A 144,179-nucleotide genomic window follows, 5' to 3' on the forward strand; every position below is an offset into this window, starting at 1 on the left:
TGTATTTGTTTTATTTTATTCATTTAAAAAGTAGGTCTTTCTTTGTTTCCAAGCAACTTAAAAGTGCAGAATCTAACCTGCATGCTGCAGTTTGAATTCTTGCTTCCCCTGCTATCTAATCAACTGTTGCCCGGGCTGCTTTTCATTGAATACACTTTTATTCAGGCACAAATACTTATTGAATTTCTACTATGAGCAACTGAACTGAACTGAACTATAAGCCTGGTACCTAGCAGATAAAGATGAGTAACATGCGCATGTAGGCTTCTTCAAGTGACTCCAAGGAGGAGGAAATGCAAATATCCAGACTTAACTATCTGCCAGAGGAAAAATATCCCCCCACCCCCAACCCTGTGGGAGTAGACTTTTGGCTTCCGTCATCTGTGGGAAGAAACGGCACTGTCTTTGGTCTGGCACTCATTTCTATGTGAGCTAAGATTTGTTCCTATTTATACTTCTCCAAGAAAGCTTAGGGCAGCATTAGGAGAAAAGAGTGACCTTAAACTATTGTGTGAAAATTAAAATATTTCAAAGTCTAGAGGCCACCATCTGTGTTTATTAATAGACAGAGAATTATTTGACCTCAGCATGACAGGAATTTTTCAGTCATTTGGGAGGGCCTCTCCCAAGGAGATTTGCTCCACACCCTAAAGATCAAGTGAAAATATGCTGATAGCTGGAGAACCTTAAGAGGAAGATGGAAACAGATGTTGGCTTATTTTCTGTCCTCACCCCCTTTCGTGCTCAGTCCCTTCAATTGTGTCCAACTCTTTGTGACCCTATGAACTATAGTTCACCAGGCCCCTCTGTCCATGGAATTCTTCAGGCAATAATACTGGAGTGGGTTGCCATGCCCTCCTCTAGGGGATCTTCCCAACACAGGGATTGAACCCACGTCTCCTGCATTGCAGGCAGATTCTTTACCCACTAGCCACCTGGGAAGCCCCCTTCACCCCCTTACTGCTCGTTAAAGACCATGTAGGTTTTCTTCACTGAGTGGAAACTGCCCCTGGAAGCAGCAGCTATCTTCAGTCTTTAAAAACATCCCTCACCTGCTGGCTATACATTTCTGAGAATATATGGATGCAGTGATTATATCAAGTTTCCAGCATCACCACATTGCAAACCCATTTGATCACAAATGGATTCTGAAGAACAGGATAAAATAATTATCATAAAACAGGATGGTTTGAAGGAAGGAAAATTTGATATGGTGGACTACAAATAAAGGCCATTATTTTTAGTTCAAGGATTGGGCCAGAAGTTAAAAACAAAAATAAGGAAACAAACAAACAAAAATCTTTGTTTAACAAGGGTGCCACAGCTCAGCACTGGGAGAAGTCACTTTGCTTCTCTGTCTACAGTCCTGGAAAAGATGTCAATTATGTCCTGCTTGGTAAAATTGTACCAAGGTCAGCCAACACCTGTGCAATTCTAGCTGCCTATCAGGGATCACCTGGATTACCTCTTTTAATCTTCATAACAGTCCTCAACCACTTTGACATAATTATTGTTATTACTCTTATCCTGGGTAGAAACAGAGGCCCAGAGAGATGAAGTAACTTGCCCGAGGACACAGATAATAAAGGGCATAGTCAGGGCCAGTGCAAAATGAAGATGTGGGGTCCTGGCCTAAGACAGGGAAGTCAATTTCCTTTCCCACATGGGTGGGGACCTGCCTTCCATTGGACTGGAGCCTCTGTGCCTGGCCATGTGCAGTAGCTGCTGGCCAGTTGCCATGGAACTGCCAGCCTAGGGCAGGGGTGGCGACTTACCACCCACCCCCCAGAGACACAGGAAGGTGTTGGGGGAACTGTACCTGACCCTGATCATCTCCTTGTCAATGTTCAGGCACCCATGGGGAGAGGGGTGGATGGCCATGGCTGAACACAAGACTTCCTGCTCACCAGGCCCCCTCTAATGAGGTCCGGTTGTTGCCCTGACAGAGGTCTCCAGCAGGTCTTAGGGTGGGGAGGAGGGCAGGATGCCAGGGCATAGTGGACACCAGGAGAAGGCAATGGCACCCCACTCCAGTACTCTTGCCTGGAAAATCCCATGGACGGAAGAGCCTGGTAGGCTGCAGTCCACGGGGTCACTAAGAGTCAGACACGACTGAGCGACTTCACTTTCACTTTTCACTTTCATGCATTGGAGGAGGAAATGGCAACCCACTCAGGTGTTCTTGCCTGGAGAATCCCAGGGACAGCGGGGCCTGGTGGGCTGCCATCTATGGGGTCGCACAGAGTCGGACATGACTGAAGCGACTTAGCAGCAGCTTAGCAGTGGACACCAGAGAGGACTGTGCAGGAGCTGAGGTTCTAAGACCCCTTGGGCTTGCTCCATTGTCCCAGCAGACACAAATTTAAAGATAAAATGATTCAGAATTTGAAGGCCACAATCACGGAGCATTATGTCCCAAGACCTTCTAAGTGCCTACCCTGGGTGACTGTGCTAGTTGCAAGAAGCAAGCCCTGGCCACGGGCACCCATGCTAATATCCTGACTATGGTAGAAGATCAAGGAAAATTCTAAGTCCTTTGATAAAGTCAGAAAGTAAAAATTTGTTCAGACTGTAAAAATCTTTGCGACCCCATAGACTATAGCTTGCCAGGCTCCTCTGTCCGTGGAATTCTCCAGCAAGAATACTGGAATGGGTTGCCATTTCCTTCTCCAGGGGATCTTCCCAACCCAGGGATCAAACCCAGGTCTCCCATATTGCAGGCAGATTCTTTACCATCTGAGCCACTGGGAAAGCCCTGGAAAATTCAAAGTCCTTTGAAAAACTCAGAAATTAAAAATTTGTCCAGACTACTAAAAATCTACCCTTTTGGTTCACCTTGAAAAGTAAAAACTGTTGTGAAGTATAAAGTGATGCTGTTAGTCCCCACAGATAACTTCATTCCCAACACCTCCCTAAGGAGTGTCTTGCTTTATGAAGCCTGACTTGACCTTCTCAAATAGAACTGACCACTCTTTTATTGTGCCAGGGCTTCCCTGATGGCTCAGACAGAAAGGAATTTGCCTGCAGTGCAGGAGACCTGGGTTCAATCCCTCGGTCGGGAAGATCCCTTGGAGAAGGAAATGGCAACCCACTCTGTATTCGTGCCTGGAGAATCCCTGTGGACGGAGGAGCCTGGCAGGCTACAGTCCATGGGGGTCGCAAACAGTGGGACACGACTGAGTGACTAACATTTTCACTTTATGGTGCTCCTTCCTAATTTGTGTAATTATAATGTTTAGAACTTGGGCTTTGAAATCAGACACACCTGAGTTGGAATCCCAGCTCTGTCAATAACTTTTTGTGAGACTGGGGCTAATTCCTTGCATCTGCTCTTCCGCTTGAGGACTGGGACAATGCAATGCTGGTGGCCCCAGCACTGCTGTACTGGATAGACTGAAGGATGGCAGTCTGGTGGAAATGAGGCCACAGGACTTGTCCTAACCTAGTGAAGGAGGAAACAGAGCTGGACTCCATCCTAGGCCAAGCTGCGAACATTAGGCTACACGCAGGGTCACCCTCCCAGTGGACTCTGAATACCAATGGAAAACCAGACCCCCAGGATAAAAGAGCCTCAGGACTTGTACTTGGACTCTCTGTGGCCTAAAAGAATATGCTAATTATCTCTGTAACAGAACACATAAATTCCATTATGTTTATCGGGATATGACCACAGGCCTATTGATAAATGTCCACTGTTTATCTAGGCTTATGACAGAAGAATCATGGGTTAACTTTGATCGTATCTCTTTTACCTTGTCCAGACTAGTTTCAAGGAATTTGGGGAGGTGGGTTTGAGCAGGTACACTGAGGGAATATAAGGTTTTCACAAAAACTGGTCGGGGTCCTTGGCTAAGAGGAGACTCTGCTTTGGGCCTGCTGGTGTAATAAACTGCACTCCACTATCTATCTGCATTGTCCTTCTGAGTGAGTTTGTGTCCCAGAACGCATGGCTACAACACTATGATTGCAAAAGTAAGTACCTTTGTTTTCACTTAGATTTTATGTTTACTTGGAGTGGCTTTGATGCTGGTGGTGGGGCAGTCATGGATATAAAGAGGATAAACAGCATTAACTATTGATGAGACTACTGCTTACCAGTGTCTGACACCAACAAAGGTAACTGCAAATATTTAGTATTAGTTTTTTTCAGTAGACTGAATTTTTTGAGAGTTGGGTCCTGTTTTATTCACCTGTGTCTAATACAATGCTTGGAGCCAAATGTCTAATTTAAATGAATTTTCTTTGCAATCTACACTAACAGTGAGGGGTTTATTGCTAACTTAGGACTTCCCTATAGCTCAGATGGTAAAGAATCCGCCATTAGTGCAGGAGATCCAGGTTCAATCCCTGGGTTAGGAAGATCCCCTGGAGAAGAAAATGGCAATCCAATCCAGTATTCTTGCCTGGAGAAGCCCATGGACAGAGGAGCCTGGCAGACTCCTCATTGTGACAGTCGTGTCACAAAGAGTCAGACACGACTAAGTGACTAACACACTGGTAACTCGGGAGGGTGAATAAAAGAAATCTCTTAAGGGCTTTTATATTGTTAGAACTACAGATTAAAAAAAAAAAAAAAAAAAAAGCTAGGAAAAAAGAGGTCTACAAGGCCTTTCATGATCAAACATCCAAACCTATTCCTAAGTGCCTAGCACTTGATTTGTTTCATTTTTGTCTGCACTTAAAATAGTAAGGCTTCCCCTTGTGGCTCAGCTGGTAAAGAATCCGCCTGCAATGCGGGAGACCTGGGTTCAATCCCTGTGTTGGGAAGATCCCCTGGAGAAGGCAAAAAGGCTACCCACTCCAGTCTTCTGGCCTGGAGAATTCCATGGACTGTATAGTTCATGGGGTCGCAAAGAGTCGGTCACAACTGAGCTACTTTCACTTTTCAAAATAGTAAGCCTGAACATCACTCATTCGGTGAGGTTCCATACACTACTCTTTCGGAAGTTTTGTTCCAAAAGGGCGAGGAAAGAGAACTGCAGTGAACCAACGCTCACAACTTAGTGACTGCTGGATCACTGGGCGACGGCGACATTCTTGCTATCCAATCGCCGGGGAACCTGGAGAGAACGCTCTGGATTGGTCAGAGAAAACATCCCTCCAGGTTCATTCAAGGAGGGGCTTGGCGTGGGCGCGGCCGGCAGAGCATTTTGGCCAATCAGAGAACGCATAGGGGCGGGCTTGGCCGCAAGAGGGTGGAATGGAGCCTATCTGAAGGCGACTATCCGCCAATCAGATCCTCCTGTCGCGAACGGAGGGGGCGTGGCCTCCGGCGGCGGGTTCCCTACGGCTTAGGCCCAACCGCGGAGGAGGTGGGGCCCGGGCGGGCCTGGGCGGGGCGAGCGGTGTAGGCGGCGGAGCCGGATGCGGGCGGTGCCGCGGCCGCGGCGGCCCTGGGGATGGGCGGAGCCCCGGCCGCCAGTGCTGGTGGCCGCTGCGAGCGGCCGCCTCTGCTCCCGCGCGTTGCTGCTACCCAGGGTGGCGGTATGCTGGGGAAAGGGGTAGTCGGCGGTGGCGGCGGCACCAAGGCGCCCAAGCCCTCCTTCGTGTCGTACGTGCGCCCCGAGGTAAGGGGGCGTCGCGCGGGCGGGGCGTCGTGCTGGAGTGGCCGGGGCGGGGGGCGCCGGGAGCCCCTTCCCTGCCTCCGGAGGGCCGCGAGCGCTTCCTGTCCGTGTGCCGTAGGGGAGCTGAGCGGGACGAGGGCCCAGGGGCGCGATGGGACTCCCGGCGGGCCCGGGTGGGATTCCCCGACGCGGGCGGGCAGGTGCTCGAGTGCAGGGCCCACCTCACCGGGATACCAGGTGAAGGGGCCCTGGCCGGGAAGGTCCTGCGGCCCGGCTGGCTCCTGGATACAGTTGAGGGGAGCTGGGGTTTGGGGCACCACGGGAGGGGAAGGGCTGGGGGTACTGACCACCCCCCGCCCCAACTCCGATGACTTGCGTAGAACTTGCAATCCCGGCGGGTGGGTCTGCCCTGCTCTCGGAATTTCTCAGTGAGTGTGTAGAGCTTGCTTATCTCAGCTGCTTGCTTCTAAGAGTGCTATATGATGCCGCTGGCGGGATCCCGTGCCCTGCTTCCCGCTTCCCATCAGCTCTACTGGGAGAAAGTGGGGTCGGTCCCGGCCTCAATCAGTATCTATCTCTTCCTTGTAAATTCCCCTCTGTCGCTTCTTCCCCCTTTCATTTCACTCCCTCACCATAAGCCTTTCCACCTCCTGCTTTCCTCCTGGAGTTTTACTGTCAAGTTCATTCATTCATTCAGAAGATATTTTTTGAGCTCCTACTCAGGGCCAAACACTGTTCTAAACTGCTTGGGGTATACATCAGTAAACAGAATAAACATCCCTGTTCTCTGGGAGCTTATCTGAGGGAGAGAGGAGTAAACAGTCGGTAAAATAGATATAAGTAATTATATGGTATATTAGAAGTTGCAAGTGGGATAAGAGTAGGGATTGACTGATGGCCCATGGGGCAAAGAACCTGCCTGCCAGTGCAGGAGACACAGGAGACATGGGTATGATTCCTGGGTTAGGAAGATGCCCTGGAGGAAGGCATGGCAACCCGCTCCAGTATTCTTGCCTGGAGAATCTTGATGGACAGAGGAGCCTGGAGGGCTACAGTACTTAGGGTCGCAAAGAATTGAACATGACTGAGTGACTAACGCTTTTTTTTTTTTTTTTCAATTATATGGTATATTAGAAGTTGAAAAGTATGGTGGGAAGAGAAAATACCCCCTTTTCCTCCTTGCACATGGGGCATTTGAGCAAAGACTTGAAGGATGTTTGGGATCTGAGGATAGAGTCTGGAATGTTGGAGGGCCATCAAGGAAACCAGCCTTGCAGAATCCAGTGAGGGAGGGGGATGCCCGAGTCCTGGGAGAGGAAGTTAGGCTGCAGCTTGTAGGCCCCGCTGAGCTCCTGATCCAAATGCCTGATTAGGTGCATTTTCATTTTTGATTTCTGAAGGGTTTTTTTTTCCCTGCTCCTCTCTTAGCACATTAATCAGCAACGGGTGCGGAAGCATTGGCAAATTCCTGTGCTGTCTTCCCACCTCTGTAAAGCAGAGGCAGGTGGGCTGTGAGGAGAGGTCTTCATCAGGGAGTGCTTCTATAAAACCACCAGTGGCCTGAAGCCTTTGCATGTGTATCTTTAAATTCAAATGTGTGTCTTTTTTTCCAGTGCAGAGGACTCTTCTTATTTTTAGTCCTAATTTTAAAATAAAAACCACTTCCTCTGTAAATGCTTGATAAGGAGTCAGGGTCATCTTGAATATTCAGCAGGCTCCCCTTATAGTATCGAGGGTAAGTAATGTGGTCAATTTCTCTTTGTGTCTTTTTGATTGAGCCTGGGTTGAAATGAAACTGATCTTTTAACCTTTCCTCTTTAGTGAGATTCGAATGCAAGTGGAAAGTCTTCTGAAATGTGGCCAGAGTTCAAGAATGTTCCAATTTTTTATCCACCAAGCACACATGTTGTAATTAGGCATATTTTCCCTCTTTGCCCACAGGTCCTGATATATTTCCTTTGAGGATATTAGGGAAGGGGAGTGGGTCAACCCCAAAATAAGCCTGAAGTGGTCACATTTTTCAGATCCTTATAGTTGGCAGTTCTCTTTCCTCACAGTAAAATAATGCTATGTAGACACTATGCTGCTTTCTTGAAATCTGTCTCTAAAAATATTTTGTGACAGAGTATAAGGCTGTGACCTAAATTGTTGATGAGTTTTAGAAGATAAGGGAATGAAAGAGTGAGGAAGCAATTTGTCATTAAGTATAAGCTAGCTTTTGCTAGCCATTACATTATGGGAAATACATGTGAGCAGTTTTGAGGTGTCGCTATGTGTCTCTGAGAGCCCTGGATCTGATAAACTTCTGTTGGCTCACTTAATAGAAGTTCTTCTGAAGACTGTCATTCTGCTGTTCCTATTCCTTTCCCTCATATCGAGTTCATCTTTAGTGCTTTTCATGTGTGCTCTCCCATCACTTCTTTGTACGCAGTTTGCTTTTGTTAGCTGGGAGGTCGCAGTTTCTCACAGCTCTTTTTGCTGGTAGATCACTAAGCCACCAGGACAACCTTCAGGATGTAAGGTGCCTTATGGCCCCTGTGCCCAGTGATGAACTTGTTCTTGACTGATCAGATCTTGTAAGATTTAACAGGATCTGTGTTCTGTATGCCAAAGAGGCTATCAAGAGTTAGCACTTTCTATCAAAAGCAGAAGGCTTAACTGGGTAAAAGTATTTGCAGATGATGCTTTTACACATAAGGACTTTTTTTTTTTCTCTTGTGATCCGAAAGGGTTGGCATTGGATGGCCTAAAATGAGGGACAGGAGTTTACTTCCTCCGTTAACATTGGATCTCTGCCACAGTAACTTGGCTCTTCTGTCACTGATTCTCCTAAATCAGTGAACAAGCAAGTTAAAATCTTGAGCTGTAATTTAGGAACTTTGGTCGCGTTTTGTAATCTCTGCCCAAAGGGTGGCACATCAATAAATTTGGTAAATAGGAAGTCGATGGTTTTGGAAGCTGAGGTGAACAGGAGGGAGAGAGCTGGGCTGGTCTTGGTGGTACCCAATGGCTGGTACCTGAAAATGCCAGCACCTTCACCCCAGCATAGGCCCAGGCACAAGGTGCCTCTGTGCAGTGGAACCCTGGATGCTGAGCTCTGCTTCAGCAAGGTGGTAGCTTATAGTTTGGGTGCCAGCTCTTCTGTTCTTATACAGAAAACACCTGTTTAAATTATGGTGATTTCAGAAACCATTAGTGTTCATTGTGGAAAAATAAGACAATGTAGATAAGCAAACATTTTTTTAATGGAAAAATTGCAAGCTTATTAGTGACTTGCAGTGTATCCTGTCAGGTGTGTGTAGGGGGCATATATATATATATTTTTTTTTTTTACCAAAATGGGATTAATATTGCTGATCACATTATTTTATAATCTGCCCATTTCACCAGAAATGTATATTGTAAATGTCTTTCCATGTCAGTTGTCAACTGTAACTTCTTTTTAAATTAGACCCCTTTTCCTCAACAGAGATGGACAGTGTGATGGGAGATGGTAGGTAGCACAAAGAGGCCAGGAAGGTAGTATGGTTTTAAAATGGTTTTCTGGTCAGTTACCTTCTCTGGTACCGAAGGACAACTGATTTCCTTAAGACTGGCAGTTCTCTGCTCAGTTACCTTGAAATTGTAAGCTCTGCTTTGGTAGTTCTTAGTTTAGAAGGCCACGGCAACCCACTCCAGTACTCTTGCCTGGAGAATCCCAGGGACGGTGGAGCCTGGTGGGCTGCCGTCTATGGGGTCGCACAGTCGGACACGACTGAAGCGACCTAGCAGCAGCGGTTAGAAATGCTTACTGTCTGTACCTGGCAGCTTGTATTAATAAATAAAGCACCACTGTGTGTGCACGCTCAGTTGCTCGGTCATGTCCAACTGTGCGACCTTGTGGACTGTAGCCCGCCAGGCTCCTCAGTCCATGAATTCTCCAGGCAAGAATATTGGAGTGGGTAGCCATCCCTTCTCCAGGGGATCTTCCGACCCAGGGATCGAACCCGGGTCTCCCACACGGCAGGCAGATTCTTCTGCTCAGCCACCAGGGAAACCCCATTAAATGGTGGTCCTAGGAGAAAGTTCTGATTTAATAAGAACGGGGTCTCTCGTGCTGAGAGAGCTGAATAAATGCCTCGGGGTGCTGTGTGTTGCCTTCTGAAACTAAGACCAGGAAGAGTTCAGCTTTGAGAGTCTGCCCTACTTGTGCCCGTGTCCGTGTGGTATGCCAAATATGGCTAAGATGTACTTTCTAGTTGAGTTTAGGTCAGTGTTTGACTTGAATGTACTAGTAATAGTTATTAGTTACTTAGTTGTGAATTTTTAGAGTTGGAAGAAAACATAGAGATGACCGAGTCTACCCGTGAACTCTTGGTCTGTTCTGCTGATGTGGAAATGAGGTCCTTAGGGTTACTTGTCCTGCCCACGGGTACAGTGCTTTTGTAGAGCAGGGTTAAGAGCTGTCTCCTGAGGCCAGTAGTGCCTGTGACTAAGCCAGACCCACAGGAGTTCAGGAAAGGTTTTATATAGATTTGAGGAGAACAGACAAGAGATGTGAAGACTGAGAAAAGTCCAAAAAATCCAGATTTAAGAGCCGATGCTTTTCATTGATTCCCCCAGGGAGAAGAATGCATCTGATTGCCTCTTCCTCACTTAGGGCTGTTTCTTTTGGTGGGGGGAAGTGAACCTGTGATCCTGTATGCTTCCCAGAGCTAGGACTGTGGGAATATATTAAAATTTTAAAAAAATTTCTACTGGTATTGATTAGGCACTTCTGTGTCCCAGAAACTCCTTATCTCATTTCATCCTCATCTGTTTTACACAGTGAGTACTACCGTGACCTCTCTTTTTTTGTGTCCAGACGTGCAAAGTGAGACCCAGAGAATACCTTGCTCAGGGTCACAGCTGGCAAGGGTTGGTGCCAGGATTTAAACTAGGGTGGTCGGACTCCAGGGCCATTCTCTTATCCCTCTGTTTGTGAATGCTGGGGATATTGTTAGTGAAGCATACTTGTAGGTATGCCTGGTGTTTGCACACGAGAATGCCTTTTCCTGTTCTCTGGCAGCAGTTTCTTTCTTGGCTTTTGTTAGTTTGTCTACCAGGGGATCATGAGCAGATATGGGGCTCATTGGAGATATGATTTAATTTGTTCAACAGGTACTTACTCAGCACCGAGTGGTGATTGGCACTGTTCTAGATGTTGGGGGTCCAGAACAGATGAAATGATTGAGATTATTTTTTGGTGGAACACGATGGTATTGGACTGTTAATACCAACTTTGATGACTTTGATGGGTCGATGACAAGAAGAGATTGGCTTATCCTAAAACAGACCTCCTTCCTCAGTTCTAGCAAGAAAGGAATACCTCTGAAAGCAAAATCTAGATCCGTTAGTTTAAGATCCTGTGGAGAAGAACTGCATTCCCAACTACTTTTTCTAAGGGCAGAATTTTCTCCTTGAGCTTTGAGATCATCGGTAGTGACTTCACAGGCTGTTAAAGGACATGAAGAGTTCTTCCTGAAATGACCACTTTCCTAGCTGTGGCTTTAGCCTGATGATCTGTCCAGAGCTTCCGCTTTTTCTCTACTGCATGTGCTTCCTGCGGCATCTCCCTGGATCCCTTCCAGCACCACACAGCTTCTCCAGACAGAGCACCAGAAGATGTCAGGAGGCTGATATCAGGCAGTCCTGCCTGCAGCCAGCAACACAGTGGCCACTGCGACGGCCCCCATGCAGCCACCACTCTTCTGCACCCTGCTTCTGTCTCTGATGTTAAAATCAGCCATGCTGTTAGAGTCTCAGGCTGTGGGACACCCATGCTTAGAAACTTAGATGTTCTGGATCCTTCTCTGCACATGCTCAGCAGAATGTTTGCTGTCCTTTGACTACTTCCACAGGAAACCGTCCTGTATCGCAGTATGCATCAGAGAGAACTCAGTTTTTAGGGGGTCAGAAAAATTTTTAATCACTATGAAAGTTGTATACCTTATTTTAATGATAAAGACAATATTGCCGACTTTGGAAGTTAGGAAAATGAAGCTACCCAGGAAAATGAAGCTACCCTTAATTATGCTACCCTAATAACCAAAGTGACTATTTCCATTTTTTCTTGTAGTATGTCCAGGCTTGGTCTGTGTCTTACGCTGTTGCAAACACAATATGTCTAAAAATGTATAGCCTGCCCTGTGGTAATCGTGTTTGAAGGTGGTACCACTGATTCCTGTCAGCAGAGCAGAAACTTAAGAGCTGTTTTTCCAGCAGGGAGCCAGCCTCAGTTTTTCATGTGACGTCTTTTTTTTTTTTTAAGTATTTATTTATTTGCTTGCTTTTGGCAGCACTGGGTCTTCATTGCTGCGTGTGGACTTTTCTCTAGTTGCGGCGAGTGGGGGCTACTCTCCAGTTGTGGTCCAAGGGCTTCTCACTGCAGTGGCTGCTCTTGTGGTGGAGCACAGGCTCTGGGGCACCTGGGCTCCGGTAGTTGTGGTGTGTGGGCTCAGCGTTTGTGGTGCACGGCTTAGTCTCCCTGCAGCATGTGGGGTCTGCCCAGACCAGGGATCGAACCCGTGTCCCCTGCACTGGCAGGTGGATTCTTAACTACTGGACCACCAGGGAAGTCCACACTTGTGACTTCTGATGTGCTCTTTTGGAGACCCCAAGGAGAACAGAGGGTTTGTAGTTCAATGAATCACTTAGAATCAGCCTCTTGAGGTAGATTGGGAGGTAGGATTGAATTGGAATAATTCTGCCAACCTCTAGTCTGCTGCTGCTTCGGAGGGAAGAAGAGAGGAGGTAGACGTGGAGAGGGACCCCAGGAGTGAGCAAACCTTTCCAAGAGCTGAAGGGTCACAGGGGCCTCCCCCTTCCCCTAGTCCCCTCTGCGTACCTGGGCGTCACTCTCCAGGGAAAGCAACCACTTGTCATTCCTCCGTCTTGATACCTATGCATGAGGCCAGTCCTTCCAAGCCTCAGTTGTATTTTTACTGGAAAAGTGGAAATAATGACATCTGTCTTATCTGATAGGTGTATGTGAACATTTATGAATCTGAACTGTGATTGTGCACAGCAGGTGCTGCTTAGCAGAGAACGTGGCTGCTAGCTGGGTAACCTTCAGGAGATGTGGGCTTTCACTGTTACTGTTATACAGGAGCCCCCTGGAGGGTTCCAGAAAGTACTCAGTCATCAGTCTTAGAATTCAGAAATCTTTCCCTAAGCTAAGGTGTTAATGACAGTGGAGTGTTTCAGTTGTTGCAGTTGTCGCCATGGCACCCTGCCCGGAAAGTTCTCTGTGTGGTAACTCTTTCTTAGAGGGTTTTTCACTATCTCGGAAAGTTTCTTTTCCTCTTTTCTTATTTCCTTTTTACTTTTGAGAATGCTTTGATTATATTTAAAATTCCAACCTAATGAGAACACTGAGTGGTTGGCTTTTTTTCATTGTTAACATTTGGCCTTTGACATTTTGCTGGATTAATTCTGTAGACTTATTTTTTTCCTCTCTCCTCATTTCTGAGTCTCTCCATCATAGGCCACATTTTATGCATTTATCACATCTGGTCAATGATTTACCGAAGATATGAGTAAGGAAAATCAAATCACCTCTGGGAGTAATAATTCTCTTTACGTGCTCCAAAGGCAGTAGCCAGATCATGTGCTGTTTTGACTTTAAATGCTTCAGTCCTTGTACACCTAGCTGGTGGGCGGCCTTTCAGAGGAGTCTAAGCCCTCACTTGTTTGCTTTGTGGGGAGAGGGTGGCTTCAGCCAGGAGAAAAGCAGGGCTTGTGCGTGAAAGCACTGGCTACAGGGGTGACATATTTTGAAGTCTGCCTTTTCCCTGGTAACAGATTGTCAGCCCCTGTCTCAGGCAGTGATCCTGAACTGCTGGATTTTTTTTTTGTTTGTTTGTTCTTGTTTTTGCTGAGAGGTTTTTTTTTTTTTTTTTTTTTTTAAGATTCCTGAGAATGCCTGTGATGGGAATGGTCCCAGTTTTTTGGATGAAAAATCTCACTCTTCCTTCCCCTTTCTCCATACGTAAGATTGTATCCCTGTTTTGCTTGAATCCCTTGAGATCTGCTTCCTGGTGTGACTTCCCCTCTCTGAGCCTCCCTTTGATCTTCATCTAACGTTGGGTGCCCATCTTCCTGGCAGGCTTATTTTAAGCATGAGCAGAAGCACTATGTACGCCCAAACAATAACTTGAGTTGGGAGAATTATTGAGTGTTGCTACCATTTGCTAAGCACTGTGTTAGAATTAGGAATGAGAGAAAAAAGCAGTCTGTGCACTCAGGAGGCCCACATTCTGCCGGCGAGATGGCACGTCGACAGATGGCTGCAATGCACGGAGGTAGGTGCTGCCTGTTGACAAGGGAGGAGCGCATGACACTCCCAGGCACGGAGGAGGGCCTGCTGCGGCCCCACGGCAGCATCTGGCCTCATTGGGAGGCTGCGTGGGACTTGGAAGGGGCAGTGTTGATATGGGTTCCGGTGTGGGGAAAAGGAGGCTGCAGGCAAGAGGGATAAGTTGGAAGACTCACAGGTGCGTGGGGACCAGGTGGTTGGACCGTCTGTCATCATCTCTTATGTAAGGTGCATGCGGGCGTGTGAATGCGGCAGGTCTTAAAGAGTAAAATCCGGGGGTACCTCTGGGACCTGCAGTTTGTTCCATTTTCTGTGGATGCTGCTGTACGGGTCAGCCTGGCTCTTGGTGAGCCTGTAGGCAGCTTCTCATTTGCCCCAGTTCCTCTTGCTCCAAGATCATGGAAGAGCTACTGCCCCAAGGCTTTCAGCTCCTTGCCAGCTCCTCTGCTGACCTGACATCTATACATAGCAGCCCTGAGGTGCTTCCCTGGTAGCTCAGGTGGTAAAGAATCTGCCTGCAATGCAGGAAACCCCGGTTCAATTCCTGGCTAGGGAAGATCCCCTGCAGAAGGGATAGGCTACCCACTCCAGTATTCCTGGGCTTCCCTGGTGGTTCAGACAGTAAAGAATCTGCCTGCAGTGTGTAAGACCTGGGTTCGATCTCTGGGTTGGGAAGATCCCCTGGAGGAGGGCATGACAACCCACTCCAGTATTCTTGCCTGGAGAATCCCCATGGACACAGGAGCCTGATGAGCTCAGTTCATGGGGTCACAAAGAGTCAGACACAACTGAGTGACTAAGCACAGCCCAGCACAGCCCTGGAGGGGGACAAGGAGGGGACACACAGAAGGCAGTGCCATGTGTTTCCGCAGCTGCTGCTGGTCCCATCAGTTAGCTTAAATGGTAAGACTTTGGTGGTCCCGTGACCGCCCCCTGACCTCTTTCTCCTAGCGCTGGTGTACATTCCAGCACTGCCCTCCTCACTCTCGGTGTCATGAGGGGTTAGGGGCATGGCTTTGGAATTAGAGTTTTGCTACTCACTGTATGGATTTAGGCTGGGTATGTAAGTTCTCTAAGCCTCAGTTTCTTAGTCTGTATGATGGGAATAAAGGTCCTAGTATCCAGCCCATACTTAGTGTCGTTAGTCTCAAGTGAGGCCCTCCGTGGAGAATTGCTAACGCAGTACAACTTGGCTTGTAGTAAATGCTTGCTGCTGCTGCTGCATCTGCATTGCTTCAGAGCCCACCAGGCTCTGCCGTCCCTGGGATTCTCCAGGCAAGAACACTGGAGTGGGTTGCCATTTCCTTCTCCGAGTAAATGCTTAGGAAATGTTAACTGCCGTACTTGCTGTTAAGTCTTCACCCCAGAAGTCGCAGCTGTGTGTCTTCGTTCTCGTGTCCTTGTCTTTGGCCACTAGAGCAGGTCCCGATAACAGCTTGCGTTCCTTTTGAGCATCATTCTTTGCGCTCCCTCGCAGAGGCGTGAGTCTGGAGCTGGGGGCGCCGTCCCTCCTGTGGGATCCTGCCATACCCACAGTGTGCGTCCTTCCATCTCCCTTCCAGCACGGTTTTCTTTCTCAGTGAGCTGTTTCATGGATGCCCTCTCTGCCCTCCTATATCAGTAACTTCCTTTATCTCAGGGCTTCCAGGGATACCTGGGGTTTGGGCAACATGTTAGGTCCTGGGACTTTGCCTCCAGTTCAGCTCCGCTTCCCTCCTTCCCAGCTGCTGCCAGCACCTCTCGTTTCCTCAGTCCTGTGTGGTCCAGACCAAGCACCTCATCTGATGCCCGGGACCACCAACCACAGCTGCTTACCTTACACAGGTTTTTCCACCTGCCACCTCTCCCTTTGGAACCCCCCTCCCCCAGACAACCTTCACATCATGGCCAGGCTCCTTTTAGACACCGCCTTGACGTGTCATTTTCCTATTTAAGGGTCTTTCATGCCCCCTGCCCCTTTCACTGGTCCGAACCTTAGCACCTTTCCCAGGCTCACCCAGATTCTGCCTGCTTCTGGTTTGTTGATAGAGCAATAGCTTGGATTCAGGAACCTTGGGCTGTGGCCATTTCTTATCTGAGTGTCCTCGAGGAAGCCCCTTCACCTCTTTGGGTCTCATTTCCTGGATTAGGCAAGTGTTTTTAAACATATTTTGTTCAAGGAGCTTTTTTTTAAAAAAAAAAACAACAAAAAAACCCAGCATGATTCTTGAACAACTTTTTCAAAACCCAGTGTCCCCAGTCCTGCTTTAGAGATTCAGATATGACCCCCGGGGGCAGGGGGAAGGGTGTATGTGAATGATGGGGGGGTGGTGGGGAGTGGGAGGGAGACCTGCAGTAGGAACCTGTAGTTTTTTTCAGTTCACTGGCATCTCTTCCTTCAGCCCCTCTTGAGAACTGCTGTTTCAGATGAAATCACAGAGGAAGCCCAAGAATAGAGACAGACCAGAAGAGAGAGGGTGTGAGAGGTGTAGTGTGAAGGCCCCCGAGGGCGCCTGTTCCTTCAGTCCCTGTGTGTTCCCAAGTCTTTCCTCGTGACTGGCAGCCTCCCTTCTTCGTGTCCGTGGTGCAGGCTGACTGTAGCTACGGGTTTTGATGGTGCCGTCGAGCGTTTATTGTCTATTCCTTTGTGCTGTGTGTCTGTGGCTCTCATTTCCGCAACAGGACTTAAGCTCCTCCAGGGCAGGGCTGTAGTGCCCACCACTCAGCGTGGCCTTGTGGAGCTCACGGTGGCTTCAGGGAAGGGTGAATAGGGCGGTGGCTCAGGGCCATCATGGGAGAGGGCCTCAGAAGGTCGCTGGCGGGCCCTTCACTCAGGTCGTGTTCACCTCTCCTGCAGAGTGAGCTTTGGGGGCTGAGGTTGAGAACTATATGAGGAACTTCGGTGTGATCACTGATTTGACTCTGGGTCTTTGTGCCCCAAGAGTCTGCTTTGGCAGGAGGTGTTTTGCCTAAAAATATTCGTTTTCACTGTCACTGTGGTGCTGACGTTGGTAGGCTATTGACCTGCGTGGATGCCTGAAGCCCAGCTGTTGCCCACAATGTGTCTCGGGCCGCCCTTAGCTTCCTCAGGCAGCTCCTGAGCTCAGGCCCTGTCTGCTGGAATTGAGCCAGCTCTTTGGCGAGGTCAGATCTGTGGGTTTTGAGGCTTATGCTGCCCACGGTCTCACCATTTCCTCTCTAGCTTGAGTTTCCTACCAGGAGAATGTGATAAAGGGTTTGGATTATTTAAAGGCCTGGGGAGTGCCTGGTAAGAGTGATCCTTGCTAAGAAGCATGGTAAACCTTCCATTGCTGTGCAGTGGGTGATGAGCTGTCAAAACAGGTGAGGGCTTTACCGTGGATCATCTTGGCGAGCAGTTACTTTTTCCTTCAAAAAAAATCTGAGATAAGGGGGACTAGCAGGAGATCTAAATGGGAGAGAAAGGATTTAGAATGATACATGAATGAGATAGTCAGGCTCAGCTGTTGCGGGGGTGGGGTGGGGGGGTGGTGTAAGGGCGCCGTGGGAGGTCGTTGCCTGTTTCCCCTGCCCTGGAGACTTGTCTGAGTCGAAGAGACACTTAATGGTACTATTGTGTAATAAGAGAAAAGTTTAAGATTGTCTGCTTAGGGCTGTGGGAAGAATGGGGTGACTGCTCTTGGGTAAAGGCACCTTTGGGTACCTGAACATATTGTAGAGTTGACTTTGGTGACAGTTGTACAATTCTGTGAGTGGACTGATAAACACCTTGATTTGTATACTTTAAATGGGTGAATTGTATGGTATGGGAGTTATGTCTTAATAAGCTCTTATGGAATCACAGTTTATGAATCAGAAGGACCAAACTTAGGGTCTGAAGTCTTGAGTTCTGGCTTCACCACCTATTTAGCCCTCTGAGCCTGGGCACATCATCTAACCTCCTGGAGCTTCACTGGTTTTATCTGTGAAATGAGGATGAAAATGTGAGGGATTGTTGTTAAGACAAATGACACAGGACATGTGAAATAGGACATAGTAAAACCTCTGCTAATTACACATTTACATGTTTAAGTTAGTCTATTTTTGTGGATAATGGATGTTTAGCCTGAAATGCTCTTGAGAATTCCCTGCTCGCCCTATGAACTGAACACTGCTTGTGGCTGAGAACTGATTTGCATGATGTGTAAAGAGCATAGTCCTTAAAAACCAGGTCTCGAACTGCCTCATGTCTGTGGTCTGGGACCTTGAGTCCAGACAGAGAGCGTCGGTTAGCCTCTTACTGGACGTCCGATGCTGACGTCGTGCTTTATTGTAACAGTAATTGTTGCTTGTCTCCACCTGCCAAGGCAGTGTACTGTTAGTAGAGTCGAGCTGTGGTCAGCGGCAAACCTGGTACCTGGTCAGGCTGACTCGGCAGGGTGCAGAGTCATCTGTCCAGGAGTCGGGGGCCAGCAGCCTTGGAAATCGGCTCCAGGAAACAAATCCTAATTTGATTTCTCCAGCTTCCTAGACCTCAACAGTAGGTAGACTCACTCAGTCTCTAAACTCCATCCTTAGTGATCAGGCTTCCGATTCAGAGTGTTTTTGAATATGCCCCTGCCCTACCGATGAAACTAGAGCGTGTTTCAGGAAGCCAGCTAAGGGAGAGGTGTGAGGAAAGGTCAGTAATACTTGCCACTGATCACAAACTTAGGTGGTAGTTTTTATTTATTTATTCTTTTTGTGTGTGTGTGTGTTTAAGGTGTGCACTTTATTGAACTGGTCTCAAGTCAGTGTACAGGAAAGCCCTGACTGCCTCCGCACCTCGACCCGCTCCCAAGGGGACCAAAAGCCTTCATACATCTCAAGTTGAGGGACAAAAAAAGGGGTCTATGATGGCTGTCCATTCAAAATAAAACAAACAAAAAGAACAAGTACTAAGGCGAAGATTAAAAACAAAATTTTTTTTGGAGTACATAATTTACACAAAAGCGATCACCTCCCCTGTGTGGACTCGGGTGAGGACTGGCCCCTTCTCCTTAGAGAGAAGCGGGGTGGCTTCTGGGAAGGCAAAGGACTTCCTTATTTATTTATTCTTAAGCTTTAAAATAAAAAAAATTTTTCGTTCGAAGCATAGTCAGTGCACAGTGTTACGGAAGTTGGACCTCCCAGGTGGTCCAGTGGTGAAGAATCCTCCTGCCGGTGGAGAAGACATGGGTTCGATCCCTGAGTCGGGAAGATCCTGGAGAAGGAAATGGCAACCCCCCCCAGTATGCTTGCCTAGAAAATTCCATGGACAGGGGAATCTGGCAGGCTACAGTTCATGGACTTGAAAGAGTGGGACATGACTGAGTGACTAAGCACACACACACGTTATGTAAGTTATAGGTGTCCAACAGTGATGCGCAGTATTAGGTAGTCAGTTTGGGTAGAATTGTCTCAAGAACTGTGTTTAGGATTAAAGAATATTACCAGGATCAAGAATTGTTTTTCTCTTTCTATTTTGTTATGCATGCTTTCAGTAGACTTTTATTGGCATTTTGCTATCTAGGAGCATATAAGTTGTTGAGGCTAAAAATATGAAAAGTACAGCTCCAGCCCCCACTTAGCATCACTCTTTGCAGAGACAGACAAGGAAAGAAACTATTGCAGTATAAGAAAGGTTTGCAGAGGACTTGAACTATATGGCAGTGGGTTGGATGGCGAATTGGCTGGGTGGGACTGGCGAGGGGGGATGAGGGGCCCTGTGGGTGTGGGGCGGGGTAGAGGCAGTGCGAGGGTGATCAGAAGTGGGCAAGGTACACCCGATGGTGGCTGGGGTAAGTGCTGCAGCCAGGGCCGATGACGGGTGCGGATGGCTTCTGGAGCTGTTAAGAAAGCAGAGCAGACAGAAATACGAGAGGCAAGGGAGAGCTGAGGATGACTGCCGGTGGATGCAGGGCTGGAGTCCAGAGGACGACAGGTGCAGGGAGGGATGGGGGAAGGGGTGAGCTGATTTGGAAATGGGAATTTGGAGGGTCTGAGGGCCATTCCAGCACGAGTGGCTGGGAGGCTGTCTGGGGGTCCAGATCTGGATCCCCAAAGAGGAGTCTGGAGTGCAGGTTCGTTTGAGGGGAGGAGGGCCATCAGCATGTGTTGCTGGAGAGTTTCCCTAAGGAGCAGAGGTCCTATGAGGAGATGCCCAGGAGGGAGATGAGGAAGAGCAGCCAGACAGCGGGTCGGTTGTTTGGCCCGGAACTCATTTATGCTGATTCTCAGGTCTCAGCCTAATTGACACTTCCTGAGGGTAGCGGTCTTTTCTGGTCTCACCTCCGCATGTGGTTAGGTGTCCGTGCCGAGTCCCCACCATGGCCTGCCCGCCCCCGCCCCCGGCGTAGCCCTGCACACGTCACTGTTGCCCCCGCTGTGGTCGCACCCCCTGTGCTCTGGGGAGGGTGGGGCTGTGTGTTGAGTTCACCCCTGCATTTGCTGTGCTGGTACAGCAGGTGCCTAAGAAAGGATAGTGCAGTCGGTGAAAGAGCGTCTGAAAGGCAGGGGAGGAGACAGCGTTGCTGGGGAGGATATGGTTGGCGGGCAGGCCCAGGATTGTTGCAGCGAAGGGCACAGCGCTGGGCAGGCAGGCCCAGGCTCAGGTCTCGCTTCACTTACCCTTGGTCAGCCTCGATTTCCTCCTCTCTAAAACGGGAGCAGTAATGTCAGTCAAGAGTGGAGAGGATTAAGTGAGATGATGTGTAAAAAGAGAACCTTCTGTTGGTGTCTATTATTAATATGTTACTGGCTTTCCAGGTGGCACAAGTGGTAAAGAACCCACCTGCCATGTAGGAGATGTAAGACACACAGATTCCATCCCTGGATTGAGAAGATTCCCCTGGAGGAGGGCATGGCAACCCACTCCAGTATTCTTGCCTGGAGAATCCCCATGGACAGAGGAGCCTGGGAGGCGACAGTCCTTGGGGTCACAAAGAGTCAGACATGACGGAAGTGACTTAGCATAATGAATGAATATTTATAGCACTGATTCCCCAGTTTTCCAGTTTTTTTTTTTTTTTTTAATGTGTGTCTGTCTAAATGTCTTGAATGCTGAAGTCAGTTCTCCATCTTTTATCCCGGGTGTTTGGTGGTTAGCCTACCTGGAAGCTGGTGGTTGGAATCAGTCAGTATCCATTGGAGGCAGGTCCACCTTGCGGCTCTGAGGAACCAGACACACAGCTTGAGTGTTGACTCCTGGTTTCGCTCCGCAGGCTCACTGCAGCCCTGTGATCTGTGCCACTCCTTCTCAGAGACGAAAGTCTGAGCCATCAGGTGGACGCCTTTCAAATGCTCGACCAGTTGCACAACGAGGCGGATGTACTTAGTGCCACTGAACAGTGCAGTTGAATATAGTTAAAATATTTTGTTTTATATTATGTGACTGTTGCCACAATTTAAAAAAAGGAAAAGGAATCCATGCTGGGCCAGCTGTGGGAGGTGGGTCCCAGTGGGCATGTCTCCTTTGGGCCGCAAGCTTGGAGAGTGGGTGGCAGTTCTCACATCTTGTCTGGCACAGGTGGCAGAATGGGAGTGCCTCTGGCCCAGTGCGGGCGGAGTTCCCAGGCCGTGTCGGGGCAGCAAGTCCTGGGAACTGCTGATTGTCCAAGCGCAGCAGGAACGGAGGTAGCTCCTTTTGATCTGTGGGGTAAAATGTACGGAAACTGGAAGACCTGCTGTTTATGCCCTTATCCCCTTTTAAAACAAACAAACAAAGGTAGCCATAGCATTGGGGTAAATATTGAAATAAGTAATTAACAAAAAACCCCAACCTTGATTCCACCCCTCTGGCATAACTGCCCTCCCTCCATTTATTTCAATCTGCTGTGCTGACTGAATGCAGGCCTCTAGGACTCCCGGGTTTGAGGACTTGGACGCTCAAGTGACCAGCGCCAGCGGCAGTCTCCGCTACTCTCTTGTGGTAATAGCAAGCTCTGTCAGAACAGAGAGGTGCTGCACAAACCACAGGGGCCTTGCTTAACACCCCATTTGTTGAAAATTTGCATCACTTTCCAATTGAGTTCCTTTTCGGGCCGTGGCAGAGAAAAAAGTCTGTCAGCATAAGTAGTAGAACCAGTTCTGCTTGATTGTTAAAAGAACTGTACTTTCCTAACCTTCTTTTCTTATGCATTGAACATGATACACAATTGGGGTCAGTAAGGGATTTTATCCCACGTGTCCAGCTCCGGAAATAAGACTGTGGCCATTTGCTGATAAGGCAGCTGGGCAGGGAGTGTCACAGTTGAAGGGCAGAAGGAGCAGAGGGTTAAGGGGGAGCCCAGGGCCCTTTGCTGAAACCAGGTGACAGTTAAGAAGCTCCCACTGCTCCAAAGAAGAGGGAAAGGGTAGAAGCAGCCGTCCCTGGACGCTGGTTGAATTGCCTGTGAGATCCTGGGAGGACACCAAGTCCATCCATGGTGGCTGCTGCCCTGCCTCTCTCACTGGACAGGCTCCACGACTTTCAGTCTTTCTGGATGAATGTCATATGCGTGACAGTCTACAATGGAATGTTCTTTCCAGTAACATGAGAGCGTTTGGTGATGCCGCCCGTGTTAATGCCCAAGCCTAGATATTGTCTCTTAATCTTCCAAATGTTTCTCTGGCCCCCGCTGGAGTGGTTTAAAAACCTCTCATTACTTAAAGTCATTATTAACTAAATTACTCAGTGAAATCTTTTGAGCACTTACTGTTTGCAAGGCCTGTGCTCGGGCTTCCCAGGCAGCATTAGTGGTAACAAACCTGCCTGCCAATACAGGAGACATAAGAGCCATGGGTTTGATCCCTGGGTAAGGAAGATCTGCTGGAAGAGGGCACGGCAACCCACTCCAGTATTCTTGCTTGGAGAATGCCATGGACAGAGGACCCTGGTGGGCTACAGTCCATGGGGTCACAAGGAGTCAGACACGACTGAAGCGACTTAGCACGCACATGCACATGGACACACACTGGACTCTGGGGCAGTATGGTGAACAGAAAAACAGAGAGCCTGCCTTCAAAGAGTTTATAAACTGATGGGGAGATAGACTTAAATAATTACATAAACAAATGTGATACTGCAATTGTGACAAGTGCTAAGAGGGAAAGATACAGAGGGCTTAAAGAACCTGATGGCAGAGAAGGCTTCCCAGAGGAAATGACCCTTGTCCTGAGGTCTGATGGGTACACAGAAACTCACAGGGCAGAGAGGAGAAGCATTCCATGCAGGGGCTTGGACTCAAGGCAGGAAGGAGCTTGGCAGGTACGAGAGGCTGACGGAAGGCCGGTGTGGCCGACATGCAGACTGAGGAGGAGGGTGTGGGGACCAGGCTGTGCAGGACCTGGCGGGCTTTGTCAGGTCGTTGTCCTTCTCCCACTGGTCACCCAGAGCGGGCTGTGTCCTGAGGGGCCACTGCCCCTCCAGGGCGGGCAGTGGGTGCCAGAGGGGCAGATGCAGCCTGAGCAGTTGGAAAGCTGCTGCACTGCTCCACGTGGGCAATGAAGAAAGCCTGGACTAGGCTGGTCCTGGTGGATGTGAGAGAGGAGCATGGGCTCTGGGTGTCTGTAATAGGCAGTACCCAAGGATTTGGTCAAAGACTGGATACTGAGGGTGAAGGGGAAGGAGGTGTAAAGGGGACTTCAGATGACATGCTTCTGAAGGGAAGCACAGGGTAGCCCAAACCATACTGTGGTGTTTGCCTTGGGGCCTTTCCTGGAGTGTGGGACCACACAAGGTTCTCGCAGAACTCTCGAGGGTTGGTTGGAGTGACAGAGACCTCGACCTTGGAGGATGGAGTGGAGTAAGTCGTAGAGCTGAGCTCTCGGGTGGTGTTGAGGAAGCCCCTGAGTTCTTCCCCACACAGCGGCCATTACTCCTAGGGTAGATGTTTTTTTTTTTTTCCTTTCAGCCTCTTTCCCTCTCCACAACAATTTGAGGCTTTTCCTGGGGCTTCCCAGGTGGCTCAGACGGTAAAGAATCTGCCTGCAATGTGGGAGACCCAACTTCGATCCCTGAGTCAGAAGATCCCATGGAGAAGGGGATGGCTACCCACTCCAATATCCTTGCCTGGAAAATCCCACGGACAGAGGCTACAGTCCATGGGGTTGCGAAGAATCAGACACGACTGAACAACAAACACTGGGTTCTTTCAGTGATGCTTGTCTAGCAGATGCATTCAGTGATCTTCCTGTGCTGTTTTCCTTCATTTCACAGAAGAAGTAATGTGGCCTCGTGTAAGAACGCAGGTTGAGTCAGCTGTCAGGCTTGACTTCCACCTGCACCACATGCTAGCTGAGCGTCTTCACCTGCAGAGTGGAGGGAAGAGCGGGTATAAGAGCCCTCCCTCAAGGCTTGCTGTGAGGATTAAATGAGTTAATAAGTATAAAGCCCTTTAAACAGTGCCTGGTACCTAAGGCTCTAGAAATGTTTGTTACTGTTATTCACCTCTCAGCCTCCGTAAGGGCTGGCCCTCGAGGGTAGCCGCTTTGACGTTCATAGAGTGGACACTTGTGATTTCTGCAGTTCACCAGCAACCCCTGAGTCACGATGGAGTAATTTGTGATGTCAGTAAGGAAGAGATTGTATTTTCTCATCCAGTTGTAAAGGTCAAGTTGGATAGCCTTTAATCACTTGCCCAGTAAATTTGCCCATGAAGACAGCAGCTTATTACGCATTGAGAACTCAGCTTGGTCAGGAGGAGGATGTACACGTGGGAATTTCATTGTGTCCCATAACCCTTGGCGCATCCAGACGTGGGCTGTGCCTTATTGTTAACCGCTTCCCCTCTTCTCCATTTAGCTATGCTAATTCCCTCAGGATCAGCAACAGCAGATGTTACAACTCTTGTTTCTCAAAAAAAGAGAAAACACTTTGAAATATTAAAATATTATCTCTGTATTTGTTAGTTCTTTCTGTGTTTTTCTTATGGGGTCCAAAAAAGAAAATACTATAAAAATATGTAAGCAAAAGAGCTGTTAAGATGTGAGAACTCTGCATTCTGTGTTCCCTGCCTTCTCCCCAACCTGTACAGGTGGCTTCCCAGAGAAAAGGGAGAATTTCACTTTTTTTCTAAGGGGAGGGTTTCCTTTTCATTCCTGTTTACACACCCTGATTTATTGGAGTCCCCTAGATATAATTTCTCTTTTCAGGACTGGTGTATATTTTGATTTCAGGGGTGAAGGGGTGGTTGGTGGTGATGGTGCTTATTTATACTGTTTTTGAAGTGATAAACAGACAGATTAGATATTAGTGATGTAGATACTAGATAGTAGTGATATTAGCCTGCAGTATGGCTCTTTAAATTCCAGTACAAAAGTGCTTATATAAGTTTTTATTCTCAATTTGTCACCAACTTTCAGTAGCTTGTGTGTGTGTGTGTGTATGTGTGTGTGATCTTAGTTCCCTTATCAGGGATCAAACCCAGGCCCACGACAGTGAAAGTATCAAGTCTTAACCACTGGATCACCAGGGAATTCTCAGTTTAACCTGCTTTGAATAAACTCAGCAGTTGAGAAAACTTTCCTTTGGTTGCGGTGCCTGAGCAGTCTCTTCCTGGGATGTGGTGTTCTCTTAAGGAAGCTGTTAGTTTACTCTTTTGGTCTTGTAAGTGGGTTCAGAATACTTTCTATTGCAGAAGAAAAGACACCAAATAACCAGACCTAACTCATTGTAGAAAACAAGTCCTATTAATAGAAAAAGGCCGTTTCTTTTTCCATGACTTCAGATAGTCCTGTGTAGTCAAAGTCTAATGGAATTAGGACCAGTCTGGGTGTTGCTAATTGCAGGAGTTTTCTGATCCCCAGAAAAAAGAATTGAGAAGTCTCCTGAGTGGAGTCAGTTTCGTTTAACGTGGGAAACAGGACTGACAAGAGGAGCAGAGGTTATTCTGCTCATGCAGAATCTTAAATAATTGCAGCTTTTAAGTAGTATGTTGAAACCTTTATTTAATCATCAGAGGAAAGGGAGAGAAAAAGACAGGAATCAAGGAGGACAGACTCTGCTCAGTCCAATAGTTGTAACAAACCTCGTTTGCTGAATACGTATGCCAGGTGTTTACACCTGCTTCTGCTCATAACCTCATAGTAGGCAGTGTTGTTTCCATTCACACAGGAGGAAGCCAAGCTCAGTCAGGTTAAATGGCAAGCCCAAATTCATGTCTGCAGGTACCAGAGCTGGGTTTGGACTGTTGCCTCAAGTCTGTATTACTTATTTTTAATACATGCACAGAGAGAAGTTTGGAGAAACAGGGGAAAGACAAAACTTAAATTCTTAGTACTATGCTGTTTTAAAAATACAACTCTGCTTAAAAAAAAAAAAAAGGTAAATTTTGTTCTGAGATACACATGGATTGCCACCTAATATGTAGCCACAAATGCATCTTCTCCCTCCGATTTTCTATTTTAGCGGAGAAAACAGAGTATTAAGTGTCCATTTTAGAGCAGTGGAGCGACTTGGAGGAAATAAAAATGTTTGTATTATGTCTTTTTAGCACTTGGTGCCAGATGTGATCGAAAGAAATTGTGTTTTGGAACCTTTGGGGATGTTATGTTGCCTCTTGGAATTTGCCCTTCTGCCTGGATGAAATTAAACTGAGAATAACAATTTTGGTTTTTGACTCAGAGCCCTTGTAAGCAGTGAAGGGTTGACATGAACATTTACAAGCATCTGGCCTAGGAGAGCTTCACGGTAGAGACCCCCGCCCCATTCTTTTCAAGGTCAGTGGTCAACCTGCAGAGCCTTCCCTTTTTCCACCTTTGCCAAGATTCTTGGTCCACCACACTTTTGAGATGTGTGCATCCTGAATATGAACTTGGTAAGACACTAGAGAAAACTGAGAGCCAGTGGAGTGAAACAGGCAGGCTGCTCCACAGTCTCTTAGCAGATTCTCAGGCGCGCAGCTGGCACTTGCTTTCATGTGCTTCTGTCCTGTACGAGGCAAAGCCTTGTACAGTGGAGTTCAGTTCTCGTAAGGGAATTTTTCTAATTTGTTCTAATGAGTTTTGTAGCAGGAGACTGGTTTTCTGTTACACGCAATGGATGTTTTGTGGTGGGAAACTAGAGACCGTGTTTGTTGGAACACAGCAGCAAGGAATGTGGGCTCTGGAGTTAGTCAGGGCTTGGGCCGAACCCTTGGTTAGTGACTTATTTTCCTATTAAAGGGAAGTTCCTGAACCTCTTTAAGCCTCAGTTTCTTCATCTGTAAAATGGAAGCAGTACCGATTCTGGTGTTATGCGGCTTAATGAGACACTTATGACGAGTACTTATCTGGCACCTCATAGAACTTAATAAATGTGACTTATTATAGTTAAACGTGTGCAGTTGAAGTGGAAGCTGAGACTGACAGCTTGTGGAGGGCCTTGATTGCCGTGTACAAACTTGGACACACCTGTCTTTACCACTCAGAAGTCTTTTTTCACTTTGGGATTTTCAGCAGTGTTTCAAATAGCTGAGGTTGCTGTATGACCTGGGTTTTGGACAAGTAAAGCTGTTTACTTGTTTAGTCTTCTCTAATGGCTCAGATGGTAAAGAGTCTGCCTGCAATGCAGGAGACCCAAGTTCGATCCCTGGGTTGGGAAGATTCCCTGGAGAAGGGAATGACAACCCACTCCAGTATTTTTGCCTGGAAGATCCCATGGACAGAGGAGCCTGGTGGGTCCCAGTCCATGGAGTCACAAAGAGTCAGATACAACTGAACGGCTAACAGCACACTCACACAAAGTTATTTAGTGGCATTTGAGGCAAGCGCTCACATGCGCTGGGTGGTTAGACTCCTTTTTGTTGAACACTAGCTTGTCGGCAGCAGTGTGCGTCTTACCTCATTATTCTGACCTCTCCTCTCCCTGTCTGCAGCTGAAGGAAGTCTGATGAATAGTGGCAGCTTTAGTAGGAAGTCAAGCACTGTTAGAAATCTTGGTGGTTTTTCTGCCACCGCCTCTCACGCTCAAATTTCCCACACACTTCATGAGATATGTGGCTCCTCCACGACCTAGCTGCTTGGTGGGTTTTCCTTTTTCTCAGATCAGCTTTTGGTCAGCAACTTGTTGCCAGCATCAGAATGTATTTAACATTATTCCAGAGACGAGGAGGAGTCCCTACTCTTTACAAAATATATTTATTTTTATTTATTTATTTGGCTGTACTGGGTCTTAGCCACTGGATCACCAGGGAAGTACCAAGGACTACTCTTAAAGTGAAAAATGTGTAATAAGCTTCTGGGGCATTTGAAAAAGACAAGGGTGAGTCTCCAGTTTCCCTTTTTCCACGAGGGGAAAAGGCCTCCAGTCCTTTCCTTTTTTCTCCAAGGAGATGCTTCTGGTAGGTTTCTCTTCTCCCCTTCTGAGATCGGGGTGCCCTGTCGTGCCTGTGTTTTAGAATGGAGAGCTGGTCTGCAGGGGTCTTCCTTTGCCGTTCTAGTGAGGGCGAGCCACCATGGACCCTGCCTCCTTTGAGAGCACAAATACTGAATGAGGCTCACTGTGCTGTCATGATGTGATCATCAGGCAGGCAGTGCAGCTCCTGATTCCATTCTCTTCGGCGGGCACTCCGAGGCCAGGACACTTGCCCAGATGGTCCTGCTTGCTCTGGAGGCCAGAACCCACCCAGGTTTCTGACATAGTCCTGTGCTGTTACCTGAAAGACACTTGTTGCAGATAGTAAACACCATGTGTTTAGTGCACTCTGCTTAAACTCCTTGCTCCTCACAGCCCACGGGATAAAGCCCAGACTCCTTAAAACGGCCTTCCTTGTCACCATGTCTGCACCGTCTCTTTCCTTTCCTCCTCCCTCTGCTGGTCCATCTGTTGAACTCCTGCACACTCCTTGTGAGCCACTTCCAGGGAGACTGCTTGAACAGTTTCCCCTTTCCCCGCCCTCTGTTGGTCCCTCTACTGAGTCAGGTCCCCACTTTTGTGTTTAAGAAGGTTTCAGAGCCTTCGTTAAAGCATCATCCTGTCGCATATGGCGGAACACTGTGTTAGTATTGTCTCGTCTCCCCACTGGGTTGTGAGCTCCTGTTTACCTAGCACTTGGTAGAGATTCATTCAGTTACCTTTGTTTCTTAGAAATCTCCTTCTTCTCCTTTTTCATGTACAAACCTCAATTATCTTTAGAAGCCTAGCATCCTCTGCTTTTATATACATCTGTACATATATATAGGCTTCTCAGGTGGCTCAGTGGTAAAGAACCCCCCTTCCAATGCAGGAGACGCAGGTTCAATCCTTGAATCAAGAAGACCCCTGAAGAAGGAGTCTAGCAACCGACTAGTCTGGCAACCGACTCTAGCATTCTGTCCAGCAAGAGCCTGGACAATCCCATGGACAGAGGAGCCTGGTGGGTTATAGTCTATGGTATCAAAAAGAGATGGACACAACTTAGTGACTGAACAATACATATACATGTATATTTGTGTGTGTGTGTGCACAAATACATACACTGTATGACTTAGTTTGGAAAAGACAAGGCTGAGAACATTATGGGATTTTTTTTTTTGGCACGCCATGCAGCACGCAGGATCTTAGTTTCCCGACTGGGGACCAAACCTGCACCCCCTGTAGTGGAAGCGGGAGTCTTAACCACTTGAAGTCCCTGGGGTGTTTTGTTTTTAAGGCAGTTTCTGCTTTACCTGGTATGTGGGAAAGGGTAGAGCAGGGAGTAGTATGTGCCCCTACACCCTGAGAGGTCATGCAGGGATTGTGGGGGTTGCAGCCAAGGCACGCCATCCAGGGGGGGCTCTTTCCGCTTGAATAATGGTGAAACCCTGTGAGGTTTTACAGCCTGGAGGCCTCATACGTCCTCACCTAAAATCCACACGGTTGAAGTGGCAGGTGCTAGGTCTGGTGTGTGATTTCCGCCAGTCTTAACTCATGTGAGACGGTGTCTCTGATGTCGGTTCCTAATCCTGTAGCCCTGGACATACTGCACATTGACATGTTGCATGACATGAGTCCATCATCTCTGGTTTCTCTGTTGTTGGTGCAGTTGACCGAAGTCAATACCATTGGTGACGGTCAGCAGAATCGCTGTAGCTAGCTTTGGCTCACAAGGGAGTCTGTTATAAAGATACAGGTGTGATGCTTGGAACTGTGGGCCAGAGGCGTGGTTGGGCATCACCAGAGCCTGGAAATCTATGGAGACCAGGCCTGGACTGCTGTTTGTTTGGAGGACGGTCTTTTGTCTCCACCTGTCTTCTTCATGTGTCTCATTCTCTACAGAACAGCTTTCTCTGCTGTTGCGTGAAAGTGAAGTCGCTCAGTTGTGTCTGACTCTTTGCGACTCCATGGACTGTAGCCCACCAAGCTCCTCCGTCCATGGGATTCTCCAGGCAAGAATACTGGAGTGGGGTGCCATTTCCTTCTCCAGGGAATCTTCCCGACCCAGGGATCGAACCCAGGTCTCCCACATTGCAGGTAGACGCTTTAACCTCTGAGCCACCAGGGAAGCTAGCCAAATCTACAAAGTCTGTGGGCTTCCCAGGTGGCGCTAGTGGTAAAGAACCCGCCTGCCAATGCAGGAGACACAAGAGATTCAGGTTCGATCCCTGGGTTGGGAAGATCCCCTGGAGGAGGGCACGACAGTCCCTGCCATTATTCTCACCTGGTGAATCTGATGGACAGAGAAGCCTGGTGGGCTACTGTCCATAGCGTCGCCAAGAGTCGGACACCACTGAAGTGACTTAGCACACATGCTACAAAGCCTGTAGTTGAAGTAGCCAGCTTGATTAGCTTCTCTTAGCCCTTCAGCCGAATTAATGGGGGAGATAAAATGATTAGCTATTTGCAAGTATGTCTTATCTGTTAGCTCATGCAGGTGGTGGGAAGGAGGTGGTTCTCTCCAGGAAGGAGGTTAGGGAAGCAGGGAACAGTCGTCCAGGACAAGGGAGTTTTGGGGGGTGGGACCGTCCTGAAAGATGTCTCCTGATTGTCTTGTTCATGGGATGTAAACAAAGGATTTCACTAACCATTTCAAGAATTGATGTATGTCGGTAATTTGGGGATAGTATAAAATCTTTAAGTCGGAAGATGATACTTCTGTGGACAGCGTAACAATAAGGTAGTCTTCTCTGTCCTGGCTTCAGTTTTTCAACTGAATTCCAAGTACTAAAGATGACTGCTAGTTTTCTAACAGCTGATTGAATTTAATGCATAGCTTTGCTTTCCTCAGACAAAGATGATAAACCTGTCAAGAGTAATTGTGCTTTAATTTAGTTCTTTGTCCATGACAGATGATGAAAACTCTCAATGAGAATTTCTAAATTACCAAATCCACTCCTAGCATTTACATATGCAAAAAACAGTCTCTCTTGTGTAACCTGGAGCAGTGTGTCAGAGTCATCTGGGGAGTGTTTACAGACAAGAGACTCAGCAGTGGCTCCCACACTCTGATTCCTCAGGCTTGTGGTGGGGCCTGAGCGTCTGCGGAGGTGAAGAACAACGCCCCCAGATGACCTGATGCTCCACAGCTTTGAGAGGCACTGTGTCAGGGAGGCTTCATTTATTGGCATCTCCCAGGATGGAAATCATCAGTTCAGTTCAGTTCAGTCGTTCAGTCGTGTCTGACTCTTTGTGACCCCATGAAGCGCAGCACACCAGGCCTCCCTGTCCATCACCAACTCTCGGAGTTCACTCAGACTCACATCCATCGAGTCAGTGATGCCATCCAGCCATCTCATCCCCTTCTCCTCCTGCCCCCAATCCCTCCCAGCATCAGAGTCTTTTCCAATGAATCAACTCTTCGCATGAGGTGGCCAAAGTACTGGAGTTTCAGCTTTAGCATCATTCCTTCCAAAGAAGGAATCATTCCTTTCCAAAGAAATCCCAGGGCTGATCTCCTTCAGAATGGACTGGTTGGTCTCCTTGCAGTCCAAGGGAGTCTCAAGAGTCTTCTCCAACATCACAGTTCAAAAGCATCAATTCTTTGGCACTCAGCTTTCTTCACAGTCCAACTCTCACATCCATACATGACCACTGGAAAAACCATAGCCTTGACTAGACGGACCTTTGTTGGCAAAGTAATGTCTCTGCTTTTTAATATGCTGTCTAGGTTGGTCATAACTTTCCTTCCAAGGAGTAAACGTCTTTTTATTTGATGGCTGCAGTTACCATCTGCAGTGATTTTGGAGCCCCCAAAAAACAAAGTCTGACACTGTTTCCACGACTTCCCCATCTATTTCCCATGAAGTGATGGGACCAGAGGCCATGATCTTAATTTTCTGAATGTTGACCTTTAAGCCAACTTTTTCACTCTCCTCTTTTCACTTTCATCAAGAGGCTTTTTAGTTCCTCTTCACTTTCTGCCATAAGGGTGGTGTTATTTGCATATCTGAGGTTATTGATATTTCTCCCGGCAATCTTGATTCCAGCTTGTGCTTCTTCCAGCCCAGCGTTTCTCATGATGTATTCTGCATGTAAGTTAAATAAGCAGGGTGACAGTATACAGCCTTGACGTACTCCTTTTCCTATTTGGAACCAGTCTGTTGTTCCATGTCCAGGTGTAACTGTTGCTTCCTGACCTGCATACAGATTTCTCAAGAGGCAGATCAGGTGGTCTGGTATTCCCATCTCTTTCAGAATTTTCCACAGTTTATTGTGATCCACACAGTCAAAGGTTTTGGCGTAGTCAATAAAGCAGAAATAGATGCTTTTCTGGAACTCTCTTGCTTTTTCAATGATCCACTGGATGTTGGCAATTTGATCTCTGGTTCCTCTGCCTTTTCTAAAACCAGCTTGAACATCTGGAAGTTCATGGTTCACGTATTGCTGAAGCCTGGCTTGGAGAATTTTGAGCATTACTTTACTAGTGTGTGAGATGAGTGCAATTGTGTGGTAGTTTGAGCATTCTTTGGCATTGCCTTTCTTTGGGATTGGAATGAAAACTGACCTTTTCCAGTCCTGTGGCCACTGTTGAGTTTTCCAAATTTGCTGGTATATTGAGTGCAGCACTTTCACAGCATCATCTTTCAGGATTTGAAATGATTGCTAGTTATCTTTGAATATCGGGGAAACACTGAACCCTGGATAGAAGCCTTTGAAGACATTGTTAATTGAGAAACAGTGACACAGAACCTCGCCTTGGACTTCCCTTGATGGTGCAGTGGATAAGCATCTTCCTTCAGTGCAGGAGACATGGGTTCAATCCGTCGTCCAAGAAGATTCCACATTATGCAGAGCAATAAGCACGTACTCCCTAGAGCTCATGCTCTGCAACAAGAGAAGCCAGCCCACCGAGAAGCCCGTGCAACCACAGCAAAGAGTAGCCCCTGCTCTCTACAACTAGAAAGAGCCTGTGCACAGCAATGAAGACCCAGTGTAGCCCAAAATAAGTACATTTAAAAAAAAGAAAAGAACCTGGCCTTGATTCTTTACTAGAAATGATTGCATCCTGGGGCACTGTTGTTGGTTTTAGGTCACTTAGAATGAGCAAACATCTTCCCAGCCACCTTTTCTGAGCCCTGGTGTGCTGCAGGGCTTCCCGGGTGGCGCTTATGGTAAAGAACACACCTGCCAGTGCAGGAGACAGAAGAGACATGGGTTCAATCCCTGGGTCTAGAAGATGCCCTGGAGGAGGGCATGGCAGCCCACTCCAGTATTCTTGCCTGGAGAATCTCATGGACAGAGAAGCCTGGTGGGCTACAGTTCATAGAATCACAGAGTCAGACATGCCTGTAGCAACTTAGCATGCATGCACATGCTGCAGAGTGGATGGATCAGTATTGACTTGATACATTCATAGCTTCTTGTTTTTACCTTCAAGCCCTTTACACAGGTCCATTTTCTCAGAAACACAGCAGTCTACTTTAGTTTTTGATCCTTGATCCTCACTGGAGAAAGAAGGGAATCATTCTTGGGCTGTCTTCCATTCTCTCTCTGACTCTGCTCGAGCTGCCTTGCCTTGCTGAGTGACATCTGTTCCTGTATGTGGGGAGTGCCCATCCCTGGGGCTCCTCCTAATCATTGTCACTTCTGTAATTCATTCTGTAATCCATTGAACTGACCTGTTGAAATTTTATGGCTTCTTTAGTTAAAGATACTTTAGGTACTTCCCTGGTGATTCAGTGGTTAAGACTCTGTGCTTTCCCTGCAGGTGGCTGGCGTTCGGTCCCTGGTTGGGGAACTAAGATCTTACATGCTATGCTGCCAAAAAAAAGAATAAACCAAATGTACCTATTTTCTTAAAGTTTTTTTTTAATTACTTTTTAAAAGCTATTAACATTGTAAATCAGCTATGCGTTAGTTGCTCAGTTGTGTCCGACTCTTTGCGACCCCATGGACTGTAGCCCACCAGGCTCCTCTGTCCTTGGTGATTCTCCAGGCAAGAATACTGGAGTGGGTTGCCATGCCCTCCTCCAGAGGATCTTCCCGACCCAGGGATCAAACCCGGGACTCCTGCATTGCAGGTGGAGTCTTTACCATTTGAGAAATCAGTTATACTTCAATTTAAAAAAAACACCTAGCTTGTCAAATAAACAAAAAGCTGCTGAACGTGATGTTTTAGCATGTATTCTGAAAGTATGGCTTTATGTTATTCATTTGAGTCCTTAAATATATTACGCTTTGCTCTTCTCTTTTAGGAAATTCACACAAACGAAAAGGAAGCAACGGAGAAGGAAGTAACTCTCCACTTGTTGCCAGGTAACAGTCACGTTAGTGTCGTACCTCCCCATGTGCAATTCAAAGCCAGAAATAAATTATGTCATTTCTAGTAGCACTATATATAAAGTCCTTTGTTTTCATCCACACAGTGTGTGACAGTAATGAGTTGGACCAGAATATCAAGGTCTTTAGTTCAGTAACTGCACCCCTGGGACTGAGTGTTACAACATCTGCAAAGAATTTGTTTCCCCCTCCCCACAGCGGATGAAAATAAAGGCGGGAAATTCTCACCTCTTTGTAAGCAAATGAGGTCTTTTTTCAGGTTGCCTTACTTGGCCCCATCAACTTTTCTGGTCCCTATCTGGAAGATCCTGGTCCCTTCTAGATCCTTACATCCCACCCTGGTGGGGCTTAACCAACTCCCCAGCCCTGTGCTGCCAGGGCTTGCTGTTTGTCATCACCAAGGAGACTGGATTGGTTGGAATTTTTTTATTTTTGAGATGGAGGAGAGTGACTGTCTGTAGCGTAAGTCGAGTTTTAATCATTTCTGAATTCAGAAACAGACCTGGTGGTGTAGGCTGTCCATACATGGGGCTATCCTGTGAGTTGTGCGTTCAGTTCTTCTGCTTTCTTTCTTTCCAGCTTTTTTCATAAGTATTTTTAGGTACATTTCCCAAAACAATTAAGGCCTCATTCTGGTTCTTTCAATTTTATTCCCTTTTATTCGGACAATATGAATATGCACAAGTTTCTGACTGATCCACCTTATTTGGTAAACATCAGAATCTCTAACTTTTAAAAAAAATGTTTTTAAGTGTCAAAGGCTCTTCCCTATAAAAATGGCCTAAATCTCAATCCATATACCCTATTCTATTTCCTTTTCTTGGGTTACAGATTCGGAAGTTTACTTTTGTCTTCAGCTTAGTGTTACGTACATTCTCGCATTCCCTGGATTCCTGACGTCTCGTCTCGGTGTGCAGCCCAGGTTTCCTAGACTAGATTAAGATCTTTCCCAGCTCGTGCCTCATATGACCCGAGACTCCGTCTGTCTGTACTGGCTGACAAGTGTGGTGAGGTCTCCAGTGCCTGACCATGGACCCATATGGCTTGCCTGGGCTTGGGAGAGGTTCACTGTTAAGGCTGTTCTATTTATTTATTTTTAAAGCTGTTTTTACACCAGGGGTTGAAAGCACAGAAAGCCTTGCTCACGTGCCTTCTACCTTGGACTCAGCTAAGGCACTTTTTCTGAGACCATTTTAAACCCCAGTGAGGCCCTCATCACTTCATTGTTTTCTTCAAGCCTGGTGGTTTCAGGATGCTGACCTATAGATGTTGACCTCTGTAGAGGCTGAGCTTGTGACAGAACCATCTTCCTGTATTTCTATTTTATTTAACCACTTGGAAGAGAAAAAAAACAAGGTGAAACGTTTTATGTGTCCCTTCATAGTCTTAGTATCTGAAATTCTTTGTTTTCATATTGAAAGTTAGAATAGATTAATTTTGAGCCAAATGGTAAATTTAAAGACATTGGAGGGAAAATCCAGAGGGAGATTTTAAGAAGATAGTTGTCTGTTGGATGAGGAGAAAATTCCCGTTTTTTCTTGTCACAAAGTATTTACGCTTAGGTGGGTTTTTTTTTTTTTAATTTTATACTTAGTTTTTCATTTCCCTGTATCCTCCTTTTATTTTTCTGTCCTTACCATCCGGCCCTCATGAGCCTCTCCACTTCCTGCCTATCCCTAAACCCTCATCTCTTTGACTGGAGACGGAAGTTGGCTCTCTCTGTCACCAGGAAATACAGCTCCCGTGCTGCTGGGCGTCTGCAGAGAGCAGGAAAGGTGACATAGTGAGAGGAAACACGCTCAGCGAAGAAAGAGAGGAAACAGGCTTGCTTTCCCACAAACCTCTGACCCCCCTCTTCCTCCCATCCTTGTCTGCGGAGCCAGGCCGAGCGCGGTCATGCTGTAGCCCCTCGGCCTGAGGAAGCTGCCTGGGAGCTCCGGACCAGGCGCACACCCCGTCCTCTTTCTGGGGTAAGGAATGGCCACTCTCGCAGGAAGGGGAGCCCGAGAACTACATTCCACAGCTTGCCGGCCAGCCCTTCTGGCTTTGCTCGCTTGGGTACCGCTTCTGCTTGGGTGCAGAACATCTGTTCGGGTTCAAGTACTAGAAGCACTAAGATCTGTGCCTGCCGGTGTAGCCTAGGTCATTTCTGCCTCTTTGGATACATCCATTATTTGCAGTGAGAAGATAGAAGTGCCCCGTGTGAAGGTGTATCTGAGTCATTGTGATCCCACCTCTCCGTGGGCCCCACGCTGCTTTGTCTCCCCCCTGGGTTTTGCAGCTCCCCTGTGCCGTGTCGTGGCCTGTGTTTGTCTTTACAGGAATAGAGCCGGGGAAGCTTGTACTGCTTGCTTCTGTTGCCTGAGGACTCTCAGGACACCTTGTTTTGGTTTCCATCAGGTGAACAGCTGCTGTGTGAAGCCAACACAGTACTGAAGTGTGTCCAGGAAGATTCCTGTCAGCGTGGAATCTACGGGAGGCTTGTCTGCACAGACTTCAAGATTGCTTTCTTGGGTGACGATGAATCTGCCCTGGATAATGATGTGCGTGTGAGCTGCACTTGGCTGAGTTTGGGGTAGCACTGCCCCTGTGACCCCGTTGTCTCTTTTCCCAGCTTCTCAGCAACTTGCCCTTAATGCATGTAAACACAAAGGCCAGAGTCCTTCTCACCCGTGATCTGCTCTCCCTCCTTGGGGACCTCCCTTTGGTGGGATGACCACTCTGCAGCTCCACCAGCGCCTCACGTCGTGCTGGCCTGCATTGGCCTCATAGGTTCACACCGTCAACTTTTTTATTTTCTTCTGTGTTTCAGTGCGGTACATCGCTCAGGGGAATCACAGCTCCCCAAATACACTAGTTCCCCATGTTTTCTCTGCACTGAACTCTTCCCCAAATTTAGCACCTAAGTACAGTTATGAGACTGGTGCTGAATGCAGCACTTGAGTTTGGGTTTGTGTTTGCTCTGCACCGAGCAGCAGTGTTCTTGTGTTAGACTTGTCCCCCTCATGAAGAGCGAGCAGAGGAGAGAAAAGGATTGTCCGCGCCACTCAGAGCACACTGCGTGGTCCTGGAAGCCGGTCAGCCCGGCCATGCAGCATCTCGCTGCCTCACAGTGTGGGCGTCTGTGCCGCCACTGTGGTAACAGCCTAGTTCCTAGTCCTGTGCAGAGATAGCATTCGCAGAAATGTGGCTCTCCTGGGGTTTTCTTCCTGCCCTCTCATAGCTCTGTCACTCATCTGCATTTGGGTAGAAAAATCTGAACCTGCGTGCCACCTCCCAGCACCTCTCAGAGCTGCCTGGCCTGTTGGCCTGCCTGGGAGCAGCCCAGGACTGACATGTCCTGCCTCGGTTTGAAAACGAGTGTTCACAACATTTCTCACACACTTTGCTACTTCATTGTCCTTTTCCTCGGGATGTGACATTTCCCTGTTTGTTTAGGGCGTATACCTCTTCGTTTATTTTTTCTTTGGTTTTATTGAGATAGAATTGACATATAACATTGTAGTAGTTTCAGATGTACAACATGATGAATTTGGGATACGTATGTATTGTGAAATGATCATCACAATATGTTTAGTTAACATCCATCTCCTCACATAGTTGTACAACTTTTTTCTTGTGGTGAGAACTTTTAAGATCTACCCTGTTAGCAACTTTCTAATGTACAGTGCTGCTGCTGCTAAGTCGCTTCAGTCGTGTCTGACTCTGCACGACCCCATAGACGGTGGCCCACCAGGCTCCCCCGTCCCTGGGATTCTCCAGGCAAGAACACTGCAGTGGGTTGCCATTTCCTTCTCCAATGTACAGTGCAGTGTTACTAACCGTAGTCATCATGCTGTATGTTACATCTCCAGGACTTATTTTATAATATAACCTAAGTTTGTACTTTTTGACCACCTTCGCCCATTTCCCCCACCCGCCCCTCATTTTTCTTAGTATGCGAGTTGGGGATAGTAATTCATTGTGCCTGTAAGTGTCTAACAGTGCTTAGCAAGGAATCACAGTTGTTTCCTTTTGAATTTTTTAGGAAACGCAGTTTAAGAATAAGGTCATAGGAGAAAATGACATTACCCTCCACTGTGTTGATCAGATTTATGGAGGTAAGTATCTGTGTTCCCCAGGCCTTTGAATGTACAGCTGGTAATGATGGGTTGGTTTTGTTTTTTGTTTTTTTGGCCTTTTATAGTTTACTAAAATTTCTTCACCCATTTATCTTAATCAGTTTTCTGGATGATAAAACTGAGATGTGAAGTGGCTTATTTGAAGAGGAGCTTATTAGCTGGAGAAGCTTGGACTTGAACGTGAACCTGTTCTTTCTAATACTCCATGGTGCCATTACAGGCTAGATGTTGGTCATATGTCATTGTTAGCTATGCAGGTCTTACTTTAAAGGCTAATCTGTAAAAGTCTGTTGTACCACACACAGCTGTCTATTCTGCTGATTACACAAAGGCTCTCTTGACATCACTTCTCTATTTTGGTAGTCAAGGCTTTGTGAGCAACTATTCAGTAGCCATTTATGGAGTTTCCAGCACCAGGGTGTCCAAACTCATGGTCAGGAGGGGCCCTAGCCATAAACCTGGGAGTCGGCTGTCCCAGGTCAGGTCCCTAATGATCTCCCATCTTTCATAATCTCAGCTTTCAGAGCTGGGTTTTCTGCAGAAGTTGATTCTGCTGACAGTGGCAGGTCCGTTTTGGTCTTGTACTTCCTCAGGAGGAGTGAGGAGCCCTGGCTGTTGCAGAGTCCCAGGCTCCTGCTGGGTGGGACAGGGCGGGGGGCCTGCTGGGTGGGACAGGCCCCAGCTGGGTGTGATGGGGCCGTGCTAATGGTTACTGAGAAGATGACGCCCTTCCTCTCACTTTTGAAAGGCCTCCTTGGAAGTTAGCAGTCTACCTTGTTTATTTCCCTTGTTGATTTCATTGTTTTGTAGTGTTTGATGAGAAAAAAAAGACTCTCTTTGGACAGCTGAAGAAGTACCCTGAGAAGCTGGTCATCCACTGTAAAGACCTCCGGGTATTCCACTTCTGTCTGAGGTACACAAAAGAAGAGGAAGTCAAAAGGGTAACTAGTCGCATGTGTTTTTAGGTTTTATTTCCCATCAGGTTTTCCCCACTTACTCAGTTCTTGCTTCCACTGCGCGAAGGTTGAGGGGAGCCTTTCACTCTGTAAAGTTGAAATTGGTTATAACCTCATGTGCTTTGATTAGAATTGAGAGATAACTTGGTAGAGCAGGACTGTGTTGTCATGGCACATGCTACGTTTAGTCCTTCGATTCACACCATGTTTGTTCCCAGAGGCTTCAGAGGGTAGGAGGTGGGAAACCAGGGTCAGAAGGCAGTCAGGGAGGGGAAGATGGATGGAGCAGCTAGAAGCAGTCCCCTACCGCCAGCCCGCCAGCCTTTCCAAAAGCAGCAGCAGCGACTCCCAACTCCCGAATGAAGGAGTTGACGTCTGGAAGGTCGTGGTTGCATGTGGAGGGAGGTGGAGGTACATGGTCATGGGCAAAATGAGTCACCAAATGAGCCTGTGCTTTTGGTCACTTACTTAATCTGGTTGCTGCAGCAAATTGAGGTGTGTAACTGGGTGAACTGGTTACAGTGATTATTGTAAGTTCCAAGGTTTCTCTTAAGATATTGAAGGTCTCAGACTTGCCACTGGCATGGTAAATGCATCAGGGGAAACCTTTAGCGAGAGGCCAGTTTATCTGTTGGCTTTGGCTACAGTTAGTCATTAGACATTCTTTTTAGATATCCCCTTAATCTTCTTTCAGGTAGTGCGGGAGTTTGGTTAGAATAATAAACATGACCCCAGTATCTGTTCTGAGCAGGAAGAAATGGTATAGATATGGAAAATTCCCTGAGAAGCAAGAAACTTCACTTTGAATGATGATTTTTATCATCTGTCCAAATATACTTTTTGTTTGGAACTTCAAACAAAAAGCATGGTAGATTGAGTTCCTTATCTTCTAGAAAGAAAGAAAGTGAAGTCACTCAGTCGTGTCCAACTTTTTGCTACTGTATAGACTGTAGCCTGCCAGGCTCCTCTGTCCATGGGATTTTACAGGCAAGAATGCTGGAGTGGGTTGCCATTCCCTTTTCCAAGGGAATCTTCTTGACCCAGGGATTGAAGTTGGGTCTCCTGCATTGCAGACAGACTCCTTACCGTCTGAGCCACCAAAGGAAGGCTGTCTTCTAGAAGAAGATCCTTCAGGCCATAACACAGACTGGAATAGCTCAGTGTCTTGGTTATTATCTGATATCAGCTTTACATCTTTAGAAAGACTTCCCTGGTGGCTCAGATGATAAGGAGTCTGCCTGCAGGGCAGGATACCCGGGTTCAATCCCTGGGTCGGTAGTATCCCCTGGAGAAGGAAATGGCAACACACTCCAGTATTCTTGCCTGGAGAATTCCATGGACAGAGGAACCTGGCGAGCTACAGTCCATGGGGTAGCAAAGAGTCAGACATGACTGAGCGACTTCACTTTCTTTTTCTTTACATTTTTGACATGTCAGATTTTTGGAGTGTCTGAATATGGCACTTAAGTTTTTTTTAGCACTCTGTCTTTGATAAATTAGATTATGTCTTAAAAATTGCCCTAGAAATTCAAAGCTCTTAAAAAACCTGACAAAATAGTTAGCATTCTGTTTGTGTGGCATTATTCCAAGAGATAATATCACAGATACAGACCTCAATGAGAGTTAGCATGTTGCTCAGCGGAGCCCATGGGCATTACTGAAAACCTAGACAACTTGTGTCTTGTCTGTCAGTGTTTACTCGCCAAAAGCATGACTGTATCCATTACTTGGTTCTTTCCAGATTGTCAGTGGCATAATTCATCATACCCAGGCCCCTAAACTGCTTAAACGATTGTTTCTGTTTTCCTACGCGACTGCAGCACGAAACAGCCCAGGTAAGCTTTCATCTGCAGTTAGGCAGGACCCTTCCTACCTGCAACTCATGGGAGAAAACCCATCCATGAGTTTTTTTTCCGCATCTTCTCTAGCAATGGGTCACCTCTTACTTGAGTGATTGATTCAAATTTCTTTTTTTAAAAAAGGTTTCTGTTTCTTTCCCGTGATCTTTGTTGCTTTAACTTATCTTTTAGGTTTGTTTGCTTTTTGTGAAGGATTATTTGATGGGTTCTTATGAAAGATTAAAATCAATAGATTGTCATTGGAAATGTGAGACTATAGAGAAAGAAAATTGAGACAAGTCTAAAATCACCCTTTCTGTCCCTGGGTTCTTTTTTCCACTTTAATAGGCTTGATTTCATTTCATAAGACCCTAAAAAAAAAAGTTTTGCATTCTAGAAAGTTTTTAAACAGCCAGGACATGCTTTATAGCAAATATTTGGGGATGGGGAATGGAACACTTGTACAGAAGAGAGCACATCCGAAAACCAGTTTGGTTCGAAAACTTGAAATTCCAAATGTTTTCCATTTGGTTCCCTGAAAAAGAGAGCAATCTTTTTAGTAAGAAACTGTGGTCATCTGAACTAGCTATTAATAATGCCCAGTGTTGTACACTGTTTCCACAGATGTTTGTCTTCATCCTTCTCTGGATCTCTCCCCTCCATCTGTTCACTTGCTCTTCCCATTCCTTTTTTTTTTTTAATTCCAAATTAGTATTTTAATTTTTTTTTCCTTCCAGTTTTACTGAGATATAATTGACACAGCATGTATAAGTTTAAGGTGCACAGCATAACAACTTGGTTTACATACGTCATGACATGATGCCCACAGTAATTTTAGAGAATGTCCATCGTCGTACATAGACATGATATTAAAGAAACAGAAAATTTTTTTCCTTGTGGTGAGAACCCTTAGGATTTACTCTCTTTAAGAGCTTCCATACATAAACGCACAGCGGTGTTAATTTATTCGTCACGTTGTACATTACGTCCCTATCTGCCCGTCACTCTGAACATGAAGTTGGGGTCGACCGATCCTGTGTGCCATGAGCCTCTCTTCAGGGACGTGACATGTCCTGCCTGCACATGTCGGGCTCTGTGGAATGCAGAGTTGCTTTGTCACCAGCTGCTCACTTGGTAAATGTTTCTCGAATGCTTGCTCTGGGTCAGGCACCCTGGAAATACTGAACAAGACTGAATCTCTGCCCTCTAAGAGCATTGAGTCAGGGGATTCCCCGTGGTCCAGTGGTTAGGACACTGTGCTTCCACTGCAGGGGGCCCGGCTTTAATCCCTGGTCGGGGAACTAGGATCCTGAACGCCACATGGCGCAGCCAGAAAAAGAAATAAGAGCAACCAGTCAGAGCGTTGTGTGCTCTGGTGGAAGGGACCGGCCACGCTGGGGAGGGAGGGCTGTCAGAGGGCGAAGGCCGGGCCTGAGCTGCTGGTGGAGATTGTGGAGTATCCGAAAGGCACTCAGGAGTGTTTGAGGCAGCGAGACTGGCGTGTGCAGAGATGAAGATATGTGGGAGAGCAGGCTGCATTTGGCGAACTGTGGTGATCTTGCAGAAAAGGTGTGAATTTGCAGGTCTGTCCCTCCTGAATTCAAATCTTTGTCCAGCTGCCGAGTAGCGTAGACCCTGGGGATGGCACTTAACTCCTGAGGCCTCTGTTTTCTCATTGGAAAAACAGTAGTGTTAATGATTCCCATGAATGTTTTGAAGACTGTAGATTGTTAAATGCACAGCACATAGGGTACAGTCATTGAGTGAGGGTTAATTGAGAGTGTAACTGCTTATTCAGGGCAGATTCTGCCCAGAGAATTACATTGGCATGAAAGTGTACTTAGCACTGTTAGTAGTCTGAGCCTAAAGCTTGCGCCTTCGTGTAGTAAGTTCCTGTCTGTGAACGGTCTTTTCACAGTAGCAGTACGTGTACATGCTGATTAGCGGGGCGCTGGCTGACAACAGCACGTTGCAGTATGAGTTGTACAAAATACAGCCTCTTTGTTGATTGCTGTACTTGTGTGAACATTTATTGGGTCTACATGTGAAAATTGTACTGCTGTTAGGAGCTCTGCCTCTCCCTTGTATCCTGACTCTTGGTCTGGATCAGCACAGGACGTATCCCAGCTCCCCCGCAGGTGTTGATCTGTGTGCCAAAACTCTTACCTTGACTGACCCTGGCAGTTTCATTACCTTATGGAGGTTTTTTTGTGCCAGAATGTCCAGGCTGTGTAGCATCTTGTCTTCTATTCAAATTCCAGCATCCTTTTCTTCTCCTTCCAGCCTCCTTTTTTGGATAAAGTAAAGGTTATAACTGAGAGGTGCAAGTGGACCAGTTAGTTTTTTTATTGTGTAGGGGTTTGTAGAAATGGGTGCTTTGCAATCAGAACATCTTTCATTTTTCTCAGGTTTAATAATTCACAAATGTGCTTTGGCTGAAAGGTCCTAAATGTTTGTGACGTGGCATTTCAGGGAAGAACTTACCTGTGTTGCTAAGAAAATGACCTAGTATGCTTGAATAGGAATATTGGTATTACTTATGTCTGTGGGGAAGTTTATTTGCATCTATTAACCTTATGGAAAATTTATGCTGCCTAGGTTTGAATTCCAGTTCTCCCATTGTCTAGCTATGTGACCTTGGATAAGTTAATTGACCTTTCTGTGCCATGTCTGAATGAAGGAAATAATATTGCCTACCCTGTAGGGTTGTGAGGATTGAGTTATTACTTGAAAGGTGCTCAGATAGTGCTTGGCATCCTAAGTGCTATATAAGTTTCATTACTGTTGTTGTTTTTTCTTAAATCATTGTTTGTATTATCACTCTTTGTACTATGATGTGGTTTTATTAAAAGGAGCAGGTGGGCATTTAATTTAACACTTTGTTTTCCCCAGAAGGCTTGCTTTTTAAAGATGTGCACAGGTTGGAACGAACTGATCTGTGTGACCACCCAAGGGTGTTTTGGTGCATGTCACCCGCATCAGGCAGTGCTGTGGGGAGGACCACGGCACACCTGCTGGGCTGCGTGAGCAGCACTCCTGAGCCCTTCCTCCTTGCAGGGAGTGGCAGGGTGAGGGGCAGAAGTCCCCATCACCGAGACGTGGCCCTTGGCCTATGGGCCCCAACCCTCAACGTGGCCCTCTCCTTTGTGGCCTTCAGGAGCCAGGTGTCACACTGAGGACTCCTCTTCTTGGCAAGGAGGCTTTAGACTCAGGAATCTGACATGCTGTTCAAATGAGTTTGCCATCTTATGCACACATGGGTAGGGCTAAAAATATTTTATTATTTTAGCATTTGTGCCAAGCCGGTCTTTTAGTGCTTCATGGGATCTTTTTATGTTATATAAATTATCTCATGGTCAGATGACTGCAAATGGAGCTATAAATTACTTTTGCAAGGAATGGAACGAGAACAGCTCCTTTCCCCTGGTACAAAGAGACAGAGCCTCGCTCATAATTTTGGGTGAATGACAGAAAGAAAGGAACAAGGCTAAGATGAAGCCGTGAGTTCATTCTGCAGGGATAAAAATGGGCTTTGTGGAGGAAGTTGGGGCCCAAGGAGCCACTTTCACAGCATTAAAACACCAGGGCTTCACGACAAGATTTTACTGTCTTTCTCCATTTGTATTGTCAGCTACGGACCCCAAGAAACACGCCGTAATGTTTGACACACTTCAGGACTGGTGTCGGGAGCTGGAGCGGACCAAAGGCAACATGAAGTACAAGGCAGTGAGTGTCAATGAAGGCTATAAAGTCTGTGAAAGGTAAGCTCTCGGCACCATGCTTTTCTTTTTGACGGATTCGTTGAGATTTAATTCAGGTGCCATACCCGTTCATCCCCATGACGCGTATTGTGGTTTTTAGCACATTCATAGGGTTGTGCAGCCGTGTGTGCTCAGCTGCTCAGTCAGTCGTGTCCGACTCCATGTGACCCCGTGGACTGTAGCCCACCAGGCCGCTCTGTCCATGGAATCCTCCAGGCAAGAATACTGGAGTGGGTTGCCGTGCCCTCCTCCAGCGGATCTTCCCGACCTGGGGATCCAACCTGCGTTTCTTGCATCTCCTGCAGCCATCACCCTGGTCGATTGGAGAACGTTGTCATCATCCCCAGAAACCCCCATATCCCTTGGTAGTCACTCTCCACCCCCCGCCCCAGCCCTAGGCTGCCGCTCATCTACTTCCTGTTTCTATAGGTTTGCCTGTCCTCAGGAGTTCACATAAGTGGAGCTGTGCAATATGTGGCCCTTGTGCCTGGCTTCTTTCACTGACCACAGTGTTATCACGGCTCATCCATGTCATAGCAGATATCAGAATCTCATTCTTTTATTACTGCTGAATAATATTCCATGGTGTGGATATGCTGTATTTTGTTTATCTGTTCATCAGTTGAGGGACATTGAATTGTTTTCACTTTTTGGCTATTGTGAATATGCTGCTGTGAACATGAGTATAAGGTTTCACATGGACGTATTTTCAGTTCTCTTAGGTGTATTCCTAGGGGTGAAATTGCTGAGTCATATAGTAACTGCATTTGACCTTAAGAGGAACTGCCAGACTATTTTCCACAGCCACTGCACCAACTTTATACTCCTGTCCACAGCAATTGAGGGTTCCACTTTCTCCACATCGATCCTGTGCTTTTTTTAAGAAACCCTTAAGAGTAATGACAGTGTATTAAAAGGTAATAAGTGCTTTCCTGGTGGCTCAGATGATAAAGAATCTGCCTGCAGTGTAGGAGACCTGGGTTTGATCCCTGGGTAGGGAAGATCTTCTGGAGAAGGGAATGGCAAACCACCCCAGTTTTCTTGCCTGGAGAATCCCCTGGACAGAGGGCTACAGTCCATGGGGTCACAGAGTCAGACCCAACTGAGTGACTAATACTTTCATTTTCACTTCGAGTGCTATGGAGAGAAAAGTAGATCAGGCGAGGGGCTGGGGCGTGCTGGAGGTGTCGGTGGGAGGGTGTGTCAGGCAGAGGGGACAGCGTGGGCAGAGGCCCTGAGGTGGGATTGAGTCTGGTGCTGTGAGGAGCAGTGAGGGGACTGAGCGGCTGGAGCAGTAGGGGGTGCGATCAGGGAGGAGAGGGCCAGCTGGGTGCTGATGGCTGGGGCGGTTTCCAGAGTTTAGAGCGCAGAGCGGAGGAGCTTGAGCAGAGAGGTTTGATGTGGTCTGACCTACATTTTTAAAGGATGACTCTGCGTCACCCTTTTTTTGGAAACTTGAATCTTATCATTTTGGAACACACTCCTCAACACCCTGCTAACAGTTTCCAAAAATCCATATTTTTCTAGAGCATTTTATATTTGTGATTCTGAGGGGCCTCGTCAGCAGATCAGTTTTTTTTTTCATTATTTATTTTAATTGGGGGCTAATTACTTTACAATATTGTAGTGGTTTTTGCCATACGTTGACATGAATTAGCCACGGGTGTACATGTGTTCCCCATCCTGAACCCCCCTCCCACCTCCCTTCCCATCCCATCCCTCAGGGTCATCCCAGTGCACCAGCCCTGAGCACCCTGTCTCATGCATCGAACCTAGACTGGCAATCTATTTCACATATGATAATATACACGTTTCAATGCTATTCTCTCAAATCATCCCACCCTCGCCTTCTCCCACAGAGTCCAAGTCTGTTCTTTACACCTGTGTCTCTTTTGCGGTCTCGCATATAGGGTCATCGTTACCATCTTTCTAAATGCCAAGTATATGCGTTAATACACTGTATTGGTGTTTTGTTTTGACTTTGTCTTAGACATTTGTATGGTTAGCCCTCTCGTCACGGCACACCTGAGGGTGACAGTGGGGCGGGACCTGCAGGACAAGTGTGGGATCATACACACCCCCCTCACGCCTTCTTGCCCCTCTTCCTGTCTTTACAGTCACAAAACGTGTAAAGGGAAAGCTAGTTAGAAGGAGGTCAGAAACTCCTGCTCCTCAGAGGTGATGTTTTATAATGTGATGTTGACAGTGAGAGGAGGCAGCCCCACTCCCAGAGTTGTTTTTTAAAATCCTGCTGCCTACTGATTCAAGTCACTGGTGTTTGCGTAGGTGTCAGCACAGCAGAAACACACCAGGTAGAGAAGGTGAGCAGAGCAGTGTGTCGGGGTTGGAGTGGGGGGTTCTAATTAGTGGTCAGTGGGGAAGATGGAGCCTCAGCAAGGTTTGGTGTTCAGAGCACTCAGTGCAAACACACTCCCCCAAACTGCCCCAGCTAGGCTCCCCTCCCCAACACACACACTCAGCACCACCCCCCTTTTCTGCCCCACTGGAACGATACAGGAGAATCTGTGCTTTGGTTCACACCTGGAACATGTGGTAGCTGCCTGCGTGGTCTCCCCCAGCCACTCTGGCCCCAGCATCCATGCTCCGTGGAGCAGGTTGAGCAGGTGGATCCAGGAGGCTTCTCACCGTCCTCTCCTCTGCGTCAGTGCTCCTCACTGTGCATGATAGAGAAGATGAAACTTCTGACAGGCCCTCCAAGGCCCTTCGTGGCTGGATTCCTGCCTAGCTGTCAGCTTTCCATGCACCACCCCTCCAGCTCCCCTGACCCCTCCTGTGGGCCTTGCCCGTGTGGTCTCCTGTCTCATTTCACTTCGGGCTGCACCAGTGAGTTACCTCCACGTTGTCAATCAGATCTCTGCTCAGGCGTCTCTTTCAGGGAGTCTTCCCAGGACTAGGTGAGGTCTTTCCTTGCACATATGCCTGTCTCCCTGCAACTCCTCTGGTTTGGAATTTATTTTTATCTATAGGAGCCTGATGGGCTGCAGTCCGTGGGGTCACACAGAGTCGGACACAACTGAAGCGACTTAGCAGCAGCAGCAGCAGCAAGCACCTATCACCATTTGGTTCATGTTTGTTTCTGCAGCCCAGCAGTTCTGGGGAATCAAGGACACTGTCTTTATTCATCTTTCTATCCTCAGTACCACGTATAGTGCCTGACTCATAAGACCCACTCAGTAGATAGGGGCCAGAATGAATAAATTAACAAAAGCCCCAGTGGTTAGAGGAGGGACCCCAATCAGCTTGGATAAGAATCAGGAACGGAGTGTCTGCTTCGCCTTCTCCTGAAAAGCCTTCCTCTTCCCACCTCCCTGAGAAGGCAGAAGAAGGTCCCCAGCCCTGTAGGGAGTGTGTGACACAGAGGAGCCAAGAAGTTGACTCAGTCAAGGAAGACTGCTGGCCAGGGGGTGTTGCTCTGGGGGTTCCCTCACCCTGCTGGAGGTGGTGCCTGAGAGGATCGTACAACTTTGCTTGAGGAAGTCAGCTCGTGTTTGGAGAGGCTGTTGACTTTGTCTTCAGAACTCATCCTAATGACAAAATGAGCACTCTCCAAGGAGGAGGGTGAGTTGCTTGTAAACGCTGGCAGTCTCATGGCAGAGCCTCCGTAGAGCCCCCTCGAGTTCACTGGGACAGGAGGGGATGTCACAGACCCCCCAGCAGGGCAGAGCTGCCCATTTGTGCAGCCCCTTTTCTCAGTGACTGCATGCTAAGTCGCTTCAGTCGTGTCCAACTCCTTAATACCCCATGGACTGTAGCCCACCAGGCTCCTCTGTCCATGGAGGTTCTCCAGGCAAGAATACTGGAGTGGGTTGCCATTTCCTCCTCCAGGGAATCTTCCTGATCCAGGGATCAAACCCACATCTTTTATGTGTCCTGTGTTGGCAGGCAGGTTCTTTACCACTAGCGCCACATGGGAATCCCCAGTGACTGCATGTAAACATGCTAATACACTGGGTTCTGACGTTTTCCCCCAAGTGAAAGACTTGATAAGAAAAAATAATAAAAAAAATTTAAAAATTAATGCTGGTTCACCAGCATTGTAAAATATTCACCCTCACCATAGTAGAGGAGGGCATGTAGATTTTTAAAGCAGTGTGGCCCCACCTCATGGGCCTCTGGGGAAGGAGCTGAGAGCCTGCTCATAAATGAAGCCCACGGGTGAGTCTCCTGAAAGGGTTGGGGAACAGCGGTCTGTTTGTAAGTTGCCATCTAGGGCCATGCTTCTCATGGTTGGCTGTGCGGCCCCATCTCCTGGGAGCTGGTGAAAGCGCAGCTTCTGATTGTAGAGGTCCAGGTAGGGCTGAAGAATCTGCTTCCTTCTAAGCACCCTCATCCCCTGTGCACACCTGCTGTGCAGGAGCTTCTAGAACAGCAGCTTTTATCCTGTGGGCACACCTGCTGTGCAGGAGCTTCTAGAACAGCAGCTTTTATCCTGTGGGCACACCTGCTGTGCAGGAGCTTCTAGAACAGCAGCTTTTATCCTCTGTGCACACCTGCTGTGCAGGAGCTTCTAGAACAGCAGCTTTTATCCTGTGGGCACACCTGCTGTGCAGGAGCTTCTAGAACAGCAGCTTTTATCCTGTGGGCACACCTGCTGTGCAGGAGCTTCTAGAACAGCAGCTTTTATCCTGTGGGCACACCTGCTGTGCAGGAGCTTCTAGAACAGCAGCTTTTATCCTCTGCGCACACCTGCTGTGCAGGAGCTTTTAGAACAACAGCTTTCATCCTCTGTGCACACCTAGAGATCTTTTACCTCTCTGCTATTTAGTAGTTCTGAGTGCATCCTGGACACTGGGAGTTTTTAGGTCTTCCCATGTGACTTTAATGGGGAGCTTGAGTTTGAAAGCTGTTGATCTGTGAAGAGGTTTTTGCATCAGTAACAGCACCTGAAGAAGCCCACCCACTCAAGCGGACCTGAAGGAAATACCCTGAACGCTTCAGAATCTCAAAAAGTCAAATAATTCTAAGTTTTAATGGTTTCATGTGCTAATATCTTAGCCTCAACCTGTAGTTCTCAACCTGATTTTGCCTCACATATTATGGAAACTTTGTTCTTTTTAATTACCATTAAGAGTTGTGTGTGTTTTTTTTTTTAATGGAAAATTTCAAAGAGTATAAAAGAGAATTTGATGAATTTCTTTTACTCATCACCCAACTTCAACAGTTATTAACTCATGGCTAGTCTCTATGCCTCTATGTACTCTACCCCCCACACCCCGCCCTGACTATTTTGAAATAAATCCTAGAGCTCATCATATTTCATTCATCAATACTTCAGTTTTACATCTCTAAGAATTAAGGACTTTTTATAAACATAACACCATTATCACAACTTTCAAATAATCTATAGACTCTCACATGGTTACCTTTTTCTTGCTTGTTTACCTGAAGAAACCAGGCCATTCGTCTGATCGTTGCCCTACAGTGTGGATTTGATGATTATATCACCATGATGATGTTTGAACTGTTGTTTCGATTGATTAGATCTAATGACTTGATCCCATTCAAATTCTGATCTCTTCAACTCGGAAAATCCATCTTTCCCATGACCTGGTACTTAAGAAACTTACTTCAAACTAGGGGTGTGCTCGGAGAAGGCAATGGCACCCCATTCCAGTACTCTTGCCTAGAAAATCCCATGGATGGAGGAGCCTGGTAGGCTGCAGTCCATGGGGTCACTAAGAGTCAGACATGACTGAGCGACTTCACTTTCACTTTTCACTTTCATGCAATGGAGAGGGAAATGGCAACCCACTCCAGTGTTCTTGCCTGGAGAATCCCAGGGACGGGGGAGCCTGGTGGGCTGCGGTTTATGGGGTCACACAGAGTCGGACACGACTGAAGTGACTTAGCAGCAGCAGGGGTGTGCACACAAACACCATCCGATTGTTTGCCATTGTAGTTTTTACACCATAGGCACCTTCTGCCTTCTCATCCTTCCTTCAAGCTTTTTGAGTGAAAGCTATTTATAGCTCCACAATGGTAGAACTCAGGAGGTCTTTTTAATAGAAACCTACATCTCCTAATTAGAGGAAGAGATAGTGTCCCAGTATGTCTCTGACCTCTGCAGCTCTAAAAACCTAACTCTCCTACATCCTACTACTTAACAGATTTGTTATTTTTAGAACCTAAATTTATTTTATTCTTTAGAAACTGAAGTCATACTGCTTGGGGCCTGGTTCCAGCTCCACTAATTCTTACTAGTTGTATAACCCGGGAAGGGCCTGAGTAGAGCTGTGTTTCTTGGGGAATGAATAATGGTACACATACCTCATAGTGTTGGTGGGAGGATTAAATGAATAATTCACGTTAAGTAATTAGAACAGTCTGACACATGGTAAGCAGTTAAACGTTGTCCGAGCCCTTGATAAAATGTCTGGGCAGTAGTCATCATAATTATTGGTTTTCATGTTAGTCTGACTCAGATCAACACAGGTATATTGTCTCTGTATGATGAGAAAGATCCCTCCTAGTTTCAGAATTCCTATACTCAGGAATCCAGAAAATTGGTATTGATGAACCTGTTTGTAGGGCAGGAATAGAGACACAGATGTCTAGAGAATGGACTTATGGACATAGTGGGGGAAGGAGAGAGTGGGACAGATGGAGAAAGAAGCCTCAATGTATGTACATTACCACGTGTAAAATAGGTAGCTAGTGAGAGGTTCGGAGAAGGCAGTGGCACCCCACTCCAGTACTCTTGCCAGGAAAATCCCATGGATGGAGGAGCCTGGTGGGCTGCAGTCCATGGGGTCGCTAAGAGTCGGACATGACTGAGCGAGTTCACTTTCACTTTTCACTTTCATACATTGGAGAAGGAAATGGCAACCCACTCCAGTGTTCTTGCCTGGAGAATCCCAGGGACGGGGGAGCCCGGTGGGCTGCCGTCTATGGGGTCGCACAGAGTCGGACACGACTGAAGCGACTTAGCAGCGGCAGCAGCAGTGAGCGGTTGCTGTGTAACACAGGGAGCCCCGCCTGGCGCTCTGTGATGACCTAGAGGGGTGGGATGGGGGCAGGGAGGGAAGCTCAACAGGGAGGGAATGTTGTAAAACTATTTTCCTCCAGTTAAAAAAAATTTTTAAAGAATTCATATACTGTTAGATATCAGATGTCCAATTCCCTTCATTTTATACATGAGGAAACAGACCCAGAGAGGTGGGGTAACTTACCTAGGGTTACACAGAATCAGAGGCAGAGCTGGGATTTGAACTCAGATTCCTGACTGATTTGGACAGAGACAGTTTATCTGCTCTTGTTCTTAACCGGGAGATACGGTCCATGTCAAGACAGTCTGCTCAACTTCCTGTGTTCATCGACGGCGACCGTTCATATTTAATGAATTAACTCTGGTACTAAAACCAATGACATCTCTTTCCTCTAGGTTGCCAGCATACTTTGTCGTCCCCGCCCCTCTTCTCGAAGAGGACATAGAGTTCTTCCAGGGTCGTGGCATACCAGTAAGTGCACCTGGAAACCCTGAAAGCATGGGTTACTCATGGGTCCATTCTGGCAGATTATCCTACTTAAAGCCCTTGGCTTTGGTATTAAACAGTTTGTTTTCAGCCCGAGAGCAATCTAAAAATACCTTCAGGACTCCCCAGAGGAGCCCCTTCGACAGGAGGCTCCCGGGGGACAGAGTTCTGAAGTTTTCCCAGAGGCCCTGGAGCTCTTAGCAGAGACATCTTTAAAGAGCTTTAGGAGGATTCTAGGCCCAGCTGGTGTTGAAAGCCAGCCTAATTTAACACCTAAATTGTTCCGAGGCTGAACCGTCCCCTCCAAGGGTTGTAGGGTTTCAAATCCTTTTCGGCCTCTCCATTAATCCTGAATGGGCATAGCTGAGTTCCCGCCCAGAGACAGCGTGGAGACTTACTTAGTTTTCACAGAACAGACTGGGATGGGAGCCATATTTCACGTGTCGCTGATCAAAGAAAGCAAGACTCTGGCAGTTATTTCAGTTTCTAATTGGTGGTTGGGAGTTGCCAAGCCTGCAGGGAATTGAGTACAGAATGAGAATCACAGATAAATGCTGGGCCGTGCACATTGCTGGTGCCCCTCAGAGGTCACTCTTGTAATGGGAGGTGAGGTATCTCAGCAGCGGTCCCAGCCCCAGCAGTGCGTGCAGGCTGGGCAGGCAAGGAGACCCTCTGCCTGCATGAAGGGCTGCCTGCTCGTCTGTGCCAGCCTGTTTGTGCCATGAGGGAGCATAGGCCTGATCTTGCCAGTTGCTTGGACTTCTCAGGAGAAATAAGAAATATGGGTTTTTATGTGAGTTTTTCCTATTTCTAAATGCATGCAGCTGTTTTCAAACTCTCTGGTTTCAGGACTCTTTACACTCTTGAAAAATCATTGAGAATCTCAAAGAGTTTTTGTTTATGTGATTGTATCTGTTGATATTTGCCATATTAGAAACTAAAACTGGAAAATTGTTTAATGTTTATTTTAGTAGTAAACTCATTAGATGTTAACATAAGTATTTCTATGATAAATAACTATATTGTCCAAAACAAAAAAGCAGGATAGTACTGTTGTACGTTTTTGAAAACAGACAACTGCCTTCTTTTATCCCCTTTCCTTCATTCAGTCTGTTGTGCTGTGTTGGGTGTGGTTGAAGTGTACGAAGACAATCCAGCCTCACATAGATGTGTATTTAGGAAAGGAAGGAGTATTTAATAGCCTTGTCAGATAATATGGTACACAAAAAATTGATAAATGGTTTTGTAAAGGTTAATTGCAATAAAGAATCTGAAAACATAATCAATGAACTTTTCATTCACTGCATTAAAATCCATTGGTCTGTCTTGTACTCTGAATGGATCTTAAAACATGCATGATTTTAAAAGCATAATACATTGGTCATTTATAAAACAACTCACTAGGTTATGTTCAAATATTGACGTGCTTTCTTAGATGCAAATCACATTTTTTTAATATCATTCCTGTCTCATTAGAAAAGTCTTTGAACATTGGGAATTTGTTCAGCTAAAAAGGCAGAGACTAGTCTTCCAAAATTGTAATTTTTGCTTGAAAGTACAGCTTTTATCACTAGCAACAAATTGTCAGTTGTTTTCCTTGTTCTTGTTCAGTCACTTAGTCGTGTCTGACTCTGTGATCGCGTGGACTGCAGCATACCAGGCTTCCCTGTCCTTCGCCATCTCTCAGAGCTTGCTCAAACTCAAGTTCTTTGAGTCGGTGATGCCATCCAACCATCTCATCCTCTGGCGCCCCCTTCTCCTGCTGCCCTCAGTCTTTCCCAGCATCAGGATCTTTTCCATTGAGTGAGCTCTTCACATCAGGTGGCCAAAGTATTATAGCTTCAGCTTCAGCATCAGTACTTCCAATAATATTCAGGGTTGACTTCCTTTAGGATTGACTGGTTTGATCTCCTTGCTGTCCAAATGACTCTCAAGAGACTTCTCCAGCACACAGTTCGAAAGCATCAGTTCTTTGATGCTCAACCTTCTTTGTGGTCCAACTCTCACATCCATACATGACTACTGGAAAAACCATAGCTTTGACTATCCAGACCTTTGTCGGCAGTGATGTCTCTGCTTTTTAATATGCTGTCTAGGTTTGTCATAGCTTTTCTTCCAAGGAACAAGGAGCAGATGTTTTCCTTAAAGTTGTTGGGCTTTTTTTTTTTTTTTTCTAAAAATGAATGTCTGCCAGATACCAAAGTCAGAACACCCTACTTTGTCTGTCATTCACTCTTTCAGTTCCTTGAAGATAGCACCTACCTCAGCTCTTAAGTCAGTCTCATGGGTGCTTTTCCCTGAGACAGACACTTCCATGCTTGGATTCCATTCCATCACACAGTGTATAAAAGATATTAGTATTAAATATATTGTACACCATGGGGAATATAGCCAAAATTTTATAGTAACTATAAATGGAGTATAACCTTTAAAAATTGTCTCTCTCTATTGTATGTCTGTTACTTAATATGGTACATCAGCTATACTTGAGTTAAAAAGACAAAAAACAAAGGAGACTTAGCAAATAATGGGGGGATTTATCCCCTTTTTAAGATAAACAGGATCATCAAACTAATTCTTGTCTGTTGTCAAGTCCTTCATACGAAGAACCTGTGGCCCTTTCCCAGACAGAAATTGTACAGATAATAGTAGGGGAACTCATGTGTCTTCTGCTGAATTCCTGTGAGAAGTCTTCTCTCTCACCAAGAATGTTGCTTGCATTCTATTTACTGTTTCAAATAGAGAATGTAAGTCCCCTCCATGCCTGAGCTGAGAGGAGATGGTTACAGTTGAGCCCCAGTGGGGAAATGAGCCATGGTTGGCTATTACCAAGAACAGATTCTTTCTGCCCCGGGAGAGGAGATAAAGAGGATGAGAACACGTGACTTCCTAGAACCTGCCACCAGTCATGGCTTGAGAGGGTCCCCTTTCTCAGAGAGAGCCGCCGGGCGGGAGTGCCCGGGCTGAGGGCGCAGTGTGACACTGGAGGGGGTAGGGAGGGCAGCCGGGACCTCGGGTTTGTCTGTGTTGGAGTACTTCCGCCTCACCGGCATCTTACAGGGCCTGCGCTCGCTTTGGAAGCTCGTGAGGCAGTTCTGTGTCCCTCAGCAGCTCTCTCTCCATGGCCGGCAGTCGGCTCCCGTGTCTGCAGTGGCAGCCCGCCTCCCTCTCACCTTGGTGCCTCCTCAGTCTCTCCACACAGATGTCCTGTGGGCCCTAGACACCCAACACACCCTGTACTAATTTACCCTCTTCCTCTGAAACCCCAGACCGGTTCCCTTTCTGAGGGTGGTGCGGAGTATCGGCTGGATTGCGTGCTCGTCTCCAGCCCAGGCTGCTGCTGGCATTCCCGTGTATGGTTGATATTTACATTGCAGGTGACTCACGAGAGGATGCCCTCTAGACAGCTGAAATCCTCTTGGTTGACCTTTGACCTTGGGCCCAAAAGCTTGGTCAGCAGAGCGGGGCTGGGCTTTAGCCACTGTCAAACCCTTAACCAGACCTTTACACAGGCTGCTCCAACCAGCCTTCCTTCTCCTCCATTTCAGGTTCTACTGGCAGATTACATTACTTTGCCCCCAAATCACATCTAATCTCCTTGTCCTGTACAACAGAACAAACAAATGAAACTCCCCCTGAAAAATGCTTAAAACGCTTGACTCTATCACTTAAGGGCAGTCACATGATTTCTTCCTCTGTTGCCCACCCTTTGTTGTTCATTGAAATTCCCTTCTCCTGACTACATTGCAAAATTAAAAGCTGGTTGAGGGAGGAGCCAAGATGGCGGAGGAGTAGGACAGGGAGAACACTTTCTCCCCCACAAATTCATCAAAAGAGCATTTAAACGTCGAGTAAATTCCACAAAACAACTTCTGAATGCCGGCAGAGGACATCAGGCACCCAGAAAAGCAATCCAACTCTTGAAAGGAGGTAGGAAAAAATATAAAAGACAAAAAAAGAGACAAAAGAGGGAGGGACGGAGCTCCATCCCGGGAAGGAGTCTTAAAAGAGAGAAGTTTCCAAACACCAGGAAACCTTCTCACTGCGAATCTGTGCCGAGCTTTGGAAGCACAGAGGGCAACATAACAGGAAGAAAAAATAAATAAACAATTAAAACTCAAGATTGCGTAGTCCTACGATAACTCCCCCCCAGCGGAGAAGCAAGCAGAGCGCCTGCAGGCGCCATTAACAAGCGGGGCTGGGCAGGGGGCGGCAGCGCGGGCTGCATCATCGCTTAGAGTAAGAATCTGGCCTGAATACCTAAGCACTATCTGAGCGAAATAATTTGGGCTAACAAACCAGACTGTGGGATATCTACCACGCGAAAAGCCAGCCCCAACCTAAGACCGCCAGGCCAGCGACGGAACAAAGAATTGAACAGAGATAGCGGCTGCAGACCCCCTCCGGTGACAGGCAGCCAGAGCCGGAAGGGGGCAATCGCAGCCCCAGAGAGACATTATGTATAAAACTGTAAGCAGGCTTCTTTGCTAACTAAAACTTCTTGGGGTCTGGGACGGTTAACATCTGCCTAAGAAGGTGCGCGGTTTTGCGCCCAGATAACCGAGTGGCGGGGAGGCGATAAGTCGCAGCATTGGCGCTCGCCAAACACCTCATCACTTGAGCTGCTCGGACCTGGGAAGAGCACAATACTCAGGCCCAACTGAGTCTGCGCCTCTGAGGACTACCCGAGTGCCTGAACCTGAGCGGCTTGGACCTGGGAGGTACATACAACCCAGGGCCAGCCTCGGATTGTTCCTGGCGGAACAACCTAGAGCCCGAGCAGTGTGGGCAGGGAGGCTACACGCGCAGTGAGCGGGCAGACCCAGTGTGGCTAAGGCACTGCGGCGCACGCCAGTGTTATTTGCTTGCAGCATCCCTCCCTCCTCCCCCCACAGCGCGACTGAACAAAGAGAAGAAATACAGTTCCACCCATCAGAACACTGACACAAGCTTCCCTAACCAGGAAACCTTGACAAGCCACCTGTACAAACCCACACACAGCGAGGAATAGCCACAATAAAGAGAACTCCACAAACTGCCAGAATACAGAAAGGACACCCCAAACTCAGCAATTTAAACAAGATGAAGAGACAGAGGAATAGCCAGCAGATAAAGGAACAGGATAAATGCCCACCAAACCAAACAAAAGAGGAAGAGATAGGAATCTACCTGATAAAGAATTCCGAATAATGATAGTGAAATTGATCCAAAATCTTGAAATTAAAATGGAATTACAGATAAATAGCTTGGAGACAAGGATTGAGAAGATGCAAGAAAGGTTTAACAAGGACCTAGAAGAAATAAAAAAGAGTCAAAATACAATGAATAATGCAATAAATGAAATTAAAAACACTCTGGAGGCAACAAATAGTAGAATAACAGAGGCAGAAGATAGGATTAGTGAATTAGAAGATAGATTGGTAGAAATAAATGAATCAGAGAGAATAAAAAGAAAAGCAATTAAAAGAAATGAGGACAATCTCAGAGACCTCCAGGACAATATTAAACGCTACAACATTGAATCATAGGGGTTCCAGAAGAAGAAGACAAAAATAAAGATCATGAGAAAATACTTGAGGAGATAATAGTTGAAAACTTCCTAAACTGGGAAGGAAATAATCACCCAAGTCCAAGAAACCCAGAGAATCCCAAACAGGATAAACCCAAAGCGAAACACCCCAAGACACATATTACTCAAATTAACGAAGATCAAACACAAAGAACAAATATTAAAAGCAGCAAGGGAAAAACAACAAATAACACACAAGGGAATTCCCATAAGGATAACAGCTGATCTTTCAATAGAAACTCTTCAAGCCAGGAGGAATGGCAAGACATACTTAAAATGATGAAAGAAAATAACCTACAGCCCAGATTATTGTACCCAGCAAGGATTTCATTCAAGTATGAAGGAGAAATCAAAAGCTTCTCAGACAAGCAAAAGCTGAGAGAATTCTGCACCACCAAACCAGCTCTACAACAAATACTAAAGGATATTCTCTAGACAGGAAACACAAAAATGGTGTATAAATTGAACCCCAAACAATAAAGTAAATGGCAAGCGGGATCATACTTATCAGTAATTACCTTAAACGTAAATGGGTTGAATGCCCCAACCAAAAGACAAAGACTGGCTGAATGGATACAAAAACAAGACCCTACATATGTTGTCTACAGGAGACCCACCTCAAAACAGGGGACACATACAGACTGAAAGTGAAGGGCTGGAAAAAGATTTTCCATGCAAATAGGGACCAAAAGAAAGCAGGAGTAGCAATACTCATATCAGATAAAATAGACTTTAAAACAAAGGCTGTGAAAAGAGACAAAGAAGGTCACTACATAATGATCAAAGGATCAATCCAAGAAGAAGATATAACAATTATAAATATATATGCACCCAACACGGGAGCACCGCAGTATGTAAGACAAATGCTAACAAGTATGAAAGGAGAAATTAACAATAACACAATAATAGTGGGAGACTTTAATACCCCACTCATACCTATGGATAGATCAACTAAACAGAGAATTAACAAGGAAACACAAACTTTAAACGATACAATAGACCAGTTAGACCTAATTGATATCTATAGGACATTTCATCCCAAAACAATGAATTTCACCTTTTTCTCAAGTGCACATGGAACCTTCTCCAGGATAGATCACATCCTGGGCCATAAAGCTAGCCTTGGTAAATTCAAAAAAATAGAAATCATTCCAAGCATCTTTTCTGACCACAATGCAGTAAGATTAGATCTCAATTACAGGAGAAAAACTATTAAAAATTCCAACATATGGAGGATGAACAACACGCTGCTGAATAACCAACAAATCACAGAAGAAATCAAAAAGAAATCAAAATTTGCATAGAAACGAATGAAAATGAAAACACAACAACCCAAAACCTGTGGGACACAGTAAAAGCAGTCCTAAGGGGAAAGTTCATAGCAATACAGGCTTACCTCAAGAAACAAGAAAAAGTCAAATAAATAACCTAACTCTACACCTAAAGCAACTAGAAAAGGAAGAAATGAAGAACCCCAGGGTTAGTAGAAGGAAAGAAATCTTAAAAATTAGAGCAGAAATAAATGCAAAAGAAACAAAAGAGACCATAGCAAAAATCAACAAAGCCAAAAGCTGGTTCTTTGAAAGGATAAATAAAATTGACAAACCATTAGCCAGACTCATCAAGAAACAAAGGGAGAAAAATCAAATCAATAAAATTAGAAATGACAGTGGAGAGATCACAACAGACAACACAGAAATACAAAGGATCATAAGAGACTATTATCAACAATTATATGCCAATAAAATGGACAACGAGGAAGAAATGGACAAATTCTTAGAAAAGTACAACTTTCCAAAACTCGACCAGGAAGAAATAGAAAACCTTAACAGACCCATCACAAGCATGGAAATTGAAACTGTAATCAAAAACCTTCCAGCAAACAAAAGCCCAGGTCCAGACGGCTTCACAGCTGAATTCTACCAAAAATTTAGAGAAGAGCTAACACCTATCCTGCTCAAACTCTTCCAGAAAATTGCAGAGGAAGGTAAACTTCCAAACTCATTCTATGAGGCCACCATCACCCTAATACCAAAACCTGACAAAGATGCCACAAAAAAAAGAAAACTATAGGCCAATATCACTGATGAACATAGATGCAAAAATCCTAAACAAAATTCTAGCAATCAGAATCCAACAACACATTAAAAGATCATACACCATGACCAAGTGGGCTTTATCCCAGGGATGCAAGGATTCTTCAATATCCATAAATCAATCAATGTAATACACCACATTAACAAATTGAGAAAAAAACCATATGATTATCTCAATAGATGCAGAGAAAGCCTTTGACAAAATTCAACACCCATTTATGATAAAAACTCTTCAGAAAGCAGGAATAGAAGGAACATACCTCAACATAATAAAAGCTATATATGACAAACCCACAGCAAACATTATCCTCAATGGTGAAAAATTGAAAGCATTTCCTCTAAAGTCAGGAACAAGACAAGGGTGCCCACTTTCACCATTACTATTCAACATAGTTTTGGAAGTTTTGGCCACAGCAATCAGAGCAGAAAAAAAAGAAATAAAAGGAATCCAAATTGGAAAAAGAAGAAGTAAAACTCTCACTATTTGCAGATGACATGATCCTCTACATAGAAAACCCTAAAGACTCCACCAGAAAATTACTAGAGCTAATCAATGATTATAGTAAAGTTGCAGGATATAAAATCAACACACAGAAATCCCTTGCATTCCTATACACTAATAATGAGAAAACAGAAAGAGAAATTAAGGAAACAATTCCATTCACCATTGCAACGAAAAAGAATAAAATACTTAGGAATATATCTACCTAAAGAAACTAAAGACCTATATATAGAAAACTATAAAACACTGGTGAAAGAAATCAAAGAGGACACTAATAGATGGAGAAATATACCATGTTCATGGATTGGAAGAATCAATATAGTGAAAATGAGTATACTACCCAAAGCAATTTATAGATTCAATGCAATCCCGATCAAGCTACCAACAGTATTCTTCACAGAGCTAGAACAAATAATTTCACAATTTGTATGGAAATACAAAAAACCTCGAATAGCCAAAGCGATCTTGAGAAAGAAAAATGGAACTGGAGGAATCAACCTACCTGACTTCAGGCTCTACTACAAAGCCACAGTTATCAAGACAGTATGGTACTGGCACAAAGACAGAAATATAGATCAATGGAACAAAATAGAAAGCCCAGAGATAAATCCACGCACATATGGACACCTTATCTTTGACAAAGGAGGCAAGAATATACAGTGGATTAAAGACAATCTCTTTAACAAGTGGTGCTGGGAAATCTGGTCAACCACTTGTAAAAAGAATGAAACTAGAACACTTTCTAACACCATATACAAAAATAAACTCAAAATGGATTAAAGATCTCAACATAAGACCAGAAACTATAAAACTCCTAGAGGAGAACATAGGCAAAACACTCTCTGACATACATCACAGCAGGATCCTCTATGACCCACCTCCCAGAATATTGGAAATAAAAGCAAAAATAAACAAATGGGACCTAATTAAACTTAAAAGCTTCTGCACATCAAAGGAAACTATTAGCAAGGTGAAAAGACAGCCTTCAGAATGGGAGAAAATAATAGCAAATGAAGCAACCGACAAACAACTAATCTCAAAAATATACAAGCAACTCCTCCAGCTAAACTCCAGAAAAATAAATGACCCAATCAAAAAATGGGCCAAAGATCTAAATAGACATTTCTCCAAAGAAGACATACAGATGGCTAACAAACATTTGAAAAGATGCTCAACATCACTCTTTATCAGAGAAATGCAAATCAAAACCACTATGAGGTACCATTTCACACCAGTCAGAATGGCTGCGATCCAAAAGTCTACAAATAATAAATGCTGGAGAGGGTGTGGGGAAAAAGGAACCCTCTTACACTGTTGGTGGGAATGCAAACTAGTACAGCCACTATGGAGAACAGTGTGGAGATTCCTTAAAAAACTGGAAATAGAACTGCCTTATGATCCAGCAATCCCACTGCTGGGCATACACACTGAGGAAACCAGAAGGGAAAGAGACATGTGTACCCCAATGTTCATCGCAGCACTGTTTATAATAGCCAGGACATGGAAGCAACCTAGATGTCCATCAGCAGATGAATGGATAAGAAAGCTGTGGTACATATACACAATGGAATATTACTCAGCCATTAAAAAGAATACATTTGAATCAGTTCTAATGAGGTGGACGAAACTGGAGCCTATTATACAGAGTGAAGTAAGCCAGAAGGAAAAACATAAATACAGTATACTAACGCATATATATGGAATTTAGAAAGATGGTAACGATAACCCTGTATACGAGACAGCAAAAGAGACACTGATGTATAGAACAGTCTTATGGACTCTGTGGGAGAGGGTGGGAAGATTTGGGAGAATGGCATTGAAACATGTGAAATGTCATGTATGAAACGAGATGCCAGTCCAGGTTCAGTGCACGAGGGCCCAGGGGGATGGTATGGGGAGGTTGGGAGGGAGGAGGGTTCAGGATGGGGAGCATGTGAAAAAAAAAAAAAAAGAAATTCCCTTCTCCTGTGGTTTACCACATTCTACTTCCTATTAGATTTGCAAATTTATTTCCCTTTTTGGAGTATAAAGCTCTTTGAAGGTAGGCAAAGTATTGCAGCCTTCTTTCCAGCCTCTCACAACCAAATTCAGTGTCTTTCCTGTGCAAGTCTCTTATCAGTGTATGTTGAATAAGCAGCTGTCCATTTTTCCTAGTTTGAAGTTTGTGTAATGATGGGAGCTGCCCGCTTTTGACCATCCCGGTGGAGTAGGGCCTTCAGAGTCATTGCTCTACGGTGTGCAACTTGGGGATGTTTCTCAGTCTCTCCAGCCCTATTTCTTGTTGTTATTGGGGCTAGTACTCTAACCTGTCTGAGTGTGGTTGTGAGAATCAAATGACTTAATTCATGTAAAATCCTGAAATAGCTTTACCCCAGTGATAACCTCTATGATTATAGTAATAATAGCCTCTATTATAATAATAATAACAGTAACAGTAATGATAATGATTTTATCATCATCCTCCAGGTTCCCAGCACTAAAGCCAAGTCATAAGGTATTTGTTAGACCATCAGTGAGTGTGAATGTGACTACTTAGACTTGAGGTGGTGGTGGTGGTTGTAAGACTAAATCAGTCTTTTTTGTTGTGAGTATAACACATTGATTCCTTGGCATAACAGAGTTGACTATATTCAGGTCTTTCGTATTAAAGGTATAATTTCCCTGTATGAATTTCATGGCTAAGCTTACCTGTCCTCTGCAAGGTGGTTTACATCATGTCTGGAAAACCTTCCTTCTCTCTGCAGATATGGTGTTGGTCCTGCCACAACGGATGTGCCCTCTTGAAAATGTCGGCCCTGCCCAAAGAACAAGATGACAGCATGTCGCAGATCCAGAAGAACTTCTCGGATAGGTCAGCACTATTGGGCATCTTGTTATCGTTTAGTTGGCTCGGTTGTTTTCCGGGAAGCTGGGAACAGTTCTCGGGAGTAAGTCCATTTCAGTTTACCTACTGATAAAGCCTGAGTGCTGGGAATACAGCTCAGCGAGGTCGTTTTTAATTTGAAAAGAGTTGGGATGACATGGTCCTGAAGTGCATCAACTGTATTGTATTGAGAGACACACGGCCAAAGCGTTTAGGGGGAAGTAGTCTGATAGCTTTAATATTGACAGTTGTCAAATTTGGGTCAAGGTATAGATGTCACTGTGCTGTTCTGTTCTGGCATGTTTGAAAATTTTCAGAATAAAAAAGTTAAATGTTTTTATTCACCCCTAAAGTAGATGAATTTAAAAACAAGAAAAGGAGTGGACTTAGGAGTTAAATTGCCTTGGTTCACATCCTGGCTCTTTAGTTTATAGACGTGGTGGCTCTGCTGCTTGTCCCTGAGTTCCCGGCCCCGGCTGACCAGGAGTTGCCGCTGGGCAGCAGTTACCTCACTGGGGAGGAGGCTCTGGGAGCTCTGCACACAGATCCTGGCGCCTAGGAAGTGCTCGGGAGAAACTTTCTGACTCAGGCCTGTTCTTCTAATGTCTCGTTCCTTCCTGATACCTAGGATTTACAGGACTGTCCACAGGCCCCCCTATGAGACTGCTAAAACTGAAGACCTCTCAAGCAACTTCCTGTCCCTGCAGGAAATCCAGATGGCATACTCTAAGTTCAAACAGCTGTTTCTGATAGGTGAGAAGAACTCTGAGCCAAACCCGCTGTCACCTGGAAAAAGACGTGCTCCATGGCTCGGGTGAAAGGCGGTGCTTGTCCCTGGGTTCCTTGGGTCGGACACGGCTATGGGGGTGGGAGTCACAGAACGGAGGGGCTGGTTACCACGGGGCTGGTTTCCCTTGCCACATTTCCTCCCATCATTTTCCCCTGGGCTCTTGTCCCATTGCCCCTTCTCAGAGCAATGAACACAGAGCCACCCTTCTCCTCTCTTCCTTCCTTTCGTTTTTAGTAGTGAGCGTTGGGCTTCTTCCTTTAGAAGTTGTGGAACTATGCAGTACCTGTATTCCCCAGCTGTTTTGTAAGGTTGATGATCTGTTTGTTTTTCTTAGTCACTTACTGAATGGACTCTTCCTCCACTGAGTGGAAGTATTTTATTTTATTTTTCTGATTCAGCATATATTACAGTGTAATATATATTACACTGGATGGTGACAAAAGAAGTGGAGAACCACAGTCCTGGATCTCCAGTGTAAAAATATACAGTGTAAAAAACTCCAGTTAATCAGAAATGTACAAAGTAGAAAATTAAATATGTCCATCCTTGCCACTCCTCCTTCCCTGCCCAGGCTGCCCAGTGTGAAGTGTTCAGACCTTGGATCAGATTTAATCAAGGTCGGTCACCTGTTGATTCTTTTCACCCAGGCCCTCAGCAGTGAAAGCAGTGAATCCTAACCACTGTACTGCCAGGGAATTCCCTATTCTCTTCACTCTTTTTTTTTTAAAGATATTTTATTCAATAATTTATGTATGGGGTCTCTAAGAGTTGGACACAACTGAGCGAGTTCACTTTCACTTTTCACTTTCCTGCATTGGAGAAGGAAATGGCAACCCACTCCAGTGTTCTTGCCTGGAGAATCCCAGCGACGGGGGAGCCTGGTGGGCTGCCATCTATGGGGTCACACAGAGTTGGACACGACTGAAGTGACTTAGCTTAACTGCACTGGATCTTAGTTGCAGCACATAGGATCTCCGATGTTCTTTGTAGTATGTGAAATCTTTAGTTGTGGCATGCAAACTCTTAATTGAGGCATGTAGACTCTGTAGTTGCAACATATGGGATCTAGTTCCCTGACTAGGGATTGAACCCAGGCCCCCTTCATTGGGAAAGATGAGTCTTAGCCACTGGACCACCAGGGAAGTCCCTTCTCTTCACTCTTTTTTTCAAATGTATTTATTTTTGATTGAAGGATAATTGCTTTACAATATTGTGTTAGTTTCTGCCATACATCACATGATTCAGCCATTGACACACAGATGTCCCCTCTCTCTTTACTCTTGAGTGCGTGTTTACCCTCTGATGTTTGTCACGCTTATTGCGTTTCCCAGCTTTTCGTTTTTAGCCTAGTGGTCTGACTTAGGATTTACTCAGTCATTCAGCCAACATGTATTGCATTTCCATTATACACACCAGCTATGCCAGGCATTGGAGACAAAGATGACTGTGACACCAAGGGAAACCAGTGTACACCTCTAACTGGAACACATTGGGAAAAAGCAGGCACGTGGAGGAGAAGTAAGAAATTGTGCTGGTTGATCCAGGACTGTGGTACCCACTTCTTTTGTCACCATCCAGTACTGGCAGGGGTATCTGCCTTCTCACTGATTTGAGTTTGCAACTTTCACAGGCAGTAGACTTCTGTAAAATGCAATGCTTCTGTCTCCAGTTGGATTGGGAGGTCGTGTCCAGTGTGCAGGATAAATATGTGTGTGTTTAAGACTCCAGTGGAAGCTAGCTCTCCCCTCAAGTTTCCACGGCATCAGGACGTGGCCTATTGCATCTTCCACTTCTAAGAGCAGCAGGCTGAATGTTGGTGTGTCTGCCTAAAGCATGTTTCTCTCCTTGTCGAGCTACAGGGTGGCCGTGACTTGGTGAACAGATTGTAGGGCACTTTTTTACTTGTGCAAAAAAAAGTCTATTTTTGACTACCACACCCTTCCAAAGGTTTACGGTTCAAAAACCACTTCAGCTGAAGGCTTGAAACGCACTTGACTTAACCGGAGCCCAGTGCTAGATTCTCAGTCTAGCGTAGGGCTATGTCACTGAGCAGCACAGGTTCTACAGCGGCTTCTGCAAACAGTGCCCGACTTCTTCACTCTTGTTTCCTTTCTTTTCAGATAATAGTACTGAATTTTGGGACACAGACATCAAATGGTTTTCCCTGCTGGAGAGTAGCAGCTGGCTGGACATAATCAGGTATTTCAAGGTGTTGTTTTGCTCGTAAATTTCACAGTTCGGTAAACCAAAGTAGTAAAGCAAACTGACAAATTAACTGTTTTATATTTCACAGTTAAATATTCTTAGGTCACATGTTCTGTTCAAGGCTCAGCTGGATTTTGCATTTGTTATTTATTATTTCTGTGCATGTCTGATCAGGATTTACGAATATGCTACCTGCCCACAAGATCCGCTCCTGAGACTACGGACCAGGGATGGGAAGGCTGCAGAAAAGGGGGTGTGGGACCCCAGCATTCTAACTGAGCTGCAGTGCTCACCTCCAGGGAGGAGGCTGGGGGTTGGGAAGGTGGGGGGATGCTGAGTTCTCCGGTTTTGTTTTTATTTTGGGCGGGGGGTGGTTTGGTGAAAATCAGGGATTGAACTTGCATCCTTGCAGTGAGTGCGGAGTCCTAACCACTAGACAGCCAGGGAATTCCCAGATGCTGAGTTTTTATTGCATACTTTTTTAGAAGAATTCACTATCTTTTATGTCTCTTACATATTAAATTGTTTTTTACTATAATGAGTGTCAATTAGTCTTTCTCATTTGGGGGATTAAGTAGAGATTCTGAGAGAACAAAACTTTTTTCCCTGTCCTGCTTCCTATTTTGAATAGCTTCTCTCCATTGCCCTTAAACAGAGGCGAGGGCAGAGGGAGGCGCAGAACAGGTATGATGCTTGGGTGAGAGCCAGTGAGCGAATGGCTCCAGCCCCAGGGCACCTCTGAGGAAAAGGCAGGCCCCTCTCTCCCCTCTCCTCGTTCTCCCTTAGACCTGCCTGGTTTGTACAGAGGAGCCACAGGCCTCCAAACCCTTCTTAGCAAATAGGTATTGACGAGCCTGCTGCATGTCGCATAATTTGAATATATAATTGCAAGTACTGTGATAGATGTTATAAAATAAGAGGCCCTTTCTTTCTGTGGGGCTTGTAGAGAAGGTGTGCATCCCTAACCGGGTGAAGAGCCTGGGGGAGGCACCCCCGTGGCAGGGTTATCAATCCAGAAGGTGGGGCTGCTGATGGTGGCAACAGTTTCAAAGGGAATAGTGTGTCTAGAGAGACAAAGGGATTTCGGGACACATGGTCCTTTCCAGACAGGCGGATACATTTAGCCAATGATCTTGAATTAAACAAAATGGGCCTGTAGCACAGCCTCCAGATATAGACATTTTAGGGTCTTACTAGGACTTACTGCCACACTCAGGTATAAATTTTCTGCAGTAAGAATTCCCAGTTTAGGAATCGTCTAAGAGCATTTTTACGTCCGACTTTGGAATTCCCTTCTGAAAACTGTAAGTTTCTAGTAAGCAGATGAATGTCTTGCAGTACCTGAATAGTGTAAACAATAATTTGTTTCTTTTCTGGAGAATGTTAGTATGAGACAGTGAGAGAGATGGAACACTGAAGATCAAGTTAGACTGCCTCTAAATTTCTTGTTGTTCATAATATCAAGCTCAAGATCTATTGTCTGTTTTACTTGTCTCTCTCCTATTTAGGCGCTGCCTGAAAAAAGCAGTAGAGATTATAGAATGTCTAGAAGCCCAAAACATGAACGTTCTTCTTTTAGGTAATACATTTAAAGCACAAAGGGTGGTTTCCTTTTTCCTTTACTGGAGGTTCTGTTTCTGTATATAGAGATTTATGTAAGTGGAATTGTCTTATAAAGTGAAGTCGCTCAATCATGTCCGACTCTTTGCAACCCCATGGACTGTAGCCTATCAGGCTCCTCTATCCATGGAATTTTCCAGGCAGTAGTACTGGAGTGGGTTGCCATTTCCTTCTCCAGGGGATCTTCCCGACCCAGGATTGAACCCAGGTCACCCATATTGCAGGCAGATGCTTTACCATCTGAGCCACCAGGGAAGATTGTCTTATAAAAGGAGTGAGCTAGTATAAAAATCCTTCCCATACTTTTTACCCTGACCTTGGAATCCTTGCCTTGGATTTCATTGTTACAGTTTAAAATTACATTCCTTCACTTGGAACTTGGCAGATGTATTTGCAGCCCAAGAAGGAATTGTTTGGTGTCTTTACCAAAGCTCACATTTCCTGATATTTTGGGGTTTTGTTTTATACTAAGTCAGTTAAAGTTTGGATGACCTTTTTTGTATGACGAGACCCATGGATGGTATAATTGTTATTTCTGCATCCTTGTGTCTGACAACTTTGTGCAGTTGTTGCAGAAACTGTGTGGTCCATGATTTCCTTTTCCAGAGTAGACTGAAGTCGCTGTACATGTGGGCTGGACATACACACCCAGTGTGTATAAGCCTCGTGCAACAAAGATTGTTTCTGGGATTGGTTAGATCTGAGCTAAAATATTATCTGCCATTGTGAATATTTAAAGTTTCTTGTGGCCCCATGCTTTAAGCAGAGTGTCTCGTGCTTCCACACCCTCAAGCTTTTATCATTTTTCTGACACTCTCTGCGAGAGTGTCCGACTCCTGGGACTTAGCTTCTGTGAGCAGACCGGAAATGTGTCAGCCTGTGGCTTCTGTACCCTCTGACTTAAATTTTAACACGCGGACTGAGCACCTCCCACGTACAGAGCTTCTGCCTTCTGGAAGTTTACACCCTATTGAGTTTGAGAGAGAGCTGGCATAAGGGTGTTATTGAAAAAGATCTGGTTAACAGTGGCCAGAGTACTGAGTAACTGGTGAAAAGGAGGGATAAAGACTGGGGGGCTGAGGAGTACAAGTGCCCAGGCCAGACTGCACCAACCCCAGAGGTGTGCAGAGTGAAGTGAGAACGGTCAGCAGGTGAGGCTGAGCTGTGCCTCACTCCCCGATGGACGGCGGAGCTATGTCTTCTCTGAAATCTCACTCTCTAGCCACTCTTCTGGGACTAGAGGTGTACTGATAACATACTTAATACACAAGAAGAAAGATTCTCTTGAAAACTGAAACTTGTTTCAAAAGAAAGATGAATATAAAAATCTGTTTCTTCTGAACCCTGGGGTTCCCATGGTTTAGACTTATTTTCCTGGAGGAGAGATAGGAGCACAGTAAGCCTGGCCCTGGAATGCTTCCTGGCCCCGGGGTCACAGGAGAGGTTAACAGTGCAAACACCTCCCTACTTAGGATTCATTCTGAAGTTTCTCTAACCCTGTGACTACCAGAACCATTGTCCTCATGGACGTTTTAAAATAGCAACTTGAGTGCCGCTTCTTCTTGTAAAGTAGAAACTACGAGGATGTAGACCTTGACTTTAAGGACTGTGAAATTCTTAAGACAAATGCCCAGATGTAGATGTATGTTGTTATTTGCTACGAGTGGTAGATGGTGAACAAGGATGTGAGCGGAGTTTTCATCATGTGAGTTTTGTACCGTCGCCCAAGGGGTGGACACGTGGCTTATACTTACCAGGGAGAGTTTCACCTCTAGGCTAGGCAGGCCCCTCCGTGCTCTCAGATGGAAATGGCAAGAGCCATGGAGCTGACAATCAGAGCATTTTGGTGCAGTCCAGGGATGTTACCCTTTCTCCGAAGCAGAGGTAGCGGAGGAAAGGCGGCTGAGAAGCAGCTGAGCCGTGAAACAGTGAGCTCAGGGATGGCGATCCTGACGCCCCAGCTGGAAGGGTTTTAAACTTGGTCTGTGGAGGCCAGCAAGCTGCCATACCCGTGCCCTCATTGTGTGGCGCATCTGACCCCCCATGCTGACACTGGGTTTGCCGCGTTGCATCTATTCACCAGTAAGGAGTCCATCGTTAGTGCCAGTGTCCCTTGGAGCCGGTGCCAGCCAGGCTGGAAGCGTTTGTCTCTCAAGCTGAACATGTTACCTTTTGCCACCAATGGCCCAGCCTTTTTGGGAGTTAGAACTTGACTGTCGGGGTAGACGGTGTGGGGGCCCTGCTTTTGCCTGTGCCCCCCGCGGCTCTTCTAACACTTGGTCCCCTCTTTCCTCGCTGTGCTGTTGCCTGGCAACCCCACCCCCCACCACAGAGGACAACGCCTCCGACCTCTGCTGCCTCGTTTCTTCTCTGGCGCAAGTGATGATGGACCCCCACTGTCGAACCGTTTTCGGTTTCCAGAGCCTTGTCCAAAAGGAGTGGGTCATGGGTGGCCACTGCTTCCTGGACCGCTGCAACCACCTCCGTCAGAGCGACAAGGAGGAGGTGAGTGTCCTCGGCACAGACCTGCGCAGCCTCGGACACAAGGAGCTCCGTCTCTCCTTAATACCTGCACAGCGCACACCTTAAGAGCTTTTCAGGAAGGCGAGGACCAGTCACTGGTCAGTGAGTGTGAATGATTTAAACACTGGAAACCCTTCCCAGGGAAAAGGGATATTTATTAGGAAGTGTGTTCAGAACCTTCTCTTCTAAATTGTGTGTCCCAAGGGTGTATTATAGTTCACGGTGGAAGTGATGTTGACTTGTAAAACTTAAATAAAAATGAACTCGGTGGGACTCTCACAATTTCTGATAAGTTAGTCTTTGCAAAAAAATAAATAGGGTACAAGTTTCCCTGTATATACATAATAATGCATAATAACAAGAAAATACATAATAATACATACAAAATACATAATAACACATAATAATAAGAAAATACATAATAACACAAAGTAAATTTCCCTTGCAATAAACCCTTTCAAAATAAAGCCCAGGATTATGTGAATGCTATCCATTACGTGGGCCTTCGCCGTGATAGCTGCAGGCCTGAAGAGACAGCGAGACAGTCCAGTTAGTGAAAATGAGTCCCCCCACCCCCCAAACTGGGACGTACTTGTCTCGGTTACAGCTGTGCCAACTGCTTTGGCTGCATTATTAACGACCATGGAAGAAAAAATGAAAACATGTGAACTGTAATTAAATCACCTGCAGAGCTAACATATGCTAGCAGGGCGGCTGGTGGTTTTTCTTCCCCCAGATAATAGGCATGTCTGTCTGCGGTGCTGGGCAGCTTGACACAGCAGCTCTGGAAACAGAGCTGAGGCTTCTGCCCATACAGGCTTGGTGTGTCCTGCGAGACCAGGCCGCCCTTGCTGGGCCTGCAGATTTCTCTGAGGACTGGTCTATACTCATCTGTGTCCCATCAGGCTGATGATGAATATGTATCACCATCTTTCAGTCTTAGAAGGGACTTGCCTTCCTGAGAAACTAATTTGAAAGGTTGATGGCACTCAGCAGAGTTGGTACTGTGTTGGGAAGAGGGTATTTTTGCACGTCTTGTGTAGTCTGTGTATCTTGAGAGCAGGGGGACTGACGGGCACCGTGTGTCTAAAGGGGAAGGAGCCCCAGAGCAGATCCGCCCGCTCACCCAGGCTGGGAGGAATCACCTGTACTTTCTGAGCCCATTTCCCTGACTGTGCTGTGAGATTCAGATACTTTTCACTCTTATCTAATGCCACTGAACGTAAAATGAGGTGTGAGATAAGGTTGCCACGTAGACCTTTCTTCACATCTCAACATCGACACCTTGGACTTTTGACGGAAAACTGGATGGTCCAGTTTGTGATGTAATTGACGCAGCACTGGACTGAGTCAAGAGCTGAACTGCCAGCTCCTGCCTCTCAGGAGCTGCGTGTGAGACCTCAGCCTGGCTCAGGAATGGAGAGACCGTGACGCAGTCTGCCTTGTCCCCCTGACGGGGTCACTGGTGACTCGAGGAGGAGCACTGGGGAACGACAAGGTGCCCTCAGAAACTCTACTAAGAAAGAGCTTGCCTCTGAGGCTAATAAAAGAGGCCATCGATGAAAAAAAAATGCATTTGTGAAAAATGTTAGAAACTCATTTTTGCCGCTTCTGCTTCCTCTCCCATCTGCTTTATCTTCTGGGCCCTCATTGTCAGGGCGGTGTGCATAGTCGCTCAGTCTTTGTGACCCCATGGACTATAGCCCGCCAGGCTCCTCTGTCCATGGGGATTCTCCAGGCCAGAATACTGGAGTAGGTAGCCTTTCCCTTCTCCAGGAGATCTTCCCAACCCAGAGATCAAACCCAGGTCTCCCACATTGCAGGTGGATTCTTTATCATCTGAACCACCAGGGAAGCCCCATTGTCAGGGCGGAGAAGGGAGTATTCACAAAATTTGAAGAAACCGAGTAGTTTTTTTTTATTTTTTTGTGAGGAGAGTGGCATTCTTTGGTGGGGAGTAGTGTTTCACTTGTTGAGGTTCAGAGTTAACGTTCCCTGTCCTCAGGCTCAGTTGCAACTGCTCTTCTGCCAGTGTCGATGGGCAGGGAGATTTTCCTTCATCTCAGGAGTGTCTTTCACATAGGGAGCTACTGCTGAGTCCCGAGGTTAATCCACGGGTGTGTGGTTTTTCAGTCAAGCATGTTTATCCCTGGGGTTGGGATGCAGTTGGGAATGGCAGTTGCCTGGAATGTGCTTCCCGGAGCATGCAGTGCCCAGGAGAGGCTACTCCACAGCTGTCCAGGTGGCTGCACTATACCCGGGACCGCTGGCTTCGGACCCTTGGCACCCCTCCATCACGCGTGTCTTATCTTCACGTAGGCTCCCGTGTTCCTGCTCTTCTTGGACTGCGTGTGGCAGCTGGTGCACCAGCATCCCCCAGCGTTCGAGTTTACAGAGACGTACCTGACCGTTTTGTCAGACAGCCTGTACATACCTATTTTTAGCACCTTCTTCTTCAATTCGCCTCATCAAAAAGATATGAACGTGGTAAGAGTCGCTCTTAGGAACCTGTGTATTGAAGAAGCCGTGTCTAACAAGTAAGATGTAAGAGGAGCGATGATGAAAATGATATTTTCTTTATAACAGTGATTACACAGAGGGCCCTGTTCTGAGTACTCTCCAGGTATTGATATGTAATCCTCAAGTCCGAATTATTATTATCTCTGAGAGTGAGTCACTGAGGCTCACTGTGGGTCACAGGGTCAATATCCTGGCTGGGAGCCGGTGTGAGAGCTGGGGATTAAGCACATTAAAAGAGGTCTTTGTGAACAGCTCAGATGCATTCTCTTCCACTTGACGGATGCCGGGAGTGACTCAGAAGAGAGTGGAGGCAGAGGAGGGGAGCTCTGCTTTCGCTCTCTGCCTTAAACATCTTTATAGTCTCCCTTGAGGCCCTGCTTCCGGGGCTTTAACTCTGCTAGTCAGGGCTGCGACTAGCCCTCTGGGGGCCTGGGGTTTGCCGGAGCTGCCCTCCCGGTGGGTCTTACCGCATCCTACAGGGAGCGGGAAACAGAGCCCGGGCCTCCAGTCACACAGCCTTGCTGCCCCCCAGCCTCATGGCCTCAGGTGGTTCACTTTGTTTTCCCAGCCTCCATTTCCCCAAAGGTAAATTGAAAAAATAGGAGCGACCTTGAGGGTGTAGTGAGCGTGTGCAGCACAGTGGCCGGCACAAGTTCTGCTGGAAGTAACGTGTCCTGCCTCCTCCCCACCTAAAGCCATCAGGGAGCGACCACCGACGACCACAGCCTTCACGTGCGGTGCCGCGGAGGCCGGGTCTCAGGGCAGGCCGGGTGCGCCGTCCTGGAGCCTGTTTCTCCGCACTGTCTGCTTTCCTCAGCCCTCCCTGCAAACACTGTGACCTGTGCTTGTTTTGGCAGGGCAAGGAGAGCCAGGACTCACAAAGCAGGCCTTTGAATCTGCTCACCGTGTGGGATTGGTCCGTGCAGTTTGAACCCAAAGCCCAGACGTTGCTCACAAACCCTCTTTACGTGGAGAAGCCAAAACTGGAGAAAGTTCAGCGGAAAGGAACGCATTTCAAAGTAAGATTTGTGCGTGTCTAACCCCCTTGTCTATGCAGAGATCTCCTTATGTGGAAGGATTACATTTAACCTGTGGATTCTGGGCACAGTCACAGAGTCGAGACTGTGATGGGCAGGTTGTCAGGGCCCCTGAGAATCCTTGCCTTCGGCAGATGCACGTTTGTCCCGAGTGTCCCTGGGGATGCTGTGGGGAATCGAGGATCTCAGCCCTGCCCAAGTGTGATTGATAGAGCAGAGGGAATGCTGATCACAGTGAGGGTTTTCTGTCATCTGTACCAGTTCACGTCTTCACTAGCAAGGCCTCTCTTCATGCTAAAAATGGTGTTTGTGACTGATATCTTCTGTCAGGGGTCACAGAGCTCTGGCACAACCATCACCCCCCGCCATTCTGTTGGAGCTGGAAGACAGCCATGGGCACCATGTGAGCAGACGGGCCTGGCTGTATTCCAGTATTTACAGAGGCTGGCATGGGCCAGGTTGGGCCCGTGGGCTGTTATTTGCAGACCTGGGCTTAAATGACAAACATCAAATTATTTGGGTTTCCCTTTAGATATTTGTTCCTGATTTTACCAGTTATTAAAACTCCGACATTCCCTAGACGATGTATGATGTACATGGCATTTCTTGTTCTGTCTCCTGACTTGGGAGCCCCCCACAAAGAGGAGAGCAGGGTGGTCAGTGATGGTCCCTCACAAGTCAGAGCATGTCACTGCCTTTTCCACCACCATCTTTCTGGTTCAGAAGTCCTGCGGGGCTCCTAGGGGCCTGGCCAGTTCTGGTGTGGGAGATGGCTCCATTCTAAAGGGGCTTGGGGACCCATGAGTCAATGCCAGCACTCACAGAAGGTGGCTCTGCTGGCTGCCGCTTCACCCCTTCAAGGGTCCTCAGGCCCAGGCTGGGTGTTAGCACTCCTGGTTAAGCCTCTGTCCTGTCTGCTGGGCCAGAACCGCCCTGCACTCCTGCACAGCCAGGCCAGAGGTCAGTTTTGTCAGTGTGCTCTGCCCCCTGGTGGCTGCACACACGCCTCCCGCCAGGTCAAGATGGCCCAGCTGCCCCCACCAGAGGGGCGAGGGCGCTCAGAGCCCTGAGGGAGGACATGGAAGCTCTACCTGTAAGTCCATTTCTCTGCCCAGGCCCTGTTTTTCTGAGCGTCCCTTTTCGTAGATGGGAGTGAAGAATCTAAGGGCCCAGGTTGCAGGAGCTGGCCCATGGGAGAGGCTTGAGCTACAGGTCAGGGCATCTGAGGTTGTATTAGCTCATGCAGGGCCAGCGGTGGGCCAGCGAGAACCTTTGAGGCCGTTGGGTGAGGAGTCCTGGTGTCAGGCTTGGGGCCTCTTATTGGGGGACAGGCAGCCCTGGAGACGTTCTGTTGAGACCAAAGAGCCGTGGCCAACCACGGCTGCCCTGGGAATGCCCAGTGCGCTGCCCCGGGAATTCCCCCTCGAGACCGTGAGGTCCGCTCAGGTGTGGGGTCCCAGCCTCAGCCCCAGGCCTTGACCAGGCTACAGGGACACAGTGCTGCCCCCACCTGGCCTGTCCCGAGCGCTCCACTCGCTTTGGGCTTGAGAGAAGGGCTTCCAAGACGGGGAGGGCTCTGTTACGAGTCCAGGCTCCCTCCGGAGCCGGACTGTGTGAGACCACACCTGGCACTTGGTACCGGGGTCTTTGCTCTTGACTTAACCACCGTGCCTTAGTTTTCTCGTGTGTAACGTGGGGCAGTAATGCCGACTGAGGACCAGGTGAGTGGTTGCATGTTCAGCACTGAGCATGGAGCCCGGCATGCAGTGAAGATCCCGCCTGCTTCCCTCATCCCTGACTCACCTGGGTCACTGGGCAGAAGAGGCCGGCCCCCAACTCTCCTGCCCTCAGACGGAAAGTCAACAATCCTGGTCGTCTCTGACTTGGGGTGTTGTGAATGGTTTTGCTTTCTACGGTATGTTTTTATTGTTTGTTCTACACTCCGTAATAAATACGAACCACTGGTAGGAACATGTTACAGAGTTAGGAGCCTAGTCTCAAAATAAAACTGTCTCTTCTTATTTCACATGACAACTCAGGAGCAAAAGAGATGGGGAGAAGCAGCTCCTCCTCAGGTTTTTACCTTTATCTTCGGGCACCAAGGATCTGTTGCAACCGTCCTGGCCATCCCTACAACCCTCTCCCAGTGCATCCCAAAATACAGCGCCGAGCTTTGGCTTCAGGTCGAATTCCTGAGGAGGACAAGCGTGTAGACGCTCCAGCATCTTCCACCCTGTGCAGCTCGTTGACAAGAACACCCGGCACATTTAGACAGTCCTCAAGTTCCTTTTGCTCCCATCTGTCTCTTTGTCCAAAAGAACCTTTCTGACTTAGGCTTGACCTCCCACTGGATGCCTGACCTCCCACAAGTTAAGCCTGTAAGTTATTTCACTGGAGCGACAGGCTCTTCAGGTCGTTGGCACTGTTTCTTCACAGGTGTTGAGAGTATTGTGGAAGCGAGCCCGCTAAGTTTTTCAAAGAAGAAACATTCTGCTCCCTTCACAGACGAATAGGCCTTGTCTCCAAACTCCCCTGACTCATCATCTGCCTCTCTTTTTATTCCCTCATTTACCGGCTGTGCTGGGTCTTTGTAGCTCCACTCTGGCTTTTCTCTAGTCGCGGTGAGTCGGGACTGATCTTGGTTGCAGTGCACAGGCTTCTCTTTGCAATGGCTTCTCTAGTCGCAGAGCTCTAGAGCCTGGGCTCAGTAGAGCCTGGTGCATGGTTTTACTTGCCTCTTGGCACGTAGAATCCTTCTGGACCAGGGATCGAACCCATGTACCCTGCATTGGCTGGCGAGCTCCTAACCCCTGGACTACCAGAGAGGTCCTCATCCGCCTGTCTTAACTTCAGCTTGTTCTTCACGAGTGCTTGATACCCTGCGCCTGGTCTCACCCGTTTGTTTAGCAACCCAGCGTGCATCTGATATGCTCATCGTGGAATAAACAGCGTCCCCCACCCACCCGCTGCCGCTTTCTCTCTGTGTGTGATGGCATTGTAATGAATTTGCGTTCACAGGGCAGTTCTCATGACTCTTCTTAAAGTAGGATTCTGCTTTTTTTTTTGTTTTTTTGGATGGAAACAACTGTCACTGTGCTCTTGGGCTAACCAGAGACTTTTTTTTATTTGTGTTCTCTCTCAAAGCATCAAAGACAACTTTCTCTGCCTCTCACCCAATCGAAATCATCTCCCAAAAGAGGATTTTTCAGGGAAGAAACGGATCACTTAATTAAAAACCTGCTGGGCAAGAGAATCAGCAAACTGATCAACTCCTCGGAGGAGCTGCAGGACGGCTTCCGAGAGTTCTATGACGGCTGGCACAGCAGGCCCCCCAGCTACCAGGGGCTGCTGCTGCCTCACCTCGAGGGCCCGGAGATCAAAGTCTGGGCCCAGCGCTACCTGCGCTGGATTCCGGAGGCCCAGATCCTGGGTGGTGGCGGAGTGGCCACCATGAGCAAACTCTTGGAGATGATGGAGGAGGTCCAGCGCCTACAGGAGAAAATCGAGGCGAGACACCACAGCCAGGAGGCCCTCCAGGCAGAGGCTGCCTCGCCACCGAGGACCTCGGGCCGCCTGTCCTCCTTGTTCCCTTTCGCGCTCCTGCAGCGACATTCCTCCAAGCCCGTCCTGCCCACCAGCGGGTGGAAAGCCCTGGGAGATGAAGATGACTTGGCCAAGCGAGAAGACGAGTTTGTGGATCTAGGGGACGTGTGACTGGCCTGCTCGGTGGCAGTGAGAGAGGACCCTCGCAGGCTGGGACAGGAGCTTGGGCACGTCTACTTTCCATGTTGGCATGTCATGCTGAAGCCGACTGCCAGGGAAAGCCTGGGTCTTCTGGAAAAGAGCTGGTTCTCATTTTCCCCCCCAGTTCTGAAAGACTATGCAGTTGAAACCCGTATCTCGAGTATTATTGAAAGGAGTTAGTACGTGACCTGTAATACAGCTGTGGCCAGTGTCCTCTGTGTTAGCATCACTCAGACCCCACGGTAGCTACTTTACTACTCAGAAAGGGCTTTGGTAAGCTGTGCTTGGACGCCGTATGGTCCTCACATCTTTCCTGTGCCAATGTGCTTTATCCAGTCGTCAGGAGTAGCGTCTCTTTAGCCCATCCCAGTTCAGAGCAAGTTCAGCTTTACATGATGTGTGTGTGTGTGTGTGTGTGTGTGTGTGTGTGTGTGTGTGTGGTGTATGTGTGTGTTGGATTAACAGATTCAGATAGCGGTGTTAAGATGTGTGGCCTTCATTTCCAAACCGTAGCAGTTTTCCTGTGTCCTCTTGCCATGCGTGTCACCATCCTAATGTTTCCGACCATCCTCAGACTGTGTCACTTTATGTCGGGGCAGGGGGCTGGCTCGCGGCCGACAGCTCCAGGCTCCCCGCCGCTCGCCACCGGCTGTGCACCGCTTTCCACTGTCCCTTTGCAGTCCCTGCCTTGGTGTACCTCGTCCTGGGATCTTGCTGCTAAGCCTGTGGGTCAAACTGGGGGAATCTCTTAGGTTTGCCCTGAGGAGCCTCCATTCTCCCGGAGGCACGCAGTGTTTGAAAGAGGCTGCTTCACCTTTTTCCAACAGCACGCCGAGGCTTCGGAGCATCTGTGACCGCAGTCCTCAGGCGTTTCCCCAGTTTTGCTACCTTGCAGACCAGGGAAGAAGGTCACTGTCGAACGCGGCTATCATAGGGAAGCGGTTAAGCATAAGTCTCAGAAGTGATGGTGACCACATAGTACCTCAGCGATTTAAAAAGCCATAGAAGAAACTTGACTATGCCTGGTAACCTTCCTGGATCTGCTGTTTAAATGATCTATAGTTTTTAAGTACCGGAAAAGCACACTTAGTAAGGACCTGTGTTTTCATTTTCTGTGGAAACCTGTTCAGTTCCACAGAAGGAAGTGGGAAAAATGATCGATCTCACGTCAGAATGTTCCCTATCAGAAGTTTGCCTTTTATATCTGTTTGCTCTCCAGTATGGATTCCAATTTGAACATTACCTGTTTAGAAAAGCTTTCAGTTGCTGAAGGGCAATAAGAAAATTTGAAACTGTTGACAAAGAGGAGTTTCTCGGTTTGCACTGAATCGTCTTTTGTACACCACAGGAAATTGCTTTCCAGTCCTCCCCACGCCGAGTTGATGCTCAAGCCTTGTTGGTCTGTTAAGACGATGGAGATTGAGGGGAGGGCAGGGTTTATGCATCTGGGGCCAAACACATGCCCAGTCTTGGTTGCCTTAAGAGTCTCACTAGTAAGGTCAGTGTAGGCTTGCAGTGGGGACTTTAAAATGACCCTAATTCATTGGCTATGTTCTGTGGGCCTTCTTAAATTAGCACTCACCTCCTTTCTCTGCCCCACTGCCTCCCAGATACACTATGGAGTTAACTAGTTTTGTGATCATATTATAATGGGAATATTTCTACAGTAGCCTCTTCAGTCTTAAGATCTTAGTAATTTTCATTCCAAAAATGCCCAGTGTGATGCTTTACATCCATAAAGTATGGTTTAAAGGCACAAGGTCATGGCCCCTCTCATAGCAGTTGAATGTGCATTGAAATATTTTTCTATGATTTTTTAAAAATAAAATTACAATAGAAAAATAAGCTGTTTTAACATGTAAGGTCATGACAGTTTATGTATTTATATCTGAAATGAGATTTCTATAAACTTGTATTTGTGTACAGAATTCTCAGTGGATTTATATATTGTGACATTTTTATTCAAGATTGAGATATGGATTATGGTTAACAGTAAAAGCTAAAATGAGATCATTTACTTTGTCTAAAATGCTGCACTGTGCACGTTTGGAAATGTATATTAATTTCCTGTATATAATATCTTGAGTTTGTTTATACCTCCAAGTTTTTACACTGAAGATAAATTAGCTTTAATTACATTAGAAACTTTTTTTTTTAAAGGGAATAAGCTGTTGGGCTAAATCTGTATAAATGTGCTTTTTATTTTCTGGATGTACAATGAAAGTTTATACTTGTATTTCACTGCATCGTATCTGATTGCAGAAATTAAAGCACAATTTACAATACTGTATTTGGTGTGGTTGGTATAACATGGAATAATTATTTTCATTTAGTCATTGTATGTGTTGCAGGGGGAGGTGGTTGATTGGTTAGTGGGTGGATGGAAAACCAATAACCAAATAGAGATTTAAAATTTCAGGAGGTGATAAAATACTATAACAAAAAATAAAACAGGGTAGGACCCTATAGAGTAAGGAGGTGGTGCTAGTGGTAAAGAATCTGCCTGCCAGTGCAGGAAACATGAGACTCAGGTTGGAAGATCCATCCCCTGGAGGAGGGCATGGCAACCCACTCCAGTGTTCTTGCCTGGAAAATCCCCATAGATGGAGAAGCCTGGTGGGCTACGGTCCATAGGGTCACACAGAGTTGAACACAATTGAGGTGACTTAGCATGCATGCATGCCTACAGGATAAGTAAAGGGAGAGAGTTTTTTAATCCCTGAAATGAAATATCACTGCCTCTCTGCTTTTGTGGGGATATATAAAATGAGAATAACTGTTGATGGAAGGGCTTTGATGAAAGAGAAAAGGCTTCATTTCCTGCCTCAGAGAGTAAGCAGGCTGGCTTGGGTGGTACGGTGTGTACAAGGAGGACTTTTTCCTCATTCATTTGTTTAGCGTTCGTCTTCGAGAATGAGACCTATCGCTGTTGGTTGAGAAGCTCTGTTCTCTGCCTGCTCCTGCCCGTGGCCCTCTCCCCCGGCTCTGCTCACCGCTCTGTTGCTGTGGGCCAGGCCTGGCACAGGGCCGGTTCTGAGCCATCCCTGGAACTCCGTATGCTCCCACTGCTGCCACATTGCCCTCACGTGCGTCAGTACCTGATATTTGTATTAAACTCCCGTTAAGTTCTGGCCCCTACAAGTTAGCAGTGCATGCAAGCTAAGTCACTTTGGTTGTGTCCGACTGTGACCCTATGGACTGTAGCCTGCCAGGCTCCACTGTTCGTGGGATTCTCCAGGCAAGAATACTGGAGTGGGTTGCCCTTTACTTGTCCAGGGCATCTTCCCAACCCAGAGATCCAACCCACATCTCTTACGTCTCCTGTATTGGCAGCAGGTTCTTTACCGCTAGTGCCACCTGGGAAGCCCTGAGGTTAGCCGACTCCAGTCCTGTTTTCCACATTTGTTAACTGGCTCTTGGACTTGGGAGAACACCCTCTCTCCAGGTTTTGCTTGTTCCTGGATTTCTAGGTGCGGGCCAAGGGGGGACTGAGGGAAAGCAGGGCGGGGAGAGGAAGAGTGAGCATTTCATTTCCCATCCAGTGTGAAACAGGACAGTGGGGAGAGGTGGCTCCTGCTGAGAACAGACTGCCTGCCTTCTGTGTCACCTCCTGTCCTGGAAGGTGAGTGGACGGGCAGAGGGAACCTGGACTCTCGCTTGTTTTCTGAGCCCCTCCCCTCCCGTGGTTGTGCTCACTGTTTCTTCAACAGGAGGAGAGTCTGCTCAGCTGTGCTTGTGCCCTGCTGGGCCCTAGGGCATTTGTGAAGCCCACCCCAGGGCAGGACCACTGCAAGGCCAGGGGACAGGGCCTTCAGTGACAGGTCCTTCCACATCGACCCTTCTAGCAACCATCCCCAAACACACTTGCTCTTAAAAATATTAGATGGAGGTGGAAAAGAGAAGGCCCTGTTTGTGCCTTGGGTTCCAGTGTAACCAGGTATTGTGCAAGGGCTTATATGGGAATGTACTAACAATCAGGCTGGCCATGGGTAATAACAAATAACTGGTTAAGGGTCATTTATATATTGAACAGGAAAGTTATTTGTTAGAATGATGGTTCTGTATCTCTAAAAACAGACAAGTTGGTCTATTTTGTGGTTCAGGCCCAGGTTCTTTTAAATTCTTTGGTGTTTAATCCTCCCATGACACCGTCCACCTTTAGCAGTTTAAGGATATGAAGGTATGTAATCATATGGAAATATACACAGTCCTAACCAGTGGACAGCCAGAGAAGTATGTGGCTTTTTAAAAAAATCCAGTTTTGCTGGTCAGTCCAGTTTTTGTTAACTTTTTTTTTTTTTAAACATTAAGTTTGGATCTTTAATCCATTTTGAGTTTATTTTTGTGTATGGTGTTAGAAAGTGGTCCAGTTTCATTCTTTTACAAGTGGTTGACCAGATTTCCCAGCACCACTTGTTAAAGAGATTGTCTTTAATCCATTGTATATTCTTGCCTCCTTTGTCGAAGATAAGGTGTCCATATGTGCATGGATTTATCTCTGGGCTTTCTATTTTATTCCATTGATCAATATTTCTGTCTTTGTGCCAGTACCATACTGTCTTGATAACTGTGGCTTTGTAGTAGAGCCTGAAGTCAGGTAGGTTGATTCCTCCAGTTCCATTCTTCTTTCTCAAGATCGCTTTGGCTATTCGAGGTTTTTTGTATTTCCATACAAATTGTGAAATTATTTGTTCTAGCTCTGTGAAGAATACTGTTGGTAGCTTGATAGGGATTGCATTGAATCTATAAATTGCTTTGGGTAGTATACTCATTTTCACTATATTGATTCTTCCAATCCATGAACATGGTATATTTCTCCATCTATTAGTGTCCTCTTTGATTTCTTTCACCAGTGTTTTATAGTTTTCTATATATAGGTCTTTAGTTTCTTTAGGTAGATATATTCCTAAGTATTTTATTCTTTCCGTTGCAATGGTGAATGGAATTGTTTCCTTAATTTCTCTTTCTGTTTTCTCATTATTAGTGTATAGGAATGCAAGGGATTTCTGTGTGTTGATTTTATATCCTGCAACTTTACTATAATCATTGATTATTTCTAGTAATTTTCTGGTGGAGTCTTTAGGGTTTTCTATGTAGAGGATCATGTCATCTGCAAATAGTGAGAGTTTTACTTCTTCTTTTCCAATTTGATTCCTTTTATTTCTTTTTCTGCTCTGATTGCTGTGGCCAAAACTTCCAAAACTATGTTGAATAGTAATGGTGAAAGTGGGCACCCTTGTCTTGTTCCTGACTTTAGAGGAAATGCTTTCAATTTTTCACCATTGAGGATAATGTTTGCAGTGGGTTTGTCATATATAGCTTTTATTATGTTGAGGTATGTTCCTTCTATTCCTGCTTTCTGGAGAGTTTTATCATAAATGGATGTTGAATTTTGTCAAAGGCTTTCTCTGCATCTATTGAGATAATCATATGGTTTTTATTTTTCAATTTGTTAATGTGGTGTATTACATTGATTGATTTGCGGATATTGAAGAATCCTTGCATCCCTGGGATAAAGCCCACTTGATCATGGTGTATGATCTTTTTAATGTGTTGTTGGATTCTGATTGCTAGAATTTTGTTAAGGATTTTTGCATCTATGTTCATCAGTGATATTGGCCTGTAGTTTTTTTTTTTTTGTGGGATCTTTGTCAGGTTTTGGTATTAGGGTGATGGTGGCCTCATAGAATGAGTTTGGAAGTTAAAGATCTAAATGTAAGACCAGAAACTATAAAACTCCTAGAGGAGAACATAGGCAAAACACTCTCCGACATACATCACAGCAGGATCCTCTATGACCCACCTCCCAGAATATTGGAAATAAAAGCAAAAATAAACAAATGGGACCTAATTAACCTTAAAAGCTTCTGCACATCAAAGGAAACTATTAGCAAGGTGAAAAGACAGCCTTCAGAATGGGAGAAAATAATAGCAAATGAAGCAACCGACAAACAACTAATCTCAAAAATATACAAGCAACTCCTACAGCTCAACTCCAGAAAAATAAACGACCCAATCAAAAAATGGGCCAAAGAACTAAATAGACATTTCTCCAAAAAGACATACAGATGGCTAACAAACACATGAAAAGATGCTCAACATCACTCATTATCAGAGAAATGCAAATCAAAACCACTATGAGGTACCATTTCACACCAGTCAGAATGGCTGCGATCCAAAAGTCTACAAATAATAAATGCTGGAGAGGGTGTGGAGAAAAGGGAACCCTCTTACACTGTTGGTGGAATGCAAACTAGTACAGCCACTATGGAGAACAGTGTGGAGATTCCTTAAAAAACTGGAAATAGAACTGCCTTATGATCCAGCAACCCCACTGCTGGGCATACACACTGAGGAAACCAGAAGGGAAAGAGACACGTGTACCCCAATGTTCATCACAGCACTGTTTATAATAGCCAAGACATGGAAGCAACCTAGATGTCCATCAGCAGATGAATGGATAAGAAAGCTGTGGTACATATACACAATGGAGTATTACTCAGCCATTAAAAAGAATACATTTGAATCAGTTCTAATGAGGTGGATGAAACTGGAGCCTATTATACAGAGTGAAGTAAGCCAGAAGGAAAAACATAAATACAGTATACTAACGCATATATATGGAATTTAGAAAGATGGTAACAATAACCCGGTGTACGAGACCGCAAAAGAGACACTGATGTATAGAACAGTCTTATGGACTCTGTGGGAGAGGGAGAGGGTGGGAAGATTTGGGAGAATGGCAATGAAACATGTAAAATATCATGTAGGAAACGAGTTGCCAGTCCAGGTTCGATGCATGATGCTGGATGCTTGGGGCTGGTGCACTGGGACGGCCCAGAGGGATGGTATGGGGAGGGAGGAGGGAGGAGGGTTCGGGATGGGGAACACATGTATACCTGTGGCGGATTCATTTTGATATTTGGCAAAACTAATACAATTATGTAAAGTTTAAAAATAAAATAAAATTGGAAGAATTAAAAAAAAAAAAAAAACATTAAGTTTGAATATTCCTTTTGTGAAAAGCTATGTGACATTTGTTTGTTTTAGTCTTGAATGGAGAACTTTTCAAATAATCAGAGGACTGGGGCAGGCAAGTGCACTGCTAATTCCCATCGCCGAAAGGGCATAGCTCCCCACACTGAAAGGGCACAGGGCGTGCAATTCCTGGGCTGGGAAGGAATGCAAAAGGGCGACATTTCATCCCCGTCAGACTGACCTGAGGACCTTGGCCTGGAATGCATTGCTGCAGGAAGTGCTGAACACAGCCCAACCCAAACTATACCTAGAGTGGAGAACAACAGATTGGGGTGAGAGTGGAGGTGTGGGGGCAGGGATGGGCTGGGAAAGGGGCAGGAGGACTTGTTCCAGGATGATGGCAGCATTCTACATCTTTATTTTATTTTTGTTCTTAGCTGCACTGGGTCTTCATTGCTGCGAGTGGGCTTTCTCTAGTTGGCGGTGAGTGGAGGCTACTTACTCATTGTGATGGCTTCTCTTGTTGCAGAGCAAGGGCTCTAGGGTGTGCGGGCTCAGTAGTGGCGCACAGGCTCAGTAGTGGCGCACAGGCTTAGTTGCTCTGGGGCGTGTGGAATCTTCCCAGAGCAGGGATCGAATCTGTGTTGCCTACATTAGCAGGCAGATTCTTAACCACTGGACCACCAGGGAAGTCCAGCATTCTACATTTTTTTAAATTAATTTTTTAAATTGAAGGATAATTGCTTTACAGAATTGTGTTGTTTTCTGTCAAGCCTCGACACGAGTCAGTCATAGGTATACATATGTCCCCTCCCTCTTGAACCTCCCTCCCATCTCCCTCCCTGTCACACCCCTCTACTGCTGCTGCTGCTGCTGCTAAGTCGCTTCAGTCGTGTCCTACTCTGTGTGACCCCATAGACAGCAGCCCACCAGGCTCCCCCGTCCCTGTGATTCTCTAGGCAAGAACACTGGAGTGGGTTGCCATTTCCTTCTCCAATGCAGGAAAGTGAAAAGTGAAAGTGAAGTTGCTCAGTCGTGTCTGACTCCTAGCGACCCCATGGACTGCAGCCTACCAGGCTCCTCCATCTATGGGAGTTGCCAGGAAAGAGTACTGGAGTGGGGTGCCATTGCGTTCTCCGATCCCACCCCTCTAGGTTGATACAAAGCCCCTGTTTTATTTTCCTGAGCCATACAGCAAATTCCCATTGACTATCTATTTTATACATGGTAATGTAAATTTCCATGTTGCTCTCTCCATACATCTCACCCTCTCCTCCCCTCTCCCCATGTCCATAAGTCTATTCTCTATGTTTGTTTCTCCACTGTTACCCTGTAAATAAATTCTTCAATACCATCTTTCCAGATTCCATATATATGCATTAGTATACAATATTTATCTTTCTCTTTCTGACTTACTTCACTCTGTATAATAGGCTCTAGGTTCATCCACCTCATTAGAACTGACTCAAATGCCTTTCTTTTTATGGCTGAGCAATATTCCATTGTGTATATGTACCACAGCTTCTTTATCCATTCATCTGTCAATGGACATCTAGGTTGCTTCCATGTTCTATCTGTTATAAATAGTGCTACAGTGAACGTTGGGGTATATGTGTCTTTTTCAGTTTTGGTTTCTTCAGAGTATACAGCATTCTACATCTTGATAAGCATTTGGCTTATACAGGTGTGTGACAAATCTCGGTGAAATTACATTGAAGCTGTGTGTTTCACGGTATTTAAATTTTGCATTAAGAGAATATTAAGCAAATCTTGAACTCTATTTAATGATACTGCTAACAAATTATTTATGGGGAAATGCTTTGTTGTCTGCGTTTTACTTTCAGTGGCACCAACACCATGAGGGATTAATGGCTGGGTAGAGGGATGGACATGGCTGGATATGTGATAAAGTGAATAACGGAGAGTAGATAAAATGACAGTGATGTGATCTCGAGCTGGGTGTGTGGGAGTATGAGTGTCCACAAAATTCTTTAAAACTGACTGTGTTTGGAAGTTTTTGTAATAAAATGTTGGATTTGGGGGACTTCCCCAGCAGTCCAGTGATTAAGACTCTTTGCTTCCAATTCAGGGCCCATGGGTTCAATCTCTGGTCAGGGAACTAAGATTTCACATGCCATGCAGCGTGGCCAAAAAGTGAAAAAAAAAAAAAAAAAAAGTTGGATTGTTTTGGAGGAGGCCATGCCTCCAGCATGCAGGAGCCTATTTCTCCAACCAGAGATTGAATCTGTGCCCCCTGCAGTGGAAGTGTGGCATCTTAACCATTGGACCACCAGGGAATTCCATGGAAAATTTTAAAAATAAACCCTTCAAGAATTAATTCTAAACAGAGGGGGGAAAGGTGCCTACGACTATAGCAGTCTTTTATGAGAGAAGAGAAACCCTATCCTTATAAAACTACCTGGCCACCAGGAAGATATAAAGAAACTGAGAGAAGGAACTGGAATGTTCATGTTCTCCTCCCCCCACTGCCCAGAGCCCCCTATTTCTGTTTCCATCATTTCTGCACCATCATTTTCTGTTGCCTGGATCATCATTCTAAACTCCTTTCTCTCTGCTTTTGTCCTTTGTCTCATGTTGCTAGTGAATCTTCCTAAAGTAGTCATGTGATTTTTTTCTTTTTTCTTCTTTTTGACTTGAAAACATGTGATGGATGCATCCATTAGAACTCTGGGTTACAGTATCTTAAGCCAAAAAGAGAGACTATGAGTTTGGAGGTGGGGGTCAGAGATGCTGTTGGATCTCTGTTCCTGAAGCCCATGTAGTCTTCTTTTTTTTAATTTGGCTGCTCTGGGTCTTAGTTGCAGCAGATGAGTTCATTGTAGCATATGGGATCTTTAGTTGCAAAATGTGGGATCTAGTTCCCTGTTCAGGGACTGAACCTGGGTTCTGCATTGAAAGTGTGGAATCTTAGCCATGGGACGACCAGGGAATTCTCCCTGAAGCCCATGTAGTCTGTTCTGAGCATTCTTTGCTGTTCTTGGATCTGCATACCAGCTTTCTTGTCGTCCCAGTTGATGAAGTGGAATGAAACTCCCACAGCAAGTGTTTTCAAGAGACCAGTCAGATTGAATTGGAATCTTGGTCCCATTCCAGATCCGGGGCGGAGAGTCTGGGCCAGCCAGCTGTGGGGCGGGGTCTTCACTGGGCCACTCCCCACAGCTCTGAGTGTGCTGTGCGCTTGCCTGCCCAGAACAGATGCCAGCTATTCACTGCTTATTAATTGTGAGGCAGTCATCTTTCCCTGTCAAATTCTCAAGTTTCATCATATTATGAATGTCACATTTCTGTGTTTTTCTACATTGACTGACAGCGGCCCCCATCAGGGGCTGAGGAGTGTGATAGTTAAGGGGTGGCCTCTCTAGAACCAAACTACCTGAATTTCTGAACCCCTGATTCACAACTTATGAATTGTGGGACTTGGCTGAGGGAGTTACTGTCCCTCTCTCCCAGTAAAATGGCAGCATTCACAGAACCCATCTTATTGGAGCTTTGGAGGATTAATGATGAGTTCCTCTTAAGCGTCTATTACGTAGTAGATGTTCAACAAATGTTAGCTATTATTATGTGGTCATTTAAATACTTTAGGTAAACAGGTGTGTGTGTGTGTGTGTGTGTGTGTGTGTGTGTGTGTAAACTTAACCAGGAGCAGTTAATGTTTGAAATACCCCAAACAGGAATCCAAGTTCCAAAGGTGGCTATGTAAGCACTTCAGATGTTCAAAATCTACCTCCAAAGGTTTGCTGAGCATCTTCTGGCAGTGAGATGTGTCAGTACTTGGGATATACTCTTGCCCCTGCCCACTGCTGATTTCCAGAAGCTACTGACTTAGCAGAAGAGTGTCACAATTATGTAATGGCCAAAATGACTTGGATCAAGTCATGACTTCAATCATTATATATATCAGTAGTTAAGATTTGCTGGATGTTCAGTCATAGTCGTATCTGGGGGAACTCCTCCCTGTTCCCTACAGTTGTATGGGAGGCTTAGGGTATATGAAGTCGGCCTGCAGTTTTTGGTTCATTGTGGCTGCCACCTAAGGTCTCTATGTCTTTGTTTGTTTTTTTAATTAATTAGTTAATTTTTGGCTGTGCTGAGTCTTTGTTACTAAACGTGGGCTTTCTCTACTTGTGCCGAGTGGAGACTACTCTTTGCTGTGGAGCACGGGCTCTAGGGCATATGCGCTTCAGTAACTGCAGCGCATGCGCCCTGGAGTACACAGATTTCAGTAGTTGTGGTGCACAGGCTTAGCTGCCTTGTGACAGATGGGATCTTCCTGGATCAAGGATTGAACCTGTGTCCCCTGCGTTGGCCGGCAGATTCTTAACCATTGGACCACCAGGGAAGTTACTCGTTGGCTTAGTTTGGATTTACCCAGTAGCCAAGACTCAGACAAATGTTTGAATGCAACTTGTTTATCTGGCAAGTGATCCCAAGGAACAGCGTGAATGAGTGAGCAATTAGGAAAGGTTCATGTAAGTTACTGCAGTGAGCAATGGGGCCCAGCCCTGCCAGGAACCCTCTGAGAGACCATATGAACTTAGGAGAGTGCTGATTATACCCATCTCTCTTTTTAAAAAACAATTTGTTTTTGGCTGCTTTGCATCTTTGTTGCTGCTAGCAGGCTTTCTCTAGTTGCGGCGAGCGGGGGCTACTCTTAGTTGTGATGTGTGAGCATCTCATTGCAGTGGCTTCTCGTTGCAGAGCACAGGATCTAGGCTCATGGGCTTCAGTAGCTGCAGCACACAGGCTCAGTAGTTGCGGCTCTTGGGCCCTAGAGCGCACTGGCTCCAAATAGTTGTGATGTGCGGGCTCAGAATTGTGGCGTGTGGACCTGGTCGCTCTGTGGCATATGGAATCTTTCCAGACCAGAGATTGAACCGGTGTCCATCCCCTGCATTGGCAGAAGGATTCTTATCCACTGTACCACCAGGGAAGTCCCCATATCTCCTTATCTTGCCTCACTCAGCATGGTCTTGTGAAAATTCCTCTAAATTAGGAGGTAGAGTTCCAATGCATTTTATATAATAGCGCCTCAAAGAGCATCATAAAGGGCTTTTGTAACAACTAACCCTTTCAGCTCTCTCCTACCTCAAGATAAATTCCTTGATTTCTCCCCAGATTCCAAATGTGGGAGAATCTGTGGCTGTGGCTCCCCTCTTGTTTAAGGGGTACTATTTCTATATATCCTCAATGCTCGTGGGCATTCTAAATGCCCTTCTTATTTCTACTAGGAGGCTGAATTTCATCCTGCCCCAGGGCTTCTGGTTACAGGGCCTGATTTCCCAGAATTCTTGAATATTTGACCCACCCTGTCCCTTGCCTCCCAGGAAGTGGCGAAATTAAACTAGATGAGTATGTGATTTAGTCCTTACTGTGAATTAGAACCTTTTGTTTAATTAAATAAAATCAAATACCTGTAGTGTTTTCAATTCCCAGAGCACCCATACATTCATCCAGTTCCAAGGCTCCCCACCAGCCTTTTCAAGTGCAGTGACATTCTCAAACATGCACCACCACCCCAAATCCTCTGAGCTATGAGACACGAAGAAACAACAGCCAGAATTCAAGAAATAACTGTTTTGTGATTTAAAAAAAAAAATGAGCAAAATGCCAAGACATTAAACAGCATCTGTTTATAGTAGGTGGTAAGAAAAACATAATGTAACACATGCCATTTCTTGCCCATGCCTAACCAGTTAGATGTATGCTTCTACTGTGTGAGCAGCTTCAAAATTTGTTGGTTTTCTTTGCAATAACATAGCACATGCCAGGGAATAAGGGCTCAGTGTGTTGTCGGCACAAGGAGAACTTATCCTGGACTGACTCAGGCAGAAAGGAGCCAAGTTGTCAAGACAAAGGGCAACTGAGCTCCATGAATTCCAGCCTGACACCCCCGGCTGCTCAGTTCAGAGATACAGTTCCATGGCTATGTCCCAGTGAGCTGCCTTGTTGGGTACCCCTGTTCGTAGACCAGGTGGTTTAGAGTATTCATGACTCCCAGAGAGAACAGGCTGGGTAGAAGGAAGCTGCCCTTTCAGTCAGTTCAGTCGCTCAGTTGTGTCCAACTCTTTGCAACCCCGTGGACTGCAGTCTGCCAGGCCTCCCTGTCCATCACCAACTTCCAGAGTTGACTCAAACTCATGTCCATTGAGTCAATGATGCCATCCAACCATCTCATCCTCTGTCGTCCCCTTCTCCTCCTGACTTCAATCTTTCCCAGCATCAGGGTCTTTTCAAATGAGTCAGTTCTTCACATCAGGTGGCCAAAGTATTGGAGTTTCCGCTTCAGCATCAGTCCTTCCAATGAATATTCAGGACTGATTTCCTTTAGGATGGACTGGTTGGATCTCCTTGCAGTCCAGGGGACTCTTAAGAGTCTTCTCCAACACCACAGTTCAAAAGCATCAATTCTTCAGCATTCACATCCGTATATGGATAGTCCAACTCTCACATCCATACATGACTACTGGAAAAACCATAGCTTTGACTAGATGGAACTTTGTTGGCAAAATAATGTCTCTGCTTTTTAATATGCTGTCTAGGTTGGTCATAACTTTTCTTTCAAGGAGCAAGCATCTTTAGCTGAGAGTTTCTTCTTTTGGAGGTGGTATTAAAAGACGCTTACTCCTTGGAAGGAAAGTTATGACCAACCTAGATAGCATATTCAAAAGCAGAGATGTTACTTTGCCAACAAAGGTTCGTCTAGTCAAGGCTATGGTTTTTCCTGTGGTCATGTATGGATGTGAGAGTTGGACTATGAAGAAGGCTGAGTGCGAAGAATTGATGCTTTTGAACTGTGGTGTTGGAGAAGACTCTTGAGAGTCCCTTGGACTGCAAGGAGATCCAACCAGTCCATTCTGAAGGAGATCAGCCCTGGGTGTTCTTTGGAAGGAATGATGCTAAAGCTGAAACTCCAGTACTTTGGTCACCTCAGGTTGGCCTGAGTTGACTCATTGGAAAAGACTCTGATGCTGGGAGGGATTGGGGGCAGGAGGAGAAGGGGACGACAGAGGATGAGATGGCTGGATGGCATCACTGACTCGATGGACTTGAGTCTGAGTGAACTCCAGGAGTTGGTGATGGACAGGGAGGCCTGACATGCTGCGATTCATGGGGTCGCAAAGAGTTGGACACAACTGAGCGACTGAACTGAACTGAACTGAACAGGTAACAGCTTTATTGAGATATAATTCACATACCATACAATTCACCCATTTAAGGTGTACTAAGCAATAGTTATTAATATATTCACAGTTGTGTAGCCATCACCACAATTATAGAACATTTCCATCACCTCCAAAAGAAACTCACCCTTAGCTATCACTTCCCAACCCCTCATGATCTGCCAGCTTTAGGCAGCCACTAGTTTGTCTGTCTCTGTATATTTGCTTATTTTGGACATTTCATATAAACAGAATCATGTATGTGGTCTTCTGTGATCAGTTTCTTCCACTTAGAATGTTTACAAGGTTCATCAATATATATAGGACGTATCAGAACTTCATTCCTTTGCGTGGCCTAATAACAGCTTGTTGTATGGATATCCACATTTGGTTCATCCGTTCACTAGTTTGGGCATTTCACCTGTTGGATGGGTCCATATCCATCCAAACCACTAAGTTTACCCATTCCTTAGTTTGGGTTGTTTCCATATCTTCCACATTATTATGACTAATGATGTTAGAAACATTTGTGCAAGTTTTTTTGCAGACATATGTTTTTATTTCTCTTGGATAGATATCTAGCAATGCGATGTCTGGGTAACATAGTCACTGTCTATTTAACTTCCTGAGGAACTGCCAGACTGTAGTCCAGAGTGGCTGCACTATTTTATACTCTCCTCAGCAACATATGAGGATTGCCATTTCTCCACACCTTGCTAGTATTGGTTATTATCAGACTTTCCTATTTGAGAAAACTCAGCAGTGGCCACAGGACTGGAAAAGGTCAGTTTTCATTCCAATCCCAAAGAAAGGCAATGCCAAAGAATGCTCAAACTACCGCACAATTGCACTCATCTCACACGCTAGTAAAGTAATGTTCAAAATTCTCCAAGCCAGGCTTCAGCAATATGTGAACCGTGAACTTCCTGATGTGCAAGCTGGTTTTAGAAAAGGCAGAGGAACCAGAGGTCAAATTGCCAACATCCGCTGGATCATAGAAAAAGCAAGAGAGTTCCAGAAAAGCATCTATTTCTGCTTTATTGACTATGCCAAAGCCTTTGACTGTGTGGATCACAATAAACTGTGGAAAATTCTGAAAGAGATGGGAATACCAGACCACCTGATCTGCCTCTTGAGAAATTTGTATGCAGGTCAGGAAGCAACAGTTAGAACTGGACATGAAACAACAGACTGGTTCCAAATAGGAAAAGGAGTACGTCAAGGCTGTATATTGTCACCCTGCTTATTTAACTTATATGCAGAGTGCATCATGAGAAATGCTGGACTGGAAGAAACACAAGCTGGAATCAAGATTGCCGGGAGAAATATCAATAACCTCAGATATGCAGATGACACCACCCTTATGGCAGAAAGTGAAGAGGAACTCAAAAGCCTCTTGATGAAAGTGAAAGTGGAGAGTGAAAAGGTTGGCTTAAAGCTCAACATTCAGAAAACGAAGATCATGGCATCTGGTCCCATCACTTCATGGGAAGTAGATGGGGAAACAGTGGAAGCAGTGTCAGACTTTATTTTTCTGGGCTCCAAAATCACTACAGATGGTGACTGAAGCCATGAAATTAAAAGACGCTTACTCCTTGGAAGGAAAGTTATGACCAACCTGGATAGCATATTCAAATGCAGAGACATTACTTTACCAACAAAGGTTCGTCTAGTCAAGGCTATGGTTTTTCCTGTATGGATGTGAGAGTTGGACTGTGAAGAAGGCTGAACACTGAAGAGCTGATGCTTTTGAACTGTGGTGTTGGAGAAGACTCTTGAGAGTCCCTTGGACTGCAAGGAGATCCAACCAGTGCATTCTGAAGGAGATCAGCCCTGGGATTTCTTTGGAAGGAATGATGCTAAAGCTGAAACTCCAGTACTTTGGCCACCTCATGCGAAGAGTTGACTCATTGGAGAAGACTCTGATGCTGGGAGTTATTGGGGGCAAGAGGAGAAGGGGACGACAGAGGATGAGATGGCTGGATGGCATCACTGACTTGATGGTCGTGAGTCTGAGTGAACTCTGGGAGTTGGTGATGGACAGGGAGGCCTGGCATGCTGCGATTAATGGGGTCGCAGAAAGTCGGACACAACTGAGTGACTGATCTGATCTGATCTGATCTGAGTGGTAAAGAATCCGCCTGCCAATGTAGGAAACGCAAGAGATGCAGGTGTGATCCATGGGTCAGGAAGATCCCCTGGAGGAGAAAATGGCAAACTGCTCCAGTATTCTTACCGGGAAAATTCCATGGATATAGGAGCCTGGCAGGCTACAGTCCAGGGGGTTGCAAAGAGTCAGACACAGCTGAGCACACACACACATAATTGCTTTACAATGTTATGTTAGTTTCTGCTGTACCACAAAGTGAATCAGCTATATGTACACATATATCTCCTCCTTCTTGAGCCTTCCTCTCAGCCCCCCACCCAAGCCCTCTACATTGTCACAGAGCACCAGCTGGTCTCCCTGTGCTATGCAGCAGCTTCCCACTAGCTCTCCACTGTACACGCGGCAGTGTATATGTCCGTGTTACTCTCCCAGTTCATCCTGCCACCCCTTCCGCCCCTGTGCCTACATGTCCATTCTGTATGTCTGCATCTCTATTCCTGCCCTACAAATAGATTCATCTGTATCATTTTTTCTAGATTCCACATATATGCATTAATATGTAATATTTGTTTTTCTCTTTCTGACTTACATCACTCTGTATGATAGACTCTAGATCCATCCACGCTCTACAAATAACCCAATTTTGTTCCTTTTTCTGGGTGAGTAATATTCCACTGTATATGTGTACCACATCAAGAAGATAGGATTTATTAATAGAGAAGATAGGAAGGAAATCTTCTCTAGCTCTACGGACCTAAGTCAGCATTGTTCAGGGAGGTTGTGGCTCCCGGTCCACACTCCCCATCATTCCCAGCTTTCCACTGCCTTTCTTCCACTGTTTTTCTCTCTGTTGCTCTGGAAGACTTGACTGCCTCTACGCACATGGAATCCCAGGATTCCATGACCTGAACACTGACTACCGTTGCCTTTTATCTTCTCAGGAACCTTTGCTCTCTATTATTTTCTGTCTCCCTGGTCCGTTAGTTCAGGGAGACAGTCCTGGGCTTCCTTGGTGGCTCGGACAGTAAAGAATCTGCCTGCAATGCAAGAGACCTGGGTTTGATCTCTGGGTCAGGAAGATCCCCTGGAGTATCCCACTCCAGTATTCTTGCCTGGAAAATCCCCTGGACAGAGGAGCTTGGCAGGCTACAGTCCATGAGGTCACAAAGAATTGGATACAACAGAGCGACTTACACTGGTCATTTAGTCCCTACTGATCCTGTCCATCAGTATTACAATGAGCCCCACTCTAGCTTATCTCGAAACAAACAAAACTCATGTCTTGATCTTATCTTCCTCCTCCACCTACGCTCCCCACCCCCATGCCTGCCCTCCAGCACTGTCCCGTCTCACATTCACTTCTCAGTCCACCCAAACTTCCTTTAAAAAAAAAAAAAATCATGTATTTGTCTGTGCCAGGTCTTAGCTGCAGCGCTCGAGATAGTCGATCTTCATTGTGACATGCCAACTCTCAGCTTTGGCATGTGGGATCTAGTTCCCTGACCAGGGATGGAACCAGGCCCTCTGCACTGGGAGCATGTAGTCTTAGCCACTGGACTTCTCTTAGTCACAGGGAAGTTCCCAACCCCAAACTTCTAAGACTGTTATCTCAAAAACCCAATGAGTTCTGTGTCACCAAGCCCAAAGGACACTTTTCAGTTCTCATCTTGTGGAGCAGTTAGGACTGAGCATGACAAGGCAAGAAGGGGGACGTGGGCATTGGGGAGCTGGCCATCAACACCTGCCAGACCTTGACTGACTCCCTCAGTGGCCAGCACTGTCGGCCATTTCCTCCTTGAGTAAATCTCTTCTCTTGGGTGCCATGATAATACACTCTCCTAGTTTTCTTCCTACCCCTCTGGCTGCTGCTTCCTAGTCTCCTTGACAGAGATTCTTTCTTCTATCCTCCTCAGGTCCCTTCTCACTCTTAACCCTCTTCCTGGATGATGTCGTTCATTCCTGTGGCTTTAGTCACCATGTGGATATGAATGACTCCCCAGTCCTTATCTCCTGCCTCTACTCCAGATCTTTGTCTCCTGCTTGCTACCCTGTAGCAAGACTTGAATGTCTGCAAAACACTTAGAACTCAACATATCCAAAATTAAACTCATTTTATTCCTTCCAAACTTGCTTCTCCTCCAGAGTTGTGTCTTCATGAATGGCTGTGCCATTCACTTCACTGCTCTGGATGTCTTCTTTCCCTGTTCCCTGACCCTAATTAAACCCAAGCCCTATGGGTCTACCTACTACATGACTTCTGAATGGCCTTCCTCTTCTCTCCATCCTCACTGTCACCACACGTATCTTAACAAGCTTGGGCAGCACCTGGACTGCTCTCTCACTGTCTCTCATTTTGTCTTTATGTATGTTAATCTCCAAGTTGATCTCCACTCTGAAGACAGAATCTTTCCAAAATGTCAACCAAATCCAGTCACTTCTCATGAACATAAATTGTCATACAGTCGTAAAAATGTTATTTATGAAGAGTATATTAATTGACACAAGAAAATGTTCACAACATCATCCTTAAGTGAAAAAAGCTTGAATTTAAAACTTCTGTCACGTTTCTAATTTCCTTTACAAAAATGCATGGAAAAGGTAACAGGAAAAATATTCCAAAATGTTAGGAAAACTCAAACTTGTAGAATTACTGGTCATTTTTTATATTCTTCCTTATAGGCTTCCCTGGTGGCTCAGACAGTAAGTAAGCTGCCTGCAATGCAGGAGACCTGAGTTTGACCCCTGGGTCAGAAAGATCCCCTGGAGAAGGAAATGGTAACCCACTCCAGTATTCTTGCATGAGAGAATTCCATGTACAGAGGAGCCTGGCGGCCACAGTCCAGGGGGTCACCAAGAGTTGGACGTGACTGAGTGACTAACACTTTCACTTTATATTTTTAATAATTTGACAATTGCTTCAATAATGAACTTGTGAATAAGTCAGAAGTTTTTCCCCACTTTGGTTGCTAGAGACAGAAACTCAAATCAAATATACTTTAAGCATAGGGGGAAGTTATGAGAATCCTGTTGTATCTCCAAAACTAAATGACTGGAAACCAGGCCAGCCTCAGCAATTACTGAACCAGAAATGCAAACATTGCCTATGTTCTTTCTCCACCTCAGTGGCTTTCCTCTGTATGTCTGCTTAGTTTCATCCTTACTTTTCAGACCAATTTTCTCTGGTCCAAGTAAGAGAAAATGTAGTCCTTGCATGCCCTGACTTCACAGTTCATGGTCCTGGGATTCTTAAGACAGACTAGACCACCTGTCTCTAGATCCAAATCAGCTAAGGATTAGGACTGTCCCAGCTCAGATAAGTGCACCGGTCCCCTGCAGAGAGAGGCAGGATCATGGTGCACTAACATGGTGGCTTCCCTGGTTATCATGTGAATGGTGTGTATATGTGTGTGTGGTAGGCAAGGGATTGAAAAGAAGAATAGGAGGTGGTTGGGACTTCGCTGGCAGTCCAGTGATTAAGACTCTGTGCATCAAATACAAGGGGTGCAGGTTCAATCCGTGGTCAAAGAACTAAGATCCCACATGCCATGCAGCATGAATGAAATGAAAAAGAACAGTAGTGAAATGGAGCAGGACCATATGGTCCTTGCCCTCCTCCAACATGTCCTCTGCCTGCCTATTGCTGGTGGAAAACTTTAGTTAAAAAATAAGTTTAATCAGAGAAGTGAGAAATGCTGAAACAAAGAAAAACACTAAGGAGACTAAGGCAGTCATTAAACATAGTCAAGGACCTTTAGTTCTTTCTCAAGGGCTGTAGATGATATTCTGAGCCATTTCCTGTGAGCTGTCTTATAGATACCAAAACACCAGGTTGGAGAAGTTAACTATGTGAGGACCAGACTGTACCCAGGACTTGAACCACCACAATTCCAAGAACTGACTGCAAAGAAATGGGAACAAGTGCACGCCAGAACTAAAGATTAACTGTACCTAAAACAACCCAGACAATGTTAGTCAGACCACTGATGACCAATTTGAAGACAACAGAGATGACTGTGCTGTTTCTGCATGTTGCCCATCCCCCACTCTGCCTGTAAATGCTTTCACCCCCTACTTGTCAGGGTGGGGAGTTGGCCTTTGGACAGATGTCTACCACCCTTCCCCCCAGTTGCTGGCATCAGAAATAAGGCAAATTTTCCTTACCACCAACCCAGCCTGTTTACTGGCTTTTGAGCGGCGAGCACCCAGAACCCCCACACATGCCTTTTGGTAACAGTAGGTGGTTGTTTCCAGAAGGAAAGGAGCTCTGTATTTACAAAACAAAATCTTCACACCAAAATGAAATTTTATTAAAGTTAGAAAAAGTATACAGTATGATATTTTTTTAATCTCATAAACTATTTTCAGTAGCTTCCTAGTAACTCAGCACTGACTTATCCCCCTTTCCTTTTCGCAACAGCTGAACACATTCCTGTCTAGCCTTCTCATGAATTCTTCCTGCTGGTCGTTTACCCATAAAATGTATAGATTATCTGCTTCAGCCCTGTTATTTCTGAGAGGACAAACTCAAGCCCAGAGGGATGACGTGAATCACTGAGCTCCCCCAGGGGGTTAACAGAATGTCATCTTCACCTTTCTCGTCCACTGCTTTTCCTCTCTTCTACCCAGACCACCTGCCTTCATAAGCCCTCTCCACATCTCAGCTTGTGTCTCCAAGACTACTCAGAACAAAGGCTTAATTAAGAGTACAGCAAGCCTGACAATCCCATGGCATTATACTCTATTCAGCTGCCTTTCCTAGACCTAGACACTCACTGGGAAAACTTGAATCTTTTCCTGCACAATTCCTCTAACTCCGTGTAGTTCAGTAGAGCACTCACAGGACAAAGGGCTTCCCAGGATATGCCGGAGAGGATACAGGCATATTCTGAGGCAGGGGAGCTTCTTGCCTCTAAATGCTACAGGTTGTAGATCTAGGAGTCTAATACCTGAACACATCCAAACAAGGAGATGGCTATGGAAGACTCCCCCCCCACTACCCTACCCCCATCCCCCCCCCCAGGCTTCATTATGCATTCATTTGTAAAAAGCACACTGTTGTATTTGTGGAAGGATGCTGGATGTGCTTCAAGTATGGACTATCAGGCCTGGGTTGACTGGCCATATCACATGACCTAGATTATCCTATAAAGACAGGATGGGGGGCTTCTCTGATGGTCCAGTGGTTGAGAATCTGCCTGACAATGCAGGGGATGCGGGTTTGATCCCTGGTCAAGGAACTAAGATCTCACATGCCAGGAACCAACTAAGCTTGTGGGCTGCAACTGGAGAGTCCCTGCACTGTACCTAAAGATCCTGCATGATGCGGTGAAGGTCCTGTCTGCTGCAGTTAAGACCCAGCACAGCCAAATGAATGAATGAATTTAAAAAGACAAGATGGTACAGACAACAAGGATTGGGAAGAAGAAAATTCCTCAGTGTGGCAGGCAGACTCTAGAATGGGTCCCAACGGTCATGTCCTTGTGAATCTTCTCTCCCTGAGTGTGGGCTGGACCTAGTGACTCCCTCTGACAGATAGGGTATGGCAAAAGGGATTAGTTACAAAGGACTGTGACTTTCCTCTCTCTCTCTCTCTCTCATGTTTGGAGCACTTGGTTTCTAGGGAAGCAAGCTATCATTTTGTGAGCTATCTGGGGAGAGGTCCACATGGCAAGAAATTGATGTCTCTGGTTAATTTATTGAGGACCTAAGGTTTTTCCAGTGGTCATGTATGGATGTGAGAGTTGGACTGTTAAGAAAGCTGAGCACCAAAGAATTGATGCTTTTGAACTGTGGTGTTGGAGAAGACTCTTGAGAGTCCCTTGGACTACAAGGAGATCCAACCAGTCCATTCTAAAGGAGATCAGCCCTGGGATTTCTTTGGAAGAAATAATGCTAAAGCTGAAACTCCAGTACTTTGGCCACCTCAGGCGAAGAGTTGACTCATTGGAAAAGACTGATGCTGGGAGGGATTGGGAGCAGGAGGAGAAGGGGACGACAGAGGATGAGATGGCTGGATGGCATCACTGACTCAATGGACATGAGTCTGAGTGAACTCCGGGAGTTGGTGATGGATAGGGAGGCCTGGTGTGCTGCGATTCACGGGGTCACAAAGAGTCGGACACAACTGAGCGACTGAAGTGAACTGAACAGATAACAACCAGGGGTAAGCCTGGAAACAGACCCTCCCTCCCCCAGCTGAATATTAAGGTCCAGCCCTACTGGAAGCCTATTAAGGAAATCTATTAAGGTTTAGCCCTACTGGAAACCAGCAGTCTTGCAAGAGAGCTTGAGGCAGAGCACCCAGCTAAGCCATGACCAGATTCCTGATCTTTAGGAGCTATGAGATAATAAAACTGTTTTGTCATTTAAAGCTACCATTTGGAGATAATTTGTTATGCAGCAATAGTTGGCTAATACCTCAGTCAGAAGCTCCTTATATGGAGAAAAGTCACAAATTTTGTAAAATAAAGGCTACTTAGGGACTTCCCTGGTGGTCCAGTGATTAAGACTCCACACTTCCAACGCAGGGTTGTGGGTTCAGTCCCTAGTCAGGGAACTAGGATCCCACATACCACACAGTAGGGCCAATAATAATAGATAAGTGAATAAAATATAATATAAACATTTTTTTAAAGGCTACTTACTGCTGAGCTGGAGACAGTCTGGATGCATAAGCTGAAGAGAAATTTAAAGGGGAATGACCTTGCAAGAGCTGACAGATCTTTTTTAGTAGAACAGTTACTACAAATCTGATAAGAAATTTTGCCATATTCTTATCAGCAGATCACCAAGGAGTTCCTAGTTTAAAATGTTCTATGTTTTGCTTTTGCATGATGCTTTGGATAACAAGGCTCTTTTTTAAGGAAACGAGTGTGCATTATAAACTCTGATTCTTTTGGTCACTAAAATTGTTAAGTAAAATAGTTTTGAGTCTAATTACGAAATATTTAGGAAGATTGATTTTCCCCATTTTCAGCTAACAGGGTTGGTTTTGGCCCATGGCAGCACAGCGCAGTGATCAACGGCACAGATTCGGAATCCTGAAACTGTGTCAGTTCCAACTCTGACACTAGATGGTGACTAGAGTTATTTGTTACTACAATTACTAGCTCTGTGACTTTGGGAAGTTACTTAACTTCTCTTAACCTCACTTTCCCCATCTGGAGAATGGAGATAATATGGTATCCACCTCATAGGCGTTTTATGAGGAGGGCACAAGTTAATAAAGTGGGACTTACCTGGCAATCCAGTGGTTGACTCTGCATTTCCACTGAAGGGGGCACAGGTTCAATCCCTGGTTGGGGAACTAAGATCCCACATCCCTCATTGCATGGCAAATAATAATAATTATTATTATAAATAAATATAAAGCAATTAAAATAGCATGTAACATATACTTAGGATTCTATAAGTATTGTGTGCTAGGAGTAGGCTGGAGAGGGTGTTGAGTGAACCAGTTTGCAGTAATCTGCCTGAAGAACACTGCATGATGATATGGAATTTAGGGCAGCAGATGCCTCTCCTCCAAATCCTGGGCAGAGTAGGACCCAACAGCTCATACAGGAGGTAAGTCATGCCTTGTCTGATTCAAACCACTGGAGAAAATGTGGTGGCTAGTACTTTACTTTAAGACTTTTCCAATGAGTGGCTCAGTGGTAGAGGATCTGCCTGCAAATGCAGGAGACGCAAGAGATGTGAGTTTGATCTCTGGGTTGGGAAGATCCCCTGAAATAGGAATTGGCAACCCACTCCAGTTTTCTGGCCTGAAAACTCCCATGGACAGAGGAGGCTGGTGGGCCTAATCCATGGGGTCATAAAGAGTTGGAAACAGCTGAGCACAGAATAAAAAGAGAGAAGATTACTTTATACAGTTAATAGATATTTTTTCCCCATGTGCAATTCTACTGGCCACTTGCAGACCCTGAAGAATTCATGGCACACACACACACACACACACACACACACAAACAGACCCTCCCCAACCTCTCTTGACTAAAGGTCCCCTGGCTAGGAAGAAGAGTCGGCAGAGAGCAAGGGATGGGGTGAAGCACCCCACTCCTACCCATTGAGCTCCCTGAGTGTGAGCAAGAGGTAGGTGGGGACTCTACTCCCCCACAACCCACAACATTGATTTGGGGAATCTGAGCATCCCATGGACAAAAGGAGCCTGGCGGGCTACAGTCCATGGGGTCACAAAGAGTCAGACACGACTGAGCATGCACACATGAGAGTAGAAGAGGCCTATGTCTCAGGCCCATCTGTAACTTAGGGAAGAGGTGTGTTTCAGAGAACTGAAGCCCACCCAGAGGTGTAAGAGTAGATGGTTGGGTGGGCCATGTGGGAAGAGATGCCTGAGAAAGAACAAAAGGATAATTTGGGAGCATTACAGCTCTTGCTTGGGCTTCCCTTGTGGCTCAGCTGGTAAAAAAAATCTGCCTGCAATGTGGGAGACCTGGGTTCTATCCTTGGGTTGGGAAGATCCCCTGGAGAAGAGAAAAGCTACCCTCTCCAGTATTCTAGCCTGGAGAATTCCACTGGACTGTATAGTCCATGGGTTTACAAAGAGTCGGACATGACTGAGTGACTTTCACTTCACTTCACAGCTCTTGCTTAATGAAAGAGCATGGTAATGGGTCTCAGAATATGGTAGCTCTGGCTGGAGACTGAATATTGAGTATTCTGAGACGTCAGTTTGCCGTGGGTTAGGCATGGCCCATGAATGTGGATATGAACATGATTACAATAAAGTGAAACTTTCTGATTATAAATAATGGAAGATAGAAGGGACCCCACTCGAGACTGTCCAAGAGAAGTTGGCCCCCAGGGCTAAGGGATCCGTGGGGCCATAGTGAAGCTTGGGGGATACCAGAGCAACTTTGCAAGCGATGTTTTCTTTGTTGGTGCATTATTAAACGAATTCAAATGAGGGTTTGCTGCATTGGTGGTAGCTGTAGGGGCTGAATATTCCCTGAAAAGAAGATAGGGAGCATAGTTGAAGGTAATACCTTCGAAGTATCTTAGTGGCTTCTTAACTGTCTCATAAAACTACTATTTCTTCGTTGTCAAAAAGAGAAAAAGGAAATGGAAGATGGTGGGATCTTGTTTACTGCACGTCACCTGTTTCTCCCACCTTCCCTGATGAAACGCTTCCACAGTGGTGATGAAACGCCTGTTTCTCCCACCTCTGGTGACGAAACGCTGAGCACAACACATCGTCACCTGTTTCTCCCACCTCTGCTTCCCCTGACGAAACGCTGAGCACAGTGGTGAGAGCACAACATCACCTGTTTCTCCCACCTCTGCTTCCCCTGATGAAACGCTGAGCACAGTGGTGAGAGCACAACAGCCAGTCCGTGTCTACTACTTCATCTCCTCTGATTCATATCAGTCCCGTTACAGCAAACTGATGTCCTCAATCTCATCTCTCTAAACGTGGATTCCCAGCCAAGCTCCTATTCCCGAGACAGGAATTTTAGTTCAAATTGCAATGGCCTTTTTAGGTTTATTTTTCTACTATAAACAAGCAAACGATTTTTGGAGTTAGACAATTTGAAAGATGCCTCTCAATAAACAAGCAAACAAATGGACCACCTTTACAAAGAGACTTTTCTCATGAGGGACAGAAGACGTCTGTGGCAACTGGAGTGGGACTGTCACAGCTCTGAGGAATTATGGTTGAGGAAGAAAACCCTTCTTAGAATGGTAGGTGTATCTTTGACATAGCTGGACGAAAGGCTATGGTTTTACTGACATGATAGGTGGAATTCAATTCAGTTATGTCAGGCCCCAGAACAAAGGTTGACTTATAATTAGCTTTGCCTTTGAAACCTCCCACTGGTCTGACCTTTGTAAAAGGCAAACCTAACCTATTGGTTTTCTACCTCCCCTCCTCAACCCTTATTGAGACAAATAGATAAAAGTAAAACTGGTAAAAGTGAGAAGAGGAGAGTAAAGAAGCTGGCTTAAAACTCAACTTTCAAAAAACTAAGATCATGGCATCTGATCCCATCACTTCATGGAAAATAGATGGTGAAATGATGGAAACAGTGACAGACTTTATTTTCTTGGGCTCCAAAATCACTGCAGATGGTGACTGCATCCATGAAATTAAAAGACATTTGCTCCTTGGAAGAAAAGCTATGACCAACCTAGACAGCATATTAAAAGCAGAGACATTGCTTTGCCAACAAAGATCCATCTAGTCAGAACTATGGTTTTTCCAGTAGTCACATATGGATGTGAGAGTTGGACTATAAAGAAAGCTGAGCGCCGAAGAATTGATGCTTTTGAGCAGTGGTGTTGGAAAAGACTCTTGAGAGTCCCTAGGACTGCAAGGAGATCAAACCAGTCCATCCTAAAGGAAATCAGTCCTGAATATTCATTGGAAGGACTGATGCTGAAGCTGAAACTCCAATACTTTGGCCACATGATGTGAAGATCTGACTCATTGGAAAAGACCCTGATGCTGGGAAAGATTGAAGGCAGAAGGAGAAGGGGATGACAGAGGATGATGTGGTTGGATGGCATCACTGACTCGATGGACATGAGTTTGAGCACACTTTGGGAGTTGGTGATGGACAGGGAAGCCTGGCATGCTGCAGTCCATGGGGTTGAAAAGAGTCGGATATGACTGAGCAACTGAACTGAACTGAACTGAAAATGGAACTCCCCTGGTGGTCCAATGGCTAAGATTCCATGCTCCCAATACAGGGGCCCAGGTTTGGTCAGGGAACTAGATGCCACTTGCAGCAACAAAGACCTGGTGCAGCCAAATAAGTACATATTAAAAAAACAAAAAAATGTTAAATAAGTAAAGCTGGTAAACCAGATCCAAAGGCTGCTATAGCTATGATTTTCTTGTTGTTAACATTTAGCTGCTAAGTCATATCTAACTCTTTGTGATCCTATGGACTGTAGACCACCAGGCTCCTCTGGCCATGGAATTCTCCAGGCAAGAATACTGGAGTGGGTTGCCATTTCCTTCTCCAGGGGATCTTCCCAACCCAGAGATCGAACCTGTATCTCCTGCATTGGCAGGCAGATTCTTTACCACTAAGCTATCTGGGAAGCCTGGTGATTAGATTTAGACTTGGTCAGATGACCTTTGGAAGAGGCATTAAGATTCTAAGGTCGTGAGGCATCAGTTAGTACCATGAGGCAAATATATCTGTCTGAGAGGAGGTTAGCAGGGTAAAGGAGTTAATGATGCTTCCAAGGGTATATGCCGTTTAGCCCGGATGGTCATCTACAGGGGCAGAATATGGCTACTTTTAGCTGAAACCTTCTACATTCATGTTATAAGGTTTCTTTTATTTTAAAAGGATATATTTATAATCAAGTCTTAACTTTGCCCAAATAACTAAAAATAGTAGGGGAACCAAGAAAGGTAAACATATGTCAAGGTCATCTTTCTTAAGAAACTCTTGGGGAGACCAAAATTGCTTTCCCGTGGCTCATTTCAAATTCTGTGTCTTATTTAACCTCAGCTTCTGCAGAGCTTAATTTTCCTGCCACTGGAGTCTTCTGTTTCTTTAGGGAGTAGCCCTTCTAGAGTTCCTCGGGAGCAGTCACTCAAGAAACGGTCCTTAAAGGCAGAGGAGAAAAGGATGTCAGAGACTATGTGAATGTTATGTCAACGAGAGAAATAAACCAGGACATGAGCTGCTTTATTCATGAGCCCACACTCAATCTGAGATATGGAATCAATCTTACAGAAACACTTGGCAGGCAGATGTTTGCACAGAGGGGTTTCTCACAGCACTGTTGGGATAGTGAACATTTAGAAATAAAGTAGGTGTCCTCATCATTACTGAACAGATTAAATTGTTTGCTCATACTGTGAAATACAGTACAGCAAAAAGAATGTGATAGAAAAACAAATATTGTATATCAGTGCGTATATGTGAAATCTAAATGGCATATGTGATTTTATTTGCAAAACTGAAATAGAGACACACACAGAGAACAAATGTTATGGGAAGCGGGTGGGTGGGATGAATTGGGAGATTGGGATTGACATATATATCCTATTGATACTATATATAAAACAGATATCTAATGAAAACCTACTGTATAGCTCAGAGAAACTTACTCAGTGCTCTGTGGTGATCTAAATGGGAAGGAAATCCAAAAAAGAGCAGATGTATGTATTGTTGATTCACTTTTCTGTACAGTAGAAACCGATTCAACATTCTAAAGCAACTATACACCAATAAAAAGTAATTTAAAAAATAAAAAGAATGAGATAGAGTTAAACGCACTGATATGGGGAGATTCCGAAGACACACTGTTACGTGAAAAAAGCTACATGCAGCACAACATGTACAACACAACCCTTTCACATGAATCTGTATAACGTGTGAATGTGTTGCACATAAACGCATAGAATGGGGATGGAAGGATGGGGCCACACCACAGTCCTGGCTGATTTGGAGGAGAGATGTGAAAATGGGGATGAGGATGAAAGGTGCTCTCTGGAATTGATTCTGGTTTGAATCTTTTATCATAAGAATGTGTTTGTGACTTGCGTAATTTTCGAAAGATTGTTTGGTGCAGGCAAGCCTCTAAAAACAAGAAGTACTAAACTCATTGAACTTCTTTGGCATCTGACTTCATCCCACCCACACCGCTTTCGAGAACTAAAAAACAAGAGACAATTTCTGAGGCAGCTACGCAAAATCAGCTGAAGTCACTTAACTGGCTTGTCTTTTTCGGTCCTGCCCTCACAGTTGGAGGGGTCTCACCCCATCTCTTGAGAGCTTATCCACTTTCTTCTCTTCCAGACTGCCTCATGAACCTGCTTGTGTTTCTCAGTCAGACTGCTTCTGGCCCTGGTGTCCATCGATGGCTTGACTTCCTGTTAAAAACCTCCAGCCTGTCAAATTAGTGGAGGGTCAACTTTCACTAAATTACTTGTTTGAGATGAGGGAGGCTGACAGAAGGTTCAGAGTTCTACTGGCAGTTAACAATTCCTCTTGATTCTTGGCTTGGTTGATTTACCTCAGAAAGAAGGAAGTCCTGTGAATCTGAATCTGTACCAGACTCCACTCTAGAGCAGTTCCAGCCAGGAGAATCCTTCCTATTCTCATCCACGAGAGTGGACGGCTCGTCTCTGCTCCACGTGGCATCAGCTGGGACGGCTCAGCTGAAGGCCAGGATTCACTTTCAGGACCCCTCACTCACATGGCTTGCAAACTGTGCTGCTAACTGGGAGCTCAGCCAGACACGTGGACCAGGGCCTCTGTTCTTTCTAGGGGACCTCGGAACAGTTTAGACGGTTTGGATTTCCTCACAGTATGGCAGTTGATTCCAAGAACAATCACCCTTAGAGAACAAAGCAGAAGTAGGTATTGCTAGTGGTAAAAAAAGCAAAAACAAAACCCCACCTGCCCATGCAGGAGGTGTAAGCGATACAGTTTCAATCCCTGGCTTGGGAAGATCCCTTGGTGAGGGGCATGGCCACCCACTCCAGTATTCTTGTCTCGGAAATCCCATGGACAAAGGAGCCTAGAGGGCTACAGTCCATAGGGTCGCAAAGAGTCAGACACGACTGAAATGACTTAGCACGCACACACTAAGTTGTTGAGGCAGTCTCAAGTTCTGCTCAGGTTTAAGAAGAGGAGCTATAGAGTCCCTCTCTTGATTGGGGGGTAAATGTAGGCCAGCTATTGGCCAAGGCTTAGTTTTGAGAGGTAGCAAAGAGCTGATGACTGGATCGGAAATATCAATAGAATATAATAGCAGTTACGGAGAAGGCAATGGCACCCCCACTCCAGTACTCTTGCCTGGAAAATCCCATGGATGGAGGAGCCTGGTGGACCGCAGTCCATGGGGTCGCTAAGAGTCGGATAAGACTCAGCGACTTCACTTTCACTTTTCACTTTCCTGCATTGGAGAAGGCAATGGCAACCCACTCCAGTGTTCTTGCCTGGAGAATCCCAGGGACAGGGGAGCCTCGAGGGCTGCTGTCTATGGGGTCGCACAGAGTCGGACATGATTGAAGTGACTTAGCAGCAGCAGCAGCATAATAGCAGTTAAGCAATGCAGAGACAGAGAAACTGATCTTCCCAGGTCTTCTCAAACAGATCTTCTGTAGTTGGTTGATAATAAAATTTCCGAAGCCTATTTCTTCTACAAATAAAAAGAATAATAATTAAAAACCAAAACCCAAACCTACTTAATCAAGCAACTGTTAAAAAAAAAGACCCCAATTTCAATGTCAAATTTAGGATTATTACTTTTTAAATTTTGACTTATCTGAACATCCCTTTCTTAAAAGGAAATAGAGTTACTTACATCCCACTATCTTATTTATTAAGTGAGTCAAAGTAAAGTTTTACTGGGATTTTGAGTTAAAGAAGATGTAGTCATTATTAAGATTATTATGAACATTGCTAAATTACCTATTAAGATAACTTTCTTGCATTCTTAATTCATTTTGGTGGGAAGAAATAATCTAGTCGAAGTCATCATTTCTATTTTGAGTAGGTTAACTTTTGGTAAAATTAGTGTTTTGTATCTGAATCTTGTTTCATATGGTCAGTATGCTTTATTCAGAAGAGCTTTCCCTGTTCAATTCATGTGGAATACTTTCTGAATTTTGTTTGTGAATTGATGGGAGGGGCTTTGTTGGGGAGAGGATAACAGAGTAGCAACAAATATGAAAGAAATGTTGTGGTAAACCTCCGGAGGATATTGTAAAAACTGCCACATAGTACTGAAGAGGTATCATGAGCTTTTAGAAAAGGGGTTACATAAATGCAAAACAATACCACAATTTTGACTTTTAAAACATGCGTAGGAGGACTTCTCTGGTGGTCCAGTAGTTAAGAGTCTGTCTTGCAATAAGGGTTCAGGATGGGGAACACAGGTATACCTGTGGCGGATTCATTTCGATATTTGGCAAAACTAATACAATTTGTAAAGTTTAAAAATAAAAACAAAACAAAACAAAAAAAAAAAACACTTGCTCCTTGAAAGAAAATAAACCTAGACAGCGTATTAAAAATCTGAAAAAAAAAAGAAGAAGACATGGGTTCAGTCCTTAGTTCAGGAAGATCCCATGTGCCTTGGAGCAGCTAAGCCCGTGAGCCACCACTGCTGAGCCTGGGCTCTAGAGCCTGGAAGCCACAACTACCGAGCCTGTGCACTTAGAGCCCATGCTCGGCAGCAAGAGAGGCCACCTCAGTAGAGGCCCTTGCACCATAACGAACAGTAGCCACCACTTGCCACAACTAAAGAAAGCCAACATGAAGCAACAAAGACCCAGCACAGTCAAAAATAACTAAGTAAAATTTAAAAAGTAGATTCATGGTTGTCTAGGGCCAAGGGAGGGAGTTTGGGGGCACAGGGGCATGACTGCTACGCATAGGTGCTTTTTTTGGTGAAGGTGATGAAAAAGTTCTAAAATGGATTGTGGTGATGGTTGTACAACTCTGTGAATACACTGCTGCTGCTGCTGCTGCTGCTAATTCGCTTCAGTCGTGTGCGACTCTGTGCGACCCCATGGACTACAGCCTACCAGGCTTCTCCGTCCATGGGATTCTCCAGGCAAGAACACTGGAGTGGATTGCCATTTCCTTCTCCAATGCATGAAAGTGGAAAGTGAAAGTGAAGTCGTTCAGTCGTGTCTGACTCTTAGCTACCCCATGGACTGAAGCCTACCAGGCTCCTCCGTCCATGGGATTTTCCAGGCAACAGTACTGGAGTGGGGTGCCAATGCCTTCTCCCATGAATACACTAAAAAACATGAATTCATACAATTTAAATAGGTAAATTGTATATATAGGAATTATATCTCAATAGAGCTGACATTTTGAAAAAGTAAATCTAAAATTGAATATAAATGAAAGACATGTATGCGTAGATTTTTTAAAAAGTGTTACGCCGCATAGAAAAACCTAATACATCATCTACTTGTTCACCACTGTGTCCTGTTTTATCTCCCACATCATGTACTACTACTTTTTGTGAATTTTGTCTGTATCTTTCCAGGGCTTTAACAATACACATATAAACAAAATATGAATATGTATTCTTTTGTTCTTCCCTTTCTTACAGGGAAGGCAGCATATTATGTAAACCTTTGTGCTATTTGTATTTTTCTCTATACAATGTATATCAGAGATCTTTTCTTCTTAGCACACAGAGCTTCCTCACTCATTTTCACAGGATATGGTCCTCCATTGGGTGTTAATCACTCTCCCATTGAGGAACCATATGATTATTATTTTCCAGGCTTTCACTTCTACGTTACAATGAACAACCACCTACCTGTGTCATTTCATACATGGTGTCACCATGCTTTTGCCTACATGTTATATTTCCAATTAATTGGTGAAATGGTTTTATCGGTGTACTTTTAATGTTCCTTCATTATTAATAAAGTTAGCTCTTTGTCATATTTAAGAGCCAACTCTATTTGTTTTTATGGGAATGATCTGTTAACCTGTTGTACTCCTGTTTGCCATGTGTCTTGACTGTGATTTTACTTTTTTTCCGTTCAGGAATTTTTGATTTTTATGGAATTGAATTTATTAATGTTTTCTTTCATGATTCTGGGTTTTATGTGATAGTAAGAAAAGATTCTCCTTTTCAATGTTAGAAAAGAGTTCACCTACAGAGTGTTCATCTAAAACTTTTATGGTTTATTTACTAAATGCTTAGAAGTATTTATCAAAATAAAAAGTTGAAAGAAAAAGGAAAACAACTAGCAATATTAAAATGGACATTTACTGAGAATAAACCTAGCAACATTTCAGACTAACATGCAAAGATATGTGGAGACAGTAGCTTATTTAAGCAAAGATCAATTAACTACTTTAGCAATAACAAACATTAAATGCCACCGAATCTTTAACCAGCTAAGAAATGCTCTGTATGTGAGGATGGATAGTTTGTAGTAGCTATCAGGTAAATATCTTGCAGGGTTTTCAGTTTTGAAATTCACACAAGTCTACAAAGGAAAAGAGGTAGAGTCTATTTTCTCACTTGCTGCATCTGGGCTCACCTTTGATCAATAGAATGTGACAGAAATGATATTGTACAACATATGAGCTTTGTAGCTTCTCTGCCTCCTGGAACTCAGATTCCATGTGAACACCAGGCCAGCCTACTGGAGACCTACAGCCAGCATCAATTTCCACGGATGCAAGTGAGTCTGTGTTAAAGTAACTAACCCATGTCAAGCTGCAGTTTGACTCCGGCCATTCAAGTAACCCCATGGGAGACCAGCAGAACAGCCTAGCTGAGGCCAGCCCAAATTTCTGACCCTCAGAATAATAAGCAAATAGTTGCTGTTTTAAGCTACTATTTGGGGGACATGGTTTGTTAAACAGCAATAAATAACTCATACAAATGCTATTCTGAGGAGTAATGAAGAAAGAAAATACATAACATAAAATACTGAAAGATAGGTTAGCCTTTCTTTATTAATTTGTTCAGTCACATACTCCATCTCTATGAAGAAAGGATTCAAGTCGGCTATGCTGGGCAGACCCAAAGGTGATCTCCAGTGATCACCGTTTACTGGTGTTCATGCGTTCATGTAATCCTGTCTTCCTGAGTTTGGGCTGAAACTAATGACTGTTTCTAACCAATGGAATATGGCAAGTGTGTCAGGATGTCGTTCCCAGGACAACATTACATTCTATAAAACTCCATGACGTTGACAGATTCACGCTAGGCATTCTCCTTGTTGGCATGATGAAGTAAGCAGCCACGCTGAAGAAGGCTATTCAGCAGGAAACCACGTGCAGCCTCTGGGAGCCAAGGGTGGCCTTCAGCCAACAGTTCAGTTCAGTTCATTCGTTCAGTCGTGGCCGACTCTTTGCGACCCCATGAATCGCAGCACGCCAGGCCTCCCTGTCCATCACCAACTCCCGGAGTTCACTCAGACTCATGTCCATCGAGTCAGTGATGCCATCCAGCCATCTCATCCTCTGTCGTCCCCTTCTCCTCCTGCCCCCAATCCCTCCCAGCATCAGAGTCTTTTCCAATGAGTCAACTCTTCGCATGAGGTGGCCAAAGTACTGGAGTTTCAGCTTTAGCATCATTCCTTCCAAAGAAATCCCAGGGCTGATCTCCTTCAGAATGGACTGTTTGGATCTCCTTGCAGTCCAAGGGACTCTCAAGAGTCTTCTCCAATACCACAGTTCAAAAGCATCAGTTTTTCGGCACTCAGTTTTCTTCACAGTCCAACTCTCACATTCATACATGACCACAGGAAAAACCATAGTCTTGACTAGACAGACAACAGCCAACGACAAACGGAAGCCCTTAGTTCTATAGTCATCGGGAAATGAGTTCTGCCAGTAACCCAAGCAAACTTGGAAGGCAGTTCTTTCCCATTTGAGTCTTCAGATGAGAATGCAGCTCAGCTGACATCGTGATGGCCTCCCTCTAAGTCCCACAGTAGAGAATCCAGCTAAGCTGTGCCTGATGCCGGCCCCACAGAAACTGTGAGATGATATTGAAAGGTCTTCTATTTGTTCTACAGCACAGAAAGCTAACAGAGCTACTCAGGAAGCGTCAGCATTCAACCTTTTGACCGGAAAGCAACCTTTGTTCCTAGAAGGAAAATTTGTGGTTTGTGGAAAGAGGGAGACATTCTTTAGAAGGTCAATTATTCACAGCATTGTAAATCAACTATACTCCCATTATTTTTTTTTTCCTAAGCGTCAATTCTTTCTTATCACACTGTGATTTATTTAAAATCTTGGATAAGAAAGGCATTTATTTTCCTGTCGACACAGGGAACTAAGGATAATTTATTCAGCAAACGTGGGGCAGAAAACACATTAAATTTGTATATGTGTATAAGGAACTGTTTTCCTAGGTATCAGTAAGTAAGCTATTCAGATTCCATTGAGCTGAGAAAAAGGGAGAATGTTTAGTGCAACAGAAAGGTTGAGGATTATACTTAAACCTGAAGTAAATTCCAAGAAGATTATAGGCTTCCCTAGTGGCTCAGACAGTAAATAATCTGCCTGCAATGCTGGAGACCTAGGTTTGATCCCTGGGTCAGGAAGATCCCCTGGAGAAGGGAATGGCTACCTGATCCAGTATTCTTGTCTGGAGAATTCCAGAGGATAGAGGAGCCTGGAGTAAAATACCCAAAAGATTACTTTGGCCTAAAACTTCCAATCACAGTAGAGATCTTAATGACTCAGAAGATTCCTTATCTCCATGTCAACAGTTTTCATATCTGCCTTATGAAGTGAAGTGAAGTCGCTCAGTTGTGTCCGACTCTCTGCAACCCCATGGACTATGGACTGTAGCCTACCAGGCTCCTCTGTCCATGGGATTTTCCAGGCAATAGTCCTGGAGTGGATTGCCATTTCCTTCTCCAGGGGATCTTCCCAACCCAGGGATCAAACCTGGGTCTACCACATTGTAGACAGATGCTTTGCCGTCTGAGCCACCAGGGAAGTCCAAAATAACACTGTGACCCCGACATGATTTGAACACACAACCTTCTGATCTGGAGTCAGACGCTCTACCACTGTGCCACGAGGCCTTAGAAGTTCAGAAGACTTCTGCTGATCACACTGCATAGGTACTAAACTACCTGGTAAAGCCTTGAAATCTTGCCTCTCTAGACTTCCAGGAAAAATGAGTTCAGTTCAGTTCAGTTCAGTCGCTCAGTCGTGTCTGACTCTTTGCGACCCCATGAATCACAGGACGCCAGGCCTCCCTGTCCATCACCAACTCCCGGAGTTCACTCAGACTCATGTCCATCGAGTCAGTGATGCCATCCAGCCATCTCATCCTCTGTTGTCCCCTTCTCCTCCTGCCCCCAATCCCTCCCAGCATCAGAGTCTTTTCCAATGAGTCAACTCTTCGCATGAGGTGGCCAAAGTACTGGAGTTTCAGCTTTAGCATCATTCCTTCCAAAGAAATCCCAGGGCTGATCTCCTTCAGAATGGACTGTTTGGATCTCCTTGTAGTCCAAGGGACTCTCAAGAGTCTTCTCCAACACCACAGTTCAAAAGCATCAGTTTTTCGGCACTCAGCTTTCTTCACAGTCCAACTCTCACATCCATACATGACCACAGGAAAAACCATAGCCTTGACCAGACAGACCTTTGTTGGCAAAGTAATGTCTCTGCTTTTTAATATTCTGTTTAGGTTGGTCATAACTTTCCTTCCAAGGAGTAAGCGTCTTTTAATTTCATGGCTGCAATCACCATCTGCAGTGATTTTGGAGCCCCCAAAAATAAAGTCTGACACTGTTTCCCCATCTATTTCCCATGAAGTGATGGGACCAGATGCCATGATCTTCGTTTTCTGAATGTTGAGCTTTAAGCCAACTTTTTCACTCTCCTCTTTCACTTTCATCAAGAGGCTCTTTAGTTCCTCTTTACTTTCTGCCATAAGGGTGGTGTCATCTGCATATCTGAGGTTATAGATATTTCTCCCGGCAATCTTGATTCCAGCTTGTGCTTCTTCCAGCCCAGCGTTTCTCATAATGTACTCTGCATATAAATTAAGTAAGCAGGGTGATAATATACAGCCTTGACATACTCCTTTTCCTATTTGGAACCAGTCTGTTGTTCCATGTCCAGTTCTAACTGTTGCTTCCTGACCTGCATACAGGTTTCTCAAGAGGCAGATCAGGTGGTCTGGTATTCCCATCTCTTGCAGAATTTTCCACAGTTTATTGTGATCCACACAGTCAAAGGCTTTGGCATAGTCAATAAAGCAGAAATAGATGTTTTTCTGGAACTCTCTTGCTTTTTCTATGATCCAACGGATGTTGGCAATCTGATCTCTGGTTCCTCTGCCTTTTCTAAAACCAGCTTGAACATCAGGAAGTTCACGGTTCACGTATTGCTGAAGCCTGGCTTGGAGAATTTTGAGCATTACTTTACTAGTTTGTGAGATGAGTGCAATTGTGCAGTAGTTTGAGCATTCTTTGGCATTGCCTTTCTTTGGGATTGGAATGAAAACTGACCTTTACCAGTCCCGTGGCCACTGCTGTTTTCCAAATTTGCTGGCATATTGGTGCAGCACTTTTACAGCATCATCTTTGGATTTGAAATAGCTCAACTGGAATTCCATCACCTCCATTAGCTTTGTTCGTAGTGATGCTTTCTAAGGCCCACTTGACTTCACATTCCAGGATGTCTGGCTCTAGGTCAGTGATCACACCATCGTGATTATCTGGGTCGTGAAGATCTTTTTTTTACAGTTCTGTGTATTCTTGCCACCTTTTCTTAATATCTTCTGCTTCCGTTAAGTCCATACCATTTCTGTCCTTTATCGAGCCTGTCTTTGCATGAAATTTTTCCTTGGTATCTCTAATTTTCTTGAAGAGATCTCTAGTCTTTCCCATTCTGTTGTTTTCCTCTATTTCTTTGCATTGGTCGCTGAGGAAGGCTTTCTTATCTCTCCTGGCTATTCTTTGGAACTCTGCATTCAGATGCTTATATCTTTCCTATTCTTCTTTGCTTTTCACTTCTCTTCTTTTCAGAGCTATTTGTAAGGCCTCGTCAGACAGCCATTTTGCTTTTTTGCATTTCTTTTCCATGGGGATGGTCTTGATACCCGTCTCCTGTACAATGTCAGGAAACTCCGTCCATAGTTCATCAGGCACTGTATCTATCAGATCTACTCCCATAAATCTATTTCTCACTTCCACTGTATAATCATAAGGGATTTGATTGAGGTCATACCTGAATGGTCTAGTGGTTTTCCCTACTTTCTTCAATTTAAGTCTGAATTTGGCAATAAGGAGTTCATGGTCTGAGCCACAGTCAGCTCCCGGTCTTGTTATTGCTGACTGTATAGAGCTTCTCCATCTTTGGCTGCAAAGAATATAATCAATCTGATTTCAGTGTTGACCATCTGGTGATGTCCATGTGTAGAGTCTTCTCTTGTGTTGCTGGAAGAGAGTGTTTGCTATGACCAGTGCATTCTCTTGGCAAAACTCTATTAGCCTTCACCCTGCTTCATGTATGGATGTGAGAAAAATGAGTAGGCAGTTGGAAAAATTTCAGAATTGTGAACTGTTTGATCCCTTGTTGTGTTGTTGTTCACTCAGTTGTGTCCCACTATTTATGATGCCATGGAGTGCAGTATGTCAGGCTTCCCTGGCATGTCCTTCACTGTCTCCCGAAGCTTGCTCAAACTCATGTCCATTGAGTTGATGATGCCATTTAACCATCTCATCCTCTGTCACCTCCTCCTCCTCCTGCCCTCAAACTTTCCCAGCATCAGGATCTTTTCTAATGAGTTGGCTTTTCGCATCAGGTGGCTAAAGTATTTGAGCTTCAGCTTCAGCACCAGTCCTTCCAATGAATATTCAGGGTTGATTTCCTTAAGATTGACTGGTTTGATCTCCTGGCTGTCCAAGGGACTCTCAGGAGTCTTCTTCAGCACTACAGTTCAAAAGCATCAGTCCTTAGGCGCTCAGCCTTCTTTATGGTCCAACTCTCACATCCATACATCACTACTGGAAAAACCATAGCTTTGACTATATGGACCTTTGTTGGTAAAGTGATATTTCTTCTTTTTAATACGCTGTCTAGGTTTGTCGTAACTTTTCTTCTAAGGAGCAAGCACCCTTTAATTTCATGGCTACAGTCACCATCTGCAGTGATTTTGCAGCCCAAGAAAATAAACTGTGTCACTGTTTCCCCATCTATTTGCCATGGGAAGTGATGGGACTGGATGCCATGATCTTTGTTTTCTGTATGCTGAGTTTTAAGCCAGCTTTTTCACTCTCCTCTTTCACCTTCATCAAGAGGCTCTTCAGTTCCTCTTCCCTTTCTGCCATTAGGGTGATGTCATCTGCATATTTGAGGTTATTGATATTTCTCCTGGCAATCTTGATTCCAGCTTGTGCTTCATTCAGCCCAGCATTTCATGTGATGTACTCTACATAGAAGCTAAATAAGTAGGGTGACAATATACAGCCTTGACATACTCCCTTTGCAATTTTGAATCAGTCCATTTTTCCATGTCTGGTTCTAACTGTTGCTTCTTGGCCTGCATACAGGTTTCTCAGAAGGCAGGTAAGGTGGTCTGACATTTCCATCTCTTTAAGAATGTTCCACAATTTGTTTTGATCTGCACAAACTCTTTAGCATACTCAATGAAGCAGAAGTAGATGATTTTCTGGAATTTTCTTGCTTTTTCTGTGATCCAACAGATGTTGGCAATTTGATCTCTGATTCCTGTGCCTTTTCTAAATCCAGTTTGTGTATCTGGAAGTTCTCAGTTCATGTACTGTTGAAGCCTAAGTTGGAAGGATTTTGAGCATTACCTTGCTAGCATGTGAAATGAGCACAATTATGTAGTAGTTTGGACATTCTTTGGCATTGCTCTTTTTTGGAATTGGGCTTCCTGATGGCTCAGGTGGTAAAGAACCTGACCGCAGTGCAAGAGACCAAGGTTCAATCCCTGGGTCAGGAATATCCCCTGGAGAAGGGAATGGCAACCTACTCAGGTAGTCTTGCCTAGAGAATTCCATGGACCGAGGAGCCTGGCAGCCTGAAGTCCACAAGGTCACAAAAAGTCAGATACAACTAAGTGACTAACACTTTCACTTTTTTGTTTCTTCTTTGGGATTGGAATGAAAACTGACCTTTTCCAGTCCTATGGCCACTGCTGAGTTTTCCAAATTTGCTGGCATATTGAATGCAGCACTTTCACAGCATTATCTTTTAGGATTTGAAAAAGCTCAGCTGGAATTCCATCACCGTTGCTAACTTTGTTGGTAGTAATGCTTCCTGGTCCACTTGAGTTCACACTCCAGGATGTCTGGCACTATGTGAGTGACCACACCATCGTGGTTATCTGGATCATTGAGATCTTTTTTGTACAATTCTTCTGTGTATTCTTGCCACTTCTTCTTAATCTCTTCTGCTTCTGTTAAGTCCTTACTGTTTCTGTCCTTTATTGTGTCCATCTTTGCCTGAAATGTTCCCTAGGTATCTATAATTTTCTTGAACAGACCTCTAGTCTTTCCTATTCTATTGTTTTCCTCTATTTCTTTGCATTGTTCACTTAAGGCTTTCTTATGTCTCCTCGCTATTCCTTGATCCCTTGCTGCTACTGCTAAGTCAGTTCAGTCGTGTCCGACTCTGTGCGACCCCACAGATGGCAGCCCACTAGGCTCCCCTGTCCCTGGGATTCTCCAGGCAAGAACACTGGAGTGGGTTGCCATTTCCTTCTCCAATGCATGAAAGTGAAATGTGAAAGTGAAGTCGCTCAGTTGTGTCTGACCCTCAGCGACCCCATGGACTGCAGCCTTCCTGGCTCCTTCGTCTGTGGGATTTTCCAGGCAAGAGTACTGGAGTGGGGTGCCATTGCCTTCTCCGTTGATCCCTTGAGAGCTCCTTAAACTATATAATCCTAGAATTTGTGTGACAGACTGTTACATAAAGAAATAAAAATATTTTTATAGTTTATCTAGTCTGTGTATTTCTTTGATGTTTATTTGTTTTCTTACTTGTAATTTTCAATGAAGGTAAACAAAAATACCTTGTTCTATATTTCTTTAAAATTTTAAATCCTCATCCAAACTTATTGGTTAAAACTATGAGCTTATGTTTTATTATTTCAAAAGTATGTTTATTATTCATCACCAAAGAGCAAACTTTGTTCAAGACATTTTAATTTAAAAATTAAGAAGCCCCTATTACAAAAAGTACATTTTTAAAAAATCCAAAAAAAATTTTCTCAATAATATAGCATCTTGGAACATGCTTGTAGCCAGACCTAATTCAAAGATCCCTACCTTTTGTTAATAACAGATTTATTGGAATATAATCTACGTACCACACAATTCATCCTTTTAAATTCTATAATTCAGTGGTTCTCAGTATCTTCACAGAATTGTGCAACCGCCACTATTAGTTTTAGAACATTCTCATCATCCCCCAAAGAAACTTTGGACCCATTTAACAGTCATTCCCCATACCCTTCCAGTCTCCCCAGCCCTGGGCAATCACTAATCCACTCTCCATTTCTATATATTTGCTCATTCTAGACATTTCCTATAAAGAGAACTGCACAGTATGTGATCTTTTGTAACTGGCTCCTTCAGATAGCATAAAGTCTTCAAAGTTTATCCACGCTGTAGCATGTATCAGCACTTGCTTTTTGTTGCCTAATATTTCATGATGTACTTATACTACATTTTATTTATCCATATCAGTTGATGTATTTGGGTTGTTCCTACTTTTTCCCCCCCTATTATTATGAATAATGGTGCTATGTATATTCACTTACAGGTTTTTGTGGAAAATATGTTTTCATTTATTTTGGGTATATACGTAGACATGGAATTGCTGGGTAATATGGTAACTTGATGTTAAAACCTTTGTCAAAGGGTTTTCCAAAGTGGTGCACTATTTTATCTTATAACTACTACTCGGGTTCCAGTTTTTCCACATTATAATACTTATTAATATAGGTTTTTTTTTATTATAGCCATTCCAGGGGTATGAAGTGGTATCTCATTACGGTTTTGATTTGCTCTTTCCTGATGATATTGAACATCTTTTCATTTGCTTATTGGCTGTTCTTTTATCTACTTTGGAAAGTATATACCTATACTTTGCCTATTTTTTTCAATCAGGTCATGTAGCTTATTATTTGGCATAAACGTTAGCAACCAAGGCCATGGTCCTGTTAAACATCTCCCTCCCCAGCCCTCACATTCCATCCCAACCCTGCTATAAAGACATAACAGAACACAACAAAATACCACAGTTCAGTCTGAGATGGGAACAAAAAGTAGCTCCAACAAAAACAAGATGGAAACACAAGACACAACATCTTCGAACTTTTATACAAAAGCTGCCATGGCCCACAGGGCAGGGGGTCAAAAGGAGACCTCAGACCTAGGCCATTCAGAGGTTCAGGACAGCTGTCCCTTCTGGCTACATCTTCTGGGCTCTGCTGCAGGAACAGGAAGAGGAGGCTGCTGAGGGGCTGGGCAGGACCCCTCCTCCCACTCTGAAGTTCAGGTCACTGACTGGAGTGCTTTTGGTTGGGGGAGATGTCGCAGGCTCCTTCCAGAGAGAGGGACACAGGGAGACACCAGGGGCCCCAACAGCTGCCCCTCCCCCGCTCCATGCCCACGGTGAGAAAGTTAGCTGAGCCCCTCCCCAGAAAGAGTTCATGGCCTTCAGGAAGCCAGCACGCTTGTATTCACATGGCATAAAGCCTCAAGTTGACCGTGGTCACCAGAAAGCTGACTGCGAGGACCCATCGCACAAGCGGCGCCTGGGAGATGCCGCTGCGCTGGGGCTTCCTCCTGGTCCGCCGTGGTGAGAGTGGAGTCTTGAGCCTTGCTGCCTGTTCGCCTGCGAAGCTCTGGTGTCCGCATATGGTCCTAGTCCTTGGCGTTGTGGGGTCAGCAGCCCCTGCAACCCCTTAAACAGCTGCATGTTGTGTAGGAAGGCAGTCTTGGCCTCGTGCAGGACCCACTGCCCCACCTCGGGGGTCCCCTCGAGAGTGTTTATGCGGGAGCCGTACAACTAGCTGCTTGAACTCGGTGGCGCTGGTGATATTGGGGAAAGTGAAGAAGGCCAGGCCCTCCGGAGCTGGGCAGGCCTAGGGCCTTCTGAGCGATCTTTTTGAGGACGTGGCACTCTGGACGGGTCGCCCAGGTAGCGGGTGTAGGCGTGGGCCACCAGCAGCTTGAGCTCTTGGAGTCTCGGCACCGAGTGCGAGGTGGCCTGCGCATACGGGATGCCCTCTTGCCCGCGGGCCCGTACTGGAAGGCCACTTCCTGTTCCAGGGCGGCCCTGCGGTGCAGCTTTCCGGGGAGCTGAGGCGGGGCGTAGACCGGGTTTTCCTGGTTGTGTTCCATCTCCTCCTCCAGGGCCAAGGAGACGTGATGCAGAGACGCCATCACCAGCTTATAGCCTTCAGAGGTTACCCTCGCCCTTCTGATAGCTCTTCAAGAGCTCTGCATTCTCCTCCTGGGTGTGCACCTCCGTGGTGGCCTCCTTCATGTGTGTGGGTGCTAAGTCTCTTCAGTCGTGTCCAACTCTTTGCCACTCTGTGACCTGTAGCCCGCCAGACTCCTCTGCTCATGGGATTCTCCAGGCAAGAATACCAGAGTGTGTTGCTTGTGCCCTCCTCCAGGGGATCTTCCCCAACCAGCGATGAACCCCATGTCTCTTAAGTCTCTTGCATTGGCAGGTGGGTTTTTTTTTTTACCACTAGAGCCACCTTCAGGGCCTCTGACAAATCCTGGGGTATGCTGTTGGCCTGCAGGTGCTCCTTCTTGCGGCTGCACTTGTTCCAGCTCTGGACTGGCTTCGAGGACTCTGGCTCTAGCCGCTCAGACAGAGGAGGCAGCAGGGCGACTGTCTACTCTGCCTATTTTAAATTGGATTACTTGTGATTTTATTATTGAGTTGTAAGAGTTCTTTATATATTCTAGTTATAAGCTCTTTATCAAGTATATGATTTATAAAATTTTTTTCCCATTACACCAGTTGACTTTTGATTTTTTTTGATGGTGTCCTTTGAAGCACATTTTCTTAATGGTATTCTTTTAATAATGTTCAATTTATCTCTTTTTTGTTTTCTAGTTTGGGTTTTTGGTTATATGAAACCATTACCCAATACAACAGCATGAAGCCAATTTTCATCTAAACATTTTATATTTTTAGCTATACATTTAGGCCTTTGATCCATCTTAAGTTAATTTTTGTATATGGTATAAGGTAGGGTTTCCACTTTATTTATTGGTATGTGGATAAACAGTTGTTTCTGTACCATTTGTTTTGAAAAGACTATTCTTTCCCATTGAATTGTCTTGGCAGCCTTATTAAAAATTGACTGACTACAAATGTGAGAGTGTATTCCTATTAGCTTTTGTGAGAGTGTATTTCTAGTGTATGTGTGGTCTTATACTTATTTTAATTTTTTATTGAAGTACAGTTGATTTACAATGTTGTGTGTATGTGTGGTCTTAAAGTCTATTTTGCCTGATGGTTGCTGTTTTCATGATATATAGTTTACCACTCTGTTTTTCCCAACCTACCTGCATCTGTGGCATAACAAATTACAAGTTCAGTGTCTTAAAACACGGAGAAGGCAATGGCACCCCACTCCAGTACTCTTGCCTGGAAAATCCCATGGATGGAGGAGCCTGGTAGGCTGCAGTCCATGGGGTCGCAAAGAGTCGGACACGACTGAGGGACTTCACTTTCACTTTTCACTTTCATGCATTGGAGAAGGCAATGGCACCCCACTCCAGTGTTCTTGCCTGGAGAATCCCAGGGATGGCGGAGCCTGGTGGGCTGCTGTCTATGGGGTCGCACAGAGTCGGACACGACTGAAGCGACTTAGCAGCAGCAGCAGAAGCAGTCTTAAAACAACACACATTTATTATTTCAGAGTTTCTATCGGTCAGGAATTTGGCATAGCTTAACTGGATTTTTTGCTCAGAGTCTCACTTGATCAAAGTGTTGGCTGGGGTATATTCTCACCTGGAACTTGGAGTCCTCTTCCAAGCTCATTCATACTGTTGGCATAATTTAGTTGCTTTAGTTCTAAGATTGAGACCATCAGCTCTTAGAGATTACCCCTCTCCATGGCAGTTCACAACGCAGCTGTTTCAAGAGAGTGTCTCAGCTGACTCAAGTCTCTCTAATTAAAGAAGAGATGGCTTCACTTTCAAGAGAAAGTGATGATGTCACCTGATTATGCAGACCCACCCAGGATAATCTCTTTTGATTAACTCAGTGTGAATTTATTAAGGACCTTAATTACACCTGCACCATCCCCTCCCTTTTGCCATATTCTAGTGGTTAGAATGGGGCTTCCCTGGTGGCTCAGATGGTAAAGAATCCACCTGCAATGCAGGAGACCTGGGTTTGATCCCTGGGTTGGGACCCTGGAGAAGGGAAAGGCTACCTACTCCAGTATTCTTGTCTGGAGAATCCCATGGACAGAGGGGCCTGGTGGGCTACAGTCTATAGGGTTGCAAAGAGTCAGACACAACGGAGTGACTTTTACACACACATACAGTGGTTAGAAGTAATTTACAAAATCTGCTCCCACTGAAGGAGAGGGGATCACACATACATGTAGATAGTAGGGCTGCAAGAATTATAAGGGCTATGTTACAATTATGCCTTTGATAGATGGGAGCATGGGAAGGAGCACAAATTCTCTATGTATGTTCCTTTTATCCATTTTTATTTTTGAAGTATGTGAATTTATTATCACTTACTCAAAAATAAAATTTTAGGAGACTCCTCTGGTGGTCCAGTGGTTAAGGATCTGCTTTGCAATGGAAGGGGATGCAGGTTCAATCCCTTGTTGGGGAACTAAGATCCCACATGTCGAGGAGCAACTAAACCCAAGCACCTCAATTACTGAGCCCACCCGCCTCAACTAGAGAGTCCATGTGCCACAGCAAAGCATTCTGTGTGATACAACGAAGATCCCATGTAAATAAGTAAATATTTTAAAAAATTTTTGTATCTTTGAAACTTTGCATATGTGTTTTTGGACCTGCTTGTCTCTTATGAAAAGACCACTTCCTGTACTGTAAAATCATTGCATCATTCTGAGGTTTTGGTTAAGAACATGGACTCTGGAGGCAGGCTGTGGATTTTGGGTAAGATACTTTATCTCTTTGTGCCTTTTCTGTAAAATAAGGCTAATTATAGCACATAGGATGTTGTGAGAACTGGGTTAACATATTAGTATCACCCAGATACTGCTGCTTAATAACACAAAATCTTAGTCACAATAATGAGCATTTATTTCACCAAGCATCAGGCTTGCAATTTGCCAGATGTGCTTGGTTGGGCTGATTACTTAACGTCCCCAAGCTTCAGTTTCTTTGCAAAAAAGATGGGTTTGTTACTCTGGAATTCCCAGAAGGCAGGACCCAAGACAAAGGCTTTTGTGCTACTATTTTGTTACGGAGTCCATCTCCCAGGAATGGGGCGCACAGGACAGACGGATTGAGGCTTAAAGTGGGAGAGCCATATGTAGAATGTGTTGTTGAGCTTGCTGTAGCTTAGTATCACTGAGAAGTTGTATAAACGATCTAAAAACAATCCATTAGGGAAGAGACGGAGAAGGCAATGGCACCCCACTCCAGTACTCTTGCCTGGAGAATCCCATGGACAGAGGAACCTGGTGGGCTGCTGTCTATGGGGTCGCATAGAGTCGGACACGACTGAGTGACTTCACTTTCACTTTTCATGCATTGGAGAAGGAAATGGCAACCCACTCCAGTGTTCTTGCCTGGAGAATCCCAGGGAGGGTGGAGCCTGGTGGGCTGCCGTCTACGGGGTCACACAGAGTCGGACACGACTGAAGCACCTTAGCAGTAGCAGTAGCAGGGAAGAGAAAGGACAGCATTCATCCACCAGCTTGAACTGCTAACTCCTGAACATTTGGAGGTGACCCACATGGACATGAGGTATGGGACCAACAAGCTGCACTGCAGGAAGCAGTTGAAGTCCACACCTAACAGCTGCTAAGTCGCTTCAGTCGTGTCTGACTCTGTGTGACCCCATAGACAGCAGCCCACCAGGCACCGCTGTCCCTGGGATTCTCCAGGCAAGAACACCTGAGTGGGTTGCCATTTCCTCCTCCAATGCATGAAAGTGAAAAGTGAAAGTGAAGTTGCTCAATCGTGTCCGACTCTAGCGACCCCATGGACTGCAGCCTACCAGGCTCCTCCATCCATGGGATTTTCCAGGCAAGAGTACTGGAGTGGGGTGCCATTGTCTTCTCCTCGGGAAAGTATGCCTGGCACATTTCCAGCAGTCAATAAATAAATGGTCCTTGTTATTAGGAATATATATTTTGGTTCCCAAATACAATTTATTCTTCTCTTCCTTCCTTCCTTTGTTTTTTCTTTCTTTCCTTTCCTCCCTTTTTCTTTGTATAGAGACAAGGTGATTTTGAAGTCTACTTTGTAGAAAATAAGTAAGGAAAAAATGCTAGGAAAACTCTTAAAAAAAAAAAGAGCAATGAAGTTACGTAAAGTCTGAACAATTTCAAAAGTATGATACTGTTGCAGGAATAGACAATGAGCATATATTTTTGTGGACAAAATGTAGCTATTCACTGTATTTATTGTAGTATTGTTTCCAATAGCAAAGGACTGGAAACAGCCTAAATGTCCATCAATAAGGGTGTGACCAAAAAAATTATGGTATGTCTATACAATAGAATATGAAGCAACTGAAAGTAATCACAAACAAGCTCTTAAGTACTGATATATTTGTGTATATATGCCCGAGAATTTTAGTACCTGTGTGTGTGTAAGTCGCTCAGTTGTTTCTAACTCTTTGAGACCCCACAGACTGTAGTCCACCAGGCTCCTCTGTCCATGGAATTCTCCAGCAAGAATATTGGAGTGGGCTGCCATTCCCTTCTCCAGGGAATCTTCCCAAACGGAGGACTCAAACTTGGATCTCCTGCATTGCAGGCAGATTCTTTACCATCTGAGCCACCAGGGAAGTTCTTAGTACCTATACTGCATAACAAATTATTCCAAACTTAGTAGCTGAAAACAACAAATATTTATTATTTCACTGTTTTTGAAGCCATTTCAGGAATGGCTTAGCCTGGTGGTAGAGGTTCAGAATCTTTAATGAGGTTGTAATTAACACATTTGTCTTCCCTGATGGCTCAGCGGTAAAGAATCTGCCTGTAATGCAGGAGCTACAGGAGACTTGGGTTCAATCCCTGGGTAGGAAAGATACCCTGGAGAAAGGAATGGCAACCCACTCCAGTATTCTTGTCTGGAGAATCCCTGGCGGGCTATAGTCCATAGTGTCACAGAGCCAGACACTACTGAAGTGATTTAGCACACATTCAGGGGATTCACTTCCAAGATGACTCACTCACACGGCTGTTGGGCAGGAGGCCTCAGTTCCTTTGCAACTAGGCCTCTTCATAAGGCTGCTTTAATGTCTTCATGACAGGGCAGCTGGCCTCCCTCAGATCTGAGAGAGAGGAAAGGAGAACAAGGGAGAAGTTGCAAACACTATTGTCCTAATCTGAGAAGTCACACAAAGTCCTGCCTGCCACATTCAATTCCTTTGAAGAGAGTCACAAAGTCTGGCCCACACTCAAGGGGAGGGGAATTAGGTTTCCCCTAATCTGCTAAGGTATTTGAAAATCACCAAGGGAAGAGGGGAACAACTGGGTGAACAGGATCAGGGCTAGAATGAAGATTTTCACTGTATCTATCTTCATACTCTTTAAACTATATATTTGACTATATTAATCAACTAATTATATTTCTTTTGAAAAGCAACATTTTAAACTATTTGTGAAAGAACTGGGGGGCAGGGAGTGGGGGGAAGAGGGAAAAAACAGTTGAACAGGATGCCAATGAAAGAAATTGGTTGAACTGAAATCGACCTTTGCTCAAACAGATAGGAAAAAGGAAGGGAACATTGTGCTCATCCTGCCCTCTTCTCCCCACCCCAGATTTAGCTTCCCATTTTCCGAGGCAGGGGATGGTGGTGGTGGTGAAGGCCAGCATGAGTTCTGGATAATGGGTTTGTGGAAGGAAAATAACTCTGTAGCCAAAATGTTCCATGCTACGGTTTTACCGTGGGCGTTTCTCTCTTATTACAGCTTCAGTCCAGTTACATTCCTCCTATCTAAATCATTGTGAAGCCACAGCCTGTGGTCACTCCTGACTTTAAATAATGTCGGATGGCATACAATGCCATTTCTGGATACTGTTTTATGTGTAAGTTCCACTCTCCTGGCCTTCCAACGCCCTCCCCTCAGGTTTGACATCTATTCTTTAACAGAACGTGCACAGTCAAGCACGCCAAGAGAATTTAACCTAGTAATTAAATTGAAAGATTTAATGTGTGCAAAGACGTGGCATGAAACGCAACAGGTTTATTGTCTCTATAAAAAGCTCGTTAAGGTTGACTGTACTGACCTGTGCAGTGCTAACTGTACTCACTGCGCCCGGATAGGCAGGAGGGACAAAGTTTTACAAACCAAACTATTCAATTTGTTCTAACCTCTCTCTTCGTACCGTAATACACCCAGAAAAGCTAAAAGTCCGTTTTCAGGCTATGTAAACGCAGCTGCTCCTGAAGGGTCTGGGAATGTGGGCAGAGAGAGCGTTCTCTCCACGCTCCGTCGGCGGTGAGCAAAGTCCTTCCAGTGTTTCACCGGGACACCGGACTCCAAGCCCAGCCCCGCCCGAGGCCTACTCCGAGGATAGTGGTGTCTCGGGTGCTGTGGGCGCAGCTCCAGACGGATCATGGTTCGCCATCGCAAGGCCAAGGCTGCCCCGATTCGTTGAGGCCTTTCCAATGTCTACTTTCAGCCCCGGCTCCTTAGGGGACACAGGGGAAGGCGGACGGAGGAAGGACACGTCACGGGAAGAGGGGCGCGGGCCAGGCGCTGAAGGGACTCTAAGGAAACGGCGAGGGCCGGGGGAGTTCCAGGGGCCAGGGACCGGGGTCCTAGACCGCAGACCCTTGCCCCCGCCCACTCCCCGGCCCCCGGGTCCCTGCCCGCCGCTTCCGGCGCCCTCCGGGCCCGCCCCACGCAGTCCGTGCCACATCCTCCAGTGACGTCAGCCGGCGCCGCCATATTGGAAAGGCGCCGCCGCCGCCGCTTCTTCCTCGGCCGCGTCCTCCTTTACCGCCTCCGTCTTGTTGCGGCTGCCTCACGGCCGCGGCCACAGAAAGTATAGAGCCCCTCGTCCGCCCCACCGACGCCGGGCCCACCCGCTCCCCCTCCGCCCGTCTCCTCATGACTGCATCCAGCCCCGCTGCCGACGGACGTCTCCCCAGTGCCCGGTCCTAACACGGAAGCGCGGGTCGGGGGCCGCGGAGGGAGGAAGAGGGAGACCCGGCAGGTCCTGCGTCCCTCTCGGCCCGGCGCGGCGGAGCCATGACCTCGCTGACCCAGCGCAGCTCCGGGCTGGTGCAGCGGCGTACCGAGGCCTCCCGCAACGCCGCCGACAAGGAGCGGGCGGCGGGCGGTGGCGGCGGCAACGACGAGGACGACGCGCAGAGCCGTCGCGACGAGCAGGACGACGACGACAAGGGCGACTCCAAGGAAACGCGGCTGACCCTGATGGAGGAAGTGCTCCTGCTGGGCCTCAAGGACCGAGAGGTGCGGGCGCGGCGGGCAGGGCGGGGGCGGCCGGTGCAGGGTCCGGGCGCCAGGCGGGAGCCCGGCTACTGGCTCCGCGCGCCTGCTCTCCGAGCTCCGCGCGCGGGAGCTCCCAGCTCACCCTCTCGCACTGATTGTTTGGATTTCCCTTTCTGGTTTCTCAATCACTCTTTTCATTTTGACTCCACGGCGGTCTCTTGCGTTCTCGCTTTTTTCCTCGCCTGTTTAACCCGGGTAAACCTTGGTACAATTCCCACGGAGTGCAGGTTAGCGTGAAACACTTGGAACCACCAGCGCCCTGAACCCATAGGTTCTGCAGGTTTTAGGACCTGGGAGAGGTCCACTGACATGCTTTCTGAGGACTAACAAGAAAGAACAACAACTTAAGGTGTATTGTTTGGAAATTTTGAAAAATTTCCGTGAAATGGTAATGGAAGCAAAAGTTTTATTTTTATTGTTAAAGTCCAACAAAATTTTCAAGAAACCTCCTGCAAATTGACTTTCTAGGTAAACATGCTTTGGGTGAGAGATTATTTTTATAATTTTATCATTTCGTCAGTTTTACTGTTCTCAAAAAAAAGTCTTGCAGTCTCAAAGAAGGAGGGACTTTTTCGTGGGGATGCTTGAAATGCTAGGTTTGTGACTTGATGAAAGGCCTCAGCGTCTCGATAGATAACGTGTGTTCTCACTTTGAAACAATTATTTTCACGCTTATACCTTGTGAAAATATTCACACATAGAGGAGTTGGGAAAAATGCTACGGTGGACACCTATATACTCACCTGGGTTCTATAATTAACATTTTGCTGTATTTGCTTTATCATGTGTGTATCTGCAAAGCTGATTATTTTTAGAGACCTGCCGAGGGTCAGACGAGTGGATATTGTATAAATCATGTATGGTGAAGGGTCCCAGAAGCTTGTTATATATGGAAACTACAGACAGCACATTTTGAGAGTCAGATCCAAAAATATCTAAGTTTTTTTGTTTTTCAGTAGTTTTCCCAATTCACAGAGATGGGCAAAAAAAAAAAAAAAAAATCATGTTAAGGCAACTTTGTCATCTTTTTCCAAAACTTATCAGATATAGGTGAGTTTTATATGGATTGTTTGTGGACTCCTGATATTTAGTAATCTAATGAGTTAAAGTTTACCTTGATGGAAATGTCTGGAGTATTTGTGTTATCTAGGCTTCCAGTTTGCTCAGGTCTGTCTGATGATCACTTGATGTTCCTCTGGCCACGAAAGCGACTCAATATCTCTTTTAGTACCTGAGTTATGATGCAGCCAGGCTGTATATGAAATTTCTTTTTTCTCTTTGGAAAAACAAGTGAGATATAGTGTCCTAGACATGTGATTTTAGGTTTATAAAAGGTTTTTTCAGCTTCAAAGTTTAGAATCTTGGTAATAAATGTTTTTATCTTTTTACTCTGGGACAAAAGTAACATTGTAAAAAATACTAAAAAAAGCAAAAGGAAGAAAACAAGTCTCGTCCATCCTCAGTGAATATCTTCTTTGTAAGTTTTGAGACTTTTCTATGTGGATATATTCTTTGTGTAAAACTAAAACTTAAAAGCTAAACCAAAACTAGCTTTTGGACTTCTGAGTCACTGTAAATGAGAAATTAGAGTGAGAAAGTACCTTTTTGAGTATGTGTTACTCTGAATGTGGAAGCCAACTCCAGTATTCTTGTCTGGGGAATTCCATGGACAGAGAAGCCTAGCGGGTTACAGTCCATGAAGTCCCAGGAGTCTGACATTACTGAGCCATGTTTAAGCTGAAGAATATTAACATGCTATTTTTCCCTTGATTGGTTTTCATGAAGATAATCTAAAGGATTTATTTGTTGCAACTTAATAGTGCTTACAAAATATAGAAAATTTGAAGTTCTTTGGTGACAGGTAATTGAGGCCATATGTTGTGTTTGTGTCAGAAGACACTATACTCTGCCATGTCCTGGCCAAGGTCCAGATGCTAATTCTGATCATTTCCACAACCACAGAGCGAAGGAAACTGTTTTCCCTTTAGCAGGCAAGTTCATGGAATTGTGGTGGTGGGCGGGGTTGGGACTTTGCATTGCTTTAGAGGTTTTGGGGATTAACCTGTGTTTCCCCTGTCCTCACATCTTTACATAATTAGCCCTGGCAACTCCTGCATTTGTATCTTTGTCCTTTGGAGATCCCACCCTCCCTTTCTCCCCCCCTCCCCCCTTCCTCCCCCTCCTGTCTTCTACTTGTATCATTCTTTTTAGGGACAGGAGTTACTCTCATGTAGGCTCTAGGCATTTATGCTTATTAATACTAGGTTTTAACTTATTAAATTTCATATTAACAAATTCTAAATTTTAGCTGTAATACAGAGCTCACTGCTTTAACTTTTTATTATTTTAATTTAATGTCCATCTTTGTCATAGCTGGGTACTTTTAAGATACTCAAAAGCTAAATTCAAAGGTTATGTTTGTCATTAGTAATGGATACACTTTATGTATTTGTGAACTAACCTTAGATAAAATTTGCTCAGTCCTTTCTGACTCTTTGCGACCCCATGGACTGTAACCTCTGTCCAGGATTCTCAGGGCAAAAATATTGGAGTGAGTAGCCATTCCCTTCTCCAGGGGATCTTCCCAACCCAGTAATCAAACTTGGGTCTTCCGCATTGCAGGCAGATTCTTTACCATCTGAGGCACCAGGGAAGCCCTAGAGCTAACCTTACTTGAAATCAAAACAAGGAAAATTTTGAAGAAATTGTGAGAGGTGAAATTAGCTTGGTTTTAATTTTTTTTAATAATGCTGAGACTAATGGCTTGTGAAAAATTACTTTTTGTTGAATAATAAACCTACAGAAAAGTGCACGTGAGTGTGAAGAATTTTCGCAAACTGAACACACCTGTTGAACCAACATCTACATCAAGAAACAACCTGAGCAGCTCTCCAGAAGCCCCACTTAATTTCCTTTCCAGTCACTGCCTGGTCCTCAAGGGCCACCACTTGCTTGACTTGAGAATTCAGCATAGAGTTTTCCCCTTTTTTGTACTTTAATTTGTATCTTTTGTAAAGCAAGTTTGTGACTTGCTTGTTTGACGTTGTCATTTGTTCATTCTCATTTTATTATCAACTTAACTTGTAGCACATTTACAATCTACAATATTAAAAAAATTCTTTTAACTCATATCCCGAATCTAGTATTCTCCTCCTCGCCTGTTTACTGAACAGAAGGCTCAGCTTGCCTGCCAGTGAGCAGATGGTCTGGCTTCAGATTACCTATTAGGGATAACTAAAGTTATTGTGAATTTCATTTCAGATTTTTTTTACCAATGATTTTACTTTCTGTCTTATTAAAACACAGATGCCTGGGCCCCTCTGGGGGTTCGATGCTTAAAAGTAGGCAGAGGACATAGGTATTGAAGTAAATAATGAGTAGCCCACAACAAGATGGCAGATAGGTTTATACTTGAATTCAACTTCCAAATAATTAGCAAGATTTCTGCAATCTCTCCTGTGTTTAAGAGGAAGAGACAGCAAACAAGCTAGGTGTGTCCCCTCCCAACTATTTGATTTTTCCGTAGATGCCTCCTATAGTCATTGTTTTCTGAATGCCTCATTGAGAATTAAGTGAAATAACTGGTGTCATATACTTTTAAATATCTTCATTCATGGAACATCTTAGTGGTTTAAAGTTGGATTTGATTGTATTAAATGACCAGGTATAATTTAGAGTGGAATGTGAAATAGCAGAGTGGAAAGATATGGTGTAGTCTTGATCTGAGGTAGATCCTTTGCTTTCCATGTTGTTCAAATGCTCTGAGCCTCAGAGCTCTCTAAAATGGAGACGTAGACCTCTCCTGTAGTTTTGACGACTGTTGTGAACATTTCTAGTTTTACCCTTCACGTTGCTCTTTTAAGGTTTTATTTTGCCTAGGGTGTTTCCCATTGTATACATCCCCAGGATGCCCTATTGAAGCATTCACCCCTTCCCTTTTGTAGTGTAGTCAGACCTAGACTTGTCCAACCTTTTGTTTTCTCCTTGGACTTTGGATCTTGAGAGCAGAACCAGAGGCTTTGGGGATTTTGGAGGACTTGTCAGTTGATGCATTGGAGAAGGAAATGGCAACCCACTCCAGTGTTCTTGCCTGGAGAATCCCAGGGACGGGGGAGCCTGGTGGGTGACTAGCTGTGGGGTCGCACCGAGTTGAACACAACTGAAGCAACTTAGCAGCAGCAGTGGAGCATCAGTGTGTGGGTAAGATTGTTCTCTGATTTGTTTTAGATTCCTTCTCCCTAGCCCTGTGGTGCTTGTCTTTTCCATTTTGACTTCCCAGGCATCTTTCAATTTTGTAAGCTTTAAGAACCTTCCAGTAAAGTCCCTTTTTAAAGATGGCCACAGTCAGTTTTTGATGTTTTGAATGCTTGCAGGTAAGAACCTTAATGTGCTAATTTAACTCTGTATCTTGAAAAATAAGTAGATGCTTGAGCTGGATAATACACACTTAGGGTAAAATAGTTAAGTTTAACTAAAATGATAGAACTGTCTTTTGTGTGACTTTTAAATTAGCTCTAAAGAGTGATCTAAAAGTGTTCCAGTTTTGGAGTTTCCCAAGATTTCTACTTTGACGTACAGTACTTATTATGATGGATAACTTAAAAAAAAAAGTTCTCCTTCCTGTACATGCAGTAATACACATATCTGCATATCAAATCTGTTAATGAGAAATTCATTCAATACTGAGTATTTAAAGATGTGTTAAGATTTTAGTAATTTAAAGTATAATAAAGACTTCTAGGTTTTAGAATTTTGTTATTCCTTTAATAAAAATAATGTGCTGTTCATACTTTTGAATGATTTGAGGGATCATTTATTTTTTCAGGTGCATTTAAGAGGACACACATATGAAATATTAGTTATAAAATTAGTTTTTGGAGTTCACTGAACCACTGGATTGTATCTTTTACATAAGATTTTATATTAGTGAAATTACTTTTCTTCAGGGTTCTCTTACAGTGTGGCCAAAATACTGATTCACTTTATATGTCATACTGATGTTTGATATTTATTCATTTTAAACCATCTGAGCATTCCTGTATGGATCATTTGCGATTATCTTTTAGAATTACACCTTGAAGTTATTTTGATCAAATATTTAGGCATACTTTTTGACATTTAAAGAGATAACCTATTATAGTCATTGTCCGCTCATATGTAAATCTCAAAAGACTGTAAAATGCATTGTACTTGTCCAGTTATGTTGTGTTAAACTTGGCCCAACACTGCTTTATGTCCAAGCAAGCTTTCTGTTTTGTATCTGCATAATTTTTCTATTAATCAGAGTAAATTGTATCACTCAGAGTTGCTGTAGTCTTTGTTTAGGGGATTTTATTTTCATGGGAGTATCCTTCTGAAGCCGCTCAAAGAGATGGCTTGTCCTCCCCCTGTTTCTTCCATTTAATAAGAGTCATGACAAGTAACTGTTCAAGCTGGTTTTAGAAAAGGCAGAGGAACCAGAGATCAAATTGCCAACATCCGCTGGATCATGGAAAAAGCAAGAGAGTTCCAGAAAAACATCTATTTCTGCTTTATTGACTATGCCAAAGCCTTTGACTGTGTGGATCACAATAAACTGTGGAAAATTCTGCAAGAGATGGGAATACCAGACCACCTGACCTGCCTCTTGAGAAACCTGTATGCAGGTCAGGAAGCAACAGTTAGAACTGGACATGGAACAACAGACTGCTTCCAAATAGGAAAAGGAGTTCGTCAAGGCTGTATATTGTCACCCTGTTTATTTAATTTATATGCAGAGTACATCATGAGAAACGCTGGACTAGAAGAAACACAAGCTGGAATCAAGACTGCTGGGAGAAATATCAATAACCTCAGATATGCAGATGACACCACCCTTACGGCAGAAAGTGAAGAGGAACGAAAAATCCTCTTGATGAAAGTGAAAGTGGAGAGTGAAAAAGTTGGCTTAAAGCTCAACATTCAGAAAACGAAGATCATGGCATCCGGTCCCATCACTTCATGGGAAATAGATGGAGAAACAGTGGAAACAGTGTCAGACTTTATTTTTTGGGGCTCCAAAATCACTACAGATGGTGACTGCAGCCATGAAATTAAAAGACGCTTACTCCTTGGAAGGAAAGTTATGACCAACCTAGATAGCATATTAAAAAGCAGAGACATTGCTTTGCCAACAAAGGTTCGTCTAGTCAAGGCTATGGTTTTTCCAGTGGTCATGTATGGATGTGAGAGTTGGACTGTGAAGAAGGCTGAGCGCTGAAGAATTGATGCTTTTGAACTGTGGTGTTGGAGAAGACTCTTGAGAGTCCCTTGGACTGCAAGGAGATCCAACCAGTCCATTCTGAAGGAGATCAGCCCTGGGATTTCTTTGGAAGGAATGATGCTGAAGCTGAAACTCCAGTACTTTGGCCACCTCATGTGAAGAGTTGACTCATTGGAAAAGACTGATGCTGGGAGGAATTGGGGGCAAGAGGAGAAGGGGACGACAGAGGATGAGATGGCTGGATGGCATCACTGACTCGATGGACGTGAGTCTGGGTGAACTCCGGGAGTTGGTGATGGACAGGGAGGCCTGGTGTGCTGCGATTCATGGGGTCACAAGGAGTCGGACACGACTGAGCGACTGATCTGATCTGATGACAGGTAACAAAGGAGAGAACCCGTCTTCATTTTGAAATTGATGCCATGGCTTTAGGTTTCTCTGATCAAAGCTTGAAAGCTGCAACCTGTTTCAATAGTATTGTACAGTATTATAATCTAGTGAATCTTGAGGTTTTAAATTAGGTATTAAAGATAAATATATATACACACACACATAGTAGGGCGTTATTTTATTCATATTATCTTGTATTACTAGTTGTTTGATAAATCTCTGATCTGCAAGAATACAATTAATGTTAAAGTACATTATTGCCAGAAAGAATACTTCTGGTAAATATAGTCTTAAGCTGAAAAAGTTAAATTTTAAATTTAAAAAAAAAAGCCTTTATTTTTAAACAATAAATTGTATATGATTTACATACTTTTTTAATACAGAAATTCTTAAATTGGAGTCAAAGGATGGAGTTTAGAAATTCTGTGAACATTCTGTAGTTGTATGTATTGTGTGTGTATATTTTTCTAGAGAAAGGGAACATAGCTTTTGTGAGGTACTGTTTCTTTGTTTTAGTTTAAGTTTTTTGTTTTGGCTGTGTTTTGTCTTCTTTTTTTCCTCTTGAAAATTGACTACAGAAAATTTCAGGTTTCAGGGTTGTGGTGAGTTGGATTTTCAGTTGAAAATAGGAAGCCAGCATTTCTGTAGCTTGGTTATCTTGCTAGATGACATTTGCAAATTGTGTAACTACCACATACAGAGTTCTAATACTGTCCGTGTGTTCATCACGTTTATTGAGCTAAGCCTTTGATCAGGTGCAAATATTAGGAAGAAGGTCTCTGTCTTCAAGCCCTTTTCATTTCAGTTCTCTGGGTCAAAACTTTTACAGTAAACTAAAAAACTAAACTGTGTTGCTGTCATAGAATTTTTCCATGGTGAGTATCTCAGCCTGGCATATAGCTCCCATACAGGAAATATTTACTATACTTAGTAAAGCATGTATTTTCATTGAGGGTCATGTCATCCCTCAGGGAGAGAAAATTGGTTCTGGGGATGGTGATGAAAAATTCTTACTCCTTTTATGTATAAAGCATAGATACACATACAGTATATAAACCGATCAGGTGGTGCTAGTGGTAAAGAATCCGCCTGCCAGTGCAGGAGACTCAGGAGATGTGGATTTGATCCCTGGGTCTGGAATATTCCCTGGAGAAGGAAATGGCAACCTACTCTATTAATCTTGCCTGGAAAATTCCATGGACAGAGGAGCCTGTCTACAGTCTGTGGGGTCTGAAAGAGTTGGACGTGACTGAGTACATACAGTGTGCCATCTTACCAAAATTTTATGGGAGAGGATGTGGTTAGAGAAAACACTCTTTGAGAAAGCTCCTTTAGGGAACAGAAATGGGAAGAAAAAGTTGAGAAATACTGAAATAAATTAATATTGAAAATACTGAGTTTGTGCTTAGCTGAGATTTAGATCTTTTTCTCTTGATAGTTTTTATTGTAATAGAATTTGACTAGTAGTTTGGTAGTAGGACGAATAATTTTAGTATATTGAACTGTAGGGAGTTGTAAGTTAAACTTTAAGAACAAAATTATCCTTGTTGGTTGATAATTTATAGGTAAAGTCTTTGTTCCCCACTCTCTACCCTCTGCCCTTTGAAGAAACTGGAATTAAAGGACTGCATTTAAATTGCCGACTGTTATTTTTACTCTGGTTTCATTTTCTAGTTCCGGTTTCTTAAATGCAACTGTTAAACAGTTTTATACCATGTTAACAAAATAAGCCCAGAAATAGTATTTTAAGAATTTAGCTTAAATTTCAGTTCAGTCACTGAATTGAGCTGCTCATTTAATTTTTTTGTCTGTACACTGTTATAATGGAAACAGATTTAGTTCAGTCCAACTATTGAACATCTGTGTGCCAGTGTCTTTGCTGGTGGTGAAGTTCCAAGGAAAATCCTCTTACCTCAAGGAGCATCCAGTCTATATAGAAGACAGATTTGCAAGTGGTTCCAATAAAATAAGTTATTGACTTAAATGGAAATACAAGTGTTAAGTGCAATAGTGGATTCCTTGGATCAGGAATCAGAAGATTGCCATATTTCTTGACTTCTAGCCCTGCTCTTGACTAGTTAGAAGGGTTAAGGTAACTGCTTTGAATTTTTGCTGCTGCTAAGTCGCGTCAGTCATGTCCGACTCTGTGCGACCCCATAGACGGCAGCCCACCAGGCTCTGCCGTCCCTGGGATTCTCCAGGCAAGAACACTGGAGTGGGTTGCCATTTCCTTCTCCAGTGCATGAAAGTGAAAAGTGAAAGTGAAGTTGCTCAATCGTGTCCGACTCTAGCGACCCCATGGACTGCAGCCTACCAGGCTCCTCCGCCCATGGGATTTCCCAGGCAAGAGTACTGGAGTGGGTGGCCATTGAATTCTTAGACCCCAGTTTTACCCCCTGAGCACAGTGAGCCTGCCTTCGTGGGCTGTCCCATAACTTCTGAATTGTAGGGCTCCAGTGGATTGGCATATGTGCGAGTGCTTTTGAAAACTGCAAGGTGTTGAACAAATGTGAATGGGTAATTGCCTAGCCTTGAGAAGTGAATTAAGACACTGTTTTTATTATTTCTTAACCTTTTTGTGCTTTGCTGGGCTTAAGTGAGCCTTTCCATCAAGTGTGATTACTTATCTGTGCTTGCTTATCTTTGTGTTTGTCCTGAACCTACAATCTGGTTTATTTTTTTGATAATTGCTGGCATGCTGTGCTGGAAAATCTGGACACCTGAAGTACCATTTCTTACTTTCAGGCCAAGTCCAGAGTCTTCCTTGAACAATTCTCATAAGAAATGGCTGACTCTTCAGAGGCATCAGAAGCCTCCAAACCTCCAAAATGATAAATATGACTCTAATGACAAGTAAGGTGGCTGTTCCCTTCTCTCACCCCAGGATGCCCTCTGCTTCTCTGGGGCTCTTGCTCTTTTAACTCTTGTTTCTTTTTCCTGCATCCATCCGTCTCCTCCAGTAACAACCACACACTGGCATTTCAAGCTTTGTCATAGTTACTTTACCCATGCCTTTGTGGGTGGTTTCTGATTATAAACCTTGTTATTAGAAACTCTGCCTTCAGTAGAATTGGTATTGGAGGCCTAGGATTGGTGATTTTATTTTATTTTTAAATTTATTTTTCATTGGAAGATAATTGCTTTACAATACTGTGTTGGTTTCTGTCATACATCAGCATGAATCAACCATAGGTATACACATGAGCCAACTCTTTGGAAAAGACCCTGATGCTGGGAGAGATTGAGCATGAGCACGGAAGGGGAAGGGGGTGATAGATGGTTGGATGGCATCATCGACTCAATGGACATGAGTTTGAGCAAGCTCCAGGAGATAGTGAAGGACAAGGAAGCCTCGTATGCTGCAAGTTCTACTTCCTACCCCATCCCACCTCTTCAGGCTGTCACAGGATTTGTGTTTTTTAATATGGTTTCTTTAACTGTTTGGTGAGGGAATGGCTTTTCTCTTAGCTCCAGATTGCTTCACTCACATTTTGGAGGATGCCTTTGCCTCGTCTGTGGAACAGTGGCAGCCTTTGTCCATTCCTCCTATGATGACTTCTTTAAAAATCATCTTAATGGCTGGTAAGAAAGGGGCATTCTTTTGAAGAGAGGAGTTCCTCATGTTGGGTTCTTGTTTCAATTTAATGAGGAAAGAAAAAGTAACCCTGTTATCACTGGTGGAATGGGAAGCAGTCCTCAGTGTTGTCGGGACTGGGGTAAGTGAAGAAGACCCGAATTGGGTGTGTCACCAAAGAGGAGTGTTGGAGATGGAAGGGAGCACTTTAGGAAGATAAGTTTTGAGCAGAATTTTAAATGAGATGTGGCATGTGACTTCATAGGAAACTAGCATTCTAGACAGAATGTTATGTTGGGATATATATGTGAAAGTAAATAAATGGGATATTACTCAGCTATTAAAAAGAATGCATTTGAATCAGTTCTAATGAGGTAGATGAAGCTGGAGCCTATTATACAGAGTGAAGTAAGTCAGAAAGAAAAACACCAATACAGCATATTAACGTATATATATGGAATTTAGAAAGATGGTAACGATGACCCTATATGCGAGACAGCAAAAGAGACACAGATGTAAAGAACAGACTTTTGGACTCTGTGGGAGAAGGCGAGGGTGGGATGATTTGAGAGAATAGCATTGAAACATGTATATTATCATATGTGAAATGGATCGCCAGTCCAGGTTCGATGCATGAGACAGGGTCCTCACTGGGATGACCCTGAGGAATGGGATGGGGAAGGAGGTAGGAGGGGGGTTCAGGATGGGGGACACAGGTACACCCATGGCTGTTTCATGTCAATGTATGGCAAAACTACTACAATATTGTAATTCAGTTCAGTCGCTCATTTGTGTCCGACTCTTTGCTACCCCATGAATTGCAGTATGCCAGGCCTCCCTGTCCATCACCAACTCCCGGAGTTTACTCAGTCTCACATCCATTGAGTTGGTGATGCCATCCCAGCCATCTCATCCTCTGTCATCCCCTTCTCCTCCTGTCCCCAATCCCTCCCAACATCAGAGTCTTTTCCAATGAGTCAACTCTTCACATGAGGTGGCCAAAGTATTGGAGTTTCAGCTTTAGCATTAGTCCTTCCATTGAACACCCAGGACTAATCTCCTGGGTGGGATGTAATTAGCCCCCAATTATAATAAATAAATTAATTACAAAATAAATGGGAAAGTTATCCTTCTAGAAATGTTATTTTAAAGCTGAAGAATAAAATCTGAGTTGTCTAATAATAAAAGGTAAGATATGAGGGAGATTATGTGTGGAATAGGGAAAATGAAAAAACTCAGTACCTTGAAGCCTTTAAACAGATGGTGGAGATGATAGTGAAGGCAGTTGTTGCTTGTAAAGATAGCAGTAATGATGTAAACTAGATTTTTAGAAAGATATTTAAGTGAAGAAAGAATTGGTAGATGGAAAAGTTGGAGGCAGGAAGATTTGTAATAGGCTTGAAGTTACAACAATTTGTGAAATTTGTTGCCTGGGTCTTGGATGAAGAGGGAATGAGACAGAAAGATAATTATTCAGAAAGAATTATTTGAATTTAATTACCATTAAAGCTTAGAGAAAAGATGATTGGTTTGAGTTTAAAGAACCAATAGGTAGTATACTGTTCTTAATTACTTTCTTTTACAAGTCTGTGCTCATTGTTGAAAAAGATTGAGAAAATATAGATTACAAAATAAAAATAAATCCATAATTCAACTTCTGTTCCTTCAACAGACATTTGTGGAATGTCTGCTATACAGAAGGTATTGTGCTATATATAGATACATATATAGATAGGTATATACATATGTGTATAAATAAACATGTGTAAATTAAATACTGTGATAGTCACTGTGAAAAAAACTATGGGAATGGATGTTGAGGGGACAGCATAGGGAAGGACTTTCTAAGGACATGGCATGAGACTCAGAGAATGAATAGCTGCCAAATCCAGTGAAGACAGACTAGTATGTTTCAAGGTCGTGAGGTATTGAAGAGCTTGGTTTGGTTTGAGGAACTGAAAGGTGGTTGAAGGCAGGACTGGAGTGATGGGGAGAAAGACCTGAGATGATGATAGAGTGCTGCAACCTAGAGGCCTCACAAATCAGGTTAAGGACTTTGTGTATTATACTGCGTGTAGTTGGGAAGCCACTGGAGGTATTGGGGAGTGGTATACCCAGTATTTGTGTTATCAATAAAAAAAATTCTGTGTGGGGAAAGGACAGACACAGAACTTTTGGGGCTTCCTTGGTGGTTCAGACAGTAAAGAGTCTGCGTGCAATGTGGGGGACTCGGGTTTGATCCCTGGGTTCGGGAAGATTCCCTGGAGAAGGAAATGGCAACCCACTCCACTATTCTTGCCTGGGAAATCCCATGGACAGAGATGACTGAGCAACTAATACTTTCATACCCACTCTTTATGTTATCAATAAAAAAAAAGTTCTGTGTGGAGAAAGGATTGCACAGAGGCAAGTAGTGGAAGTTGGGCAGTAATATTTTGGTGTTACATTATTTTCCAGTCCTATTTTCAATGAGTTTGCCTATGTTTATTTAAAACTAAAAAAAAAAAAAATCCTTCCAGTACTGGTTTGTAACCCCTTTTCTTTCTCTTTTTTAACCCCTGTTTTAATAATGCACAGTGACCACCTTCCCATGTTAGTAAATAAGGATTTTTCCAATGAAAAATAAGATGCCCTAGTATTTGTTGTGACTGCATGATGAAACATATTATTTGATGTACTATATTTAATAGGGGTGTATTATAAGTATGGTCGTGCTGTGGACCTTCATCCTTTATTTTTCTCTCTAGTAGCCTGGAAATCACATTATTACTTTTTTAGGCCTTTGTGTTTGTAGCAGATTCTTCTGTATAGGATCTCCTCCTCTTCTTTACCTGGCAGCCATTTCTTACCGATCTCTTGATGCCCAGCCAAAGCTCTTTACCTAATCTCCAGGGCACCATTCTTGCGCTCATATCCCTTTCTCCTATCATTGTGTACACCTAGCACAGTGTCTAGAATGTTGTAGGTATTTATGCATGTGTGATAGTCTGCTGGGGCTGCCATAACAAAATACCAACAGAATTGGCTTTAACAATAAAAATTCCTTTTCTCACCATCCGGAAGGTTGGATGCGTGATTGGGTTCTGGTGAGGTTCCTCTCGCTGTGTGTCAAGACAGAGACAGCAAAATCTCTACTGTCTTCTAAGAGCAGTAATTTCATGACGGGGCCCCACCCCCATGACCTCTTCTCAACCTAATTATCTCCCAGAGGCTTTGTTTCCAAATACTGTCACATGAGAGTTAGGCTTTCATTTTATTAATAGCAGTATTACAATATTTATCACATTGAATTATGATTTTTTTTTTCATTTTGTGCCTTGTAAATATCTTGGTCATCTCTGTTACCTCTGCTTAGCAATGTCTTGGTACTCAATAGGTAAATAGAATCGTGCAGAGGCCAACATCTAATAAGTAGTGTTATGGTGACTTGATAGAAAACTTAAATGCTTTTATTATTCTATATGCTTTCCAAAATGTCCTCAGCTTAAAATACTGACAGTGTAACATGGTGGTCAAAGAACAGTATCTAACCAGAGTAGCTTGAGGTTTAACTACTGATAACGAGATTATACTTCTTAATTTACCTAAACTTCAGATTTTTCAATAAATAATAATGCTTTACATAATAATGTAAAATAATGCTTTATTCACTTATTGTAAGACAAAGTGATAATTTACATATATGAAAACAGCTTTGCAAAACTGTTTACTATTCAAAACCTTCATGCTTCCTAGGAAAGATTATGGAATTATGGTTAAATCTTATTAATAAGATGCTGTTAAATATACTTTTAAAACTTTGCTAGGGAATTCCCTGGCAGTCCATTGGTTAGCAGTCCACACTCTCACGACAGGGCCCAGGTTCAGTCTAGTCAGAGAACTAAAATCTCACAAGCTGCATGGCATGGCCAAAAAAAGAAAAACACCTTTGCTAGTCAAAAGTATGTGCATTTTTGCCAGAAATCCGTTACAAAATTCATTTTCTTGAGAGAAGGTCAGTTTCTGCTTACACTTTGTGCTCTCTGAAGTGAAATGAATCATGGCACCTGTGGAAAGAAAAGTGAGTTCTTCAACATCTCCATTTTCATGGAAGCTGAAAGCAAACACTGGAGATGACACATTAGACAGACAGGACTTGGAAGACAAGACAGAATGATGGAGCTAGGAGAACAGTTTCTGTTCCAACTTGGCCACTCAGTAACTGGCAGGTCCCTTAATTCTCTTGAGCCTCAGTTTCATTGTCTTATGAAAATGGAGGAATAAATCCTACATAATTTGGTCTTGTAAGGACTAGACATGGTGCACATTGGGCTTCCCTGGTGGCTCAGACTGTAAAGAATCTGTCTGCAATGCAGGAGACCTGGGTTCGATCCCTGGGTGGAGAAGGTCCCCTGGAGTAGGAAATGGCAACCCACTCCAGTATTCTTGCCTGGAGAATCCCATGGACAGAGGAGCCTGACGGACGAAAGTCTATGGTGTCACAAAGAGTTGGACACGACTGAGTGACTAAACAGCAGCAGCAGCAGCATGGTGCATTGCAAATGCTTAGCCCAGTTTTAAAACTACAACTGTCTGCACGTTGGAAGAATAAAGGATTTGAGGAGGATATGTTCCAAATGTTAATAGAAGTTACCTGTGAGGGTGTGGATGATGGATGGAAGGGAAGGGAAGAGGTAGGGACTTTTCCCTCATGTACCGCTGTTTGAAAATTTTTTTCAAGCAAGCGAGAACGGCTGAGATGTCTCAAGAAGAGTGTGTAAATAAGATATGAAAAGACCACTTAGCAAGCACATATATTATCACAAATTTGTTTATTTTTAATGCTTTCAATTTTATCTCCTTTGTAATCCTATGCATTTTATTTTATGCACTTAAAAGGCAGGATAGGAACTTCCCTGGTGGTCCAGTAGTTAAGAATCTGCTGGCCTGTGTAGAGGACACAGGTTCAGTCTCTGGGAAGATCCTCACGCACAGGGCAGCTAAGCCCCTGCGTCTCAGAGCGTGTGCTGCACAAAAGAGAATCCACCACAGGGAAAACCGTGTGCATGACAATGAAGAGTAGCCCCATTTGCCCCAACTAGAAAAAGGCTGTGCACAGCAGCCAAGACCCAGCACAGCGCCAAGTAAGCAAATACATAGTTTTTTTGTTTTTTTGTTTTTTTAATGCCAGGATAAATACAGTAGTCTCTTAGTGTCCAAGGGACATTGGTTCCAGGACCTACATCGCAGGGGTTACCAAAATCCTTGGATGATCTAGTCCCTTATTTAAAATGCTATAGTTTTTGCATATAACTTAAACACATCCTCCTGTATCATCTGAATCATCTCTGTTACTTACAATACTTGGTGCAATGTAAATGCTATATAAATAGTTGTAAATACAGTGTAAATAGGGGCAAATTTTAAGTTTTGCTTTTTGGAGATTTATTTTCTATCTG

The 144,179-nt window shown here is 44.9% G+C and overlaps 2 protein-coding genes, 1 non-coding gene and 1 pseudogene across 3 annotated transcripts in view; 2 read left to right on the forward strand and 2 right to left on the reverse strand.

Moving 5' to 3' along the window:
- Window positions 1–5,390: 5,390 nt before the first annotated feature.
- On the forward strand, window positions 5,391–82,771 carry MTMR12 (myotubularin related protein 12). Its single transcript, XM_070357679.1, has 16 exons — window positions 5,391–5,567; window positions 34,405–34,465; window positions 36,890–37,032; window positions 38,517–38,589; window positions 39,421–39,551; window positions 41,308–41,401; window positions 45,036–45,165; window positions 52,568–52,643; window positions 63,570–63,676; window positions 64,317–64,441; window positions 66,599–66,677; window positions 68,192–68,262; window positions 70,636–70,808; window positions 73,146–73,313; window positions 74,204–74,365; window positions 77,528–82,771. The coding sequence occupies exons 1-16, from the start codon at window positions 5,400–5,402 to the stop codon at window positions 78,095–78,097; spliced, it is 2,331 nt and encodes a 776-aa protein (XP_070213780.1). The 5' UTR covers window positions 5,391–5,399; the 3' UTR covers window positions 78,098–82,771.
- A 31,072-nt stretch (window positions 82,772–113,843) lies between these two features.
- On the reverse strand, window positions 113,844–113,915 carry TRNAW-CCA (transfer RNA tryptophan (anticodon CCA)). Its single transcript has one exon. It is a non-coding gene; the product is annotated as a tRNA-Trp (tRNA).
- Window positions 113,916–120,559: 6,644 nt separating this feature from the next.
- LOC102287945 (heme oxygenase 1 pseudogene) lies at window positions 120,560–122,886 on the reverse strand (annotated as a pseudogene).
- A 4,870-nt stretch (window positions 122,887–127,756) lies between these two features.
- Window positions 127,757–144,179, forward strand: part of GOLPH3 (golgi phosphoprotein 3) — a 52,163-nt gene continuing 35,740 nt past the window's right edge. The window contains exon 1 of the mRNA XM_070357680.1: window positions 127,757–128,497. Coding sequence (XP_070213781.1) covers window positions 128,273–128,497 — 225 coding nt within the window. The 5' untranslated portion in view covers window positions 127,757–128,272. The remainder of the gene's footprint in view (window positions 128,498–144,179) is intronic.

The sequence above is a fragment of the Bos mutus genome, chromosome 20 (assembly GCF_027580195.1).
Source record: "Bos mutus isolate GX-2022 chromosome 20, NWIPB_WYAK_1.1, whole genome shotgun sequence".
In the NCBI taxonomy this organism is placed as follows: domain Eukaryota; kingdom Metazoa; phylum Chordata; class Mammalia; order Artiodactyla; family Bovidae; genus Bos; species Bos mutus.

Excerpts from the sequence above, each read along its gene's own strand:
- MTMR12 (XM_070357679.1), top strand. The coding sequence starts at position 5,400 with ATGGGCGGAGCCCCGGCCGCCAGTGCTGGTGGCCGCTGCGAGCGGCCG. Across the intron at positions 5,568-34,404 it reads TGTCGTACGTGCGCCCCGAG|GAAATTCACACAAACGAAAA; the intron begins GTAAGGGGGCGT and ends CTTCTCTTTTAG. Across the intron at positions 38,590-39,420 it reads TGTTGATCAGATTTATGGAG|TGTTTGATGAGAAAAAAAAG; the intron begins GTAAGTATCTGT and ends ATTGTTTTGTAG.